Source organism: Dipodomys spectabilis, unplaced genomic scaffold, assembly GCF_019054845.1.
Source record: "Dipodomys spectabilis isolate Male_0828 unplaced genomic scaffold, ASM1905484v1 ptg000096l, whole genome shotgun sequence".
Classification (NCBI taxonomy): domain Eukaryota; kingdom Metazoa; phylum Chordata; class Mammalia; order Rodentia; family Heteromyidae; genus Dipodomys; species Dipodomys spectabilis.
This window is the reverse complement of record NW_024870773.1, coordinates 7,724,905-7,857,500: the sequence shown is the minus strand read 5'-3', so window position 1 is coordinate 7,857,500 and position 132,596 is coordinate 7,724,905. Positions and strand designations below refer to the sequence as shown.

At 41.2% G+C, this 132,596-nt stretch overlaps 2 protein-coding genes across 2 annotated transcripts in view; both read left to right on the top strand.

Moving 5' to 3' along the window:
• The window catches only part of Myo3a (myosin IIIA), a 118,425-nt gene extending 117,323 nt beyond the window's left edge, over positions 1-1,102 (top strand). Inside the window, exons 28-29 of the mRNA XM_042686201.1 lie at positions 332-615; positions 813-1,102. Coding sequence (XP_042542135.1) covers positions 332-615; positions 813-1,102 — 574 coding nt within the window. The remainder of the gene's footprint in view (positions 1-331; positions 616-812) is intronic.
• A 34,894-nt stretch (positions 1,103-35,996) lies between these two features.
• On the top strand, positions 35,997-103,981 carry Gad2 (glutamate decarboxylase 2). Its single transcript, XM_042686155.1, has 16 exons — positions 35,997-36,142; positions 36,781-36,840; positions 37,001-37,150; positions 38,158-38,391; positions 42,949-43,039; positions 43,557-43,669; positions 48,449-48,564; positions 60,007-60,086; positions 77,862-77,916; positions 79,491-79,607; positions 81,228-81,292; positions 86,944-87,022; positions 91,937-92,086; positions 95,651-95,758; positions 96,067-96,156; positions 103,664-103,981. Exons 1-16 carry the CDS (start codon positions 36,067-36,069, stop codon positions 103,835-103,837), a joined length of 1,758 nt encoding a protein of 585 aa, XP_042542089.1. The 5' UTR covers positions 35,997-36,066; the 3' UTR covers positions 103,838-103,981.
• The last annotated feature ends 28,615 nt before the right edge of the window (positions 103,982-132,596 follow it).

Below are 132,596 nucleotides of genomic sequence, written 5' to 3'. Positions count from 1 at the left end.
TTTTCAGATACTTTCAGAGTATCTTGAAATTCTGAAGGCACCAAAAGGTGCCTTCTTACCTGGAATATGGTTGTTCACATGTTAGCCAGTTTCTCACCTCTTAAGTTGGAACTGGAAATCTCATGAGATGATTAGCCACCCCAAGTTGTAGGAGACAGAACATGTTGGCAAGCACTTGCTGAACACAACTTGATACGTTTTTCCTTAGAGCATTCTTTGTTCCCCTTTTGCTTTGCTCCCAACATTAAGTAGCATAAAGCTCTTGCCAAGAGACATAATCTGCTCTAGTCTAGTTGTTGCCCTATATTCAGATACAATATGTTTTGCACAGGACATCTTTTATGAGAAACAAACAGAAACTGCAGTGTCAAGTAAAGAACTCGTCATTCCAGCTGCAAATAATAAAGGGAATCTATCTGGAGCGGAAGACTTCTGCCTCCAAGACCAAAAGGGCAGCCATCCATACTGTGAAGAGCAATGAGAAAGGATATCAAAGTCAGAAGAAAATCAATAATTCGTATGGAGAAGAAGCTACTCAAGAGCTGTATCTCATGAGGGATGTTTGGGCAGAAGTCAGCCCCAAAGAGAAGTATGTCAAAGACCTGGAAGAGAACAGTAAGATAAAGAAAGGACAGAAGGAGGACATGAGGATCCCAGAGCTGCTATCAGAGGTACACAGAAGAAAGGAATTGTAAGGAATCAAAAACATTATATCCAGAAAGGAAAGGCGTGTCCAAAAGGCCAAGCTATCCACGGTTTTGTTTCACTGAGAGAGAGACTTCTTTGAGAAAAGCTGTGGAACCTGCTCTTAGCCAAAGTCCAGTTTATCACCAGTACAGATAGCCAGGGAAAAGAGAAGACATCTGTGGTTACCCAGAATGCACTGCTGTGCAGCCAGGCCAGAGATCAGCAGCAGCACAGGATGCTGGAGGAAAGGCATGTTGAATCCGGAATGCAGGCCCAAGAAGAAGAAGAAGATAAAGCTGAGGTGTATATACAGAACCAATACCGGGGTTCCAAGCTAAGGCAGCAACTGAGAGGTGACAGGATGTTGCCTACCTCTCAAAGTGAAAAGATTCTTGCAACACACCAGCAGAAGTAACAAAAAACATCACAAAAACATGCATTCCTGTCTCACAATACATGAAGAAACCCAAAATATCAAGGTGAAGAAGGATGGAGATTCAAAAACAACTTCAGAGAAAGAAGTGCATGAATTGGCAACGTTTTCCAAACAGGTATGTAAATAAGCAAAATCTCTCGACTAGCACAAATCTTTGGAAACTACCCAATAGCTTAACAGATGGCTAATGAATAACTGATGTGCTGTTTCATCTGTGTTTACCAGACATATGTCTGAAGGAATGTGCTATTCAAACAGCCATGAACTTTCATGCCAATTTACTATGAGAAATATAGAATAAAATATGATCTAAATCTCATATAGTAAGGATATTAAAAATTAGTTATATGCCTTACTAAATGTTGGTGTTGGATGGTGCCAAAGTTTCTGATATCTCTGAAATCTTTTGTTACTGCTTTTTGAAAAATTAGGTTTTCTAATTACCCTAAAGCCTACACTTTCTCTCTGCCCTCCAACTTTAGTTGAAAAATGTACAATAAAATATGAAAAGTAGGTATGTAGCTATAGGGAGAGGCATATTCGATGAAAACAAAAGTCTCAAGATGATAGATAATCATGAACAATGAATATCATAAAGGACAAACGTGGAAATAGTGAGTTTTGCATACTGTCAATTCTTCTTTTCCTCAGTGGCTAAAGTTGCTCACTCCAAAAAAAAAGTAGAAAAGAAAATCAGGGATTAGAACACACAGCCTGTTCTAAATCCCTCTATGCAACTGAGACACTGAGGAGAACTAGCAAAACCAAGCTATGCTCAGAGAGCTGGCAGGAAAGACTGTGGGTGTGGAGACACACTCCTTGTAGCAAAAGAGCCAGATCAGGGCTGCAATGCAGGCCAGACAGAAGTGGAGAGGGCATTCAGGAGAAGACTCAGCACAGTAGCACTGAAGTCAGGCTAAGAAGACTTTGAAAGAACAGAGGAAGACTTATCATAGTCAAAGGCAGCAGAAGAGCTCCTGAAGGTAGCTACAGTAGAATGTAAGTACAGGAGCCACAGGAATGGAGTGCTGTATGGAGCAGGATGGGTTTGGTAGTTTTTAATGACAAAGAGAAAGGTTATGTCAAATGATGGTTTTTATCAGACCTGGGGGAAAAGAATCATGATGAGTTCTGAACAAAACATGAGAGTCCTAAAGAGTTTTGTTAAAGAATAGATCAAACCCTTGGGTTACACTTAGAGCCTTGGGACTTCTTTTTCCTGCTTTAATCTGACACATGACCTTCTTTTTAGATATCAAAGTTATCTGAAGAGTATTTCATTCTGCAGAAAAATTTGAATGAAATGATTTTATCGCAGCAACTGAAGCCACTTTATCTGGGTGTCTATCACCAAAAACCAATTAATAGACTGGTCTCTTCTCCACAAGACCTCTCAGGTAAAAGTCAGTAGATCCAGAAGCTTCTCAATAGGAAGAAAATACCCAATATTTGTTCCCCACCTGTATTCTGTGACAGATTTGAGATGAGTGTGTTCTATCTTGGGATGGGGAGGGGGGATATCTTTGTTCTATTTCTTATAAGCAGAAGCACAGTTTTCCAGAATGTTCAACCTACTTCCTATCTTCTCTGACACTATTCGCCTGGTTTTTCCTCTTCCCCTCACCTCTCCCACTTTTGCACATTTTAACTAGAACTTCAGAAGAGAATAAGAAAAGGTAGGTTAGAGACGATGCTGAGGTTTAACAAAAGAAAGAAAATGTGAAATATTTCTATTTCTTGGTCAACATTTGTAATCTTGAATATAGAGTATGCAAAGTATAGAGCTCAGATTTACAAGCCCCGGGTACACATGAAATAACCTGATTAAATTGTCTTATCAGCCTCAGTTACAATCTATCCCATTGAAACTGGTGGGAATCAGTCTTAGTAAGTTCCCAAGTCTCCAGGGCTATGCAAAGACCCCTGAGGTCATAAATTCCACTGAAGGATCAGATAGAACTGTAGGCCGGAGTCATTTACCCTACAATATTACTACTGAACACTCATCATCCCCACAACTTCCTTCACCACCTTCACCTTGGGAGAGTCTGCTGCTTCTATACCTTGAGACAGCCCAGAGGTCTCACCTTGTCCCCACATGCTCCAGGTAGCCTCCTCTCTACAAGCCTTATCACCTCCCACAGGCTGCTATGGAGAGTGCTGGCACACGAGGCCCAGCTCACCTCTGTGTGACTCTCCTGGGAGAATCAGGTTTTCTTTTCCCCATTTCTTGGAGGCCCTCTGCTCTCATTCTGGGATAACTGCAGCCATTTCTGTTATGTGTGGCTTATAGCAAGAATAGGAAGCGTGGCTGACCTCCTGCAGCTTCTGATTTCTTCTTGCTCAAATGTCTTGAGGCAAGAAAATCCTAAAATGAGCTTGGTGGTTGGACTAATTGACTTGAGAAAGCAGGAAAATACCTTCGTGTGTGCATGTGTGTGTGTGTGTGTGTGTGTGTGTGTGTGTGTGTGTGTGTGTGTGTGTGTGTTATCGGTTATCCTACTAAATTATTCAAAAACTGAGGTGCAGTGTGTGTGTGTGTGTGTGTGTTTGTTGTGTGTGTGTGTGTGTGAATAAGAAAGGTAGTTGGGGGGGAGGAGGGAGAGGGAAGGGACAGTAGGAGAAAAAGAAGAAGGAGGTAACAATGCTCAACAAAAAATCTACTCATTACCTTACTCATGTAACTGCAATCCCTCTGTATGGCATCTTTATAATAAACTAATTTTAAAAAAAGAAGAAGGAGTAGATTAAAGAGGGAACTGTTGGGTAGTCCAGAAGTCCCTGGCTACTCTCCTTTTCTCTGGTTCTAGTCAAGTCTACCAAGTCAGAGCCCAAAGTCCTATTAGGTTGGCAGCTCCCAACACCTATCTTAGCCCTGAAGGCAGGGCTAAGGCAGTTGGGAGACAGGGGCCGCAGAGCTCATGGCTGGTGATGTGGCTGCTCAGGTGAGTGTGGGTAGGGGGTTGCCTGTGGGAGGGGATACAGGACACCTCTGCCAGCTGATTGTCCTAATCCTCACAGGAGAAAGCAAGGTGGAAGTTGGAGGCAATGTCCTAGGAAGGAAGTGGAGGAGGTGGAAGTGTGCTAACCTGACTACCATTTTTACGTTCTCTGGATACAACTGAAAAGCAGCAGAATTATACTAGAAGATCAAATTATTTATGCTCCAATTTGTATTTTTTTTGTATGAAAGAGCAGAAATCACTGGGTGTCAGTCACTCACACCTGCAATCCTAACTACTCAGAGGCTGAGATCCGAGGACTGCAGTTCCAAGCCCAGCCCAGGCAAGGAAGTCCATGAGACTCTTATCTCCAATTAACAAAAAAAAACAGGGCTGGGAAGGTGGCTCAGTGGTAGAGTGCTTGCCTTGCATGCATGAGGCCCTGGGTTCGATTCCTCAGTACCACATAAGCAGAAAAAGTTGGAAGGGATACTGTGGCTCAAGTAGTAGAGTGCTAGCCTTGAGCTGAAGAGCTGAAGGACAATGGCCAGGCCCAGAGTTCAGGCCCCACAACCAACAGAAAAAAAAAAAAAAAAAACCATAAGGGGAGATTTGGCTCAGGTGAGGGACTGCCAGCCTTGAGAAAAAAAACTAAAGGCAGTGCCCAAGCTCTGAGTTCAAACTCCCAATACTGGCACACACAAAAATAAAGAAAAGGAAAGGTCTTGGGACATTTCTTTTATATGTATACGCTAGAAATCAATTCTTACCTGACATGAAGTTTGGAATCCAAACATTTCCTTAACCCTTCAGGTTTAGAGGTTTAAAGGTTTGGAGGGAGGACTTTTTTTCCTTGCACATATGCAGAGATTTATTTCTACCATGCTTGTACAAGGCTAACCTGGAAAATAGATCCTGCATGCCCAAGAAAGTACCCAAGAAAGAGCCTGAAGCAGCCAGGAGACAAAAAGAATCTAGGTGGCCCTGACAGCCCAGACTCAGACATAAGGGAGGAGGTTGGCAAACACCACCAATGCCAGCTAGCAGAGACTGCACAGAACAAGCCAGTCTGTAAATGTTAGAGAATAGCTACAGAGTAGATGTCCTCTCTCCATTAATGTCAAGAAACTACTAGAGTCCCTGTCCCACCAACTTAGATGTGGCCTCAGGAAAAGAAAGGGGAAGGTCAGAAAAACCTAAAATGACTAAATTTCTTCAGATACTAAGACAGGGGAGGGAACCTTTTTTCTACCAAGGAATTTCTGGATATTTATAACATCATTCTCAGGTTATACAAAATGATCGATATAGGCAGCCATCAAGACGCATGTACGTACATATGTCCCATCATGTAGCAAATGATTTCAAGTGTTTCCCATTCTTGTAACTGAATTGAAGCTAGTGTTTGTTTAAAACAATAGTAGACAGTAGAAATGAGCATTCAGTAGAGATTAAGTCTAACTTTACTAAAATAAAGTTACGTTTCTGTGTATCTGAACTACGATGGTGAAAATGTAACTGTTATACATAGACAACCGCATTTGATAAGCTCATGTGGATTACATTGAGGGACTGGAATTTGATGGCCCTCAGGACAACATTACAGACCACTAAGAGAGATTGTGGGTTCACATGAGGTGGTGGCCAAGGCAGTAATTTTGAGTGTTAATCAATAGATTACAAGGGATTTGGTGAAGAAAAGAGCAAGTTAGGGGAGAAAAGAGCAAGTCAAGATTTCTAACATGATCCGCCGATCATCTCAGCCATGCCTGAGAGGGAAAGAGTCCATGGAGAGCTATGCAGGTAGAGTTTATGGCATGTTAACTAGGAGAAGAGCCATGATAGGTTGATGAGCACAGACAACCTCTCCAGTGAGCAGGTGGACACTGACATGATACCCAAAGCCATGGAGTACAAAAAAAATGGTTAGGAGGTCATACAGAACAAAAGAGGAGAATTCAAGAGCTCAGACATGAGGTCTGGCAGAAAGGATCCAATAAAGAGGTGCAATCTGGAGGAGGAAGGGGAGGACCAGGAAGCTGAGAGCCTCAGAAGCCAAGGGAAGAGGCTTTAGAGGATATTGTGCAGATGGTGCTGAGGGCGAAGTGAGAAAAGTACTATAAAATATCCATCGAAGTTCTGATGAACAGTGCTTACTGAAGTTCCCAGGTGTTAAGAAACAGAACAGGCATGGGTAGAAAAGGATGTGCCTGATAATCAGTGGGCTGTTGTTAGAGAGATTTCTCCCCAGTAGGAATGTGACATTCATATATTTTAATGATCTCTGTTTCAAAAAGATTGTGTGTGTGTGTGTGTGTGTGTGTGTGTGTGCATGTGTGCACGCACGCGCGCCTGTGCATGCCAGCATTAAGGCTTAAACCCAGGGCCTTAGCTTTTTTTACTCAAGGCTAGCAATCTGCCACGTGAGCCTCAGCTCTACTTCTGGCTTTTTGCTGGTTAATTGGAGAAAAGAGTCCTACAGGATTTCCTCTGACTTTCAACTAAGATCCTCAGCTCTCCATTTCCTGAGGAGCTAGGGTTACAGGAATAAGCCACTGACACTCAGCTTCATAAACATTTCTTGAATTATTCCTCATAAAAATATAGCTCAAAGAATTTAAACCAAGATCACAATTAGGTCAGATATTGACTAATATGTAATTCTTTGTGTGTGTGGGGGGGGGGGGGGGGGCAGGGAGGTGAGGTGTGCTGGCTCTGGAGCTTGAATTCAAAGCCGAGGCACTGTACTGTCCCTGGGCTTTTATGCTCAGGGCTAGTGCTCTACTTCTTGAGCCACTTCTGGCTGTTTGGTTGGTTAATTGAAGAAAAGAGTCTCATAGACTTTCCTTCTTGAGCTGGCTTTGAACCATAATCTTTAGATCTCAGCCTCCTGATTAGCTAGGACTATAGTCCTAGCTATCACGCCTATAGGCATGAGCCACTGGAAGCCAAATCAATTTGTAATTCTTGCAATGGATCCAAAACCATTCCTGTGCCTTTTCTTTAAGATGAGCAAACCCTATCATAAGGTTTTGATTCTAATTTTGTTTAAGAAATAGCCTTTGTTTGTCAATCTCTTGTCTACGTTTAAACCAAGAATTCCCACTACTCATCTCTGGCCCTCTAGTTCTAGTGATTTTTCCCACTGTTTTCTTTCCACACTTGCAGACATCACAGGCTTTACAAAGGTATCCAAGTGTAGTGTTGTTCAAAGGGACAGAGTACCAGAACCTCAGCCTCCATTTACTAATCTTCAAAAACATTTCATTCACAATTAACTTATAACACTGAAACAGTTCCACTAACTAAGCTGCAAGATTAAAATAAAGAGGATAGAAGCAAGATTTCTATATTATTAGGAAATTTCTATCTCATAAAAGAAAAAGGCAAAGAGGAGTTTCTGAGAAACATAGTTATTCAAAAATAAAAAATAGGATTGTGAAAATAGGAGACAATGTAAATTTTGCTTTAAAATGAAAAGCATATGCCAAAAATAATAATGGCTTTATGTAGTAATGGAATTCAGTTAATATATATAGATAGTCTTTTCTATAAAATTTTATAGTGATAAAAGACCTCATTGGGAATAACAAGAAAATTATCTTGAAATAAAGCAAGCCAGACAACCACAAGGAGTCAAGAAAGTATAAGTGATAGAATGATACATTATGTGTCTGGATGGGAAGATAATGTATTATCAGCGTGGCTGTTCCAAAATTAATTTTTTAATTGCATTAGAAAAATCTGTATGAAATTTTCTTTGGAACTCAAAAAAAAATCTCCTTAAAGATTATTTGTAGCCAGGTGTGAGTAGCTCATACCTGTAATCCTAGCTTCTCAGGAGGCTGAGATCTGAAGATCTCAGTTCAAAGTCAGCCTGGGCAGGAAAGTCCTTGAGACTCTAATCTCCAATTAAACACCAGAAAACTGGAAGTGGTGCTGTGGTTCAAAGTGCTAGATCACTGGCTTTGAGTGAAAAGCTCAGGGACAGAGCCTAGGTTCCTGAGTTCAACCCCTACAACTGACAAAAAAAATAAAGATTATATATTAATTTCATAGAAGAGAAAAATAAAACTCTGAAAGAGGATTTTTCTTATTTGAATTATAACTGATTCTACAATAACTTACACTTTGCCACTTTTTTAAATCACATATTCAAAGAACAGAGTAACCTTAAAATTAACCTGAATATTTATAAAATACAAAAAGATACATCACAGAGTTAAGAAGATAGTAATATAGATTCTTGGGCTAAATACCTAAATACTTGCCAGATACTTTAATTACTTAAAGATTAAAAACAAAAAACAATAGGAACCAGATACTACGAACTGAATATCTCACAATTTCTGCTTAGTAAAAAAAAAAAAGAAAGAAAGAAAAGAAAAAAACAAAGTGTAAGAAGTAATAAAAGTAACTATAAGAAAAAAATTGTAAGATTTAGATACCACAAAAGCATCATTAGCTGGGCACTGGTTGGTTCACACCTATAATCCTAGCTGCTCAGGAGACTAAGATCTGAGGATCATAATTCCAGCCAGACAAGGAGAAAATTCCATGAGACTCTTATGTGCAATTAACCACCAAAAAGCACTATTATATTTAAAAGTTATCATTCAAAAGTTGAAGATAATTTGGTTAGAATATTTAGAAAAATGTACAAAAGATTATCTTGAATAAAAATATTCAGAGAAAAAATAATGCTCCCACTGGAACAATAGGCATAAGACATTAATTTGGTCACAGAGGAAGAAATACAGATGAAAAATAAGCATATACTTTAAAAAAACGAAATGAAAAAAAACTAAAACTAAATATAAAAATACTAAAACAAGTCGCTATTTTTTAGTTATCCAAGTAGTAATTTAGAAAAAAAAATAATAAACCATAAATAATCAATATTTTGAGAAGTGATGCAGCAACATTTCCTTTAAAAAGTCACTGAAGCCAAGCACTGGTGGCTCAGGCCTGTAATCCTAGCTACTCAGGAGGCTGAGATCTGAGGATTATGGTTCAAAGCCAGCTGAGCAGGAAAGTCCCTGAGACTCTTATCTCCAATAAACCACCGGAAGTGGTGCTATGGCTCAAGTGATAGAGCATTCACCTTGAGCTGAAGAGCACAGGGACAGCACCCAAGCCCAGAGTTCAAGACCCATGACTGAAAAAACAAAAAAACAACTCACTGAAAAAGTTGATATCATTCACCCACTTATGAAAATATAGCCTAAAGAAGCAATCAGAGCTGCAGAAGAAAAATGTATATTCTTGTTAAGAAACAAAATTGCAAGCTGATTGATGAATAAGTAATGATGTTTTCAAAGATGAAATATTAACAGCCCGTACAATTCATTTTTTTCAGAGAATAACCTTGCCAAACTGCTAGCTAATCTAACTACAGGATAAAAAGATGGCCAAAGAGTAGGAATCAGAAACTGGTAAATAAATTTCCAGGTACCAGGGGCTCACACCTGTAATCCTAGCTACTCAGGAGATCTAGCTGCTTGAGATCTGAGGATTGAAGTTTGAAGCCAGCCAGGCAAAAATTCCACACAACTCTTATCTCCAAATAACCACCCAAAAGCCAAAAGTGGGCCTGTAGCTCAAGTGGTAGACTAACAGCTTTGAGAAAAAGGGAAAAAAAAAAAAGGTGGGGGAAGGAGAGGGGAGGGGAGGGGAGGGGAGGGGAGGGGAGGGGAGGGGAGGGGAGGGGAGGGAAGGTAGAACAAGCTATAAATAAGTCAGCTAAGCCTTCCCACAGAAATGGCTCAGGACAATAACTGAAGGAAAGCTGAGTACAAAGCACTCACTCCACACACCAGATGACTTCACTTTCATGTGAAATTAAGTTTCTGCATGATATTATTGCAACTCAGCACAGAGCTTCCACAATCCCTTGTGACAAAATGAGTATCCTTTCCAGATATGTCACCTTTGCTGCCAGGCTATCTCAAGCCACCAAAAGCTAGTTTGAGCTAATGAGGAATAATGACTTTTCACTTCACCTTGAGCGGAATTGCATCTTGAGAGGAAGCAAAAACTCATCTTTGCAGGGGCAAAGGGAAAACAAAAAAACACACACCTAAATGGTGCATGTTTAGAATTGGAGAAAGTTCTGTGTTTTTAAAAGGCCACTATAAGACAATGACTATGAACAGAAAATAAGTCATTTTACAGGACCAGTCATGGTGGTACACATCTGTAATCACAGCATGTGGCAGGCAGAGACAGGACGATTGCAAGTGGATAGGCCAGTTGTATTGAAAGTTATTAAGACCTTATCTCAGAAATGAGTCAGAGCCAAGTACCAGGGCTCATGCCCCTAATCCCAACTACTCAAGAGAAGAGATCAGAAAAAAACACATTCTAAGGCCAGCCTGGGCAAAATTAGCACTTAATAAATTAATTAAACCAAGAAGACTGTGGATGTGGCTCGAGTGTAGAACATCTGCCTAACAAATGCATAGCCCTGAGTTCAATTCCCAGTACTGAATATATAAAATATACAATATATTTATTTATATTATACACCATATGATATATTATATATATCATATTATAAATTACATCATTTATTATATATAATATTATATATTGTATCATTTATTTATATAACATATTACCTATAATATATATATTTCAAATCATTTTTAACATTCATGTCTTCAGAAAAAATTATCTAAGCTTACCACAGGTTATTCTTCCAAATTTTTTTCAGATAAATTAAGATCAATAGTAGTTTGAAAACTAGCCAAGATGTGAGTAGGGAACTTGAATGCCACTACTGAGATCCCCTTGTTTTCCGTGCTACACCTGCAGTGATGTGATGTCACATACAGATGTGGTATGTGTTCAGCATGGCAGCCTCACTTCCTCCAGCAAAGATGTCCATTCACACACTGTGCACACATTGTATGCACTCCTTCGGGAATCTGTTATGATGCCTTCTTTTGATGATTGTGCATATATAGGAAAGAAGGATAAAGGTACAGGTGTGATCGTACCCCCTGGAAAGACCTTTGACCTGCCTTTGAGAACTGTAGTGAATGACCTCAGCCCAACAAAAATGACAGAATTAGATGGCAAATAATAGCAGTCCTGTCTAAAGAGTCCAGTGATTGTCTGCAAGGTATGTCTGTTGGTCTTTCTGTACAAACAGGACTGCTCTATTTTCTTTTTCTTGTGCTGTTACTAAAAGAGACCTAAGAGGCATGTTACTTCAACCTAAAAGTATAATTAAAAATCTAAAGGCTCTGTTTGTAAGGCTTTGGTGCTAACTGCAAAATATCTAAGTTAGAGAGAGGCAAAAACCACAAGTCCAGATCTGAGCACAGGTGTAAACCAGCTCTGGGGGCTTGGGATTTTGAAGAATCAAAATGATGCATTATGCAGTTCAGAGAAGGGCCAAGGCTGTAGCTGCCTACTGAGGTCAGAGAAGACTGAATCAGATATGCTAAGCTGTAGAGCATCACCCACGTGCTAAAAGACACTCAGAACAAGACAAGCACCTATACCCTTCAACAGAAGAGTAAACTCAGGCCCTAACACAGATACCATGAAGGAAAAACAAGAGATCAAATCCATACCCACCATGAGAATGGTAGTAACCTCTAGGCGGAGGAAGGGCACTTTAGAACTTGTCTTCCACAAGCTCTGACCCTATGTACAAGTGTCTTTAGATTTCCTAACCTGGCTGAAGGGCAGATGACATGAATGGGAGAACTGCAGGTTGCAACCATGAAAGGGTGAGTTTGCCTTTAAGATGCATAATGAAATTCTTTCCCTTCTAAGATTCCTGTAGGTCATTTTAAAGCTTGAAAGTCACAAACTGTGGGGAGAAAATGGAAATTTACAAAGACTAAAAAATTGATTTCTTCAAGAAAGAAGTTCTGGCATCATAAACTTACTTCTGTTAACATCTAATTTAGCCATATGACACTTATGCAAAACACACTCAGCATGTATACTTAAGTAAAACAGTATAATTATCATTAAAAGGAGAATAATCTGGAAATTTAATTCTCTAAAGCAAATACTGAAAAGGGATTTTAAATCATTTTTTCTGAATGCAAAATGATGAGATGGTTGTCAACTTATTATCATGAAAAATATATTTCTGATAAAACACTTAAGGAAATTATTATCAGAACTACAATATAAGTAAACGTCTTGCCTTCTGGCTATAACCTTTGAAAGCTAATATTTATCATGCATATCACACAGAATCGCCACAAACCTAATTTTGCTAGTGCCAACATTGATATGCTGCTGATAATTTGTGATTATAAATGTTTATGTCACTTTCTTAATTAAGGGGTTAGGATGATTAGTAGACAGGGTTTGTACTCTCCCCAAAGGCAGAAAAATTTAGAGCCATTACAGCACTCTCTGAATATTTGGATGCTGATAAACTCAGGGGCAATTTGCTCTGAAAAAAATCATAAACCAAAATAGTCCAAGATAATTTTAGTAGAGCAATCAGATACTAGTGAAGGCATTTATCAATAATGTTTTTTTACTGGTTGTTCATCTTGTATAACAATATCTTCTGTGAGTATCCTCTGTTTTAGATTATTCTGGTGAAGAGCAAAGTCAATAAATTAACACTAATAGAAATTCTTACAGACATAGAAATTAACTAGCATTATGATTTTTTCAGCCCTATAATTCACACATACCCACATGTACATTTATAAAGATTTTACTTTCTTTCCATAATTTTAATGTATTTTTTTTCCTTTTCCCCCAGTCCCCTACTTCCTTCCATCTGTTGCTCTTTGCATCCTAATTGTTCTTAACCTCCATGGAACTTTTATATTTATATATATATATATATATATATATGTATATATATATATATATATATATATATATATTCACAAGGAAGGGAGGGGAGAATGCAAAGATTTTTTATATTTTTATTTTTATTTTTTTGTCAGTCATGGGGCTTGAACTCTGGACCTGGGCACTGTCCCTCAGCTCTTCAGCTCAAGGCTAGTGCTCTACCACTTGAGCCTCAGCACCACTTCCGGTATTCTGGTGGTTTATTGGAGATAAGAGTCTCACGGATTTTGCTGCCCAAGCTGGCTTTGAACTGCGATCCTCAGATCTCAGACTCCTGAGTAGCTAAGACTATAAGCGTAGGCCACCAGCACCCAGCTAAAGATAATTTTTTAAGGCAAATGTTTATACAGAAAAGAAAAGAAAACCAAAACCGAGGCATTCACTCCTAATTTTTTTAACTTGTGTGTGTGTGTGTGTGTGTGTGTGTGTGTGTGTGTGTGTGTCTGTCTGTCTGTCTGTCTGTCTGTCTGTATACTCATCTTGGGGCTTGAACTCAAGGCCTGTGTGCTGTCTCTGAGCTTTTTTACTCAAGGCTGGTTAATTGGAGATAAGAATCTCAGACTTTCCTGCTTAGGCTGGCTTCAAATCCTGACCCTCAGATCTCAGCCTCCTGACTATCTAGGATTATACATGTAAGCCACCAGTGCCCGGTAATTTTTACAAGTGTGTATATGTGCACTTACATACGTAAAATGTATAGAGATTTATCATTATCTTAAGCCCTACTTAAGATAATTATTACCCCACTTGTAATAAGGGAAACTTAAGCAACACTCTTTTAACTTAAGCAACTCTTTTCTCAATACTTTGGCAAAAATCTCTGTACATCAACTAATATAGTTACAATTCATTGTTCTTCTATTTATTATTATCATTACCTTTGAGTAGTTGTACAAAGATGTCATTCAACAAAGCAATTTATGAAGACAATGCATCTTAGTCAACATCACCTCTATCAACAATCTCACTCGCTCCTCCTAGTTTGCCATTTCCTCCTTTTTCTTAATTTTGTAGGATATACATTCCATTCACTATTCTTAAGGGCTAAATAATATTTCATTTGGGGATCACAGTAATTACGTAACCTTTTCTCTATTTTCTCTATTTGTCTTAGTTTTGGCACTATGAAAAATATTGCAGGGGCTGGGAAGGTGGCTCAGTGGTAGAGCGCTTGCCTTGCATGCCTGAGGCCCTGGATTTGATTCCTCAACACCACATAAGCAAAAAGAAAAAAGCCGGAAGTGGCACTGTGGCTCAAATGGTAGAGCACTAGCCTTGAGCTGAAGAGCTGAGAGACAGTGCCCAGGGCCAGAGTTCAGGCCCCACGACTGGACCCCCAAAAAAAGAAAAAAAATATTGCAGTAAACAGTTTGAAAATATTCTCCTATTCTGGGATTTTGATATTATGGAGTAAATATTCATGTAGTGGTAGGGTTATTGAATGGAAAGGTATTTTTTATTTTGATAACTTGCTGTCCTAAAATTCTCCATTTCCTTCAGCAATTTGTGATAACAAACTTGTTCTGACACCCTCTCCAAAAGTGCTATCCTTCTCTTTAATATTTACTAATGTGTCTGGAGAAAAATGATAACTTATGCTTGGTGCCAGTCAGTTGTCCACACCTGTAATGCTAGCTACTCAGAAGGATGAAGTTGCAGTTTGAAGCCATCCCAGGTAGGAAAAGCCTGTGAGACTCTTGCTTCCAAACAACTAGCAAAAAGCCAGAAGTGGAGCCATTGCTCAAGAGGTAGAGTGCCAACCTTGAGCAAAAACCTAACTAATAGTGCCTAGACTCAGAGCTCAAACTCCAGTACTGGGACACATACACACATAGAAACAAAAAGAAAAGGAAAAATAGGAAAAATTTAAAAGATAACTTATTGTTTTTTGTTTATATTTCTTTGTCTAATTATTAGCTCAGGTGCCTTTCCATACATAGGTGCCTTCCTATACTGCTATGCTGACTTGCTTTTTTCATTTGTTCATGATGAATTTCCTATTTATACCTTTTTCCCCAAGTTTATCAGATATCTTGATTTCACTGTCATTAAAAACATTATTAATTAGTAAATAAAAGGTTTCATCCCAATAACATAGGATATGTGGCTTGAACCCAAGACTTCAATAGCAAGTGATCTGTCACTGAGTCCCTAATCTCCCCTCCCCCCCCACGCTGTCCCCCCCCCACCATCATAGTGCTTCAACTCAGGGCCTGGGCACTATCCCTGAACTCTTTTGCTGAAGGTTTGTACTCTACCACTTTGAGTCACAGTGCCACTTCTGGTTTTCTGGTGGTTAATTGGAGATAAGTCTCCCAGACTTTCCTGTCCAGCCTGGCTTTGAAGCATGATCCTCAGATCTCAGCCTCCTAAGTAGTTAGGATTACAGGTGTGAACCAGTTCTCTCATCTATTTTTCAATATTCATATATTATATATATGTAGTGTGATTCCTGAATTTTGATTACAATATCTATACCCTAAGTATTTCTGAATTTCCCTAGATTTTTTTAAAGTCTTATCAGTTCCTTTATTTACATTTATCTTTAAAAGAATTGGGAATTTGTGTGTGTGTGTGTGTGTGTGTGTGTGTGTTCCTGGGGCTCTAACTCAAGTCCTGGGCACTGTCCCTGAGCTTTTCTGCTTGAGGCTGGTGTTCTACAACTTGAAGCATAGCTCCACTTCCAGCTTTTCTGATAGTTAAGTAGGAATAACAATCTCATGGACTTTCCTGCCTGTTCTGGCTTTGAGCCATCATCCATAGATCTCAGTCTCCTGAATAGCTAGGATTCCAGGCATGAGCTACCAGCACCTGGTTCAGGGAATTTAGTTTTACATGTGATGACATTAGTGACCCAGTGAATAAAACTATATCGTGTATCTGGTATTCACTTAGTACCATGACTTTGTGTTAAAATGAAACAACCTCCTTAACATTTCCAAATGCCACATGCTGACCACAAGAGGAAGGTCAGGAGAATAACACCTAAGTCATGATCCTTACCCTCCAGAAACTTACGTTCCCACTATTTAAAAAAGAAAGGAAGGGATGGAGGAAGGAAGGGAGGAAGAGAGGAAGGAAGGAACGAAGAAAGGAAGGAAGGAAGGAAGGAAGGAAGGAAGGAAGGAAGGAAGAAAGGAAGGAAGGAAGGAAGGAAGAGAGGAAGGAAGGAACGAAGAAAGGAAAAAGAAAAAAAGAAAAGAAAAAAGCAAGCAAGCCAGGTGCTAGTGATTCACACCTATAATCCTAAACTATTCAGGAAGCTGAAATCTAAGGATCACATTTCAAATCCAGCCCAGCAGAAAAGTCCATGAAACTCTTATTTCTAATTAACCACCAAAAAGCCAGAAATGGAGATGTGCTCAAGTGGTAGAGAGCCAAATTTAAATGAAAAGCCAGGCAAGAGTGCAAGGCCTCAAGTTCTAGCTGTAGCACCAACACACACACACACACACACACACACACACACACACACACACACACACACACAGAGTAAGAACCAATTAATAAAAATCATATCATAAATTTCTTAAATGGAATTTCATAATGGAAGTGGTATTTAAGGAAGAAAATGAAATCTGGTTACATTTGTGAAGTAAGTCATAGAGACCAGATAAGACTCAAGTATGAAATTACTGGTTTGGCCAAGAGTAGTGACAATAGTAACTGAAAAGAAATGGTGGATGAATAGTAAACATACCCAAGATTGTATTAAACATATTGTATTAGACATATCCTTGATTGTATGAAATAAGAAAATTAAAGCAAAAGGGACACCAATATTTTGTTCCTAGAAAATAAGTCTTCTGTGGAAAACAGTACCACTGAGATTTTTAGATTCCTTAGACAGAGGAGAAAAGTGATGACTGGCTTGTTTGAGTCTGAGACTGAAGAGAGAAATACTCAAAAAGGAAAAAGAGATGTGCTGTAGGAAATTCATCAGACTGAGTAACCCAAGGAAACCATGGATGGTTCAATCCTAGAAGCAAAGAGAACATCACTTCTTTAGTCATCAAACTTTTATTCTCATTATGGTAGATTAAAAATATCTTGAAAAATACTAGGAAAACAGAACTTTCATCCTCAACCAGAAGGCAGAAGATGATCAATAATTGTCAATGATGCAAAGGCCAGAGATAATAAGGACAGAGAAAGAGCCCTTGGATTTATTAATGAAGTACATTCTTCTAAAAGGCATTTTCAATAGATTCTTCATAAGAGGAATCAATAAGGACTATTTGATGAGGCAATGGAAACAAGACAGAATTTCTTTATTCTCCAAATCTTTTTTTTTTCCTTTTCATGGTGGTATTTTTTTTCAGATTGTTTGCCATCTTCAATTTTGATGGCAATAGCCCCTGCTTTCACTGTATTTGATGTTGGTATAATTTGTGGAGGGGAAGGGCAAAAACAAATTGTTTAACTAGGGATACAGGTGGACCCATTGCAACGATGAGATATACAAGTCGTTATGTTGAAAAACGAACTTTACAACTTTGGTGGGGGTGGGAGAGGATCAGGTTGGGGGAGGAGGGGGGAGTATGGGAAGGGACAGGAAGGGGAAACAAAGAGGAGGCAACAATGCTTGATAAGAAACATACTCGTTATCTTGCCCATGTAATTGTAACTCCTCTGTACAGTATTCTCACAATAAAAAAAGAAGAAAATAATAATGATAATGTTCTGTTATTTTAATTTAGACTTTAATACTAAAAGTCAAGTTAAATTTAGTCATAGGCTGCTTCAAATGTATCTAAAAATCTTGAGTATATAATAACTTGATACTATCATTTTTGTGTTTGCGGCCATTCAGGTACAAATGAGATAAATGAATATGATCAGTATACTTTAAAATGATAAAAAGCTAGCAAGAGCACTGGTGGCTCACATGTATAATCTTAGTTAATCTGAAAGCTAAGAGCAGAGGATTGCAGTTTGAAACCAGCATGGGCAGAAAAATTCATGAAACTCTTATCTCCAATTAACCAGCAAAAAGCAAAAGTGGCATTGAAGCTCAAATGGTAGAAAGGCAGCCCTAACTGAATAAGCCAAGTGAGTGTAAGACCCTGAGTTCTAGATACAGTACAAGCACACATATGCACACACGTGTACACACACACACACACACACACACACACTACAAAAGTTAGCAAGGGCCAGTTAGTAATCGGCATTAGGAGAGACAATAAGTGAGAAGAAGGGAAAAATACATGGTGGTGGAAAAAATTAATATGATGGTGACAAGAATTCAGTCTTTACCATCATGTGCCTCTGACTGCCTAAGACAGGATCCAGAAGTTGTCAGATGTTTGGACTCCCTTTACCCTTTTTGTCTATTCCTATAAAGGGAGAGAGAAAATGGGAGAAGAATCTCCAAAGGGTAGAAAAAAGTGTTTTCACTCCTGTCTATCACTATTAACATAGTGTCATTAACAAATGCCTCACTTTCTTTTACTCATGAAAAAGACAGTAATGTGTGATTGTTGTGACTTTCTCTGATTTGCATTGCTTCATGCATTGGATTTCTAGCTAGTTCTTCAAACTAGCTAGTCTTCTTTCTCATCCAGAAATTTCCCACAAAAATGAAATGAATAGGCTAGATAATATTAGAATATGAATACTGTTATGATATATTCTCCTAGTAGGCTAGGCCTGAGAATAGAAAGTCATAAAATTATGTGTCTTCCATCCTAATTGAAGCTGACTTACACAGCCATCCATAGTCCATTACACATAGTAAGTATTAAATACTCAACTTGAGTAGACTTAATTTGATTAGTATGTTTGGAGACATTTCAGTTTTTCTCAGTATTTCTGCACCTGAGGTATCATTACTACCCCTTTATTCTGTGTACTGACGTTCTGTTACTGCCCTTAAAGTTCTGCTCAGTAATATATACTCACCTATCCATTGCATGTAGTCTTTTTTTTTTTTAGTCGGTCATGGGGCTTGAACTCTGGGCCTGGGCGCTGACCATGAGCTCTTCAGCTCAAAGCTAGTACTCTATCACCTGAGCCACAGTGCCACTTCCGGTTTTCTGGTGGATTATTGGAGATGAGTCTCAGGGGTTTTCCTGTCTGGGCTGGCTTTGAACCGCTGATCCTCAGATCTCAGCCTTCTAAGTAGCTAGGATTACAGGTAGGAGCCACCAGTGCCCAGCTTTGAATGTAATCTTTGTCCCATAGAAGCCACTCCCAAAAGTCACCCTGATGCTAATGCATCTGCCTACAAGCCATTCCTACACAGTCAGCAGAAACCATGAAAAAATCAAGCAGAAAAGGTCAGATAAGTTGATGTTAGGGAAATGAACCCTAAGATATGTATTCAAATGTTTTTTTCTTTCAGGTGATTGTTTCTAACACATTTATAAGATTATTTCTTTGTTGCTTTGTATGTCCCTCCCCCATGGTATAACCCCTGCTTTCACTGTATCTGAGGTTGGTATAATTTGTGGAGGGGAAGGGAAAAAGCAAATTGTTTAAATAGGGAAACAGGTGGACCCATTGCAACAATGAGATGTACAAGTCGTTATGTGGAAAAACAAACTTTACAACTTTGGTGGGGCGGGGGAGGATTGGGTGGGGGACGGGAGGAGGATGGGAAGGGGAAACAAAGGAGGCTACAATGCTTGATAAGAAATGTACTCATTATCTTGCCCATGTAATTGTAACCCCTCTGTACAGTATTTTCACAATAAAAAATTTTAAAAAGAAACCATGAAAAAATAGAAATACTTAAGAAGAGGCCTATTAACTCTGCAAACAGAAATATATCTGTAATCTACACCAAAAAAATAAGCAGGCAGATCTTCAGAAGTTTAGACAGAGCTGGGAAGGTGGCTCAGTGGTAGAGCGCTTGCCTTGCAATGCATGAGGCCCTGGGTTCGATTCCCCAGCACCACATAAGCGAAAAGAAAAAAGCCGGAAGTGGCTTGTGGCTCAAGTAAGCTGAGGGACAGCGCCCAGGCCCAGAGTTCAAGCCCCACAACTGGACCCAAAAAAAAAGAAGTTTAGACAATGCTGTTCCAGCTTTGGGGACTGGGTGATACTGACAGAAAGAGCAGGAAAAAATAACAAAATGTACTCTTCTTTGATCATTTTTTTTGCCAGTCCTGGGGCTTGAACTCAGGGCCTGGGCCCTATCCCTGAGCCTCTTTGTGCTCTAGTACTCTACCACTGCGCTACAGTACCACTTCCATCTTTTTTGAGTAGTTTATTGGAGATAAGATTCTCACAAGACTTTTCTGCCCAGGCTTGCTTCGACCCAGGATCCTCACATCTCAGCCTCCTAAGTAGCTAGGATTATAGGCATGATCCACTGGTGCCTGCCAAAATCTTCAAGTTCTAACAATTTGAGTTGAAGATCTAAATCTAAATAGGCATCTAAAATGACTTACAGTCATTTGATCCATAGCATGTGAGATGGTACTTCAAAGTGAAGATGGCCTGGCCAGCAGATTGTGTGATTTAAGGTTTTTCTTTTAGTTTTAACTCCTCTCCTCTTGCATCCTCTGAACCACTGTACCCAGTTTTCTATCACCAGACTGTACAGCTATTCTTTTTCCTCTTCTCTTCTCTCTCTTAATTCTCAAAGTCCCAGACCCACACACAAGAGGAGGAAAACCTGTAGTGAGGACTCTGATCAAGGTTGCTTGGTGATCAAATAGAGTTTGTCTTTGTCCCAGCTTCAGCTTTGTTTGTATGCATAAAATTTCTTATGTATCCTAGAAAGAAAACATTGCATGGTAGAAGTGTTTGGAATCAAATACTTGTGTGTGATCACCTTCCTTATAGATATCTCTAAAGGAGAAGAACCAAAAATATCGAGACCTCCAAGACGACCCCGGAAACCCAAAACATTGAATAACCCTGAAGACTCCTCATACTATTACCTATTGCACGTAAGTGACTTGTTCAGGATCAGCTGAGAGTCATGGTGTCCTCTGAAGGCCAATGGAAACCATGGCTATATTATGTCGCCACAGAGGAAGGTCGGGACAAACAGAAACGCCTCTTAGTTTCTTCTTTGGTGACTCTTCCCCAAATGAATATCTGGAGTCTTTGCTGTCTTCCAGTCCTCTTCCTTGTGATGCAGGCCTGTCTTGTAGCCATGTACCAGACACATCCTCCCAGCAGCTTTCTCTGAGCTTATATGCAAATATCAACCCAGAAAGGGAAGTCCATCATGGAAGAACTTTACAGAAAGGGACATTTACATGAAGGGATGCATTATGGTGAAACTAGAGGAAAGGGGAGGAAAGGAGAAGTAGACCCTTACTGAACCTCTACTGAATTTCAGGCCTAGAATGAGGCCTGGTTACATTCATTGTGTGTCTAATCCTACAACAGTCTTTAATGTTGTCTCCACATTGCATCTCTTAAGATCTTGTGATACAGGGTAGGATGTACCAACCCATGGAAGGCTTGTTCATTTTATTGAGGTCTGTGGCCCCACTCACAGTATGTGGCAGGAGAACTCACAGGCATCACTATTGCTAGGCTGCTCTTCCTCTCCTGTCTTCTGACTGTTTTCTAACCTCCATGGATGTTTCTGTCATCCACTAGGTTTCCTGAACCAAGAGCATGGAAGTCTTCCTGGGTCTCATGCCTGATACCTACATTGGTTTCTCTACATTATGGCTTCTGCCTGCAACAGCTCCCCCCACGTCCTCTTCCTTCTCTCACCCTCGTAGGAGGGTTGAGAGACCACCATTTCTCATCTGCACTATTTCAGACCCCTTCTCACTGCCTCGAATCACATCCGTCTCAGCCTATCCCAGAAAATGTCACTAAATCATAAACTTAATAGCTCAGCAATTCCATCAGCATGAAGTTAAGATGCCTTCCAAGACCTCTGTTGGAACTGGGACTATTTATCAGGTCACTGCTTGAAACTGCCAGTGAGCGTCTATCTTTCTCTTGGGCTCTCGGGGCCTTTGTAACCCTGGTACCTCCATTAACAATGCTTTAGCACATCTGCTGAGAATGTATTAGAATCCAGACAACTAGAGAACCAGAGAATGTAGTAGAACCCCAACACCTTGTTAGCAGAAAATATGAAGCTTGCACTTAACTACCCAGTTAGGCAAGCTTATGTGGTTCTTTTCCTTCTCTCTTGAGTTTTCCCAGGAAGTTCCTCTCCCTCTTGGTTTTACCACAGTTCCATCTTAGTCTCTGTCATTTCCTTTAGATAATTTCATCAGCTATCAGGACCTCAGCTACTACTGGTCTCTAAGTCTTTGTGTCTAGTATAAACTTTAATCTCCAAACTCAAATATCAAGCTGCCTGAAATTTTTACATAGTCTTCATGAGCAGGCATACTGAGATATCACCAGGTGAGTACATGCATTCACATAGCTTTGTTAGGCTATAAATCACATATCACCCAAGTTATGTAGTTAAAATAAACAACTAAAAGTGTTTGTGACTTTATCTAAATCTAACTATGCTACAGTATTGTGAAATTTATATAGTCATGTAATCTCAATAAAGAAATATTTGGAAATATATATGTATATATACAATCAAATGGCTTTTGTAACAACTATCAACAGACAATTTTGCAACATTTTCATTACCTCAAAAAGAAGCACTACCATTGGGTGGGGGGGGAGGGGGGAGGGTGGGAAGGGAGGTGAAGGGTAAACAAAGGAGGAGGCTGCAATGCTTGGTAAGAAATGTATGCATTTTCCTGCCCATGTAATTGTAACCCCTCTGTACAGTATGTTTTCAAATAAAATTAAAAAAAAAAAAAAAAAAAAGAAGCACTACCCATTAGGGGTCATTCTCTACCTTCCATACATTTCCTCAAGACCTAGGCAGTTACTGATCTCCTTCACATCTTAACTTTGTGGCTTCTGGCCTGGACATTCGATATAGAATTCTGTGCTATATAGTCCTTTGTGAATTGCCAACTAATTTTACAAACTAGTAACTTATTGTTCTGACTCTTCCCTCTTTCTCATCTGCCATTAAGATCATAATGTTATAGATTATTATACTGTGATTTTACTTTATTGCTACTTATTTTTGATTCTTCTACTCTCTTTAGAAGTCAATCCAAGAGGAAAAACGAAAACCAAGGAAAAACAGGTAACTATTATGTCTAGATTTCCAAAAAGTCATCTAATCAGAACAAAATTATGAATCCCTAAATTCAAATTAGGACTAAAAAGTCATATTCGGAAACTAAAGGGATCTTAACATATTTATGTAGTAAATGTGTGGCTTTGTCTATGTAACTTAGAAAAGCTTACCTTTTGGAAATATATTGAGCCAAAGCTGTATGAGACATTCACTAAGAACTCTTATATATTTAGAATGAGTTATATATCTCTAATAGACTTTGATTAAAACCATTGGGTGGTTTTAATTGGGTAATTTGAAGTTGGCCCTATCTATGTACTTACTTGCTTTTTGTCTTTCAATGCATGGCTTTAATTCTGATGCCTTATGATTTTTTGGGCGGGGGGGGGGGGTCCAGTCGTGGAGCCTCAACTCTGGGCCTGGGCACTGTCTCTCAGCTCTTCAGCTCAAGGCTAGTGCTCTACCACTTGAGCCATAGCGCCACTTCTGGCTTTTTTCTTTTTGTTTATGTGGTGCTGAAGAATCGAACCCAGGGCCTCATGCATGCAAGGCAAGCACTCTACCACTGAGCCACGTTCCCAGCCCCTGCCTTATGATTTTTATAGAGTCATAACAGCAAGATTTGTGTTTCCTACCATTTTTCTCATGTAGCTTCTTTCCATATAAGATTTCAGTCTATTAATGCTTTACTATTTTAATATCATGCCACTGTTATAACTAAAAGTCACATCAGTTAATTTCCAGACACTACTCAGAACAAAAAGATGGTTCTTCCATTAAGAATACAGAGGTTCCTTTGTTTTTGTTTTTTCTTGGAGTTTGGGGGGGATTGTTGTTATTGTTACTGCTGTTGTTCTTGTTGTTGTTCCAGTATTGGGGTTTAAATTCAGGACCTGATCTCCCTTAGCTTTTAAGGTCAAGGCTAAGATTCTACCACTTGAACTACAACACCACTTCTGGCTCCTTGGTAGTTCATTGGAGATAAGAGTCTCACAGACTTTCCTACCCAGGCTGGCATTGAACTGTGATTCTCAGATCTTGGCTTCTGGAGTAGCTAGGATTACAGGCACGAACTAGCATCTAGCTTAAGAACACAAAAATTCTTAATAGAAAAATGCACAAACACAGAGTGTCCTGTTTATGAATCAATCATGTCCTGGACATCTATATATAAATTATCCAAGTCCATGTATAAATTATCTAAGTCCATATATAAATCTACCACTTGAAACACATTTCCCTATAAGCAGTGGATTTTGAAAGATACTTGTTTATCTCCAATCATGGGGCTACAGATCCTGGGCACCACAGAACCAGCCTTGGCCCAAGTGGATCCAAGGACACACTTTTTTTAAAAATATATTATTTTATTGCAAAGATACTGTACAGAGGGGTTACAGTTACATAAGCAAGGTAATGAGTCCATTTCCTATGGAGCATTGTTACATCCTCCTTTATATTTCCCCTACCATCCCTTTCCTCCCCACCTTCCCAACTCCCAACCCATCCCCTCCACAAAGTTGTAAGGTTCGTTTTCAACATACTGTCTTGAACATCTCATTGTTACAATGGGCAAGGACACACTTTTGTGTGCATTGTCCTGTGTGAATATTAAAATCTAAAACAGAAACCAACCTGCTGAAGGCCAAAGGATAGGAGGAAGCCCAATGACTGTGTGTGAAGGAGATAACTTAAGATCAAGAAGCCAGATATTTATCAGGGTGCCAATGGCTGGTGACGTTTGGGTATGCTTTGTGCTCATACATAAAGGCCAGCTTTTCTGGCAGTGGTTCAAGAGGCAGTTGTGGGCCCTGTTAGAGGCAGACCATATCCGAATACTGCCTGTAGTTCTAAAAACTACCAGTGCCATGCCAACTTAGCACTGACAGAAGCAAGAAAAGCTGCTCCATCCACTAATGTTCTATTCAAGGTAAGAGATGGGAGGGTTTGTTTTTTAATTTACTTTAATTTACTACTTTTGCACATCTCAAGACTTCTTCCATTGGCAGGTATGTGTTAGTTAGAGTACTTTAAAAAGAAGAAAACATGTCTATAAACTGAGTAGAAATTTAGACTAATACTATGATATGTTTATGTGTTCATTTACAGTCAGGGAAAATTATTAGATTTGGAAGATTTCTATTATAGGGAATTTTTGTCCAACCATTCTGGACCAAAGGATTATTGCCCTACTTCAAGAGCACAAAATCCAGATGAAGAACTCCAGAATCAGTGCTTCAAGGCTAATGAAAGGTAAGAATAATACACTTGAAAGTACAGTCTGTTCAACTTTATTCCCAAATTTTTTATTTTTAAGCAATTTCATTTCATGTGCAGACTAATGGCATAGTATTCTTACTAATTGCATCTTATTTTTCAAAATCATTTAACTTTCCAAAGTAAAATCACTTCAGTTTCTTCAGTAAAATCCAGTTTCTGTCTACCTTCTTAGTATAAATATTAGTAGCAAATATTTTGGTTTAGATGATAAGCTAATTATCCTAGGAATATATCACATGTATAGCCTATGTTAAGTTCTAACCAATGTAATTTTAATCTCTTTTTGGATTTTTAATTAATTGCTTATAATATTCAGAATCAGAGATATGAGATGATAAATAATTTAGGGAAAGTTTCATAGAAAAACATGTTCTTTAAAAAATATATATGTTCTTGGATTTTTCACCTTGCTACCACCTTTATGACATTATTTTCTTTTGCAGTTTATTTACTGCTTTCGGGAAATTTTTTCTTTCCCCCCAAAAAATCTTTATGAAGTTTGAGCTTGAATGTGCATAATTATAAAAATAGATATATGGCTTTTGTATGTTCTTCTTCCTATGATATATCCCTCTTGTCACTGTATTTGATTTTGGTACCCTGCATCTTGTCTATACATTTATCTAATTTGGGGAAGGAAAGGGGAATAACAAAATGCTGAAACAAGGTCACAAGATGACCCATTGCAACAATGATAGTCACAATACACTATGTTGGAAATGAGCCTTACAACTTTGGGGCGGGGGAGGGGGGGATCAGGGAGTGGGGGAGGTAGGGAAGGAAAGGGATAATGGAAGAAAAACAAAGGAGGAAGTAACAATGCCCAACAAAAAATACACTCATTACCTTACTGATGTAACTGTAACCTCTCTGTACAGCATCTTTAAAATAAAATAAATAGGTATATGGGCAATGGGAGTAATGACAGGAAATTGAGAATTCTTCATGCAAAATCACCAACTAACATCCTATCATACTCAGACTCCTCTTCATCATCCTAAAGTAACCTCCTCACCCATCTCTTCTACACTGTCATGTGATTGGTTGAGAGTAGAGGTTTTCATTCCAGAGTCTTAGATTTGAATGGGTTACTTTATGCTTGGGTGACCAACCTGATAGTCTCTAACATCTTTAAGCTCCAAATTCAGCATCTGCAACAAGATTTGCTGATAGCTGCCTCCTTATATTATTGTAAATATTTAATGAAATGATAAAAGAGAGACATCTGTCAATAGTAGTGGTTACTGTCATCTTTATTTGCTTTTCTTTTTTTTTTTTACTGGTCTAATGTTTTTATTTTTTTTATTTTTTTAAATTTAATTTAATTTTATTTGTGAACATACTGTACAGAGGAGTTACAGTTACATGGGCAGGATAATGCGTACATTTCTTACCAAGCATTGCAGCCTCCTCCTTTGTTTACCCTTCACATCCCTTCCCAGCCTCCCTCCTCCCCCCCCAATCCCAATCCTTCTCCTTCCCCCCCTTCCCCCCTTCCCCCCCCCTTTATTTGCTTTTCTAGAATCTACTTGAGCTATGACTTCTACCCCTTGTCTCCAAAAAGAAGATGTATTCTTCCATCTTCGAATCAAAAACTGTAACATGTTGGAGCCTAAATGGAGCCCTGGTCTCACCACATGGCTCCATATAAGAGAGCACAAGTACCCAGAAGGCGAAATGACTTGTCCCAACTCTCCTCTTGAGATAGGAACCTAAAATCAATTGTTTTTCATTGATAATCTGCTTCCCATTTTAGGCAACCACTCTGCCTCATACACAATACACTCATCCTCTCCCTGCCAAGCTATATACACAACTGCTCTAAAAGGATAACACCCTGAAATACTGCCTAATGTCCATGAATGTCTGTGTGTGTGTTTGCGAGCACATGCGTGCATGCGTGTGCACACATCAGTAGAATCAGAGTGCCAGCAGCTAGTACTGAGTACTGGCCTGGTCTAGGCATACAGTTGCTATCTCATTTAATCCTCATGGCAACATTTTGAGACAGCGTGTAAAGTTTAATGGCTAAATCTGCAAAGTTTAATGACTGCAAAGAGTCACCTAAACAATAAGCAATGAAGCCAGGAAACTTCAACATGAAACTTTATGAGTTTAGAGCCAATGACTTTAACCTTGATTCAGTATTACTAATTTATTTGTCTGTTAGCTTATTGTGCCTGTACTAGGGTTTGAACTCTGGGACTAGGTACTGTCCCTTAGGATTTTTGCTCAAGGGTAGTACTCTACCACTTGAGCCACAGCTCCACTTCAGGCTTCTTTTGCTGATTAACTGGAGATAAGAGTCTCATAGACCTTCCTGCCCAGGCTGGGTTTGAACCAGGATCCTTAGCTCCTCAGCCTCGTGGGTAAGGATTACAGGCATGAGCCATGGTGCCGGCTTAATATTGCCATTTTATGCAAAGCCTTGGGATAGGATTTAAGGAATGGGTGAATACAAGAAGATATAAAATATGGTCCTCACATCCAAGGGGATTGATGCTAGAAGGAAAATATACTGATGTAACAGAAATTAACAAGGTAACTCTAGGAAGGGATTTTTCCCTAAACTAAGGAAGACTGTGAAGACAAATTAGCCAAAGGCCATGCTTTAAACTTGATAAGATCCAAGATTAAAAAATAGGAAACAAAAACAAAAGAGAAGAAACATTTTTGGAGAATTCAGAGACATTTAAGACTAGATAATGCCATTGTAGAAAGAATATTTGTGTGTGTGTGTGTGTGTGTGTGTGTGTGTGTGAATATACACACACAGCTAGACTCACAATTATACCAACTACTGATATCACTCAGCAAGGTATGAATAGGTCTCAAAGTAAGGGGCATTAGCAATGATAAATCTAATGCATTGTGGATTTTTTAATTGCCAAACAAAAATCACTATACTATGGTGTAGAACATGGTGTTTTGAACTACACGTAGGCTAAACTGAACTAATTAACATATCATAAGCCTCATATGCTTACTATATTTGTTTTGAAAATACTTAAAATCTGCTTTTAAGGCAATTCTCAGTACTCACGCAATCATCATGAACTCTAGTTATGTTGTAAAGCTCTATTATGTTGTAAAATAGATTTCTTAAACTTATTTCTCCCTATAAATCAGTATCCTTTAAGCAACAATAACCATCATTCTATTGCTTGTTTCTATGAGACATTTTTAGATTTCACACACAAATAGGATACAAGTCTTTCTGTACCTGACTTATTTCATTTAGCATAGTGTCTTCCAGACTCATTTATATTGTCCAGAATAACAAGATTTCCCTAATTTTAAAAAACCAGGGCTGGGAAGGTGGCTCAGTGGTAGAGCGCTTGCCTTGCATGCATGAGGCCCTGGGTTCGATTCCTCAGCACCACATAAGCAAAAAGAAAAAAGCCAGAAGTGGCGCTGTGGCTCAAGTGGTAGAGAGCTAGCATTGAGCTGAAGAGCTGAGGGACAGCGCCCAGGCCCAGAGTTCAGATCCCACAACTGAACCCACCCCCAAAAAAACAAAAAAACAAAAAACATTAGCATTGTGCATAGAAGCCATGTTTTTTTCTTAATCTGCTTATCCATTGATAAACACATTGGTTTATTCCATGTCTTTCATGTGAATTTTTTTTTTTTTTTTTTTTTTTTTTTGTCGGTCGTGGGGCTTGAACTCTGGGCCTGGGTGCTGTCCCTCAGCTCTTCAGCTCAAGGCGAGCACTCTACCACTTGAGCTACAGCGCCACTTCCGGTTTTCTGGAGATATGAGTCTCACGGTCTCTGCTGCCCGGGCTGGCTTTGAACCGCGATCCTCAGATCTCAGCCTCCTGAGTAGCTAGGATTACAGGCGTGAGCCACCAGCGCCCGGCCTCATGTGAATTTTTATTGTAAAGATGATGTACAGTTTATTGTAAAGATGATGCAACAGTTACATAAATTAGGTAATGACTAAATTTCTCTTTGAGCAGGGTCACCTCTTCCTTCATTTTCTCCCAGTTTTTTTCTCTCCCAATCCACCTCCCCCCCCAAGTTGTACAGTTCATTTTCAACGTAGTGTCTAGTGTATTCCGCATCTTAGGTGAGGCTTCCATACACATGGGTATCTCTTTGAAATATTGTTTTCAAATCACACCAAGTAAGGAGAATGTTTGATTGTACAGAAGTTCTATTTTCAATTTTTTGAAGAACTTACATATTGTTTTCATAATGGCTCCACTCATTTACATTCCCACCAACTGTGAGTGAGGGTTCCCTTCTTTCCATATCCTCATCAACACTTGTCTTCTTTTTCTCAACAGTCACCATAACCCGTGTAAGCTCATAGCTCATTGTGGTTTTAATTTGCATTTCTCTGATGATTAATAATAACTTTCTTTCACGTTCCTGTTGGCCATTTGTATGTCTTCATTTTAGAAGCATCTGTTGGAGTCCTTCCCCCATGTTTTTAAAAAACCAAGCTATTGTCTTAGTTGATATTGAATTGTTGGGATTTCTTGCACATGTTGGATATTAACCCCTTATCAACTATATCACTTGCAAGTATTTCTTACCATTTCTGGTTTATCCATTCACTGTTTAGTTGCTTTCAAGTTTGATGTAATCTCATCTGCCCATTTTTGCCCCTGTTGTCTGTACTTTGGGGGTCATGTACAAAAATTCATTGGCTAGACCAATGTTGTGGATCTCGTTTCCAGGTATGGTCAAAACCTAGACAGTCCTCACCTTTTCCTCCTCAAGTCTAGTCCCTACCACTACCAGTCTTGCTAGAACTGTGGCAGTATCTTTTAATAGGCCTCCCTCCTACCAGGTGGACAGCCAAATCCTTTTGTGAGTCTTTTCTCCTCTCATAGCCCTTCTGTTTTTCTCAGTTCAAATTAATGTCAAATCCTTGTCATGGCCTCAAAATTATCTGCAGCATTTTACCCTCAACCAATCCCCTGCTCTCATCCCTTATTTTCCCACGCCTTGCTTATTCTATACAAGCTACAACGGCATCTTTGCTGGTCTTTGAACATCATCCATACCCTGTAGCCTTAGTACTTTTCCCTTAGTTGATCTATTGTCCTGAAGTGACTGTTCTTTCCCCCAAGAGATCTATCTGCATGCTTCACTCTCTTTTGTCAGGCCTCATTTCAAATGTCACCTTATAAAGTCATTTCCTGACCATCATCATCTACAAAACAGCTTGTCCCCCACCATCCCTCTGCCCCAGTACCTACCTGCTTTGCTTTTCTCTATAGCACTCACCATGTGATGCTTTAAAATTATGTGCGGTCCTCCCCCACACTAGACTTCAAACTCCATGGGGGAAAAAAAAATCTTTTTTACCCCAAATCTATACATTTAGTTAGGCACTCAATGAATGAGTGAATGAAGGAATGAAGGGATCTATTTAACTACACTGTAGGGAGAGACTCACTTCCCCAGGCAAATGGAGGAATCTGAAAGTAAACATAGATGGGCTTGCCAGCAGTGAGTCCAGGAAAGCTGGCTAGGCATCCTCATTGAAAACATAGAAACATCTGAAAGTAAAGCCATCATTGTCACTGTGGGAACGGTTGATTTGATTTAGGGTAGTGTCTCTAAAGAAAACATCTGAGCAGTTGGGGAGGGAAGGGAAATATGAGTACCTGTTTAGGCATCTTGAAGTGTTGTGGTTTTTTTCCTGTTTGAGGAAAGTATACTAAAATTAAGGTAACAAAATCAATATTTGTTTTATTGATTGTGATTATTTCTATCCAAAGGAAGCTTGTCTTCCTGCTCTCCACCTTCTGATGTTTTTCTTAGCTCTCATCCAAAGACAAAGTCGCCCCGTTCTCATTTTGAAAACTTGCTGAGAATCATGTAAGGCCATTGGCCTTACATTTTGATTGTACCTTTCTGAAATGCCTGTGGTTGAGGATCCGCCCTTCTCGGAGATGTGAGTAACACCGGGCTCTGGCTCTCCCTTGCAGCTGCGGGGCGGCTGAGGAGACCGGTGAGGAGGAGGAGGAGCACGAGGAGGAAGAAAAGGAGGAGGAGGAGGAAAAGGAGGAGGAGCACAGCGGGCCAGCAGACAACCCTTATGACTACCGGAGGCTCCTGCGCAGAACCTCCCAGCGCCAGCGACTCGTGCAAAAGTTGTAGCCCAGCCACTAAGTGGCCTCCCCAAGGCAAAAAAGAAAAAAAAAAAGCCCTTGACTGAGACTGCCTTTGTTACTTAAATGCTAGATTCACCCTTGGGTGTTTTGAAAGACTGCCTCTCCCCCCCCCACACACACACACACATCCATATGTCCTTTTACTGACTGGCCATCAGGGTCCCTGGTTCACTGGTGTATAGCTCTCTGGTCACCTGTTGGCAGCTGCTTCTGTGGACTCAACTGTGCCTGAGCTGTTGTCTCTCTTTCTCTCCTCTTTCACATTGGGTAGTATTGAATATTTTTTTCTCTCTTGCAAACAGCTTGCCCAGATCCACTGTCTACTCCAGGGAGGGTGGAATCTTCCAGAACAAAGCAGGGTGGGGAAGAACTTCTAAGATCAACTCCATCCCTACCTTAAACCTGCCTTTCCCTTGGTTATTAAGATTGCTAAATAAAGGAAGCACCCTGTAAAGTCTGTGGTTTGCAATGCTGGTCTGCTGTGTTCCCTTTGGGTGAGCTGAGGCTCCCCTGAGTCTCCTGCAAACCCTCACCCCTAGCCACCTCAAATAAACCTACAGTCACCTAAGTTAAAATACCCAAGCTTGCCTCCCAATGAAATCTCCAAACCTCCAATGCACCATCTGCCCAGTGCCCTCCAACAAACAAACCTCTCTTTGGTCCCCACTTAGAAAAACTCCAGCCCTGACTGTGAACAGAAATGTCAGATTTTATATTCTTCTCTGCAGATGTAGAGCAGCTGCTCTGAATTTGAGTGCATTTGGATGAGGAGGGAAGGTACTGGACAGAGGGGAGAGGTTTTTTTGCCTGGGACAGCAGACTGCAACATTTGCGAACATGGCTAAGCCCTTCTAGGGAACAACCGTGGTTTGTACGGAGGACATTCTCCAAGTCTTCTCAGCCTGGAGAGGGCATGAAAGAGTGAAGAAGTGATTCCACCTACAACTGAATCCACAGAAAGACCTGGCCAGGACAGAGCTTGTCCTTACAGAGGGCACCTTCTGCCTTATACCCAAAGGTCCTGAGCCAGAAGATGCTGGGAGAGATCAACTAGGAGTATAAGAGGTTGATAACCTTTGTTGAGTCTCTGGTGGTAACATTTTCTCAAGAGAGGGACTTTTGCAATCTCTTCATTTTACAACTTGATAGCTAGTTCAGGGGAAAGGTTCAGCTGGGGCAGACTTAAGCCCCAAGTCATCAATTAAGATGCACTTTCTGGGAATTAATGCCTCCCCTCTACTAGGATTTGGAACCAAAAGGATGAGTCAGCCCTGGTGTGTGGCCCCAAGGAGCGGCTAGACTGGCCCTGATACCAGCCAAACCAGCTCTGTGAAGCACATAGATGGGTGTAGGTAGGGACAGGAGAATCTCTTCTCTGAGGTGGCTAACCTCCTGCACTCCAACCTATAGATCCACCAGGAAGCCCTCAGAAGCAGGTGCAGTGCAGAGGAGCTCTGCTTCCCATCCAGACCCACCCTTCAATCCTGGCTTCCCATTTGGCCCCTGCATACCCAAAAGCCCCGGCAACCTGGCTCTTCCCACACTGGACAGAGAAGCAAGCAACCCTCTCCCCTAAACTCCCGACTCCCCAACACTCATTGTTTCAGTGAAACTGGAATATGGACTATGGTTAAACAATGTAATATTTTTGTTTTCTCTTCTTTTTCTTTCTCCCTTTGTATCCCTGCTTTCTTTCTCTGACCCTCCACATTTAAGCCCTGAAAGGACACTGGGGAAAACACTTGAACCAGATTTTTTTTTTCAGCAACACGATCTCTAAACTAGAAATAGGTCATCCAAGGAAAGTGGGGGGGGGGGTCTGCCTTTCTGCCCAGAAAGCTCCCCCTCCCCCCAGTCCCTAGCTGCCTCCTTTGTGAACTAATGACGGTAATTATTACCTCCAGCACTCTTTTGTTAGAATCAACTAAGAGAGGGGCGGGGAGGATGAGGAATGGGGCTCTTTTACTAAATGAAAGACTTAAAAAAAAAAAAGGCAAATTGCTGTCTAGGGACAGAGGTTTAAGGAATGACAAAGAGACCTTAGTCCTTAGTCCACGGCTGGAGTGAAGTGCGTCTACATTGTTTTCGAATAAATCCTACCACCTGATTTAAAGGACTCTGGCGCCATGCAATTTAAAAGTCGCACACAAATCAGTTAAATTTAGGTGTTTGGGATGAGGAGTTTCTATGTCCCTCTTATTTTGATCTATTGGGGGGGGGGGTATGTTTGTGTGTGTGTGTGTGTGTGTTTGAAGGTTTGTTTTTAAGCATCTTTATACTTCAAATACCATCCAGAGTAGAGAGGTCGTGCAATTCCAGCACGGAGATAAATAGCTGCAAGCTTCGGCGTGGATTTTGACAAAGAACCAGGAGCCCTCTATCTGTAAGACCGGCGAGGCTGCTGCGCTGCCCACTCCCGGCCGGCTCAGGAGCCACTGCAACCCGCTAGTTGTTATCTTGATCAGCTAGGGTCAGATCCCTGAGAGCTGTCAATAGTGTCTACCCCTGCGATCTGATCCTTAGATCCCGTAACTGTAGTGGAGAACTCTTCGGACACGTCGGAAGAGGACCACGCTTTGTGGGGAGAATTGATTGGGGAATGACACATCCTGGTTACAAAGCTCGGGCCCGTGCGTCTCCTACCTCCTTCACCTTGGGGACTCCATGGCCCTTTCGCAACGAGCATCACGGAATAGCCACGACTGAGGATCCCGGGGTTTGATTTGCAGCAGATTTAGAGAATGGTTGGGAAGGTCAGAGAAAGAAAGGCTTGTGTACAATGGAAATGACAAGCGCTCACACGAGGCGAGGCGCAGATGCCGCAGGCAGCTGAAGGCAGCTTTCCGGCCTGGGTCGTTCTCTCCCTTCCTCTTCCAACCTGAGCTGTGAGGTGTAGGTGAAACTAACCTCATGGCCGCCAAGAGAAGGCCACGCGAATTCATGGGGCCCCCAAGCCCTCCGAGACTTCTCTGTGTTTAATAGGTTTTAGAGAAAGGAAACCATCAGACAGAAACGATTCTGGCGCTCTCACCTTTTCGATATTCGGAGAAGAGAAAAAGGAAGGAAGGAAGGAAGGAAGGAAGGAAGGAAGGAAGGAAGGAAGGAAGGAAGGAAGGAAGGAAGGAAGGAAGGAAAAGAAAGAAAGAAAGAAAGAAAGAAAGAAAGAAAGAAAGAAAGAAAGAAAGAAAGAAAGAAAGAAAGAAAGAAAGAAAGAAAGAGTTCTCCTTCTTTAAAAAGCCTCAAAAATGACCCATCCTGCGTTCCTGGTATATCTCTGTACAGTACAGATTTCCCTTTGGGCAAGGGAAAGCCACTGGTTTGAGGGCCTTTAAAAGGAGAGGTACCTTCTTTCCGATTGGAAAGCCCAGACTGCTTAGTTGGAAACCCCATCGGCGCCTTCCACGCACATTTGAATTCGAATCACACGTGAACAGCTGGCCCTTCCACCCCTCGGTGGTTCAAGGTCACCAAATGGCCGGGTCCCATCCCCCCCCCCCCCCCCCATCAGCCGTCAATCCTAGAGGCTCTGGCTGCGCCCCTCTGCTCCCTTCCAAGAAGTTTCGTTCGTTCTATTATTTCTTTCCTCCAGCCTGAGGTCCCCGGCGATAGACTCCTGCATGGATTTTAATTGCCTCAATCAGCAGTCTCTCTCTCCAGCCGTCAGTCACACACTGGGCATTGGGTCCCCGAGACCCAGCTCTTGGCTGCACGAGAATGTTGCGCCCCAGGGCTGGCACGGCTCGGTGGGCCGGCGTAAGGCTCCATTTAGGAGCTGAAGGAAGCCCACCCTCACACAGGCGACTTTCCTCCATCGCTTCCCTTCACCTCCCCCCACCTTCCCCCCAAATTCGAGAACCGAGCTCCTTTCTCTTCTAATCGCGCTACCAGGGCTGTTGAGGTCGCCGCGACCTCTTCCCAAGCTCTGGAAGGAAGGCGGCCCAGGAACTATTCATCCAGCCCTTAAACAATACCCCAATCCATGATCCCCAGTAAAACTGATCGGAGCCACACGGCCCACCTCTCCTTTGGTTCCCCAACCTGCCCCCGGGCTGAGGTCACCGCCTCGGCCGCGGCAGCACCTTGGACAGCGCGCCGGGGCAGGAGGGAGGCACGAACACCTGGAGCCTCCCGCGTGCGTCTGGGGCGCGCGGGGACGCCTCCCACCCCCTCACTCTGACTCCCCTTGGGGCGCTGAGTCTGCCTAGCGCACTCACGACTCAACTCCCTCCCTCTCCCTGCTTCCCCCCCCCCACTCCGCCGCCCCCTCATCCATCATCCCCACAACCACCACCACCACCACTTCCAGCCTCGCTCAAAATCCCTGCTCTCCCGGCTGTCCGATCTCCCTTCCTACCGACCCCTTCCCTGATTCACCTCCGCGCCTTCCAGGGTTGCCACATCCCCAAAGCCCTCACACAGCCCGGGCGCAATTGCACACGCACACACGCACATATTCTGTCCCCGTGTGACACCCACTCTCCTCGGGTGGCCGCGCCAGTCCCCGCGCTGTGCCCTCCTCCCTCCACACACACACACACACTTACACACACACACTCACTCACACACACACACGCAGGCGCGCGCGCGCAGCGCCTGAGCCCCAGGCAGCTCGCCCGCAGCTGGCAGTCCGACGCGACCTGCTCCCGTCTCCCCGCGCCCATGGCCTCTCCCGGCTCCGGTTTTTGGTCCTTCGGGTCTGAGGATGGCTCCGGGGATCCTGAAAACCCTGGCACAGGTAGGAAACTCGGAAATAAAGCTTTGGAAGGGCGGCCTGGGGTTTACAGGGCTGCGGGAAAGACGAGGGAGGCTTTGCCACCTGCAACAGGAAACTTCAGGTACTTCGCCCTGCTCTGGAGCTAAGTCCTTGATCGCCTGAGACCCACACAGCCCTTTGCCCTAGGGAAGGAACCCCCAAGATCTTGAGCCCCTTCCCCCTGAAAAGCTAGGAGAGGGTGGCTCCTAAAAGATGCGGCGCCTCTAGAACATCGAATGCCGCGGACCCGGGGTATCTGTCCCTTGATGTCTAGACCCCGGGGTAGGGGCGATGAAGAAAGCAAAGGGGAACAGAGAATTCTCGATCTGGAAGGAGAGTGCAGGAAATCGACGGGCTTGGTGTCTAGCAAAATTCGCTCTGGGGACGCGGGAAGGGAGTTTGTGGTCATGAGCGGCTCCTGGAAGGCCAAAGTGTCAGGGCTTCAGCTTCTCCTCGGTTGCCCAATGCCCCGGGGGCTGCCCAGGGTGATCTGAGTCCCTCCCGAGGTAGGCACCCCCTTTCCAGAATCGGGGTTTCCTGACGCTGTCCACCCACAACGAACTTGCACACGCCCGTCTGTTGTGTTTCTGCTTCACTGCCTGCCCTGCTTGCCTTGGCAGCCCGAGCCTGGTGCCAGGTAGCCCAGAAGTTCACCGGTGGCATCGGAAACAAGCTGTGCGGTGAGTGCCGGTGCCCTGGCAAGGAGGGCGGGCGAGATCGGGGGGGTTCGCCGTGGCACCCGCACCCGAGTGGCAGGGCTGGGAAGGGGTCGAAAGGAGGGAGAGGGGGTCCGGGTTGGTGGACGGTTGAACGACGCCCGCAATGCGTGTCCTTGTCCAGCCTTGCTGTATGGAGACGCGGAGAAGCCAGCGGAGAGCGGCGGGAGCGTACCCCCGAAGGCTGCCCCCCGGAAAGTCGCCTGCACCTGCGACCAGAAGCCATGCAGCTGCCCCAAAGCGGACATCAACTACGCGTTTCTCCACGCAACAGGTAAGGGCGCCTCCCAGAGCCCCGGGCCACCCCGGTGCCTGGCTCCGCCCCGTCCACCTCGGGCCCCGGGCGACGCCCAGGGCTGGGAGCCAGACCAAAGGCGCCCTGGAGGCCGGCACTAGTGGGCCCTAGAAGAATCTTCAGCCAGGAACTCTGGGCCTGCAGAATCAGCCCTGCTCAGGGCCTTGGTGCTGTGAGCCGACTCTAGGCCCACCGACCCTTTTCCCAGCTTGGCCATCCAAGCTGCTGATGGCGATGGCGAGGCGGGTGCACGCTCCTGGCGCCTTGTAGTCAGATCCTGGGGGTCACTGGGGTTTCTATTACAATCGTTCGGAATTGCTGAGATGGTTTACGTCTTTAGATTCGATCACCAGTCGTTTGGTAGCTGCGACTTCACAGAGGAATTTCATTCCAGGGAATGCTGTGCGCTCCTGTGTGCTTACACACCCAGTCTTCAATGCTCATGCTATACACTAACACACACGCGCGTGCGCGCCAACACACACACACACACACACACACACACACACACACACACACAAACGCTTTGGAAACAGCTGGCCTTCAACAAGCCAAATTCTAACTTTGCATGTTCTAATTTCCCTAGTTTACAAGAAGGCATTTCTCAAAGATTTCGGATGTGGTGGATTTCCACAAACATTTACCATGCTTTTTTAAATCCAAGAAAGAACATTTAGGGCGAACCCCTACAGAATAGATAAATGTAGTCACACTCTTTGGGAGCAAAAAAGGAGAAGAAAGCAAGCTAGCAAAACAATGGATCAATGTAAATAAAATAATTTCCGGAGGACACATTAAAATTTCTCGTTTGTTCCCACTATCTTTGAAAAATGCCTCCCCTTATTCCTTGCTCCCCCAAATGCTCTGCCTTTCCAAAAAGCTTTGTTTTAAATTTTTCTCATTTGAAAGAAAAATGTCCCAACCGGGATCTGCGTGAATATTTTCCTGGTGAAATTCAATTGTGTCGTTTTAATGCCATTCTTTAGATCTGCTACCCGCATGTGATGGAGAAAGGCCCACTTTGGCGTTTCTGCAGAATGTAATCGACATTTTGCTTCAGTATGTGGTGAAAAGCTTTGATAGATCAACCAAAGTGATTGATTTCCATTATCCCAATGAGCTGCTTCAAGAGTATAATTGGGAATTGGCGGACCAACCACAAAATTTGGAGGAAATTTTGATGCATTGCCAAACAACTCTAAAATATGCAATTAAAACAGGTATTGTCCTATCAGAAATAATAAAGTTTTTTCTTTTTATTCCTTTAATTTTTTTTCTATAAAAACCTTTCCTGTGTTATGGAGTTGCAATTATTTTTGCAATATGAAGTTATTGTCATCATTTGCAAAGATTCAAATCAAAAGCACTCTGCTATTATTAATGCATATGAATTTGCTAATATAAGAAACATTAGCAGTGTAAATCATAAGACTTTATATAGCATGTATTTGGCCATGGAGATTAACAGTGGTGTAGAAGCAACCATTTGTCAGCAGGGGCCAGTAAAAATTGACCCAAAATGGAGAAAGAAGGGAAATATGGAAATGTTTAAAGGTATAATCCAACAAAAGCCTGGATTCCAGTGTAGTGCTGGTAATTTCTTTGGCATAGACCCAGACAAAAACTGGACTAACCATATTTGAACTAAACCAGCTATGTAGGCATTGAGCTAGTGACCAGTTGCCAAGACTTCAGATTTGAATTCCAGTTTTTCTCCTATTTTTAAAGAGGTATTAAGACATACCAAGCAAAGTACACTGTAGATTAATTTAGCAATATAGCTGTATTGTGTGAGGATGTGTGTCTTTCACAGCCTTTGAATAAGGAGGGAGGAGGATATATTTCTAATATAGCTGTGATCTGTCCTTTGTTTTGTCCACAGGCTCCTTCATATTTTATGCATATTATAGCTGCAGGTGTAATATTTATTTGAATGCATTCCAGACTTTAAAAAATATCTCCACAAAATGAGATCTTTATTACCCTGGTCGTGAATATTTTGGTTTTGTCTACATTGTCTACCATCCTGATACATAAGCAACAGTGGCATTTATCATTAAGAAATCTATATGAATGCATTCCTGGTAGAAAAAGAAAGCCATGTATGTCTAAACTGATTTGTAGCCTTTAAAAGATTTGCTAACATAAAAAATTACAATATTACATAAGCACTAATTATCATAAAGGTCATATTTTTATGTTGCAATTTTTGCTTGGTGGATTATCAATATTATTTTTGTTGATGAGTTGTTGGGATTGTTTATTCTAACTAACAAGTAACATGATAGAATGTTTGCTCTGAGATTTTTATCATGGGGGAGGAAGCAGGCATTCTTTATATCAACAGAAAGGAGTTTTTTTACATACAGAAAGTCTTGAAGTTTGATTTATTGTATTTATTATTATCCACTTTTGTCAGACTATAGACTTAGAACTACGGAGAGGAATTAACTTGTTGATTTATGGAGTCTGATTTGATTTTTTTGAAGATTTATTAGCTATCATTTTCAATGAATATTCCTAGATAATCTCGGGTTTGGATATAGTAAACAATAAAAGATGTTCCTTCATTACCAACACATACACACACACACACACACACACACACACACACACACACACACACACACACACACACAGAGCATTTCCTGCATCTTTATTTGACTGATTTCCCCTTACCTAATAATTAACTACGGTAATGGTAAATTGGTACTTATTATTTATATTGTTACCAAACCAAAATGGAATCTGTAAAAATGTTTTATATCTTCTTAAAGGCTGGTGGTGTTTGAAATGCAACTTACACAAGTAAGATAATGGGAATTGCAAGTCAATGCAAAGAATGGTTCTGTCTATCAGGGAATCATTTAGCCTCAGGAACAGATAGGACAATTCAACACATAGACTTTGCCATAATGTTTTTGGAACTGCTAGTCAAGTGTTACTCTGATGCGTTTTAGTCAAAGCTCAGATTTTTTTAAATCCCAAGATTCACTTGGATTTATAAGCAAAGTATAGCAATACTGATGGACTATCTGGACTTTATTCACAGCATGTTTAGTCTTCTGACCTTCTCTCCCCCATTAACATTCCAAAAAACATTAAAGATGGCCACATTGTCTCTTCAACTAGCAAGTTTATAAATTTTGTGCTCTATTTCATTTGTCACCTAGCATCATTCAGAGCCTTCCAGAACAGTTGTCATTCCTGTTATCATGCAGTATTTTCATCATCCTTGGAAGATGATTTTTAGGAGTGCATGCTATTATCTGGTTTCTATGAAAAGACCTTAGCCCGACTTCCACTTGAGCTCCAGAAAAAATGAAAGGCAGTGGAAGGGGGACTATTCTGAAAGGAAGTATTCACAATGTATTTGTTTAAATTCCTCTGCAAAAGAAATGTTGGAACAGAGAACTTCAGGTTATGGGAGGGTTCTGGAATTGTTGGTCATGTGTGCAGGCATTATTAGATTTGGTATTGGTCATGACTGAGGAAAATGGGGTTAATGTAGTCTTCAATCTTTAATCTAGTCTCAAGACAAATGGCATGGAATGGTTAATAGATAAGGCTGACCCTGTGCAGGTTGCCAGTATATAAACAACAGTCTGGATGACTTTGGGCCCCTCCTCAACTGATTGTGAGCACAAGCTGGGATTTTCCCTAGGCTGTGCATTTTGCCCAGCTCACACACTATAGAAGGACACTCTAGGGACTGACATAGGCCCTAATTTCATATCTCAAGCGTACTGTCTCCCTAGCTGCCCACATTATACATAGCCAGGAGAGTCTCCCATTTGTGTACCCTTCACCCCGCCTCACAGGTCCCAGCAGCTGTGGGGTGCCCAGGACTGCTGGGACAAAATGGCAAGCTCAGGTCATGATCTCACACTTTCAGTCTTGATTGGATTCACTGAGCAGCCCTTAAGGGCAGTCTGTAGAGGCCACAGAAGAACAAATATAACTAAGGAGGTATTTCTGCTAGAAATCAAAAGAGCATGTTATTCTAACCTGTCAAACTACCTCCCTCCATATTTTTACAGTACCCATGAATGAAAATTGTGATGTAGGAGAAAATAGGAGACCAAGGTCAAAAATTATGTAGTGGGAGGGAAACCCAACAATTGAAGCAGCAACCTTGTATTCACAGCTCACACCTTAGAATCCCTCCCAGTGTTACACAAAGGCTTTAATGCCACCGTTACATAGAGTTAAATCCCGTGTGACAAGAGAGAGTAAATTTATCCAGGAAATGCATATGAGTGGAAAGAGTAGATGGAGCTAATCCTTATTCATTTCTCCACTTGGAAAAATATAGCTTAGGGATAGAGAAATGGAGGGGCATCTGGGTGGGAGAGGCTGGCTGTGATGTCAGCTGTGAACTGTAATGAAATGGGGAGTCAATGAGGCAGAGAGGAGTGGGGCTTTGTTTCACACATCAGCAGCAGCAGCAGCAGCAGCACCAGTATTCTTAACTGAATGGGTAAACTTGATGGGGTCAGCATCAAAGGGCATAGAAAAGAGCAAACCAGAAAAGACACCATGCCAGGCCATAGGGAGATGAAACAGTGCTGGGGAATTACCAAGACATACACGAGCTCCAGGCCCTCTCATATGTGCTCCTGTCTTTTCCCAGTCTAATTCTCTGGCCACATGTCTGAGGCTGATAAGAGAGCAAGCCAGTTGGGGAGATAAGCTATGTGTTGACTTTTGTTCCTGCTCCCCCCCTCCCCTTGCCATCCTTTATCTTGTTTTCCCTGAGCTGGTGGTGAGAGCCTATCACATCCCCAGACAGCAGACAGGTGTCCAGCAAGTGACAGATTCCTTTTTTATCAGATGTTTATTTCCATAATTGTTTGTCATCCAAACTTTCTGTGGCTAAGCCAGTGGCCTGGTTTATTGATAGACTTTCATGGAACAAGAAGAAGAGGTATTTATAATCACATTTTAAAAAATAATAGCCTCTAGAGTATGTGGGCATCAACCCTTTAAGAGAATTGCAGAGAAAGCTAGATGTTAATTAGATAAGCCCCACTAATGGGCCAATCAGGCCTCTGGATATATCTTCATGTATCTTGTTGAAAAGACAGTGATGTTGACTGAACTGGACTTTAAATCTCAACTATGTAGGCACTCTGGTGTTTACAACTAAATATTCAGGCAGAGAAGAATTGATAAGAGTGAGTTTTGACCCTGCCATCTTTAGACACTCTTCACCTTTTGAATCCAGGGCAGATCACTCAAGAGTGTCCTATTTTCTCATTTTTGCCTTGTCTTTTGTGATTATCAGCCATTTGTCACTGATACTGTTACAAATGTTGGCACGTCTGGCAGATGTTGTGGTGTAAATGATTCTCAGAACCTTTCAGCGAAAAGGACTTCCAACAGCCTAAATACAAACAAGAACTCATCTATCTTTGAACTGCTTTAGGTTTCAGTGCATTCTAGTATGAAAATATATTGAATATATAGATGATGTCCAGTGTCCAGACTGCAAGACAAATGTTGATCTCTGTTTTTTGTAGAGCATTTTAAAAAGAAGATCTTTTAAGAGATACTAGCACACTCAGTAGTCTCTGTGGCTGTAGGCAAGGTTATATGTATGTGTATGCTTATTTATTCTTGTACTTACATGTGTGTGCATACTGGATTTCTGAATGTCTATTTCCTATTACTAAAAGATCTTTCAAAGACCTTTAGCTGGGAAAAAAATATGTGGTTTTAATGGCATTTATCTTCACTGGATGCAATCCTGATTCTAGTATTTCTTTTTTATTCAGGGCACCCCAGATATTTCAATCAACTTTCCACTGGATTGGATATGGTTGGATTAGCAGCAGACTGGCTAACATCAACAGCAAACACTAACATGTAAGTAGTTGAACAGGCTTTTGTGTAATCTAGGGTAATTATCAGAGAGATCCCATAGTCTACCTCTTAAATCGCTAGGGATACTAACTCCAGAATTATGTAAGAGCTCACTCTTACTTAATAGGAAATAGCCATGATATATCTTTGATGCAAAGAATAAAAATTCAAAACTATAAAGAAAGATTCTCTGGCATTTTTTATTTGTAATTATGTATAATGTGAAAGAGAAATGGGACCTAATATAGTCTTTTACATAGCATAACTCTACAATGTTCTTTACTCACTATTATAAATCTCCCTTTTATCTCATGCTAATAACTGAACCACAACTCTAGAGCTACAGAATAAAATGAGAAAACCTTTTAGAAAAACCTTTATCAACAATTTCTCTCTTCTTAATGTTATTATCAAAATGTCTGCAAATGTAGATTTGAAAGAGAAAAACAATCTGTAGGTAGTCTAATGTGTAAATTATTTCTTTGTTCCATACATCTATGTGGTCATTTTCATCTTTCAGGTTCACCTATGAGATTGCTCCAGTATTTGTGCTTTTGGAATATGTCACACTAAAGAAAATGAGAGAAATTGTTGGCTGGCCTGGAGGCTCTGGTGATGGGATATTTTCTCCTGGTACACAATTTCAACTTTTCTTTGCATTGTTGTGGTGGTTTTTCCCTGATATGACTTGTTTTGTACAAACTTAAGAAAAGTATACAGTCTCTATTTCTGATTAGGTTGTATAGGCTGTCTGTTGATAAAAGATATGTGTGTGGTGAAGTGCATATGCCCATTAAAAACATCTGCAACCTTGGTCTGGGAAGGTGGCTCAGTGGTAGAGCACTTGCCTCGCATGCATGAGGCCCTGGGTTCGATTTCTCAGTACCACATAAGCAGAAAAAGCCAGAAGTGGCACTGTGGCTCAAGTGGTAGAGGGCTAGCCTTGAGCTGAAGAGCTGAGGGAAAGTACCCAGGCCCAGAGTTCAAGCCCCAGGACTGGCAAAAAAAAAAAAAATCTCCAACCTAACTATCCCATACTCAAACTGCAATTATTTGTATTTAAAAGAGCATAAACAGAGATGCTATTCACCCATAATTGCTACTGTGGCCCTACATACAGGATTGTGGAATAAAGATTTCTAGTAATAGGATCCACTAGTTTGCTTCCTAGAATTAGTAAAGAGAAAAAGGTAGCTTAATTTAATAAAACATTCACTGTTTCAAGGTGTATATAAAGGCAGATCTACTCAGTTGCGCATATGTGCCCCATCTAGTCTTTGAAACAGCAGGAAGGCTGATTTTACACTAATTTTAGAAAGGGCACATAATTTCTAAGAAGATAATTCCTTAGAGCTAAAAATGGGGGAAGGGGTTAATCGTTCAGAGATTTCTCATTCCTCCTCTTCTTTATCATGCCATCCAATCTTTTCCATGTATCGCCATTATAAAAGCCATTATTTATACCTCTCTCACTCCAGAGAATGAACCTGAAACAAAAGCTATGCCCTTGATTCATGGATGTGATCTTGCTTTGATGCAGAAGAAAAATAGAAGTTAGGAAGGCAATGGGAAATGAGAGCCACTGACCCAAGCAAAAGAAGATCATTACCTAATCAGTGTCAGGAGGGAGGTGTCGTCAGTTACACTAAGACCACACCACTAGACAGCCATACCTGCCATTGTGTCAAGCAGAGCAAAGCCCACAGTCCTAATCTCTCTTCTGCAAATCTACACAGACAAGTAGAAAAGACAGAGGAGAATTTATTTACAAAGAAAAAATAAATGATGAACAAGAAATAGTGTCTTCAAAACTAACACTTAAGTGTGTTTGTTTACCAGCTCAGATCTTCTATTTATTTTATTTTATTTTTCTTTATTTCATTTTCTCTTGAGAGCACATTTATCAGGTGCTCAAGGGGAAAAAAAAGTTGGTTTTCCTTTTTTTTGGGGGGGGGGGAGGGTCCGGTCCTGGGGCCTGAACTCTGGGCCTGGGCCCTGTCCCTCAGCTCTTCAGCTCAAGGCTAGTGCTCTACCACTTGAGCCACAGCACCACTTCCGGCTTTTTTCTTTTTGCTTATGTGGTGCTGAGGAATCGAACCCAGGACCTCAGGCATGCAAGGCAAGCGCTCTACCACTAAGCCACCTTCCCAGCCCCTGGTTTTCTTTTTGAGTCTTTTTTTTTTTTTTAAATTAACAACAACAAATTACTGAATACCAGCTGAGGTCGATCTTAAGTTATCTTTATGTTTAGTACCCATTCTGGGGCTTGAACTCAGAACCTGATGCTGTCCTTGAGCTTTTGAGCTCAAATCTGAGCTCCACTACTTGAATCACAGCCCCACTTCTTGTTTGTTCATTTGTTTATTTTGATGGTTAATTAGAGATAAAGAATCTCATGGACTTTCCTCCCTAGGCTAGTTTGACCCAGCATCCTCAGATCTCAGTCTCCTCAGTCTCCTGAGTAGCTAGCATTGCAGATAGAGCCACTGGAGCCTCTCTCTCTCTCTTTCTCTCTCTCTCTCTCTCTCTCTCACACACACACACACACACACACACACACACACACACACACGGAATTCAGTACTCAGTATTTCTGTTTGTTGTGTTGGTGCTGGGTTTAGCTGTGTTCTTGTTGCCAGAAATTGATGATTTGGAGGTATTTTTCACAAGGGATCATCATCATTTCTACCTCATTTACATGGGTGTAGTGCTGAGCTCTCCCAAAGGTATGCCAATAGCATCAAGGTCTCTAGTTTAATAGTTCAAAGATGTAGGAAGAGAACAGCTGTACCTGTTGCATCTAGAAACCTGACTAGAAGTCAGGCCTAATTAATCTGGTCAGTTCTGGGATCTTCGTTACCCCAGAAAACATACATCCAGAGAAAGAATTGTCATAGTCAGTTCTTTTGGGCTAGGTATGGACTTGTCATCTATTCCTCCATCCTACGGATGATGGACAAGTAGATATAGGTGATACAGTAGATTTAGGCTTGACCATAGCTTCTTCCTTGGAGCATGTAGGTCCACATGCTATCGTGCCAACATGGAAGTTGCAAATGTCATGGTACAGTGTATTATAGATAATCTGCTGTAGAGTTGGCAGCAGAGAAGACTTGCAACATGTTTCTATTTGACTTCCTGTGAGGCATCACAGAAGGCAGATGGCTCACACAGAGCATCCTTATTTGCTAATGGATGGTTTATCAAGTACTGTCTAGATGGGATAAAAGGTCTTAAGACTGGAAAGGAGTGGGGAGAGGGGAAAATCATACATGTGATCTAAAGGTCCCATGTACAAAATTAGGACTGAACTTGAATACAGAGCTCAACTTTGTGGGCTTTCTACCCCATCTGTAACACTCAGAGGTTGTGTGTTTTGTGAAAAGCCCACTATGACTTCTAGAAGGAATCCTCTTATCTAAGTGATGTCACCTGTACCTGAGAACCAGAGAGAACTGGATCAGTCCTCACTGCTTTGCCCATCAGAGGATAAGCAAAAAGGAAAGCTTCCCCTAGTCACAAATCCTTTCATACCATAGGAATAAGATTATGTAGCATATGCAGAGAATAAGGAAGTTAGGAGGGCAGGAATGATTGGGTTTCACAAGATAATCTATTCTATCTGAAAGCCCATGGGCTCCTTCACTCAAAACCTTCACCTTGGAGGGTGACTGAGCAACAAAATGAGATGTGAGAAAGAAAATAAAATAAAAGCCATCTTGGATAGTTGTTCTGTAAAGAACAGCTCCTTTGTGCATTTCCCCTTTCTCTTCTGCCCTCTTTACTCTTTGAACCTGCAACTATCACATAGGGGATATTCTGTCTCTGCCTCTGCCAAGAAATGCTGGACAATGTCTATAGAACCATTTTATTCTTTTTATTTTATTAACATTTATTATTATTTATCATATTTAATAACTGGAGGAGGGGTATGCTGAAGTCAATTAATGGATAGATGACATAGAACAACCCTCACCATAGAGAATGGTGAAGCCCCAAATGCCCATGTGTCAGCACTGAGAAATCATGAGCTAGAGTGAAAAAATTTCTTTCAAAAGCTGATTCGTTATCTAGCATCCTATCTCAGCCTGCTAACAATTTATCTCTTCAGAGCAGACTTGACCTGGATTCTCCTCATACTATATCTCTCTGGGGTCCAGAAAGGTAGAAAGTGCCCTCATTCTGAATGGTGAGAATGCCAAGATCTGGGCAATGACTGCTCTGTGCCAGGTGGCCTGCCTGGGTCAGAGCCCGGGACTTGTGAAGCAAAGGTCATAGCCCTGCATAGGCCATTCAACTTGGCCCAGAGTCTTTCTGCCCCTCAGACACCAGGAGAAAAGGCAAGTCAAAGCATTCACATCATAGGTCAAGCCAATGAGGTAGTACCTGTGCCTTCCATGCCAGTGAATTCATTTGCATTGTAGCAGTCTACCTTTCCCTAGCTGGCAAAAAAAAAAAATCAAAACGCTAAACAAACAACAACAATGAAAAAAAAACCTAAGCTGCTACTCAAAAACTTCAGGGAAAGCTCCCTTTCCTTTGCTTATCAAATTGAGACCCTAGTTATGAGATAAAAACCTTATAGCATGTGCACTTTGTCTTAGAAAAATGAAGAGGAATGAGACCTAAGGATAAATTATCAACCAAAAGGTACATTATTTACTTAACAATTCAACTAAAGTGTTCCTCCTTGTCTTAAAGGAATTATAAAATTTTACATCTGGGAAAGTCTCAAGACATTCAAAAAAAACCCTTATAATACAAAATCCCCCCAAAGTGTTCAGAATTATTCTCTTTTATTATACTTATGAAATAAGGTGTTCATCTAAATTCTATTTTAAGAATATCTTTAAGCAAAAAGAACTGTTTTTGAATGATAAAGAGATGAATATGATGAACTGGGTTGATGTTTATCTTACATTCTGTAAGAATTATTAACAGCCCACATTAATAGAAGCTTTTTTTTGTCTGTCCAAGCACAAGGTATTTAGAGGAAATGAAAATATATAACCACTCACCAGCAAAAGATAGCTAGGATTTTATAGCCCTACTATACAATAACCACGTTCACAAATTAAGACGTGAGACACTTCTCTTCTTAAAAAGTGTATTCCTGCAATACCAGAGTTCAGAGATCATTTAATCCTGACCCTTAGTGACCAAAGTAGAGTGTCACAGATAGTTTCCATCTTACAGCTGGGCCCAAGGAACCTTCTCAGAACTCTCTTCCTTCCTGTCTTTGAGTCTGAGAATTCAGTTCAAGGGACAGCCAATGTGGTTTTCAACATCTCCCCGGAGGCGTCTCCTCCTGTGTCCCAGGACAGTGGAAATAGGGACGAAGGCCCCGCTGGCAGGTGGACTGACTGATGAGGATCATGACAAGGAACAGTAACGGTGTGCTGTGCCCTGCAGGTGGTGCCATCTCCAACATGTACGCCATGCTGATAGCCCGCTACAAGATGTTTCCGGAAGTCAAAGAGAAAGGAATGGCTGCGGTTCCCAGGCTCATCGCCTTCACGTCCGAGCACGTACGTGTGTGTTTCTGTTCTTGCCGAGTATAAGGTCCACACTAGTTCATAACATATCCCAGCCAAAGGGAAAGCGGTGAAGAATGCTGGATCCCCAGAGATGATTCTTGGGTCACAATGAGAAAGCAATGGGTCCAATGAGCATCCTTGTCTCCAACATTCAGGAGGCAGAAAGTTCGTTGTTGTTGTTGTTGTTGTTTACTCTCTAGTCGCCACTCTTGAGTTCTCTGTGATGCCACACGGCGGGGGGGAGAGAAGAGGAAAGAAGGCAATGTAATTAAGTGCTCTTTTGGAATGTCATCTAGCTCTATGTAATCAGAACTGCACATTGCCCTACTCATACAATAATACAGGCACTGAAGAGAGTGGCCCAACTTTTCACATAAACAGCTTTTGCTACCAGACAACCAGTTGTTTCTCACATCCCAGTGTATAGCAACAAGGAAGTTACACTACAGTTGTAGCTTGGCTCCAACCAAGAGCTGTGTTTTTGACAAGAATCAGCAAGACATTAGATGCTATATGAACTCAAAAGACATGATCTTCCCTTCATGATCTTTGGCTTGTAGTTCTTTGCCTTGGGTGCTGGAAAACAGTTGGCTGGAAGGCCAGAGGGGGCCTGTGAAGGCCAGGGGAACAGGAGACAGGGTTTGTCCACAGACTAAGGACAGAGATATGGGGGGCGGAAGAAGTAGGGAGCCATAGTCAGTCTCAGATCTACTAAAGACTTTCCTTTTCCTGTCTTGTGTAGAATGTGTCTCTGAGTTTTCCTAACAAGGAAACATAAAACAAGTACAGGCTAGTGGATAAAACTCACTGCTATCCTAGTAGTTGAGGAAGTCAAGGAAACTAATGATGGTTCGTTAGCAAACTTTCTTGAGGATCTATGTCTCAGTCTTGAGTTAGGCTTAAGAGATCCTTCATGCTGTAGATAGCAGACTATGGAGTTCAATTCATCATTTAGCCTGGGCACTTCTGCCTTTTGGCCAAGAGTGCCTATTCCCTTGGTCTTCTCAGATTTTACAAACTAATGTGTAGAATTATTTTGTCTCTACATGTTCCACAGATAGCTCTCCACAGGCTAAATAAAAATTGCATAAACCTTTCTCAAGTGCCTTATGTCCAGGCTAAACAATGCCAGTCCTTTCCATCAGGGAGAAAGCAGGATAGAGAAGCTGCCATGATGATCCACCAAGGAGAGGGGCAGCCAATAGCAGAGACAGGGCTATTGCCACTTTCTTCCTATTCTTCAAGAAATTGCCAAGACCTTTAGAGAACCAACTGAGAGCCTTAGAAGATGTTCAGCTCATACTTGGAACATAGCAGATGCTACATAAATGTTAAGTATCTTTGAAAAACAACCACTTGTTTTATAGATGAAGTAAACCAAACCCCAGAAATGAAGAATCTTTTTTTTCCCCAAGCTTTGGAGCCAGCCAATGGCAGAGCCAAACCCAGAGCCTCAGTTTCCCAACTGTCCAACATTGCTCTTTCAATTACTGGGTTGAATGACTGAATGTTCACACTGCTACTTGATGCTCTAAGTTCACCTGTAGCATCTTGTTGCATTTTCCTCTGATGGTAGTTTTAGTGCCAGTAGCAACCCCTTCTCTATTAAACCAGGTCAACTTACTCTTCTTTTCTTGTGTTCTGAACATTGAGTTTATCATTTGGTAGGTCTTGAGCCAGAGTTGGCAATTATGTTAGACTTTCTGTGGTTTATTGTATCACATGTGGGAACAGAAGAGTCATCGTTTGTTTTCTCATGACCCTGTTGTCTCTTTCTTACAAGCCCACCCCAGGACCACCCAACATATTTCTGGTCACCAAAACAGACTAGAATTTCACCTAATTCACATAAAGGAAATTCTGTTCGTTCAAATCAGCCCTTTTCTTACAAAATTTGAATGGTACAGACTTAAGCAAATAGCAGTGTTGTAAACAGCATTAGACAAAGGAAATAAATCACTGAGCTATAAAAAGAGACTATAGTTAAACCACAAGGCCAGAGGTCAAGGTCTACTTTCCTGCAAAACATAATGTCACATCTCAGAATCAGAAGGTATCATAAAGACCATTTGGTTCTGCCTTCATCCTTTGCTGGAACCATCACTGTCCTCAAACCTTCTAGAAAAGAAAGGCTTAGCAAAAATTAATTGAATGACTTCAAGGTCCTTTCTTAAAAAGCCAGTTTAGAGATAAGCTAAAATTCCAGCTCAGTAATTCACATCTGTAGCTCTGAGTCCTTTGAAAGCTTGAATCATAGCTTAATTTCATATTCCCTTTAGTTCCTCATGTGACAGGAGCTCTTCCAGAAATAGCTTCTATGAAACAGCATATCATCTAGGAAAGATTTCTTCACAATCACAACAGACAACAGAATCTTTTAGGCAAATTGCCATAACTAACTCATTCTGCTTTTCACACAGCAAGTCCAGCTCATGTCCACATCTCCAGGAGCCTGTCAGCAGTGGTCTTCCCTGGCCCCTCATCACCTCTACCCACCTCTGTGGGGAAGTAATTAAATAACTACTTTAGAACGTTGATCTTCACATATTCAGAAGGTTTTCTATTTCAAAAGTAACTCTTCTAAGAAACAACAATGGTAAATAAATAAATGGAAAGGAAAAAAGGGAGGAAGGAGGGAAGGAGGGAAGGAGAGAGGGAAAGAGGGAAGAAAATAAGAGAGGAAAGAAGGAAGGAAGGAAGGAAGGAAGGAAGGAAGGAAGGAAGGAAGGAAGGAAGGAAGGAAGGAAGGAAGGAAGGAAGGAAGGGAAGGGAAGGAGAAAAGGAAGGAGGGCGGAACAAGGCAGCCTGGAAAAAAAGACAACAGCCATAAAACAGTGTTTCCTATTAGGAAGAAACTTAGCCCGAGAGAATAGACAATAAGTGAAAACATAAAGTGAATTCAGTGTGCCTTCAGCAATCCTGCTCTGCTCCTACATTTGTGCCTGCTTTTTCATTTCAGGGCCCTCATCACTCTCGTGATGTATTTTCTTCCACTCTGTCTCACCAAAAGTTACTCTCAGAAAAACCCTGAAATCCATGTTGAGATATGAGTGGTGAAGACCTAAATATCCTTCTTTCCTGAGGGTAGCTTCATTGCAATGGCAAAGGGCTGAGGTAGTGAGAACCACTTCCCTCCTTCCTCCAGTCTGCTCCAAGCCAGACACTGGAAAGACAACAAGCTCAGCACAGTACAGAACTACAGACTCAGAGCCTACCCTCAGGGAACACATGTTGTCCTGGAGGAGAAAGAAAGGAGATGGGCGTGTGGTGGGAACAATCACGCTTCTCAGAGGTCCTGAGATCCCATTTCCCTTCCAGTGACTGACTCTCCCTTACTCCAAAGGCCAGGTCAGAAATAACTGGTAGACCTACTTTTCTTCAGATTTAGTGTACAAAGCCCACAGGCTTTGGAAGGAATTAGAAATGATGATGCTTAGTCCTGCTCTGTCACCTTCTTGGCATGACCCCAGGTCATTTACTTCCCTTTTTCCGGCTCTGTGATGGGAATATGATGATATATAGCTACATAGCTATTGGGAAGAAGAATGGAGCTCATGTGTACAAGAGTGTACAGCTGGGCTTGAGTGAGTATCCACAGATGGATCTTCACTGCTGCTATAACCAGCCACCCACTAGGGTCCCACAGGGAGAAATTGCTGAGTCCATCCAGGAGGCAGATCTAGGCAGTGAGTTAGAGACATGGCTGGGAATAAACAGCTTCCTTAAGCTGGATATATCCTGCCTCTTGAAATACCAGAGCCATGCTCAAGGATTCACAGCTTTGAGAGTTTAGATTCTCAGTAGCTACTTACATAATTTGAGATTCCCTTACCAACGCCATATGGCGAATGCTTCTGAAATTAAGCCAATTGACATTAATTTTGTTTAAAGCTTTCAAATTTTCATTTGGGCTAACTAGGAAGACCTAAAGATATTACTACGTTAAGTAGAAGGATGAGGAATAAGAAGGATTACACTTTTGTGAGCACCTACCACATGCTGGATGATCTTGCTAGCTACATTTCTCATAGTTGTGCCTGGAGAAAAATTCCTACGGGGGTTCAGCAAGCAATAGCTCAGAATGAGAAAATAATTTGCCCAAACAGAACCAGAATCCAAATCTGGGTTGATTTGTCTTATTTTAGCTTTATTCCATTCTACATTTTCATTGACTCGTCTCAGAATTCCCCAGACCATGAAAGTAAATTACTGTTGACTGATTGTCCAAAGTGGATGAATGTATGCTTATTATTGATGTTAAGTATTTGCCACCAAATAGCCAGTATGAATGGCACATACCATGCCTTACTTGGAACATACATGTAGGGTACAAACTCAAAATGTGGTTACTTTAAACTACTAGTTAGAACTGAGCATGAATAATAAGGGAGTCTTAGAAATGCCATATGACCTCTGAATCTCATGGAATCTCCAAACACACATCTAGGCGATTCTTTTCCTTCCAAGTCATAATAATTAGAAGGCAAGAAGATGGTTACAGAGTACCAGCTTCAGATGTCTTAGAAAGCAGAAGGCTCTTATAGGCCAATTAATGACCAGAAGCAAGAACAGAGCCTACCAGTCTTCCTAAGGTATTTGAAGCTATCATTTCTCTCAGATCTTAGCATGAACACGATATAAGTCAGAGGTGTATTCTTTCCAATGTGAAGGAAGAGGACAAAGGGAAAGGGTAATACAAGCAGCTTCTAGTTTCATTTATAGACTGGGCTTCAAGATCTACTAGTTGGGGATCTCTGATATGTAACAATCGCCAGTCATCTCTGTTCACTGTTCCTCCACACACATCCATCCACTCCACCAACACAGAAGAAGATGACTGGTACAAATGGATCAAATCTAAGGGCAACTGACAGAGCTAGCAGGCAGACCATTGACGGAATGCAAGATGAGTTAAAAGCTGAGATTTCCAAACCAATTTAATCCTTTCTCTTTGTTCAAGCTTGCTTCTTTCTCCCAAGTAGCTAGTGTGGATCAAGGGCCTGTAGCTGCCTTCTGTTTGGAGAAGACCCTTATGGTTTCAGGGTTGGGCTTGCTTTTCCAATGGGTCTTCGGCTAGAGATATTAGGGATCCACTCAGCCCACCATCATTTGGCTCTAGCCACCAAAGCTACCTTCAGCATTAATATTTTGACTAGAGATTTATAGTAATTAATAGTATAGTGGTTCCTATATTTGTTCTCTGAACATAAGCTCAACAAGTCCACCAAATACTTATCAATTGTAACCTGTAACCAAGTCCTCTAAGAAACATTTATTGTATTGTACCAGACCCGGTAGGAATGGGTTATTTTACAGGTGGTCACAAAGGGTCTCTCTGTAAATCTGAAATGCCAGCTATGATTTCCACTGAGTGAAAAGTAGAGCTATATAATTATCTGAAGGAAGGGTTATCCAGGAAAACAACAGGACAAAGAAAAGAACAAATTTAGCAAGCTCACTGATGACCAGGATGGACTGAATCAGGACAGCCTGAGGGGTGGGCAGGAAGATGAGATAGGTATGTTCTGAGGACTTGTCTTGAATCATCTTTATGCACTAGCAGAAGCTGATCTTGTGATTCTGTAGGAAATTAAATCATTTGTATGTGACTAACAACAATGGTTTGAAAGAATTCATATGGCTTTTCAGACTCTTCTTTTTCAGTGGTATTGGGGTTTGAACTCAAGGCCTTGTGCTTGATAGGCAGGTGCTCTACCACTAAGCCATACCTCCAGCCCTTTTTTCCACACTGGTTATTTTTGAGATAGGGTCTCACTTCCTACCTGAGCACATGATTGGACCACAATCTTCCTATTTTCTACTTCCTGTCATAGCTGGGATGACAGCCATATGCCACCATACTCAATTTGTTTTCTGAGATGGAGTCTTACAGAGTTTTCTACCCAGGGTGGCCAAAACTGAATTATTCTTAGTCTGATCCTCTACTATAGTTAGGATGGAGATAGGTAAGTGCCACTATACCTGGCTATTGGTTCAGAATGGGTCTTGTAAACTTTTTTGCCCAGACCAACTTTGAACCATGATCCTTCTGATCTAAGCCTGCCAAGGATTACAGGCATAATGAGCCTTTGGTCCCAGCTCAGATCAATTGTCTAACTTATAATAGAAAAAGAAAACTTGGTATGCTGAGACTCTCCGAATTGGTTTGTCTCAGAGCATTGTTGTTGTTGTTGTTGTTTTTAATCATTCAGCTTGCTCTCTCTACCATCCCCAAAGTAAGGCAAGATATACTGTCCACAATAAGAGTAAAGGCGTTTGTGCTGCACCCTCTGGTCATAGGCTGAATGGAAAGGCCAGTCCAGGCCTCCTCTGCCTAATACTCCTATTCTCACTCCACCTTCCACTGCAGAAACTCATACCACTCAAGACAGCCTTCTTATTTCCCAACGCAACTGTACAAACCCATTTTCACCACATGTCTTTTATGAATATAAGCTGAATCATCTAACCTGTGTCTAGATTATCTATAGCTAAAAAACTAGAAGAGGAAAAAATTCCAGACATGGGCAGCTTGTGCTTATAATGCTAGTTGAAACCAGGCTAGGCACACACAAAAAAAAAGTCTTCAAGATTCCATCTCTGATTAACCAGAAAAATGCTGAGCTGGAAGCATGGCTCCAATAGTAGAGCACCAGCTGCCAGCAAGAAAGCAGAGAGTTGGGGCTGGGAAGGTGGCTCAGTGATAGAGCGCTTGCCTTCCAGGCCTGAGGCCCTGGGTTCGATTCCTCAGCACCACATAAGCAAAAAGAAAAAAGCCGGAAGTGGTGCTGTGGCTCAAGTGGTAGAGCGCTAGCCTTGAGCTGAAGAGCTGAGGGACAGCGCCCAGGCCCAGAGTTCAGTCCCCATGACCAGACCCCCCCCCAAAAAAAAGCAGAGTGCAAGACCCAAGACAGACAGAGACAGAAGAAGGGCAGACAGACAGACAGACATGATTTTTTAACATCCATTACACCTTTAAATGGAAATAAGCCTTAGTCTTAAATAAGCAAGGGATTATATTAAGGGCCTATTATTATGTTTCCCAAATGGAAGGAAGGAAGGAAGAAGGAAGGAAGGACAGGAAGGAAGAAGGAAGGAAGGAAAGGAAGGAAGGAAGGGAGGGAGGGAAGGAGGGAGGGAGGGAGGGAGGAAGGAAGCTAATCTATTGACAGAGTATCATAAGATTATTATTGAGGAACAAACTTGAACCCTTGAAGCTTCTAATCTTTGTTTATAAGCTTGCCTTCTGAAGCCATCCACAGCAGCTTACCCCCACAGCCCACACTGGCACAACCACTTAGATCCAAAATCTACAGTGTCACCCATGCCCAATGCCCTCTGTTTTTGCTCTCTCTGGACACCTGTTTTCCAGCCTCCTCAGCATCCAGGAGTGGTGGGGTGAGGTGGATGCTGCTCCCTCTGGTTCATCTACAAGTGGTTCCATTATACATGGTGCCAAGGATTTTAAATGACTCCCCGTGTGTTGTCTCATCGGCACAGAGAGACGTGTCGTTTAGGCTGTCTCCACTCTTTCCTCCTCATTAGGTAGTGCCTCTCTTCCTCTCTCTCCAGTCCCCCTTCTCCCCACCCCTGGCAGATTCTTCTTCCCTTGTGTCCCTTGCTATTTGTGGATGACATCTAGCGATTTCTCTGCTCCCTTTCCTGAAAATATAAACAGGCTCAGTGTCAGGTACCTAATTTTCTTTTTCATGCCTCATATCACCTGCATTCCCTATCTTTAAGCTTTCTATTTAGGCATGTGTTTTCCTTTAAATCTGCGGTATTTGGTACAGTGATCAATTATCCTGGGTAATTGCTCCTCATTTAAGGATCTCTATTCTTCCTCATTAAGGACCAGACAAGAAGGCGTCTGCTCACTGACCAGGTGCCCTGGATCTCTTCCTTAGTCCCAATTTGCCATTTTGCACTTGAATGCTCGAGAGCTTATTCACTGAGGGGCGTGGTTTGAGGAGCTTGTGTTTTTTCAGTGTGGGCAGCTGGCCCCTCGAGGCAGGGCCCTGCCAGCAATGAGAGGTGATTTCCTCAGAACCTCTGTTGGGGATCACGCCAGCCTCTGCTAAATTCGAAAGACAGAACACTGGTTTAGGGGGATAATGCTGGAGGGGTGATGTTGAGAGGGAATGCGGGGTACGGGGAGCATCATGCATCTGTCCAGAGCCTGGCCCAATTAAGCTTTCTCTCCCAGTTCCCAGGTCTCTTAGTAACAACCATCCATTTTGTTGTTCTGAGGTTGTAAAATGAGGCTAATGACCCTTTTACAGTACTTCCAGCTACACTGAGCTTTTCAAAGCCCTCCCTTCCATGTGTCCTTTTTTTTTTTTTTAAATCGGTGATTCCTGATGTTAAAAATGTGATTTCTTCTTGCTTATTCAACATACGTCCTAAAATCTGTGCGAAGAGTTCATGTGTTATATGTCTAAGAATTCAGAGATGTGGAAAGTGGGCATATGAAGAGAATTGACGATGGAAGCATGACTTAAAATTCCAGTCAGCAGCCCTTTAGAGATGTAAATTGAGGAAGCAGCTCTCCTTTTGGACAGCTTAATGATCTGTAGTTAATAGTGGGAGGCTGATGGGCAGATGCAGTACAGCTGGCCTTAGGTTAGCCTTTTTCAGCTTTCTAAACAACTGTGATTACGGCCATTGGAAGACAGAATCCTACAGGGAATCAGGAACCAAAAGCATAGAGATTGGGTAGTGGGTTGCCCATATGGATGTAGGGCCAACTTCTCTCACCTGAATGCACACTATTGTACTACACTTAAAAGAAACTAAATGGAATCTCTTAGTAGGAAGATGAAAGCCTAAGAAGCCAAGTGTTAGTGGCTTACACCTGAATTCTAGCTACTCAGGAGGCTGAGATTTGAGGATCAAGGTTCAAAGTCAGCCCCGGCAGAGAAGTCCATGGGACTCTTAACCACCAAAAGGCTGGAAGTAGATCTGTGGCTCAAATGGTAGAGCCTTTGAGTGAAAAAGCTAAGGGATAGCACCTAGTCCCTGAGTTCAAGCGCCAGAACACACACACATGTTCACATGCACACACACAAAGTAAGTCTGAGAGCCATATAACACATGGCTGTGTGGGGCAGTTGGTATGGCTTTTATAAATCTTTTACATAAAATTGACTTGGAGTTTCTCTCTGCTGGGTTATCAGATCCAGGTCCAGTTTCCAACATGTTTTTGCCTATGCTCAAAAAGTTTGAGTGAATTGTTCATCTTTAACAATAACAACAATCCTCTTCAAAAAGTGAGCAAAGGACTTGAATAAGCATTTCTCCAAAGATGCGCAAATGGCCAATAAGCCACATGAAACTGATGTTCAATAGCACTAATTACTAGGGGAATGCAACTAAAAACATAATGAGTTACTATCTCATATTCATTAAGATGACTAGGATAAAAAAAAAAAAAAAACCAGACATTCATAAGCCAAGTACATACCTGGTACATACTATAGTTCCAGCTACTTGAGGAGGCTGAGGCAGGAAAATACTGTAAGCCCAGAAATTTAACTATGAGTTAGGCCTTTAAAAGGAACAACAAATTGTATATGTCATTGATGATGTGGAGAAAATAGACTATTGGTGCAGATGTGAAAAGATAGAGCAGTTTAGTAAGTAGTATGGTGATTATTCAAATATTAAAAAGAGCAGGGTCTGGAATTGCTTGCCAGATTCTAAAGTGATGAAGAAAAAATGGTTTCAACTTTGAATTACAAAACCCCATTTACGGGCTGGGAAGGTGGCTCAGTGGTAGAGTGCTTGCCTTGCATGCATGAGGCCCTGGGTTCGATTCCTCAGCACCACATAAACAGAAAAAGCCAGAAATGGCGCTTTGGCTCAAGCGGTAGAGCGCTAACCTTGAGCTGAAGAGCTGAGGGTCAGCGCCCAGGCCCAGAGTTCAGGCCTCATGACCGGACCCCCCCAAAAAAATTAAATCAAAACCCCATTTATGATTTTTTAAATATACTTGAAATAAAAATGATTAAAATAAAAAATAAAAATAAAAATAGCTAGGCTCCAGTGGCTCATGCCCGTAATCCTAGCTACTCAGGAAGCTGAGATCTTATACTTAAAGTTTGAAGCCAGCCCAGGAAGGAAAACTTCAAGACACACTTACCTCTAAATAACCACAAAAGGCCAGAAGTGGAGCTATGGCTCAAGTGGTACAGCACTAGCCTTGAACAAAAGAGCTCAGGGACAGCATCCAGGCCGCGAGTTCAAGCCTCAGTACCAGCAAACACACACACTCATGCACACACACACACACACACACACACACACACACACACACACACACACACACAAATACTATTACCACAAGGTCCATCAGTTCTTCCAACTGTCTCCCCTAACCAATGGAAAGTAGAGTCTTAAAGAGATGTGTATATCCATGTTTCCAGCAGCATTATTCACAATAGCCAAAAGGGAGAAGCAACCTAGGTTGGTATCTATGGATGAATGAATATGAAAGAAAATACAATGCATGAAATATTGCTGTCTCAAAAAGGAGGGAAATTCTGACCTATGGTACTATTTGGGTGAACTCTGACAACATTGTGCTCACTGAAATAAACCAGTCACAATGCAATTCATTATAGGAAGCACCTATGACAGCTACATTGACAGAGACAGGGACTAGAATGGAGGTTTCCAGGCACTAGGGAAGACAATGGGAAATGGATGTTTAATGAGTACAGTTTTAGTTTTCCAGGATAAAAAGTATTCTGTGGATGAATGGTTGTAGTGGCTTCAAAACAATGTTCAAATACTTAAGGCCACTGAAATGGTATGGCTGTATTGAAAAATGGTTACCATGGTGGCTAATCTATGTGTATCTTTTTAATATAATAAAGTTGTTATCTTTTCTGAGAAGTTCAGGATTTAAAAGTATAAGCTAGATATTAAAGGTGAGAAACAAAATCAGCAGAGTAAAATCTTGTCTTTATGTGTTTATGTTCATTTATTTATTATTATTTTGCTAGTACTACCGTTTGAATGCAGAGTCTCACACTTGCTACCACTTTGGGGTGTTTTTTGTTTTTGTTTTGCTTGGGCCAGCCTAAACTGCAGAACTCCTATTTATGCTTTCCTATTTCACTGGGATAAAAGTGTCCAGCACTGTAACAAACCATAAGTGAAATGGAAGTCATATATATAATATATGTTATATAGTATTATATCATATTATAGTATTATATAATGTTCTATATAATACATATAAAATAATTATACACATGGTGGGGGGTGATTAGGCTGACCTCAAATCGTAATCCCTTGATTTCTGCCTCCCAGGTGGCTAGGATTACAGGCTTGAACTACTAGGCCTGGCTTGAATCTTATCTTTGAAGAACATGAATGATAAATATGTTTTTTGTAAATATGTGTTTTTCTTTGTTTTTTTTTTAACAGAGTCATTTTTCTCTCAAGAAGGGAGCTGCAGCCTTAGGAATTGGAACAGACAGCGTGATTCTGATTAAATGTGATGAGAGGTGAGCACGAGCCTGCAGCCACGGTTGGTTAGCAATTTGCAAATTTCCTGCAAATACCTTTTTGGTCTGTACACAGGGGCTGCCTGTCAGGCACAGACCTGCCCAGCCCAGATGGTGCCGTTCACCACGGGCCTTTGCTTAGAGTCTATGGGTGTTGTTTCTCCATGCTGGAGGACTTTCACAGCTCTTGATCAAATCAGAGCCTGGGTAAAAATCAAAGTATTCTTCACCAAGGATGTGCAGAGGGACATTGATCACCCAGGCACTTTAGCAGCAACCAGCAACAGGAAATGGGAGCACTGATTTATAAGGTAAAATTGCGTAGGGCAGAATGGACTGTGTAAATTTGCAAGTGTGATGACAGAATGGGGGACACTTTGATGCTCAGGAAGTAAATAATGCCCCAGCAGCACAAGAACTTTGTGTGGTACCCCTTCCTCCCATCCTCCCAGCTCAAGTCATACCTACTACTACATGGCATTTCTCATGCCTTACCCATGTCTAGACTGCACTCTGCACCACAGAATTCAACCATATAACTAGCTCCTTCTTCCAATGTATGCACCTCTTCCCATCTAGATCACTTGCTGTTAGGGAACTGACAGGACAATGCCCTGTGCTTTTCTAGAACTTAGGGATGTGGTGGGCATTGGGTACATAGGTGATTGATAAACACACATGAATAATAAGTGTTTAATTGCGTGACTTCCCTTTAGATGAATGAAACTTTCTCATTCAATCCTTTAAAAAATGAAATTAATCTTTTAAAAGGAAATTGACTTTTGGTAGCTTCCAGTGATACATTACATGGAGATGCTGAAGATGCTTTTAAATCTCCTCCACAAAGTACTACCCCCAATGCCAATGTACCTATGAAGTTCAGGTGCCAATAAAGACAGGGATGTTCTTCAAGAAAGTATAGTCTGTGTGTAAATCATGGAAAATGTTATGCTGTGGGTGTGACTTAGGCTGGATTTTCAAATTGGGGATGAGGTGGATGGGAGGGAGGGAATCCCCAGACAGTGAAAGAAGTTTCGATACCACAAGCAAAGCCACAGAAGAAAATAGCAATCCCTGCCTAGAAGTAGAAGGGCACAGTCATGGAGAATTCAGTAGGCCCTGTGGGACTCTGAAAACTCTAAAACTCAATGGGTCCACAGCCAGCAGCTTTACCTCTGGAACGTGATGTTAACAAGGACTGCCACTTTCTGGGTATTTCTTCACATAGTGCCTGATTTTCCTTTTTGATTACTTGCAATGAACACACATTTTTTGGCAGGGGGGCACGTGGGGTGGTAATGGGGGGTGGGGAAACACATGTCATTTTTCCTTTGGAAATGAGGGAGCTAAATTTAGCATTTGACCTTGATAGATCTGGAAATAAGAGCACTTGAAAGTATTTTTAACCCAAATGTGAATGAAGCCACCCTTCAGGAAGCAAGGAAAGGAAAGGGCCTCTGGTCATTAGAGCAGGAAAGACACTCAAACAAAACAATAGGCACCCAGTGATAAAAGGTTGATGTAAAGGAAACCCATCTTTAAAAAAGAACTGTGTGTGTGGCAAAAACAACTGGTATTTCTCACTACAGGCCATAAAGAACCGGATTTGAGGATAATCTGGACCAAATGAATGCTCGTCATATATATATATATATATAATCTTTATTCAAATGCTACAACAAATTATTAGAGAGAAATGTGTTCCCAGAGAGAAAGCAATAAGCCAGATGTGGTAGATCATACCAATAATCTCAGCAGTGCCAGAAGGAGAAATAGTAGCATCAAGGTCTGAGGAAAGCCTGGACTAAAATGGGAACATTTCTCTGAAAATCAAACTGAAGGACCAAGGCCTGGTCAAGGGTTAGAGTATGTTCTAGGCCTGAGCACATTCGCTTCCATTTCAGCCAAATTGATAAAATGAATTGAAAAAAAGGAAAGAGAAAATACCACCTACATAGGCCTTGGCTTTCTGACCTGGTCAGTCTTCCTTATTAGCCTAATGAGCAGGTGTTCTGGATGTGAGTTCTATGGGGTGATAGGGGGCCTGGAAGGGCGGAAGAGGCTCTTCATTCTTTAAAACATTAGTATTGCTGGGTCTACTCTGTGGAAATCAAGGGGAGATTGGAAAGGGCCTTGGATGAACCCCAAAGTCAGGTTCTCCTGGGAACATGGAAGGCCTCTTACCAGCTGGCTATCTGAAGACAGCCTAGTGCTCAGAAGAGAAGCCCAGGCTGGAAGAAGGAAGAGCACGAAGGGAGAGCTGAGCAGCCACAGGGAAGCAAATGACAGACAAGTCTGCCACACCCAAGAACAAAGGTGCCATTGGCCAGCAGGAGGCAGAGGTAGGCAGGAAGCAGGGAATGCTGGGATAGGGTCTAGAATTGATTCCAGCAATTTTAGAAGCCATTAGAAAGACTAACTGTGGGGGTGAGGGGGACTTCCAGAAAATGGCATACTACTGAATGCTCCCCACTCCCCTAGTTACACTCCCCAGAAGGGTGCATAGAGAAAAGGAAGAGAGAAAATCCGGGGCTTTTTCTTTTCGTATTCATGAACTTTGTGGGAAGGGTAGAAGGAGGGGATAACATAGGGGGAGGAAGAAGAATAGATATAAGAAATGGGAAAAGGATGTGAAATAAAAGATAGGAAGCCAGGTGTAGTAGTTCAAAACTGTAATACTAGCTACTTAGGAAGCAGATATCAGGAAACTGCTGCTTGAGATGAGACCAGAGGTGGAAAAAAGTTCACAAGACCCCATCTCAAGCGATGACTAGAAGAAGTAGCACATGTCTCTCATCTCTAGCTATAAAGGGGAAGGTTAAGGCTGGGCATGGTGGCATGTACCTGCCGTCCTGTGACATAGGGAAGAATAAATAGTAAGATCACAGTCTGGGCTTCCTTGAGCATAAAATTAGATCTTATTTGAACAAAAAAAGTGATGACAGAATAGATCCAAGTAGTAGAATGCCTGCCTAGCAAGTGTGAGGTTCTGAGTTCAAATCCTAATAGCACCTCCTTAAAGAAAAAGAAATAAGGGGGCTGGGAAGTTAGCTCAGTGGTAGAGCACTTGCCTTGCATGCATGAGGCCCTGGGTTCGATTCCTCAGCACCACATAAGCAAAAAGAAAAAAGCTGGAAGTGGCACTGTGGCTCAAGTGGTAGAGCACTAGCCTTGAGCTGAAGAGCTGAGGGACAGCGCCCAGGCCCAGAGTTCAGGCCTCACAACCGGACCCCAAAAAAAAAGAAAAGAAAAAGAAATAAAAGATGGAAAAATAAGGCCTAAGGAGGAAATTGGGAAATGGAGCACAGAGAGAAATGTGGAGGAAATGTGGGTGGGAGCTTTAAAAAGAATAATTACAATTTTACCATCCAAAAATACGGTACCTGCTAATTTTTTTAATTGAAAGTAATAGGGGAAAACAGAGTTCACTACCCAAAGATCAGAATTAATGCCATACTATTGTCTAATCCTTGAGGGCTCTTTTTTTTCTAATTGATCAGTTTGTTTTTTCTCTTTTCTCTTATCATTTTCTCTTTTCTTGTTTTTAATTATTTTCTTTCCAAACTAGACATGATAATATATATTTTTCTCACATTATTACAAACACAAACACACTTAACTATATAACTTAGAAAGTATTCTATCACTTTATAGAGCTAGCTCTAGAGTTGGGCTGTTTGATTTCATAGCCCATCTCCAGTCCTAGCTTGGGCAAAGGACTCCATTTCTTTGTCTAAAATAAGTAAAATTGCTGGGAAGGTGGTTCAGTGGTAGAGCGCTTGCCTTGCATGCCTGAGGCCCTGGGTTCAATTCCTCAGCACCACATAAGCAAAAAGAAAAAAGCTGGAAGTGGCGCTGTGGCTCAAGTGGTAGAGTGCTAGCCTTGAGCTGAAGAGCTGAGGGACAGCGCCCAGGCCCAGAGTTCAGGCCCCACAACCAGAACCCCCCCCCCCCAAAAAAAAGTAAAATTATAATGGCTCCTGGTTTATAAGATCATTATTATGGCAGATATAAAGTGCTGAGAATGATACCTCAAATAAGGTAAGTACAAAATAATACTCTGCTTCTCTACATCTCTCTATTTCTGGTGTTACAAAATACTTTTCCATCTTTCAGAGAACTTCATCATATACCCACAACTTCTCCACATAAATACTAACTTAAATTACATGGACATTTTTAAAGAAAGAAATACATCAGGCCAAATTGCCATTTGAAAGATTCCACCCATTTATTCTAGCAGTTTCATCCCAGACTGTGTTGAGAAAAACTTACATTTGTGTTAGTACCTATACTTAGTCTTTAATTCTGCATTTACACGAGTCAGGTAATGAGTACATTGCCTTTCATACAGTGTCTTCTGTTCCCTCATCCTCTCCCAGTCCCTCCCTCCAATCTCCATCATGAGATGTATAGTTCACTTTTGTTTATTCTCCCACTACAATTCTTTTTTTTAAATTTATATTTATTTTTTATTGTGAAAATACTGTACAGAGGGGTTACAATTGCATGGGCAAGATAATGAGTACATTTCTTATCAAGCATTGCTGCCTCCTCCTTTGTTTCCCCTTCCCATCCTCCTCCCCCGCCCCCCCCCACCCAATCCTTTCCGCCACCCCCCCACCAAAGTTGTAAAGTTCATTTTCGACATAACAACTTGTATTTCTCATTGTTGTAATAGGTCCACCTGAATCCTTATTTAAACGACTTGTTTTTCCCCTTCCCCTCCACAAATTATACCGGCATCAAATACAGTGAAAGCAGGGGTTATACTGTGGGGGAGGGAGATACAAAGCAACAAAGAAATAATCTTATAAATGTGTTAGAAACAATCGCATGAAAGAAAAAAAAAACGTTTGAATACATATCTTAGGGTTCATTTCCCTAACATCACCTTATCTGACCTTTTCTGCTTGACTCAGACATATACTAGATATTGCAAATAAGGGAAACCATGGGACCTATGTTTCTTTGGGCCTGGCTTACTTCACTTCATATATATAATGTCCAGTGAGTGCCACTGCTCCACTTTTTCACCCTTTATATTCCCCTCAAGTTCTATGCCCTTCCAATTCTGCATTTTTATTTCATATCATCTGGATAATGTGAGCTTAAGACAGAGATCCCGACCTCAATGGTCTAAGTTCAAATATTTGGGGAGCCCTATTTGTTTCTCCTGCTGTGTTTTATAAAGGTCACCCAGTCTCCCTCAAGCTCTAACCCACACCTGTTCTCAGAGGCTTTCATTTCCAAATGCACTCATCCCATTGGTCTAACCGTGCTGGGGGGGGGGGGGGGGGGGGAGGGTTGGGTTTTATCCTGCCCTCCAATCCAGGGCTTATAGTGGAAGGGAGCTGTGGCTGTGAACGGGAGCAGTCTATGCTTTCTAGAACACCACCCAAAGCCACGGATGGAGGAAGCCCCGAGAGGCACCCTCCCTCAGCGGGCACTCCAGGGGCTTACCACAGGGACCCGGTCAAAACGAAACACACTTCTCAGTTAAAAAGAAAAAGGAAATGTGTAGTAAATCTTCATTTGCTTGGACTAGGTTCTCTCAGAGCTGAAAATCAGGAAGCGTTTTAATTTAATTACACATACTCTAGTTAAGAATAAATCAATGCCCAAAAAAAATCTCACTTCACCCTGATTACAGTTTAATGGAGATTATTATGGTCAAAAGAGTACTTTATTTTATATTGTAAAAATTACATATCTATTCAAAAGAGTAATATGTAAAATGAATCTTTGATTTCACAAATCCCAGTTTAAGGTTCTTCTTCCTTTGTTAGAAAAACCTTGAATATTCACAATGATGGAGAGAAATGACTTTTTACCCAAACATCATTGGACCTAATATTTGCAAATATTGAATTAGCAGAATCCAAATGAAAGGTGTGTTGACATGTCTAGGGCAGAAAAGTAATTTCTATTTAGAGGGAAAATAAACATGTATTAAAGAGACCTGAGTGATATTTCAAAATTGGATTAAGCCACTGAGCTAGAAGAGGTTGCTGAGATTAAATTAGAGGAAAGAACATGTCTAGTATATGGATGATCATTTGGAAGGATTTAAAGCTCTTGTATGATGGAAATGGCCCCTCTGCATGACTTCTTTTGGCTGTGGAGATGGCTTTGATTGGAAGTCTGGGAACAGAACATGTAGACAGAGACTGGTCACTTCAAAACTTAGAGAAAAACCACCATAACCATTGAGGAAAAGATTAAGCATGGATTGCTGTTGATATTCATGTAATTCTATGTCTAGAGAAAGGAAGCTGGTAATTAGCTAGATAAGGAGGAAAACAAAGAATGTTCCAGGCAGAGGCCATAGCACACTCTAAACCATGAGTGTAAGGGAGAGAGCCTTGGCTGTGTCACAGAACAGGAAGTTCTGGGAGGGAATAGTCACAATGTCCTTGTCATCAGGCTTCTGAGCCTGCTCACCTTTCAGTTGAAGACATGAAACATCTCAGAAGAGATTCTTGTTTGTTTGTTTTAGTTTGTCATGGGGGCTTGAACTCAGGGCCTGGGGACTGTCCCTGGGCTCTTTTTTTTACTCAAGGCTAGTGCTCTACCTCTTTGAGCCACGATGACACTGTCGGTTTTCTGGTTGTTAAACAGACTCTCCTGCCTGGGCTGGCTTTGAACCTCAATCCTCAGATCTCAGCCTCCTGAGTAGTTAGGATTATAGGCATGAGCCCACCAGCACCTAGTACAGAAGGGTTTTGAACAAGCAAACAACATCCCAGCATGGTATAGAATGATCGCTTTAAATGTAGCAGGACATATGGGTGAGAGGCTGGAGGCTGGTGGCCACTGTGGAAACATGAGATGATGAATGATGAACTGATAGAATGTGGAGCAATGGAGATGGGGTGCTGAAAGAGCAGGCTAGAGAGTAGTCAGGGATGAATGCCAGGCCTCTGCTTTCTCCCGTTATGTACTTGGAGTGCTAGTCTTTGCCTCTGGCCAAGGTGCTGAATTGGAACATGGAGGTGGTGAACTTGAAACACTTATGAGACAGTCATGTGAAGGTAGCAAGCAGGAAGCTGGAAAGATGATCCTGGAGTTCAGGAGATGAATGAAGTCATACAGAATCAGACTCGGGAAAGAACTCAGAAGCAGCCACATCCAGGCTCAGCAAAGTAAAAAAGATGTGCCAGCTGGGTGCCATTGGCTCATGCCTGTAAGCCTAACTACTCAGGAGGCTGAGATCTGAGGATCATGGTTCGAAGCCAGCCCAGGCAGAAAAGTCCCTGTGAGACTTATCTCCAATTAACCATTCAAAAACTGGAAGTAGTGCTGCGATTCAAATGGTACAGTGCTAGCCTTGAGCACAAAGAGGCGCAGGGACAGCACCCAGGCCCTGAGTTTGAGCCCCTCAGCTGATCAAAAAGAAAGAAAGAAAAGAGAGAGAGAGAGAGAGAGAGAGAGAGAGAGAGAGAGAGAGAAAGAAAGAAAAGAAAGGGGCCTGGGAAGAATGACCAGAGTTGTAAGAAAAAATCAGGAAGGTGGGAGAGAGGATCATGAGGTCATTTCTTTTGTTGGTGGTGGTGGTCATGGGCCTTGAACTCTGAGTCTGGTCACTGTCCCTGAGCTCTTCAGCTCAAGGAAAGTGTTCTACCACTTGAGCCAGAGTGCCACTTCCAGTTTTCTGGTAGTTAATTAGAGATAAGGGTCTCACGGTCTTTCCAGTTCAGGCTGGCTTCAAACTGCTATCCTCAGATCTCAGCCTCCTGAGTAGCTAGGATTACAGGCGTGAGCCGCTGGTGCCCAACTCAAGAGGGCATTTCTATTGGGAGGAGACTGGGTAACAGAGGTAGATCAACTGACAGCCACCAATTGCCCATTGGTTTTATGTATAGAGGGAGCCTGGGAGGTTGGCAAGAGCAGATTCAATGGAGGGCTGAGGTTCCAAGGCAGTAAGCAGGGGGGTGAGGAGGGATGGTGGTCTTCCTCCAGTAAATGGCATCAGCAGGTTGTTCCCTTAGCAGTAATGGTAACTTGGACCATTTTATACCAGTTCTGCCTACCAGGTTCTCAGCTATAGAATGACTACTTTCTCCTTAGCTGTTCATACATACATGGGAGAGGTCACTTTGAGGTGACAGAAATGTTCTGTTTCTCCTGGAATATACATCCACTCATTTAGCTTCCATTTCTGGTTCTTACCTGACTTACTGTATAATGTTTGCAAGGTGGTGACTTTCTCAGTGCATCTTTCCTTCTAAAATTATTTGTTCCTCCATTCTGCTGAGCTGGAAAGCCCTTTGGAGTTTTGTGCTCTCCTCTTCTTCCCCTCCTCCTCCCTCTCTTCCTCCTTTTCTTTTCCTTATCCTCCTCTTTTTTTCTCCTCCTCCTTTTCTCTCCTCTTCCTCTTCCTTCTCCTCTTCTCTTTTTCCCTCTCTTCCTCTCTTCTCCTTTCTCATCTCTACCCTCTCCTCCTCTCCGCTGCTCCTTTCTCCCCTTCCCCTTCCTCTTCCTTCTTCTTTCCTCCTCTTTCCTCCCACCCCTCCCTCTCCTCTTCTGCCCTTCTCTCCTCCTCTTCTTCTGTCCTCGTCCATCCCTTCCTCCTTCTCTCTCTCTTCCCTTTCTCTCTTTACCTCCTGTCTCCCCTATCCTCTCTTCACTCTTTCCCTTCTCTTCCCTCCCCTCCCTCTCCTTTTCTCTCCTCTTCTCCCCTTCTCCCCTCCCCTTCTCTTCTCTCCTCTCCCTCTCCCCTCCTCTTCTTTTTTTATGGCTACTACTAGAACTTAGTTCTCTCTAGTACTCCTTCTGCTCATCCCCTTCCCCCTCTCTCCCATTTCTCCATCCTTCTTCTCTTTCAGAGCTCATTTTATATTATCTAAGTTGCTTATAATTTGCTGCAGCTTCGTAGAAAATAAATCTGACTAAGATGCATGGGAACCTGACTGACACAAGACTGGAGGAGTTGTTGGCTGTCCCAGCTCCCAGGAATAATAAGAATGCTGTTAGCTACTTTGATTACTGTGTTTGCATCACAAATGAACTGCTTGTGCCTTGGTATACATTTTAGCCTTTAAAAAAAAAAAAAAAGCATTCTGTCACTTTATAGAGTTAGCTTACATTTCCCTGTGGTTGTTAAGTACCACGCTTTTTCACACAATCAACTTCCACAACTGAAATGCTAAATAATCTGGGGTCATTAGACTCTTTTATTAAATTAGCTGACTTGTGGCTGGTACTCAGAGGACACTAGGATCGTAATGAACTCTTTCAGGTCCCAGGGGAGCTGTTGAATACACTGCTACAGGATAGATGTTGCAGATACAAGAATCAATTATTATCATGGAGCCGGGCAGGGAAGCTTTTGAGCATCAGATTTCCAGAGTCCAGATGCTAAGAGCTCAGGGGTGCTAATGGAGTCTTTTACTTTGTGCTAGATGGTACAAGGCTATACGAATTTTTAAAAAAGAAAACAGCCAATGCTTACTGAGTGCTTACTACTTAGTAACTGTGTAAGGTGACTTGGAGTGCTTACTACCTACTTAGTACATAGTACTTACTACCTACACAGTTGATTGAATTCATCATTTCATTTAAAGACACAAAAGAATATAATTCCTTACCTTCTCCTAATGCTAATGTAGCTCAGAAATGTTTACTCTCTCTCTTTTTCTCTCTCTCTGTGTCTGCCTGACTCTCTCTCTCCCTCGCTGTCTCTCCCTCCCTCTCTAACTCTCTCCCTCCCTCCCTCTCTCTTTCTCTCTCTCTCTCTCTCTCTCTCTCTCTCACACACACACACACACACACACACACACACACACACACACACACACACACACTGAAAATAGGTAAAACTGTAAGAGATTTTTGCCACCCTTTTTGACAGTTCTGGAATGTGAACCTGCACCCTCCCTACTTGTTACTTGAGGGCTGTACCACTCAACCACATCCTTGGCCTTTTAGCTGTAGATATTGTTTGGAGTCTCATGCTTTTGCCTGAACTGGCCTGGGACCATAGTCTCTTCCTCTGCCTCTTTTTTTTTTTTTTTTTTGTCAGTCATAAGGGCCTGAACTCTGGGCCTGGGCGCTATCCCTCAGCTCTTCAGCTCAAGGCTAGCGCTCTACCACTTGAGCCACAGCACCACTTCCAGGTTTTTCTGCTTATGTGGTGCTGAGGAATCGAACCCAGGGCCTCATGCATGCAAGGCAAGCACTTTACCACTGAGCCACCTTCCCAGCCCTTCCTCTGCCTCTTTAATGCTAGGACTACAGTCATGCACATAAGGCATAAAGTATCACTAACTTTGTGCCTAGGCTGGCCTGAAAGTTTTGTCTTTACCTCTCAAGTAGCTCAAATTACACAAGTAACCATGCTCATACCAAGAGATGGCCTTTATTTTTTAATGTACCAGTTCTGGGGCTTGAACTCAGGGACCAAGCCCTGTCCCTGAGCTTTTGTGCTCAAGGCTGGTTCTATAACATTTGATCCACATCTTCATTTTCAGCTGTTTTGGTGCCTAGTTGGAGAAAAGAGTCTCACAAACTTTGCCAGGGCTGGCTTTGAACTGCAAGCCTCAGATCTCAGCCTCCTGAGCAGCTAAGGTTAAACGTATGAGCCACTGGCACCCAGCAGATGGCCCTTTTTAAAGTAAGTAATAAATAAGGTGGCTCTGTAGTGCAATGGTGTTCTAAAATAAATAAATAAAACACCTAACTTTCTTATTGCAGAAGCAGCACATATCATTGTAGAAAATAAGAAAACCAGAAAGAGCTAGATATCTTTCATGATATTTTGATGCATATGGCTCCAAGGATATTTTCATACATTTTATCATAATAGAAAATATACATGCTTACTGGCAAGAAATTTGTTCTTTAACATAAACATTATTGTGGGTGATTTTTGTGTCATTAGGAATTCTGTAATTACTACTTTAGAATCTGTTGTTTAGAATTTAAGCTACGTAGTAAATTTGTCATTAAACATTTAAGTCGGTTTAAATTTTGACTTTTTAAGAATTGCTAGTATAAACTTCATTGTGATTAAATGCTTGCATATATTCTAAGATTATTTTCTTCAAATCAATTACTGTACTTCGGACTAAGAGTAGTGGTGCATGCCTGTAATCCCAGATATGTGGAAAGTAGAAGTAAGAGGATTGAAGTCTGAGGCTACCTCTAGCCAAAAGCATGAGTCTCTAGCTAAAAAGATACAAATAAAAGAGAAAGGGCTGGAGGTGTGGCTCAGTGGGTAGAATGCCTACCCACCATGCACAAGACCATGAGTTCAAACCCTAATGCTGCATAAATAAGTGAATACACAAATTCTTAATGGCCAAATTTCTGAGCTTGGGACTTCCCGTGCTGTCTTGATGCTCTTCAGAAAAGACCTGGCTGATTTGCACTCTGCCAGCAGTTTGATGGAGGACCTCTTTGCCAACTCATCCCTAACCATAGGAATTCAAGCCTCAGGTGACTTATGTCATTTTCATGGGTGAATCTATTTTTTTAACTGTTCTTGTTTTCATTTCTATTTTGGTAATTAGCAAAAGTGAGTGTTTGATGCTTATCAGTTATTTATAGTTCAAAAAGAAAAGGGAAAAATAAGTATTGGATGTTGCAGATGTTGGGTGCTTTTTTTTTTCTTCAAAATGTCTCATTTGCTTTTTTCATTTTTGGTATTTATAACAATGTCTCCCTTTTCTATAATCAGAGTGGCATTTATCTACTCTTCACCTTTTGTATCCATTTTAGAAATGTTTTCCTGTGCTAGATCACATAGTCTTATGCACCATTGTCACAGCTAGTTGACCACATTTGCATAGATGGATTTCTGGGCTTTCTTTTTAAAAAAATAAGTTTTTTATTGTGAAAATACTGTACAGAGGGGTTACAATCACATGAGCAAGATAATGAGTACATTTCTTATCAAGCATGGTTGCCTCCTCCTTTGTTTTCCCCCTACCATCCCCTCCCTCCCATCTCCACAACTATTTCCCCACCCCAGCCCCCCACCAAAGTTGTAAAGTTCATTTTTCGATATAGCATCTTGTACATCTCATTGTTACAATGGATCCACCTGTATCCCTACTTAAACAATTTGTTTTTTCCCTTCTGCAATTATATCAACATCAAATACAGTGAAAACAGAGGTTATACCATGGGGGAGGGACATACAAAACAACAAAAAATCACATGGTACCTTATAAATATGTTAGAAACAATGACTTCTTGGCTTTTTAGTCTGTTCCATGGGTTTGTGTCTGTTTTCATGCTAGCATCAGACTTTTCTGATTACCACACTTTTTGGTTACCACTACCAATTACTTTGTAATTTAATTATAAATCTGGAAGTGTGATAGCTCTAGCTTTGCTCAAGATTATTATAACGTGTGTGTGTGTGTGTGTGTGTGTGTGTGTGTGTGTACAGTATGCCATTTCTGGAGATTGAACTCAGGGCCTAGGTTCTGTCTCTTAGCTTTTCCACTGAAGGCTAGCACTCTACCACTTGAGCCATAGCTCTACTTCTGGAATTTTGCTGGTTAATTGGAGGTAAGAATCTCACAGACTTTCCTGCCAGGGCTGGCTTTGAGCTATGATTCTCAGATCTGAACCTCATAGTAGCTAGGATTATAGCTTCTTTGTGTTTCCATATGAATTTCCTAATTTTTTCTCTGTTTCTGTGAAAACATCATTGGGATTTTGACAATATTGATTTTTCCAAATCCATGAACACAGGGGGCTATATTTCTATTTTCTGTATTTTCTTCTATTTATTTTATTAATGTTTCACAGTTTTCAATACAGAAATCTGTATTGAAAATTTATTCCTAAGTATTGTATTCATTTAGATATGATTGTAAATGGAATTGTTGTGTTAATTTCATTTCTTTCTTTTTTGCTTAATCATTACTATAGTAATGCAACTGGTTTTTCTGTATTTATTGTTTTCATTCTACAACTTTATTGAATTTGTTTATGAGTCCTGAATGGTTTGTTGGTGGAGTCATTAGATTTTTCTGTATGTAATAGAATGGTCATCTGAAAACAGAAACAATTTCATTTCTTCCTGTGCAACTGGATACCTTCAATTTTTGTCTATTTCTTCTTTCTTTCTTTCCTTCCTTCCTTCTTCCCCTTATTCATAGGCCACTATTGAGACTTAAACTGGACATTGAAGTCTAACTTGCCTTTGTCGTTGTTGCTGTTGCAGGTGTGAGCTTGAAACTCAGGGCCTAGGCACAGTACTGGAGCTTCTTTTGCTCAAGGCTAGTGCTCTACCACTTGAGCCACAGTGCCACTTCCAGTTTTTTCTCAGTAATTTATTTGGATATAAGAGTCTTGTGGACTTTTCGGCCTGGCTGGCTTTGAACAGCGATCCTCAGATCTCAGCCTCCTCAGCAGCTAGGATTATAGGTGTGAGCCACTAGTGTCTAGCTTTTGCCTTTTGATTCAAGGCTGGTACTCTATTACTTGAACCACATCTGGCTTTTTGCTAGTTAATTGGAGATAAGAGTCTCTAAGGCTTTTCTGCCCAGACTTATTTCAAGTCATGATCCTCAGAGCTCAGTGTTCTGAGTAGTTAGGAAACAGGTGTGAGCCACCAGCACCTGGCTTTTTTTTTTCTCCTAATTTCTCTGGCTAGGATGTCCATTAATATATTGAATGGAAATGGCAAGACTGAGCATGCTTATCTTGTTCCTGAGCTTAAAAGAAAAGCTCACTAGGTACTGGTGGCTCACACCTATAATCTTAGTTACTCAGGAGTCTGAGGTCTGAAACCAGTCCAAAGCCATCCTGGGCAGAAAGTCCATGAGACTGTTATCTGCAATTAACCACCAGAAAACCGGAAGTGGAACTGTGGTTCAAAATGGTAGAGCAGGGGGCTGGGAAAGTGGCTCAGTGGGTAGAGTGCTTGCCTTGCATGCATGAGGCCCTGAGTTCGAATCCTCAGCACCACATAAGCAAAAAGAAAAAAGCCGGAAGTGGCGCTGTGGCTCAAGTGGTAGAGTGCTAGCCTTGAGCTGAAGAGCTGAGGGACAGCGCTCAGGCCCAGAGTTCAGGCCCCACGACCGGACCCAAAAAAAAAAAACAACAACAACAAAATGGTAGAGCACTAGTCTTGAGCACAAAAGCTCAAAGACCAGTGCCCAGGCCCTGAGTTCAAGTCCCACAACCTATAAAAGAAAGAAAGAGAGAAAGAAAGAGAGAGAGAAAGAGAGAGAGAAAGAGAGAGAGAAAGAGAGAGAGAAAGAGAGAGAAAGAGAGAGAGAGAGAAAGAGAGAGAGAAAGAGAGAGAGAAAAAGAGAGAAAGAGAGAAAGAAAGAAAGAAAGAAAGAAAGAAAGAAAGAAAGAAAGAAAGAAAGAAAGAAAGAAAGAAAGAAAGAAAGAAAGAAAGAAAGAAAGAAAGAAAGAAAAAGAAGGAAGGAAGGAAGGAAGGAAGGAAGGAAAGAAAGAAAAGGAAGAACAAAACTCTCCATTGCTCACCATTGAGTACATGCATTGGCCATGGGCTCATGATATATGACCTTTATTATGTGAAGGTATATTTCTTCTATATCTAATTTGTTGAGACTTTTTTAAATTATGAAGAGCTATTGGATCTTGTCGGATCCTTACCCCACAGATGTTTAGATTTTCTATTTCTTTCAGAAGAATGTTTTGTTTCTAAATGTAATAGAAATGGATCTAGGATTTCACATTTAGATATGATGTTGACTCTTCTTTTATAAGTCTTTTTTATTAATTCTACAATATTAATTCTACAGAGTCAGCCAGCATCCATACTAGTCGAAATGAAGATGAGTAAGGAGAGTGAGGAGAAAAGAATAAGAAGTTTCTGGTAAATTCAAGTAGGAAGACACAGAAAAATAGAAACATTTTCTGTTCCCTATACAAGTAATAAGAGTTAAAAATTCCACACAGCTTTATTTTTTGCATTATTAAGGTATCGTTCTACCTGCCTTTCTTCATCGCAAAAATTGCATTTTCTCTCTCTTCTTTTGTTAGTCAGGTATTTATGCAGCCATTGGTGTTTTCAGTGTCCCAGCTTTTGACTTTATGAGTCAAGTCTATTTTACCAAGTTTTCTAATTTAATGAAAAGTTTATTTTAATTTTCTAGTTTCAGAAAACCTTTAGAGCGGTACATTTTCCTCTGAGAGTAACTTAGGGTGTTCCTCATTTTTATATGTACTTTTCTCATGTCATTAATTTTTCATGCTGTGTAATTACCATTTTTATTTTTGCTGCTCTCAAAAGTTATTTAGGACAGCCAACCATGGTTTATTACATGGTAAATTGAGGGGTTTTGTGTGTGTGTGTGTGTGTGTGTGTGTGTGTGTGTGTGTGTGTGTGTGTGTGTGTGTGATTATTTCTGCCTGGGTGTTGTTAAGCTATTCTGCTCAAAGCTAACACTCTATCATTTGATCGTTTGATCATACATCCTCTTCTCTCTACAGATACATGCAAGGGAGAGGGCTTAGGAAACAGAGGGCATGAGGCCACATGGTCATCCTTTGTGCTTAATAACATACACACACTCAGTATACTGTAACACAGTACGCTATATCTCAGATCTAAGTAAGGTGTATTAAGAAGCTGTCTTCTTTTTTTAAACTGCCTTCTTGCTACCAGTGAGGGTTGGCATTAGAGAAAACAAGGAAGTATGTGTGGGGGGAGAAACATTCGTGTAAAGAGCTTGTGTTGGTCCTCTTACCTCAGGCCCTCTGAGGCTGCCTTATCTTTAGCAAACTGTCCCAATGGGATGAACAAGTACAGGATGACTGTCAAGTTAATCTCCCTCAAAAATGTCCAAGCTAGGGGCTGGGAAGGTGGCTCAGTGGTAGAGTGCTTGCCTTGCATGCCTGAGGCTCTGGGTTCAATTCCTCAGCACCATATAAGCAAAAAGAAAAAAGCCAGAAGTGTCGCTGTGGCTCAAGTGGTAGAGCACTAACCTTGAGAGCTGAAGAGCTGAGGGACAGTGCCCAGGCCCAGAGTTCAGGCCCCACGACCGGACCCAAAAAAATGTCCAAGCTAGTGATCCACTGGATAAAAGCCAAAAATCGGCTAACTCCTTTCTAAGAATTCTCTCCAGTTTCATATAGTTAACTACAAAAGTACTGTGGCATTTATCATGCGCTTCAATTGTTCTGCAAAAGGTAAATACCCTACCTAGATTTTCTCTGAAATGTGAACATTTCCATAATAGCAGGTCTGGCGTAGCACCTCACATGAGAGAAACTGAGTCTCGCTGGTTGAAGCGGTCTCCATACCCCCCCACCCCCCCCACCCCTCCCACCCCCCCACCCCCCCCACCCCCGTCAACAAAGGGGATGAAAGATACAGGAAAAGTAGGGAGTAAGATGCGCTAGGGTTCCGCCCTCAGCCCTGCCGCCCCCACTTCCTCCGCTCAGTCTCACAGGGGTCACCCCAAAGGAAGCAGCTGTGAATCCGAGTCCAGATCTTTCACCCTCATAGGTACCTGTCATGTCCTTCCTTAGTTCCTGCTTGACAAAACTAGTCACTAGTTGACTTGTATTTTACTGTCACCCGAGTAATGGCAGGGGAATTGTTTTGCATTGGAGAATAGCTTCACCTAAATCAGTAGCTCTCCATGCTTCGTTTCAATGCTATTTTATGTTCCAATGATTATGTCTCGCCTCCTTTTATTAGCCCCAACCAAAAATGATAGAAACAACTTGCCTCTTCTCTCTATAAAGCCCAAATTAGCTTAAAGAAGGAGGAAACATTAGAGCTGCATTATCTCAATAGGTGAAAGTTTAGGCAAGTTAACTCCAAAAGATGTGATAAAGTGGTGCTCCCTGTATCTGAAGCCAGGAGACTCAAATGTACCCTTGAGCTAGTGTCAAGCACAAAATCCTACCAAATGCCAGTAGCATTCCTAATAATGATGATGATATGTTTGTTAACCACCCCTCCTTTGCTTTTCCCAATTGCGTAAAACCTAGCTTTACAATCCCAATGGGAAAACATGACCTTGGAGTATTTTTCTTCCTCCAGGACCTATTCTCTGCCCTTTGCTTTTCCCTCTAGGTCTGAACTGGAATGTCACACTGCATAAAAACAACCTCCACAGGCAGGTGCTGGTGGCTCATGCCTGTAATCCTAGCTACTCAGGAGGCTGAGACCTGAGGATTGCCCTTCAAAGCAGCCCAGGCAGTGAAGTCCATGAGACTCTTAGCTCCAATAAACTACTCAGAAAACAAAACAAGAAGTGGTGCTGTGGCTCAAGTGCTAGAGCAATAGCTCAGGGACAGCGCCCAGGCCCTGAGTTTAATCCCTAGGACCAACACACACACACACACACACACACACACACACACACACACACACACACACCCCTCAACAATTAAAATTGAATGTTTTTCATGTGCTAAATGGATTCTTTCTCCTTTTTTTTTTTTGGTTTGGTGGTCATGAGGTTGGAACTATGGGCCTTGCTAGGCAGATACTCTGCCACTTGAGCCATGCCCTCAGCCCTTTTTGCTTTAGTTATATTTTGGGCCCCACCTTTCTGCTTAGATCTGGCCTTGAACAGCAATTTTCCTATCTATGCCTTCTACATACCTAGGATTACAGATGTGAAACACCTCACTGGGCATATTTATTAAGATGGGTCTTCTTACCTTTGTTGCCGGAGTTAGGCGAAGTTGCTAAGAAGTTGTTTTAACTGAGCATTATCAATGGTACAGGGTTAGATTTTTACCTTCCAGTGGCCTCTTATGCTGAAAAGACAACCAACTAAACTATTCCAAGCAAATCTGTAACACATTTCTTTTTCCTTTCAGAGGGAAAATGATCCCATCTGATCTGGAAAGAAGAATCCTTGAGGCCAAACAGAAAGTAAGTTTTCCTGAGTAGATAAGATTACATACATTGGCCACCAGCACCCAGCTTGCATTTTACTTTATTTTTTGAGGTTTTAATTTATTTATTATTATTTTTAAAAATTTTATTGTAAAGGTGATATACAGAGGAGTTACAGTTAAATAATTCAGGTAATGACTACATTTCCTTTTGACCACAGTTACTCTCGCCTTCATTTTCTCCCAGTTTTTCCTCTCTCCCTCCCTAACCCCTAAGTTGTAAAGAGTTCATTTCCAACATAGTGTCTGGTGAGTATCACTGCTGAATAAGTTTTATTTTTAGAAACAGATCTCAACTTCACCCTCCTAGCTTTAACGTCAAAACAGAATTTTGTATCCAATACAAATTTATTTCTCTGAGTTGTATGTGGGTTCTGCTTTAGAAAAGGTTACATTTATGAGGACATAATTTATACAGAGAGGGTGTAACAGTTCTTCCCAAAGCATTTTCTTCCTGTGTCTGACAGTTGGAATTAAGCAGACACACTTTGGAAAACTCACTTTCACAAATAGAAGGTATACAGCATGGAAGAACTGTCACCTGGTTCTTTAAAAGGTGTTGTTTTCTCCCGCCTGGACCCAGGCTGATAAGGTTGGCTCACTACACATCTTATTTTGCAGGCAGCAATAGAGAATTGTTTGTGAGTAATAAATTCTACAGACCTGCAGAAGATCCTCACAAATTATTAGACAGCCATTTGCACCCCCATACAGTTGTCAAATGAGTTTGTTTCCACTGTTTAGCTTTTACTTCTTATGCTCACTCTACAGTTCCTGACTTCACAAGGCGTTTTCTTGTCATTATTTCCTTTCATATATATGCCTTTCTCCCTACAATCTGTCTTCACCAAATCACTTGGAGGGACATGACCCACAAGCTTAAACCTTTGCTGCCACCTAGGGGCGGATGATGTAACAGCAGGCTCCTAAAGCAACAGGACCTTCGTTACGGAATGGGGAAACAAGGAAGGTCGCGTTTGCGATATTCTTTTGCTTTCTTGTAGCCACAGCTTGCGATCTCAATTTCCACTTGCCTACAGTCAGACAGACTGAGGACCACTCAGCAGGATAAAAGCCCTGGCTTATTGTTTAGTCTTGTGCAAACCTGTGCCTCTTAGACTGTAAATAAATGAATAGACGTGATGAGCTGGCCTTCTGCTTGCTCACACAAGGGCCTTCCATGAAAAGAATAATTAGAAAATGAGCAAAAGCAGTTAAAAAGTGGGGGAGGGGTTGGAAAAATTCTAGAATAGATAAAAGGTTCATGGAGATCACTGAAAACCTCTGGAACATACAACCTTTCAGAGAACAGAATGGGCTGTTAAATGGGAGTGGTAATTAATGACTGCTATATGGTTGCTAAACCAATGGAGAACCCACGTTCCACAGAGTGACTGGCCAGGCTCACGCGTGGGTAACGCTTCTAAGAATTTCAGAAATTCAGGTGTGCATGTGGTAAGAAGAAAATTTCAATGGTTTTTCAGTAGCTTTAAAAAGTGGGGAAAGGTTGGCCTCCTATTTACACTATTTGGGGACTTTTCATTTCTGTAGGGATTTGTTCCTTTCCTGGTGAGCGCCACGGCTGGGACCACGGTGTACGGGGCATTTGATCCCCTCTTAGCTGTGGCCGACCTTTGCAAAAAGTACAAGATCTGGATGCACGTGGATGTAAGTATCCCTCAGGACTGGCCATTAAAGTGACTTTGTTCAATTTTCTTCCGGGATTCATAGAAGACAATTTACTTTTATTTTCAAAATGGTGGCATCAGAGCCTTAAAACGTTTCAGAGACAAATGAACACTCAATTGCATGGCATACAATGTCTTGATCATGCCTGAAGTTACCTGCATGAAAATATTCTCAGTTCTATGAACTGAGCACACTGTTCAGATCTTCCTTCCTGATGATAATCAAAGGATAAAAAACACTTGCATGTAGAGCGGAAATTCAGAAGTTAAAATCTCAAGTTGAGGTTCTGGTGTCTCATACCTGTAATCCTAGTTATTTAGGAGGCTGAGAACTAAAGATCTCAGTTTGAAGCCAGACAGGACAGACAAATCTGTAAGATCCTTGTCTTCAATTAACCAGCAAAAGTCAGAAGTGGAGCTGTGGCTCAAGGGGTAGAGCAAAAGCCTTAAGCAAAACATCTAAGGGACAGCACCCTGGCTCTGAGTTCAAGTCCTAGTACCAATACACACAGAGAGAGGGAGCAGGGAGAGAAAGAGAGATGAGAGAGAGACAGAAAGAGAGACACCCTCAAGTTCATGTTAAGTATTCCTATATTTGCCGGGGAAATGCAGACTTCACTTACCAGGAAAAATGGATTACCAAATCACCAAAGTTTTAGCTTGCTCAACTCAGAAGCTAAATTATATTTGACATGTTTTGACTTTAAGCTTAGTTACACTGCAAAACAATACAGGTGTATTATTATTTTCAAATTAAAAAATGCCATTTTTAAAAGATGAAGAGATTTAAGCTCAATAGATCATTCAAAGAATTGTTTAAAAATCAGCTGCCAGTCGTTTAAGGATTCAGGTGGACCTGTTGCAACAATGAGAAGTACAAAATGTCATGTCAAAACCAGCTTTACAATGTCGGTGTGGGGGGGGGGAGGGGGGTATGATTGGGTGGGGGGGAGGGGGAAGGCTGGGAAGGGAGGTGAAGGGTAAACAAAGGAGGAGGCTGCAATGCTTGGTAAGAAATGTATGCATTATCCTGCCCATGTAATTGTAACCCCTCTGTACAGTATGTTCTCAAATAAAATAAAATAAAATTTAAAAAAAATCAGCTGCCATCTGTAAATTATGTGCCAATGAGCTGTGTTGAGGTAAAAAGTTTGTATCAAATTATCACTGATTACAAAACAACATCACCCGATGGGTCACTTGATTTTTTTTCCTCCCGTTGGAAGACTTTTTTAAGGAAAGAAGGCATAAGTTGACATACATCGTGGTGCAAGATTTCTGTACTGTTAGAGGCCCACACTTTTGAGTAGCTCTGGTTTGAAGCATTTGGGCTTTGCAATTTGCAGCTGAGGAATTCCACCTGCATGAGATGGAGAAAGATTCTTCTCACTTTGACTCTTTATACGCATATAAATGTGGGAGAGTCTGACACCTTAGTATGGTTCTCCACCCTACACTTTGAGGTCTAGCATCAGAAGGGCCAATTCCTCTATGTTGCTTGGAACCAAGCAGAGCACTTTCACATTATGATTCTCCAAAAATGTGAAATTTTGAGTCATGAGAAACAGCTACCTTATGCTTATATGATTTCCTTTCTCAGGCAGCTTGGGGTGGAGGATTACTGATGTCCCGGAAACACAAGTGGAAGCTGAGTGGTGTGGAAAGGTATGTGTATTTTCCTTTTTCCTTTTATCATTTTTTTGGTTTGATTGATTGATTGATTGGTTGATTGATTGATTTTTGTCAGTCTTGGGGCTTGAACTCAGGCCTTAGGTGTTGTCCCTGAGCTTTTTCACTCAAGGCAAGTGCCCTACCACTTTGAGTCATAGTGCCACTTCTGGTTTTCTGATATTTAATTGGAGCTAAGAGTCTGATGGACTTGTCTGCCCCATCTGGCTTTAAACCATGATCCTCAGATCTCAACCTCCTGAGTATCTAAGATTATAGGACTGAGCCATCAGCATTCTGCTGCATGTTTCTTCTTATGAAATGTTGAGGGTTAAATGTGATAAGCAAATGGTGTTCCATTTCCAGGAACCCTTCAGCCCCATGCTGGTGCGATAGTTCCCTCAGAAATCTTATGTGCAAAGTACAGGAAAGCAAGACTTTCATCAAGTGATCCAGGTAGAATGTGTCTCAGAGGTCAATTGCTCTCTGGAATCCGTTTCTGGGATCTCTGAAGCCTGCAAGCAGCCTACATTTTTCTAGAGAGATCTATAGCTTCCATCCTTCTGAAAAGAGTAATATCTGTGACTCTGAAGAAACTAGTGAATAATTTTTCCACACAAATGCCTTGTAAGTTATCAGTGTTGAAAGGCTTGGGTTTGGTGTTTAATACAGTCGGTTAACTTAAAGCAAGACATACTCCGGATTTCAGTTTCATGCCTTTTCCTGACATAGCTCTGATTGGTGCTAGGAAGTAGCTTTTAGTTCGAGCCTAAGCTGTAGACCATTGAGAAAAGCTCAACACAAAGGAAGGAATATTTGATTTGCATAAGACATCTTCAGGACTAAGAGACGGAATAGAGAATGCACAATACCCTTGGGATCTGGTTCCAAGCCACGTGCAGAGGGAGGCTGGTTTTCCCATTACCCCATGGCAAGTCAGCCGGGCAACCATTAGTGTGAATGCTGACACTCCAGGCCACTGGAGAAACTCCGAATCCATCCGCGGCTGCCAAATGCCCGCATGCTGTGCCAAGTAGCCAGATGTCACCCAGGGAGAGATTCACACTAGCTCTGCCCCTAGACATCTTGGCACAAATTCTGTTGCAGGAAAGAGGGAAAGAGGCTAATGGAGCTCAGAAACATCTGTCAGCACTGCTCATGCAGGGCGCCCATGCCAAGCGTATATGTAAGGTATGCTGTGTGACACCCAGAGATGCTCACAAACAGGACTCACAAGACCAGGATGGGCTACTGGGAGAGAGTTAAGAAGAGTGGCTCAATTAGTGGGAACAGGGCGGCAGCAGAGATCATCTAAGTCCTATACATGGAGTCTCTTGTTGGTAGGGGCTCTGGTCTGGGCACAGCTGGATTGCAGCATTAGAGATGTGTGTGCTCTTTCTGCAGGATGCTCATAGGTAAGAGGGCAGAGGGCAGGTGTGTCACCCTCCCAGAGCCAGCCTTTTAGGCTTCTCTGAGATCTAATCCTGATCCATCTTAAAGATCGAAATAAAACCAGAAGTCTAGGAAGTGACAAGGAATTAAAGAGAGAGAGATAATACAACATGAGAAGAGAAGATGGAGAATGAAAGAGAAATAGGGGAAGGAGAGGGAAAGAGGAAGAGAGAGAGAGAGGATGGGAGAGGGAGAAGGAGAAGCAAAGGGAGAGTGAAAGAGGCAGAGGGGAGAGAGAAAGGAGAGGGAGAAGGAGCAAAAAGGAGAGGGAGAAGGAGAAAGAAGAAAGGGAGGAGGGGAGGGGAGGAGAGGGGAAAAAAGGGAAGGAAGGGAAGAAGAAGAAAGGGAAGAGGAGAGGAGAGGAAAGCAAAAGAGAGCAGATGAGAGGAGAGGAGAGGAGAGGAGAGGAGTTATAGATGCGGTACCTGCTCAGATGATCAGAACAAGAATGGAATTTAATTTATGGGCTGGTAGAGCACTTACCTGGCACACTGTGGCTGTGGTTTCCATCCCTAGCACCACATGCATGTGTGTATGTGTGTGCACCCACCCACACACACACACACACACACACACACACACACACACACACACTCATGAGCTTTCAGGAGAGCTGATCTATATACTACACTTTCTCTTCTGTGAATTTCTTTCTTAGGGACACAAAGCCTAAGCATTTGCTAGTCTACCTTTCGTGACATCTGTGACTGTGAGTGCTAGGAACCATGGAGCATTGTCTATTTGCAGGCTCACTAAATTACCTACCCTGAGCCTCAGAAAAATAAACACCCACATACTTTTGTACTAATGACTATTATTTGAGAGCAGAGCTCAGAGCATTCATCCTGGAACACCTAGTCCTCTACATTCCTATTGCTGTGATTTTTGAAACTTTGTTATAACTAAATCTACCAAGTGCAATAGCCAAATGTGAGGTCTTAGAAATGAGGGGAGTTCAGTGCTCTGCTCTGGGCAAGGCTCCCTTAGTCCCCCACTTTCTGAGCATCCCCATCCTGTTGATTTCTTAGTAGAAGGCATGCCTTCTTGGGCGAAAAGGGTCATAAAGACCAGTGGAAACTTGTGGTCATAATGTCCATGAGCCTATGTTTAGGAACCAAATGAGTCTCACTTGGGGGAAAATTACTTTTTTTTTCTCCAAGTGCCACAAGCACCAAGATTAAGAATTAGTCTAAAAGTGGAGGAAAGTTCTTGTCCTGAAATCAATGGTCTTGGAAGGTCTCTGCATGTCAACCTCACTGCAAAAGAGCAACAAACTGGATCCCTGCTCTACACCTCTGATTTTGAGGGTTCTCAGAAGACAGCGCACTTCCTGGCTAGCACTGTGGAAGTTTCCAGAACTGGGGAAGCTGACAGGGTGCAGGAAGTACCCAGATAGCCCCACATCTGCCCCCTCCCTGCGCACCATCTCTTCCTGAGCCCACTTCTCCAGTGGGGTGCTTACCTGTCATCATCCACTGAGCATTCTGTCTTCAAAACTTGAAAGACGTGTGGAATGTTCCAGTGCAGCAGAAGTTGCATCACCCTCAGGAGAGCCAGGGCACATGAGCTGAGTGGAGAGCCTGGAGGCAGCCTTGCTACACCAGCCTCAGAGTTTGAAATCACCAGGTAGATGAGGGCCAGACAGGCAAGGGGGGGGGAGGCATTGTAGGTGCAGAGCAGAGACACCCCTGGTGGGGCCGCAAGAGGTCCTTGGAGAAAGTGGCGATGAGTGTGGCTGAAGGATAAGTAGACCAAGGAGATAAGGAGATCCGTGGTGCAGCGGGTTGCCGCAAGGACTTGACACAGAGACACACTAGCATTACCAGGGGTCTCTGTACTGCGGACTCCTGAGCTTGGAATTAAGACTGTGTGAACCAAGATTGCAAGTAGACGTTGTAGTCCTCGTGTGGGGACCAAAATGGTGGCAGACCACAGTCACAGGAGCCTCAGAGGGGATTCTGGCAGGGATTCTGAGCAGAGGAGGGATGTGGTTAGAAAGCTGGCGGTGAATGAGAGAGATGGAGGCTGAGCAGTTACACCTGAGTAGAAACTAGGTATATTACACCTGCCCATCCACCCTGTGGGAGGTAAAAGCTATGAAGTTCTCACCAGAGTCTGAAGATCAGAGACAAATGAGTGGATGTCTCCCAGGGGTAGGGATAATGGAGCTGCAAAGAAGACATCAGGGGCAAAGCAGAGAGTGAAATAAACACAACTCGCTGGGCTCTGGTGGCTCACACCTGTAATCCTAGCTACTGGGGAGGCTGAGATCTGAAGATGGTAGTTCAAAGCCAGACGGAACAGGAAAGTCTGTGAGACTCTTACCCCCATTTACCCACTAAAAATAAATAAATAAAAATAAAAGCCAGAAGTGGAATTGTGGCTCAAGTGGTAGAGCACAGCACCCAGGCCCTAGTTCAAGACTCAGGACTGGCACAAAAAATAATAAAATAAAATAAATAAAAATGAAAACAAGCATAACCCCAAGGTTTGACAACTGGATGTCTTGGAAGAAAGTTGTACCAAGAACACAGACACTAGAGAAGAAGGATTGGAAAAGATAAATAGTGGAAAAGAGTTCACTTGCTGGGTGCCAGTGGCTGACACTGCTCATCTTAGCTACTCAGGAGGCTGAGATCTGAGGATCAAAGTTTGAAGCCAGCCTGGGCAGGAAAGTCTGTGAAACTATTTATCTCTAATTAACCAACCAGAAAACCAGAAGTGGTGCTGTGGCTCAAAGTGGCAGAATGCTAGCCTTGAGCCAAAATAGCCCAGGCCCTGAGTTCAAGCCCCACAACTGATAAAAATAAAAATAAAAGAGTTCACTTGGGGCTGCTGGTTTGAGGTGCAAATCAAGGCACAAGGATGTATCTGAAAGCAGTCTTAGAGATGAGGTTCAGTTGTGTCTAACTTACAGAAGCCACTTGACTAAATCATTCAGCCAAACACTAGAAAATGGCCAGGGTCACACTGTGACTCTGATCCTCAAAGATGCCCAGTCTGCTGGCTGACTTAGTACAGAGACAACCTTGCTGAGTCACGTGAGCTCAGGGTGGAAGCAGCGTCTTCCCCTGGGCATCCAAAGAGGGGGAAGATGAGGCAGCAGTGGGAAAGGGGAGAGAAGTCAACGGAAGGTGAATGAGGCTGCCAGGTCTGGAAGGGTAAAGAGTAAGGAAGACTTCACCAAGCGAAGCCTAGGAAGATGACATTCCAGTAAGAGAATATAACATCACAGGCCTGAGAAACCCCAGCAGAGAACATTCTGAGCATGTGTGCATGTGCATGTGCACACACATACACACACACACACACACACACACACAGCCTGATATGATAAAAATAGCTAAAGGAAAATGAAGGGACATGGCTGAATGCACAGTGGATCTTACCCTGGGGACACCTGCCCATAAACAGGGCATGGAGATCATTCTGGTGCCAAGAGGAGGAAAGACTTAAGACACACTTGCTGGACCCAAATCCAATGGATAGTACCAATTGCTTTTTATTGAAAAAATCGACATCAGGGCTCTGTTTCCTACTTTCCCAGGTAGCATCAATGGCTGAGCTGTGCCTCATTGTGGGTGAGCCACAGTCATTGGTAAAAAACAGCATTGCATTTTTGTGGTGTGTGAGAGCAAAACTAATGGGGGGAAACCCCAAAACCCTCTGCTCTGGAGGCCAGCACACAGCTCACCCTGCTCTGAATTAGAGAGGAGATGGGACATAGGCCTAACCACTCCTGTAAAAAGACACATTTGGGAAATCTGGTCTGCTATTGACTAGGAGGTTGAAGTAAGAGGAAAACTCTAGCAGTGAAGTCGTATTCCCTCTCAGCTCCAGGCCACAGCAGGAACAGTGGGGTCCAGGGGGGTGCTGCCTGGTTCTCTGATCACTGTGACCAAAGGCCAGGTTCTGATCCCGATGCTCCTGCTCACTCAAAGAGGGAATCCCAGAGTACTGTGGGGGTCCAGAGCCTTCACTGGAACCAGAAGAAGAACCAGCCAAGGCCATGCACGGCCTTCCTAACCATCTCTGTGGACAAAGACAAGTTGTAGGCGTGAGAATCGGATTTTGTGGTGTCCTGCAGGGTCCTCCTGGCATCTAAGCAAGAGTGTTACCCAAATGAGGCCCTGCTGGACACTAATCTTCTAACCAGATGCACGGTGTCTCCTTCTCACGTGATGTGTTTGTTTTAGGGCCAACTCTGTGACGTGGAACCCACACAAGATGATGGGAGTCCCTTTGCAGTGCTCAGCCCTCCTAGTTAGAGAAGAGGTACGTCTCTCCTGACTCTGTCCCCATCTGCAGATGGGCTTCCCTGTCTTACGCTGCTGACCCTCTTCCCAAGATGCTCACATTCCCCAGAGCATGTGCCTCTTCTAAAGGCCTATTGGTGCTGGAGGACAAAGTGGCCCAGGATCTCCATGTTCAGGACAGAAACTTTGGCCTCATCTGTAAGATGCTTTGTCCTCAACTTTCCTTGGTGTCCTCAAATCTGGACACCAGCTCAAAATATAAAATTTCTACTTTACTCCTGGAATAGGAGATGGATTCATTGTTACCATAAGAGAGAAAAACAGATAGTTTTACCATAAGAAAAAATATACATGACAGAGAAGGTAAGTGTTAAGATTCAGATACATAGAAATAGAAAATGTGATTATATATATTGCAGTTCCGTGCTGCTCTTTTTATTAGTTAATGTCATGTTCAGAAGATAAGTCATCTGCTATACGAAAAGAATAACCCAGGACCACTGCCATTCTACACACTTCTGCCAAAAAGGCCTTGAGGTCATTTACTCTAGATACTCACTGTTGGTCAGTGCCTCTAAATTTCTCCTCCCTGATGCCAAGGTGAAGTTAGATCTCCTCACTCTACATAAATTTTATTGATAAGCTTTAAGTAAATAACCTTAGTTTATTCTTATTATACTTTATTTTGTTAGAATTCATAATCCAGCTGAGAGCCAGTGGCTCACACCTATAATCCTAGCTACTCGGAAGGCTGAGATCTGAAAGATCAAGATTCTAAGCCAATCCAGGCAGAAAAGTGCAAAGACTCCAACTTCAATTAGCCTGCAAAAACCCAGGCCGGAGGTGCAACTCAAATGGTAGGGTACCAGCCCAGCAAGCAAGCAGAGTAAGAAGAAAGCCTCCAGTTCAAAAAGACTGGCCAAAAAGAAAAAGGAAAAGAAAAGAACTAATAAAGAATCCCCAGATTGGAAATGGCGCTGTAGCTCAAGTGGTAGAGCACGCTAGCCTTGAGCTGAAGAGGTGAGGGACAGTGCTCAGGCCCAGAGTTCAAGCCCTATGACTGACAAAAAAAAAAAAAAAAGAATCCCCAGATTGAAAAAGGATCTTAAAATACTTATCTTTGCTTGCTTTAAAAATATAAAATTAGGGCTGGGAAGTTGGCTCAGTGGTAGAGCGCTTGCCTTGCATGCATGGGTTTGATTCCTCAGCACCATATAAGCAAAAAGAAAAAAGCCAGACAGCACCCAGGCCCAGAGTTCAGGCTCCACAACCGGACCCCTCCAAAAAAATATATATATAAAATTAAGGTCAAAGTCTTAGTTCAGAGGTAGAGTACAGGTCAGGCAAGCATGAGGCCCTGAGCTCAAATCTCAGTACCTCCAAAATCAAGCAATCAATCAATATTTTGATAGAAAAATGAAAACTCAAATAAAATTAACACATAACTACATTAGATCATTTGGGCCAGATAGAAAATATGGATAATTTTAGAGCTGCCTAAAATTCTGCCATTTGGAGATAATCATTATTACAGTTCCAAAATATTTTCACACACAAATTTTCTAGAAAAATATATAGGGTATAAATAAATACAATTAAAACAACTATCATCCTATGTAATATAAACATGCTTATTCTTTTTATATTTAACACTATATCATGTGAATAATATTCCAAACACTGCATTCTGTTTTCTCAATACTGGCAACAGAACCTCGGGCCTCCCTCACATAGGATAAATAAGTGTTCTACTACTGACTACCTTTTGAGCTCATGTGTGGTTAAAAAAGAAAACTGATTTTAATGGTCCTACAATATTTTCTTACATAATACATGGTAGCTTGATAAAAATCCTCAAACATGTATCTTTGATCATATTTCTTAAAGTAGAGTGATTCTTGATGAAAGAATATTATTATTCCTCATGCTCTTATAATGCTTTCTCTTGACAACTATATATTGAAGTTACACAAAAATAAGCAGATAAAAATTCAAATATAAACTTTCCTCTAAAATGAGATGAACACATTGACAAATATCATTTCAGGCTGACTTTCTATCAAACAAACTTCCAGTATGATACATCTTCTCCTATTATAGATCATGCAAACCTCAGCTGTATTGCTTGAAAAGAAAAAAATAAATCTTTATTATCTACATTTTAGCCAGATGTTTGATAGTGACTCTCATCATCTCACTGGCACACCAAAAGAAATGCAAGCCAGATAAAAATAGGTGGATTTGGATCTGATTGGATGAAGGCATTGGAAGGATCTGCTGACTAGAAGTGGGTGTTACCCAGGCTAGAGGCTCTGGTTACCTAACCCAGCTCCATTCAAAATATCCCTCAATAGGTTGAGTAAAACACAGAAGCTTTAAACAGTTCAGATGGGAAGAAGCTGGAAGGCAGCCCGAATCTGTGCAATGACGACTAAGAATATCAGTCTGGATATTTACAGTCTGGACCATCAAGCCACATCCACAGCAGGGACATTGTTCAAAGGCATCCAAGCAAGGCTCCATTCTTAGGTACAAGCATAGGGCATTTAGACTGGCCACAGAAAGCTTGTTTCAAAATGGCTAAATTGTTGGACTTGTTAAAGAGAAAAAAAGACCCAGGGCTTTAAGTTGCATTCTACTGGGTGAACAAGAAGTCAAAGAAAATGTCATTCAAAAACAAGATTCAACTGCGTGCTGGTGAGTGGTTCACACCTGTAACCCTCGGTAGTCAGGAGGCTGAGATCTAAGGATTGTGGTTCAAAGCCAGCCCAGGCAGGAGAGTTCATGAGACTCTTATCTCCAATTAACCAGCAAAAAAGATAGAGTGGAGCCATGGCTCAAGTGGTAGAGCACTAGCCTTGATCAACAAAGTTCAGGGACAATGACCAGGCCCTGGGTTCAAGCCCTAGGACAGGCACAAAAAAGAAAGAGGAAAAAAAAAAAACCTGAGTGATGTGGACATATCCTAATGAAACCCCTTACAATGGACAATATCATACATGCCAACAGTCAATGATTACTGGAATGGGATAAAAGATGTGGACCACCTCTCACTCACATCTGGTTAAAGAACAGGGCAGTGTTGTGCTTAGCTCCACAGCAAATCATATGTGAGCCTGCACCAAGCGGAGAGAAAAGCAAATAGAGAGCAATTGGTAAACCTGTAAGAGGAATGATTAGACAAACTATGGAAAGAAAAGAGAATGGAAAGATTTGAGAAGAGAGCAGTGTTTACCACTTTGACTTTCAAACAAGAGATTTGTTTGTTTTTTCCCCCCTGAGGATTTGAGGCAAAAGAATGACTTAGTACAGATACGAAGGCAAAATCAGAACACAAAGTGGGTTATATATCTAAATAGGGAGGGGGTCTATTGTGTGTGTGTGTGTGTGTGTGTGTGTGTGTGTGTGTGTGTGTGCACGCACACATGTGTGTGTTCTGGGTAATGGGGCTGAGATTTAGGGCTCTTAACTTTTCACTCACAGGGCTTGTGCTCTAACACTTGAGCCACATCTCCAGTTTTAGTCTTTTGATGATTAACTGGAGATAAGAAGACTGTGGATTGCTTTGCCTAAGCTGGCTCTAAACCTTGATTCTTGGATCTCAGCCTCTTGAGTTTTTTAGAGGTCTTTTGTTTGGAGCTGGTCTGATCTGCCCACCGTTCCGTATTCTCTTAAGGTGGTCTCTTTTGCTATTGGAAACATCTATTTGTCAGTTTTCTTGGCCAGGAGAAGAATGGTGACCAACTTATGTCCATAAAACAAAATAGAAGTACTTGTTGTAATTTTCACATCTTATTGAATATTAAGTGAATTTTCTTTTTTTCCAAATTCATCATTTTTCTACACACAAACACATTATATTCTTCCTTAGTCTCAAAACCTACTATCTGGATTATAGATAGAAATATAAAGGTTGAACTACAAGACTGGAAGACTCCAGTCTGTGGTGAAACCCTGTTAAAGTTTAACTTTCTTTGTGTTGTGCTTTAGTTCAGATAATTTTTTAAAGGGTTCTTCTCATTTCTGACTTCCACTCAGCAACCACATTTTAGTCTTTTGTTCTCTTGTCATGAGTCACACAAGAAACAAAAACCAAATGCCAAAGCTTTTATAAAATCAGCATACAGTGAGTAACAAGAGAGTCAAAGGCTTCCAGTGGCTCGTGACAAGCTGAAACATGAGGTTTCCAGGGAGGAGACTGACAGTGCTATTTTAGTCACAAGCATGATTCATTTTGTTCTTTGGAGCCGTTCCATCACTAGGCCACCCATTTCCATAGCTGGGTGATGGTACCCGGGCAAATCAATAGTTATTGACCATGAAAGTTGCCTTTGCAACTTTTGTGAGCAACTGAGTGAAAATGTAGGAAGAAAACTATGACCCAGGAAAGATGGTTTGTCATCTCAGAATTGTAATGTCATTTTTTTCTGCCCATAAAAATGGTAGCAGTGAATGGAAAAGCTGTGTTTTTCAACAGCAGCTCAAACACCAACAGTTATATGATAAAGTCCTTGAACTAGAAATGGGTACAAAACACAGGAAGAATCACACTAATAGTACTTAACAAAATCAGAAAATTTCTGAGATACTTTAGCGATAACAAAACCAGGACAAGAGGATGTTCTAGCAAATGAATATCATGCTCTGATTGTGATCTTTCTTTTGTCTTCTTCTTGCTTTCTCTCCAAAGGAAGAGAAAAAGTATAAATAAATATGTTCTTGTTCATTTTTGGTGACACATGACCATAGCCATTTATACTACAAAGTTACCTGTGATACTATCCTGCCAGGAGTTGATACCATCTTTTTAAAAAATTCCTGTCTTCTTTTTTCAAGATATACAATGTCTATTTGTTTGATTTTTCTTAATAATTTTCACCACAGTGTAAAGCTAATGGATAATCAGGAGAGTTTCCTGACTTTTCTCTTTCAGGGATTGATGCAGAGCTGCAACCAGATGCATGCCTCCTATCTCTTTCAGCAAGACAAACATTATGACCTGTCCTATGATACTGGAGACAAGGCCTTACAATGTGGACGCCATGTCGATGTTTTTAAATTATGGCTAATGTGGAGGGCAAAGGTGAGCATGCTTTGGTCAGTTGAATGTCAACAAAGAAAAAGGAAGAGAGATTTATCTGCTGGACATGATACTTCCTTTTGAAGACAAACAAATCAAGTATACAAATGGTTGCTGTATTATTGGCTTTAAAATGAGCAGGTTTTATTTCATTGATTGGGAGAACAATTTCAAGATGATAAATTAGACATCAGTAGCAGGTTGGGGAAAGCTAGATCTGTAAGTAGTACTCCAAATCCCTCTCACTTCAAGTAGCTTTCTGTATCTTGTTCCTGTGGTGTTTTTATTAAGATGATGATCATTAACTATATTTATACAAAAATGTTTCTCTCACGGTCCATCAGTTCCTGCTGTTTCTTTTTCGTGTGAGGCCTTATCTTCAGCATGGGGCAGACTTTGGTTGTTAGAGAAATAACTTGGAGAGCACCCGGGGTGAACCAAACAGCAGGAACCCACACTAAAAGCAAAGGAGGATGTTGTTAAAGCGATAAAATAAAAGACACTCGGAGAAATAAAATAAAATAAAATAAAAAAAATAAAATAAAAAAAAAAAGACACTCGGAGAGGAGTAGAAAAACAATAGGAAAAAAATCACCAGTTTTGTTACTTGGCTATATCTTTTCTTTTTATTCCATCCACAGAACTTCAACAATCTAAACATGTAAGTGGTGAAACTTTTCATTTAGTGTTCAACATAGAGCTGCAATATTTTGCAGAAGTGATCATGATGAGAGTAATAAGCCCCAGTCTAACTTAAACCAGAGATAAGGATAAATAGGTCAATGAAAATTCTCTTGTGAGTCTAGCCATTGAAGGAATTGTCCTCTCCCTTCAAGAAGAACCACGAGTAAGTAGGGTAATAATAGCTCATGCCTGTACTCTCAGGAAGGCTAAGGAGATTCACAAATTCAAGGCCAGCCTGGACTACATAGGGAGACAAGCAAAACAAGGACTAAGGATATAATCATAGAGCATTTAACTAGTAGGATCAAATCCCTAAATTCAGTCTCCAGCATTTAAACACACACACACACACACCAGTCCTGGAATATGAACTCAGGGCTGCTGGAGTGGGGCATGTTAGGACTGAGGCATGGACAGACCCACCTATAGCAAACCTCTGTATCTGTATGTCAGTGTACAGATTGGCAGGTTTCCTGATACCCTACCTAGCCCCTGGAGTTGAAGATGTGGATAACAAAGAAAGTGGCAAATACTACAAACAGGAAAAATTATGAAAGGGAAATGAACGTTTAGCATATTTTACCAACTGACAGAGTGTTCACTTTCTCTCTGAGATATTAATTAACTTTAATAAGTAACTATTGAGTATCTGTTATCCTGCACGGTGCTAAATGGAATGGGATAAGAAGGCTACCATTTCCCAGACAGGATAAAATAAGCCAAAAAATATCTGTCATATAAAACAGAACATAAGCCAAATGCCAGTGGCTCATACCTGAAATCCTAGCTACTCCAGAAGCTGAGATCTGAGGAGTACAGTTTGCAGCCAATCAGGGCAGAACAATCTGTGAGACTCTTATCTCCAATTAACTTCTAAAAAGCCAAAAGTGAAGCTGTGGCTCAAGCAAGAGAGTACCAGCCTTGCATGGGAAAAAAAAAAAAAGCTCAGGGACAGCTCCCAGGTCCTGAGATTAAGCTCCAGGACCGGCACCGAGAGAGAGAGAGAGAGAGAGAGAGAGAGACAGAGACAGAGACAGAGACAGAGACAGAGACAGAGACAGAGACAGAGACAGAGACAGAGAGGAGAGAAAGCTTGCTGGTGAGAGAAAGCTTGCTGGTGCCAGTAGCTCATACCTGTAATCCTAGCTACTCTAGAGGTCAAGATCTGAGGGTCATGGTTAAAGCCAGCCCAGGCAGGAAAGGCCTTGAGACTTTCATCTCCAATAAACCACCAGAAAACCGGAAGTGGCATTGTGGCTCAAGTGGTAGAATGCTCACCTTGCGCTGAAGAGTGCCCAGGCCCAGAGTTCAAACCCCACGATGGACCAAAAAAAGAAAAAAATGAAAGCTTTAACAAGAGATGATTTGGGAGCTAGGGCTTGGACAGGATGGATAGAATAAACAGGATTTCAAACAGCAAAGCTGAGGAAAGACATTCCAGGAAGAAAAGCAAGCAGAATCTCACATGCATAGCCTGACACTATTGGAGTCTAAAGTGTCTAAAAGATGCAAAGTAAGTGGATCAGAACTAGGGTGATGGCAGTGAAATATCACAGGTGTTCTGTAGTTCGAGCAGAAGCAGCATCTTTCGACCTATGCCTATGTCTTAGAGAAAATAGGACTTTGGTACATAAGTCCTAGTTCTCTTCTGCTAGCTCTGCAGAGTCAAGCCCATTTTAAAAGGAACCAAATTTCCTGAACATAATACTTGGGGTGCAGATGCTGGCTATTAGTCCAAGCACTTCCAATTGGTCTCCTTGGACCAATTGACTGGGGTAGCAATCTCCAAAGAGATGGATTTCTAAAACCATTGGATTTCTCCAGTGAAGCTCTTTCTTCAGTGTACTTTGGATGTTGCCATATTTAATGGGATGTTGAGGCCCTTTGTATACAGAAAAGGGACCATCTCATCTCCATCCTCTAGTTCTGGGTTGAATTAGTTACTGGTAGACTAGTTCTGAGTGTCCCTTGGATGAGCATTAGTTGTTTTGCTTTTGTTTTGAGACAAGGTCATGCAATGTAACCCAGACTGGACTCAAACTCATAGTCTTCCTGTCTCTACTTTCCATGTGCTGGGACTACAAGTACACACCAACTTACTAGCTATTTCTTTTAAGCTTTCCATGAGTACCAGGTAAATGCTGAAGCCACTTTGAAAAGCAATTCCCTAATTTTTCTTGATACCAGCAAAGCATTTCCAGTCCAATGCTGTTGTTTTCCCAAAGCTAGCCTCACAGCATCCATAGCTGAAAACTAAAAGACCTCTGTGACAATATTCACCCATCATAGACAATCATCCATCACCAAAGAACAACTCCAAAGATGTGGGCAGAATGATGGGCTAAAAAAGCACCTGTGTAAGCACCTCCCTAAAATTCATTCATTTAGTAGTTGAACTTCGTTTCAGTAAGGCCATACCCTATCTGTGGATGAGGAGGCATACTGCTTAACAAAGATGGGGATCCAGAAATGGGGAATTGATACAATGGGCCTGGGACCAAGCAGGCATCCTGGTTGGTCACTGATAGTGTATCTTGTCTGCACAAAGAGATGGTTCTGTTATTAATTGTGTCCACAATTACTGGTATGAACTATAGGGACAGAGTCTCTCCTTGGGTGGTTAAAATAATTGTCTGGGGAATGGAGGCTCAGGAAGGAAGTAGCAGACTGTAGAGAACTGTCATGAATGGGAACAAAAGCACCTGAGAAGGAAAAGATTAAAAGGAGAAACAATGGCCAGAAAAGCCTCTGGAAGCAGTTCACAGTAAGAAAGCTACCAGGGCAGCATGGAATCGGAAGTGGCAGAATAACCACCAGTCTCTTGAGAGCTTGCTTGTTCCCCCCATCCTCAGCCTGCCTAAGGAGCTCTATTCTTTTCCTTAGGGAACTGCTGGATTCGAAGCACATATTGACAAGTGTTTGGAACTGGCAGAGTATTTATACAATATCATAAAGAACCGAGAAGGATATGAAATGGTGTTTGATGGGAAGGTAGGTGCTCAGATTTCCACAATCCCTCAAAGCTGAGTCAACTCTAATCTTTATCATTAAGGCTCTGATGTCAAGAACGTGATGTCAGCTAAATAGCAGCGATGGACGATGGGGTCGCTGCTCTGGAGTCAAAAGCAGACTCACAAATAACTCTCTATACCGTGCAAGTGGAGACCCGCCAAGGAACTCACTGAGTTAAAAGGAAGAGTTGTATTCTGAATATGAAGAAAGAATAGATTTCAAATGTCCTTGAAATGTTCAAATATTCCAATTTGGCCCAAGTGCAAATCTTACTTTTCTCTTTGTAGCCTCAGCACACAAATGTCTGCTTCTGGTATGTTCCTCCCAGTCTGCGCACCCTGGAAGACAATGAAGAGAGAATGAGTCGCCTCTCAAAGGTGAGTGCTGAGAACTCCCTTGATACTTGTATCGATTGGGCCTCTGATGTGTACATCATATTTATGACCAATGAATGCCCTTGGGTGCATGAGTACACTCCCTCCTGTGGGCTCCAACACCCAGGATGTAGAGTCATGACTTTCCACAACTTCCTTGCATTAGGAGAGTTTCTCATGGCTTAATGTAAGTATTTAAGTGCTAAGCTTTTCTGCATTGAGAAAGCAGCAGGAACCTTTGTTGAGAGTGATTGCTTTTTCCTAGCAAAACCAGTAACGAGTTGTAATCATAGAAGAGACTTGAGGTCCCAGAAATGATCAGAAAGCCACTGATGACTCTCTTTGTATGTCACACTCAAGGTTACTCTCAGAGATCTTTAGAGTTGTAAGGCCTTCAGAAAATAACAGAGCAAGAAGCAATAATAATTACTATCATTAATACTAACAGCCACCATTTAGAGTGGGTATTGTTTGATGTCTAAGCTTTTCTGAAGTGTTAGATCACTCAAGTCTCTAGCAACCTGAGGGTGGTGTATGGAAATTCTGTTGTCTTCAGGTGTTGCTGATAGGAAAACTGAAGAGTAAGGAGAAAAGTAACTTCCCCTGTGTCATGCATTCTGACTCCATAGTATGAGAACTTGAGCTTTAAATTCTCCTATGGTCAGTAAAAATACCTGTGTCTTTAATCCTTGCCTGCTCCCAACTTTCACCATGAGTGAAATAAGGTTCACAATGCACACCAAAGGGAGAAAATATGTAAGATCCATCTCCCAGTGTGTGTTAGAATAAGATACTAGGAATTATGACAAAGATTTGAATCTCAAAGAGTTGATTGGTTGGTTGGTTTACAGGTTTTTTTGTTTTGTTTTTTTCATTTATCATAAAGGGAGGATCCTTCTCCAGGACTTGTGCTACTTCATTGGCCTTCGAGTAGTAGGGAAAATAGTATCCCATGTAGATTAAAAACCCTAGGAAAAGTTTATACATGTTAATAACAACCCAGGATGAGATTCCTCAACAGGAAGAAATTACACAAAGTGGAGGTCTTCAAACCATGCCTCTTGGACCCCTGATTATATATTAAAATCATCCAGAAACTTGATAAAGGCAGGATGATCAGGTCTTACCCTGATAATGTAAGCTAATGGCTCTTGGATGGACCTGGGAATATTTCTAAAAGTTCTGCAGATGATTCCACTGTGCAGCCAAGGCTGAGAAACACTGTTCTGATCTGATCTAAGAATCAAATCAAGGAAAGTTTCTAAATCCTAGATCTGTGGTGCACATGTCTAGGATAGGAGGAGTTGTGGCTGGTTGTGAAGCTTCAGGAAGTTTAAGTTGGTTCATTTCAGAAAATGAAGCCCAGGAGTTAAGAAGGAGGAAAGGAAGCCACATAGTTACAAGACCATAGCTGCAGGCTTGAAAAAAAAGTGTGTGTGTGGGGGGGGGGGGGGGGGTCTGGGCAAAAGTGAGAATCATCAAAAGTAACCAAAGCTCAAAAGAATAAAAGCTAGAGAGTGCCTCAAATAACAGAGTACCTACCCAACAAGCACAAAGCCCTGAATTCATACCACAATACAAAAAAGTATCATTTGTTGAACAAATGTCCTCAGTCTTTTCAGGATGCACTAGACAAACTACTACAGTCTGGGTGGCTTATAAACAACAGGCATTTCTCACATTTCCAGAGGCAGGAAACCCTATGTCAAGGTGCTGGTAGGTTCCATGTCTGCTGAGGGCCCACTTCCTAATTGTTTTCACAGTTTGACCTTTCTGGGATCTCATTTGCAGGGCACTGGTTCCATTTGTTGAGGGAGAGCCTTCCAACCTTATTCTTCAGCCTGGCACTGATGACTCATGCCTATCCTTGCTATTCAGAAGGCTGAGATCTGGAGATCACCATTTAAAAAGCCCAGACTGGAAAGTCCCTAAGACTCTTATGTCCAAATTAGCTATAAAAAACTGGAAGTGGAGCTATGACTCAAGTGATAAAAGCACATTATTGTGCAAAAGAGCTAAGGGATACCATCCAGACCCTGAGTTCAAACCCCAGTACCCCCCCCCACACACAAGACCTCTCACTCTTGATACTGTCATATTTGGGGTTAAGATTTCCACAGGCAAACTTGAGGGACACAAACATTCAGTGTATAGCAAGTATCTTTTGCATGTTCCATAATAAGGACAATAATAAAAACAGCTAGCCCCAGTGGCTCACGCCTGTAAAACGAGATTCCCAGGAGGTTAAACTGTCAGGATTGCAGTTCAAAGCCAGCCAGGGCAAGAAAGTTCATGAGACTCATCTCCAATTAACCACCAAAAAGCTGGAAATGGAACTGTGGCTCAAAAGGAAAAGCACTAGTCTCGAGCAAAAATGCTGAGGAACAGCCTAGGCCCTGAGTTCAAGCCCCAGGACTGTCACAAAAGGAAGGAAGGAAGGAAGGAAGGAAGGAAGGAAGGAAGGAAGGAAGGAAGGAAGGAAGGAAGGAAGGAAGGAAGGAAGACAGGAAGGCAGGAAGGAAGGAAGACAGGAAGGCAGGAAGGAAGGAAGAATGAAGACAGCCCAGGTCTTTTCCCAGAGTGCACTGGTTTGGAGAAAGATTTCTAGATAATGAAAATAGATTTTAGTAAAGTAAGCAGTCACATCTTCCTGAGAAGATAAAGATGAGAATCTATTTCATGTGCTTCCTGCTACCCAAGAAGGCTTATCTTTTGAGCCTCTCTTCTGCTTCTGCTTCTTTTCTTCACTGTCATCTTTTCTGGAGAGAAGGCAGTGCTAGGAATAAACCTGGGGCTTCATGAAGGTTAGGCAAGTGTTTTACCGCGAAGCCATACTCCCAGTCCTTCCTGTAATTATCTGCATCTTTTCTTTCTTAAAAAAATATGTTTATTGTCATTAAGTAGTTATACGAAGAAGCTTCCACTCAACAAAGCAGTTTGTGAATATAGTGCCTCTTGACCAATGTCACCCCTTTCAACATTCTCACCCAACCCTCCAAACCTTCCTCTTCCCTCACTTTTCTTAATTTTGTAAAATATTTATTGATTTTTGTGCCATTTCACAAATCTGTTTATGTATACAATAAATTAATAAATCTTGATCTGTGCCACCCCTTCAACCTCTTCACCCCCCCCCTTCAACTCACCCCTTCCCTTACTTTTCTTAATTTTGTGGTATGTACAATAAATTCTTGATTCCATTCATCTACCCTTCTCCTCTTCTCCCCACTTCTTTCCTGCAAATATCCATTTCCCGGTACTTATTTCTACTCCTGGGCATTAATCCGATAGAGCACAAACAAGGCTGTCTTAAAGTCATCAGCACAACCGTCTTCATTGCAGCACTCTGAATTCAGCATAGCCAAGATGTGGACTCAGCTAAAATACCACTGAGTGGATGAATGGATCTAGAAAATGTGGTATATTTACAAATAGAATTTTATGCATTCATTAGAAAGAATGATTATTGTACCATTCGTAAGGAAATGGAAAGACCTGAAAAAATTATATACCCAGAGAAACAAAAGTTTCATTGTTTCCCTCATTTGTGGTAGCTAGAATGTTCTTATAAATATGTAAATAAACACACTGGGTAGTATGCAAGCAGTTACAAATGAGTTAACTGAAGTCTAATAGACTCTATGGAAAGTTCAAATAGTATAATTCTTTAGAAAAACTATACCTGCATCTTTTCTATAGGCTTTTATACTGCTATACTAATTAATGACTTTCAACAATGACAGTAAATTGTTCAGTAACTAAATTGGTCTCCTATTTAAGGTGACTTTTTAAAAAACTGCTCTTGGATATAATGGGAAAATTAGCAGTGGTGAGATTTTAACATCTCAGAATGTCTTACTGATGGCTCAGGTTTCTAAGATGTAAAAACCAAAAAGGTTTTCTAACAGAGTGCAAAGCACATTTCTATGGTAGCTTCTCAAGGTTATTTCATGATGAATATGAGACATCTATTTTATCAGGGGACAAATTTGGATTTGAGTTATGGAGAAATCCTCTGGCTATTGTTTTCTATAGGACTGGAAAATGTAATGACCCAATGGAGAAAACAGTATACTAAAACTCTTAGGGCATCTGCAAACAGTTCTTATTGATTAGATGTTTAGTGAATTCTTCCACATGCAGTCCTTTCTTTCCCACCTGTTCTTTTTAGTCAAAAAACCAAGAACCTGGCCAAAATAAAAATCTAGAAAAAAAGAAAACGTTCCATATATCTATCAGAACAGTCCAAATCTTATTTCCCTTTTTAACTTGCAATTAGTGAATCTAAAATGAAATAGATGTTCCAGCTACTTTTAGTTTATCAGCATTTTCTGGATGAGCCAAAATTCATATGTATTTGGACAGCTGTGATTCTGAAAGCTCAGCTTGCTTCAAGAGCTAGAAGGATTCAATCTCATACTATACCAAAAATATGCTTGAGATATGGCTGGTAACATCACTCTTTTGATCAGTGATTTGAACTTATTGGAAAAGTTAGAGATAATTTACCCTTAATAACTACTGTTGTGCTTATGTTTTTGCTTTGGTTGCCCATAGAAATGAAATCAAAGTTCAAGTCACTTAACTAAAGGATTCTCCTTATTTTCACAAAACGTTATCCAAATAAAAAGAAGGAATAGTCGTCTGATTTTTTCATAAATTTCCACAGCCAGGTGAATTTGGAATTTCTTTGCTCGGGGCACAAAATGATAGATTTCATGTCCTAGGGATATAATATTTTAGCAGATCTGTTTTTCAGAACTTTATCCCAGAGACAAGATACCTAAACTCATTTTTGTCAGCATTTATTTCCAGTGTTCTTCATATACACTTTATTCTTTAGGTGGAAGAATAATGAATGGTAGGGATATAAAACCTCACTCATCTAGAATTGGAAATTCTCAGCACTGGAATTATTGTCCACATTTATTTTGGATGATGAGACTATTTACAAAATGTGAAGTAAAAGATGAAGTCTGACTTGTTGGCCTTGTCTTTAGTAACATACAAATGGATAGACAGACCTCATGAGAACCCAGAAAACTCTGCATATTGGATGCTTTGAAGATGCAACTTCATTGTAAAGCAATAATTACTTAAGAACTGACATTCCAAAGTCATACGTTCATAACATCATGAATCCAAGTTAGGTACTCATTTGCAACTCAGTCTCTGACCATGTACATCTCAAATAAGCCTAAAGCTTTTCTGATTTCTGCCATTTCTACTCATACATTTATAGAAATAAACTTCAAAGATGGTGTGTTTTATTTACAAATTCCAGAGGTAAATGTATACATTGATAGACTATATGTTTAGTTAGATGCAACTTAAACATTTGCCACTTTCTAAATACCTATAGCAATAACTGCATCATAATTAGATAGTCGATTTGAACTCAGAAAGCCAACACCATATACTCAACTAAATAAGTCAAGGATGCTGTGCCTGCCCTCTGGGAGCTTACATTTGAAGAAGAGAAAGAGCATGTACTTACTCATCAATAAGAGGCCAATAGGAAATTAGCGTGTTTCAGAATCTGTAGGTAAGAATCATGTAGTCACAGTTTTAAAGAAGAAAGCTACTAATAGACTGCAGAGGACAGAAAAGATTATACAGCCATTGTAGACTGTAGTGGAGTCCTATGATGCATGGGGGATGGGAACTAGACTTGAGAGAGATTCTTAGTAAGGAGGACACACGTGAAATGGAAAAGCCCAATGAGAAGTGTGAGGGGAGGAGATACAGAGGGGACAGTGAGGACATGTTCATAAACTAGCCTTGTCAGAGTGGATGGCTCGTTTTGGCTGGCAGTGGAAGATGTGTCCTCAAATCTGGATGACAGAAAGTCCTCACGCTTAACCCAAGAACTTGGACTTAAATTCATACACCATAGGCATCTCCTGAAGCTGTAATGGCCCAGTGTTGCCTAAATACTTTAAAATCTTGTCTGTACCTGAGATCCTTGTGGGTTTGGCTTTGTACCCTAACTGATGGTCAGACTATTAAGGAATACCTTTCAAAATATAAAGAGAGGGAGAGAGAGAAAGAGAGAGAGAGAGAGAGAAATTAAAAGAAATTAGAGCAGTTTAGGATCTCCAGAAAGTTGCCAAAAGGCGATTATTTGAATATATCACTTGATATTGACATTCACCTTTTGGTAACAATTCTCGGAACAGTGTTCTATATCTGATAATTTTACATTTTATTGGGGGAGAGATTCCCACCTCTCAGTTTTCCCAACTGTTGTATTGCTAAGCCATTTAGCCCTGAGATTAATATCAGATATTCCTTGTACTCCAGAAAAACACTTACCTAGAAAGTCCAGGCTAAGGTAGTTTACTATCTATACTAAGATATCTTACTATTATTATTTGTGTTACTTCAGAACCTTAAATATATTGAGCAGTTCTAATCCTATGAAAACTTGGAGGCAATTCCTTCAAGAGAAAAAAAAATAATATGGGCTGGGAAGGTGGCTCAGTGGTAGAATGCTTGCCTTGCATGCATGAGGCCCTGGGTTCGATTCCTCAACACCACACAAGCAGAAAAAAAAAGCCAGAAGTGGTGCTGTGGCTCAAGTGGTAGAGTGCTAGCCTTGAGCTGAAGAACTGAGGGACAGAGACCAGACCCCCCCTAAAAAAAAGAAAAAAGAAAAAAAGTGTGGTTCTATTTTTTTTTATTGTGAAAATACTGTACAGAGGGGTTACAATTACATGGGCAAGATAATGAGTACATTTCTTATCAAGCATTGTTGCCTCCTCCTTTGTTTCCCCTTCCCATCCCTTCCTATCCTCCCCTCATCCCCTTCTTCCTCCCCCCCCCCACCCCCTACCACCCCTGCCCTCGGCCAAAGTTGTAAAGTTTGATTTTCGACATAACAACTTGTACATCTCATTGTTGCAATGGGTCCACCTGTATCCCTATTTAAACATTTGTTTTTTTTCCTTTCCCCTCCACAAATTATACCAACATCAAATACAGTGGAAACAGGGGTTATACTGTGGGGGAGGGACATACAAAGCAACAAAGAAATCATCTTATAAATATGTTAGAAACAATAGCAAGAAAGAAAAAATATTTGAATCCTTATCTTGGGGTTCATTTCACCTAACATCAACTTATCTGACCTTTTCTGCTTGTCTTAGATATATACTAGTTATTGCAAATAAGGGAAACCATGGGACCTATGTTTCTTTGGGCCTGGCTTACTTCACTTAATAGAATTTTTTCCAAGTCTTTCCATTTCCTAACAAATGGGGCAATGTCATTCTCTGATGAAGGAATAGAATTCCATTGTGTGTGTGTGTGTGTGTGTGTGTGTGTGTGTGTATACCACATTTTCTTGATCCATTCATCTACTGAGGGGCATCTGGTTGGTTCCATATCTTAGCTATGGTTCTATGTAATTTAAAAAAAAAAAAAAAAAAGACTAAAATACTGCTTGTTTTACATTCCTTGACCAAGGGAGAGGACATGGAAAAATAGTCATTGCACGTCTCTCCCACAGGTGGCGCCAGTGATTAAAGCCAGAATGATGGAGTATGGGACCACCATGGTCAGCTACCAACCCCTGGGAGACAAGGTCAATTTCTTCCGCATGGTCATCTCAAACCCTGCAGCAACTCATCAAGACATTGACTTCCTGATTGAAGAAATAGAACGCCTTGGACAAGATTTATAATAATCTAGCTTACCAAGCTCTTTCAATTCTCTTAGTAGACAATTAAGTTGTCACAAATGGTATAAATGTATTTGTAGTTTGTCCCAAAGTAAATCTATTTATATATTGTGGTGTCAAAGTAGAGCATAGTTTAAAAAAATCAAAGGAACATTACTTCTTTTAAAAAAAAACCTTTAAGTTTAGAATACCTCCTAATAATTAGTGACAAAAGGCTGTGTTCTACTCAGTAAGGAAAAGCTAAAAATTATTATAAATATTGCCCTCACTTTTAATATAGTGTGCAAATCAGACTTTATTTTCACTTCAGAGTAGTAAGACTGAATAATGCCAAATTGCCCTCTGAATCATAAGAGGTTCTTTGGGGCACTGTGAAAATGGGTAAAGTAAATATAAAATTGCCTTTTACATAGTATTAGAAAAAAAAGTTTCTAATTTACCTATAGTAACATTTCAAATGTATTTAAATACATATAATTTTACAAAAGGAAAAATATATATATTAAAAAGAAATCCTATTTTGTAACATATAGATTTTTATTTTATATGGGTTATACAAACTGCAGGGGCAGATTAAAAATCTAAGTCAGATTATTTTTCTCTTTGTTTTAATAGAGGCATGATAAATAAAAACTCTTGGCAAGGTTAATTTGACACATGGGCCCGCAGAATTATTAAAAGGTATGATTCCTACTTTTAGTACATAGTACGGTTTCTCACATCTCTGAAGTTAATATTTCCAAACAAGCCCAAAAGAACACTGCAAACTTGAAAAATGATTGATCAACAAGTCCTGTCCTCACCCCCACGACGGTTTTCTGTCCACTCTGCCCTTCGCCCACCTTCTCTATACTAACCTTTCTCCTAGAATAAATGATCGTAATCATCTCTAGTCTTTCTAATTGGACCTGTTTTGAACAGAAGGTAGATACTGATAAGTTGAGGTATCCTTCCAAACAATATTCTTTTATTAGGTCATTTGGATTCATTAGAGGAAATAAAAATAAAAGCTGATCAGCTTGAGCAAAGAGGAATGAAGCACATTCTCAGAATGTGGTAAAACTCAGCATATTAAGCTCAGCCAGGGGAGATGAGATCTCTTTATGACAATAATGGCTTCATCCTGCATGCCATATTGCTACTCTCCAGGAAGAAATCATTTACCTCCTGGATAAATGCTTATTCCTGTCCCCTTCCCCCATTCCTCCACACAAAAATCTCTCCTGTTTTAATTTGCCATGTGGTTATTTTCCTTTATGAAGTGACTTCCTTGCCCTAGTTTTTTGAGATAGCCTAAGACTTACTTTGTCTGTCTCCAAATCAAGATCCAAAGCAACCAGAATATGCAGAGATCATTCAAATTCAAAATAATATTCTTAAAAAAATCCTCTCTCTTCCCCTGTGTGCCTGATGGAGATTCATAAGAGAAAGCAAAAGCTCTGGTAGATATTTATAGGTCCAGAGATTGTGAGATGCCAAGAGCTGGTAGAGCTACATCTTTGTATATCCAACTGCGCATGTAAATTTGGAAATATATTCCTGTCAGTGTAGGACAGTTCAATAGTCAGAAAGACCACAGGTGAAGAAATCGTTATGAGTTTCTCTCAGGGTATATAAAAATACACCTATCCTTGATATGAACATGGCTTTGGTTCCTTGCTGTCTAGAGGACAAATAGATTCCCAATGGCAAAGAAAAGGAAACTCATCTACACTGCAGAGTTTCAGAAATGGCCTCCTACATTAGGATTTTTTTCTAATGGGCAAGCATCGCCTCCATCCGTCTTAAGCCTTGGGGCCTCAAAGGTTCCATTTCAGTGGCAGAGTCAGAAATGTATCAAACCCACTATCCTACGTAGAGAATACAGTGGGGCTGAGTGCCCTGATGGATAGATCCTTCCCTGCTCCTGCACATGCAGCCCTTGGAGAACAGATCCTTTAGCAGAAGCTGGCTTTTAGCTTGATGCAATGACAGAAATTAAAAGGAGAATTTGTATCTGAGTGTAAAATTCCAACCAAATAATCTGTACCAATAGCTTTTTCCTTCCTACCCCCTGCCTCCTCTAAATTCTTCCTCAAATTTGCTGAAAATCTGGCTCACACCTGTGCAGGGAAGCATTCCAACCAATCATAACCCAGGAAGGAGGCAGATACGGACCTACTATGTTCTGGTATTTAAATACCACTCTCCAACATTGATCCATAATCCATTTGAGAGAAAGGAAAAGAGGAAGGGAGAATGACAGGAACCAAGGATGAAATGAATTAAGGAAAGAAAAGGAAAAGGAAGGGAGGGAGGAAGGGAGAGAGAGAGAGAGAGATTGTTTTGAACATTAGCCCAAATTCCCAGTGCCAAAGTGTGAAAGCGTTCTTTAGAGATTTTAGAAATGTTTGGTTTTAGCTTTAATCAAAACTGACATGGCCATTTTCATTTATACAGCAATATTGTGTTTATTATTTCAAATACTTGAAAAGAAGTGTGGTATTGTCTTACTCTGAGACCTCTAAATGGTATGAACTCATGTGCTAATCCCAGAATGTGAGGGAAGCAAAGGAAATCAATCGTGTGTACATGTGACTGTATTGCCTTTCTTCTATTGATTGTACTGTCTTGTCATCTCAGATTGGGGTTGTACACTTTTTCCTCTGAACTGTACAGTGTTGTGAATCAACATGTGTCGCTGTAAAAGCTTGTATGCTATATTATTGGTATGTCTTTTTGTTTTCCTGTGTGGTAGCTGTATCAAACTTTGATATTATGAGAACTACATTTGCATCTGTTCTTCTCTCTTCCTTCTTTTTGAGATATCTGCCCTCCACATCAGCTCTAATAGAGAACTTACCCTCAACTAAGCTCCTTCTTGAGACATCTCTTTTGAGAATTGTGTGACTCCATAAACAGCAAGGTGACACTGCGTGGTCTCTGAGACCAGGGAGAACCAAAGATGGAGTGTTACAAACTCCTGACATTGCTGATCTTGGTTTCTTGGCCTAGGAGCAGATGCTACTCCTGAGCATATGGACTAAGGAAGTACAGGTGTAAATATGATAGTGAGACGAGAAATCAGAGGACCTCACACTGGGTATCATCTTGCACGTGCTTTTCTGTTTCCAAGTGCTAAATGCAAACACTGTGTATTTAGTAGTTCCATGTGCCAAAAAAAAAAAAAAAAAAAAAAAAGAAACCCTGCTCCTAATTGGTGTTTCTGAATGACATTAATATTTCCCAGGCATCACTCCATTACTAAAGACAGAAAAAAAAAACAAAGAATTAAAAAAATAAAATACACAAACATGTGGCAACCTGTTCCTTGTCCCAAATATAAACTTGTGTATGATCGAAGTATTTTACCTGTGTTGTCTCTCTAAATCCAAATAAATGTGTAACTGTGGACATATCTCAGGCTGTGGATGCTTATTTCTGATTGTCACCTGGTGAAGTTCAATAAATTGTCCAAGTAAAGGCAACTGTCACACAGTTCACCATCTTTAAGGTGTCACTTCTGCTATTGCATCTGGCAAGAATCATTCACCATTGATCCATTCTTCTGTCTGTCTGTCTGTCTGTCTGTCTGTCTGTCTGTCTGTCTGTCTGTGTATGTGCGCACACGCCAGTCCTGAGGCTTGAACTCAGGGCCTGGGTGCTGTCCCTAAGCTTTTGTGCTCAAGGCTAGTGCTCTACCACTTGAGCCACAGCACTACTTCTATTTTTGTGGTAGTTAATTGGAGATAAGTGTCTCATGGAGTTTTCCTGCCTCGGCTGGTTTTAACCCATAATCCTCAGATCTTAGCCTCCTGAGTAGCTAGGATTACAGGCCTGAGCCACACTTTCATTTTATAGATAGAAAAATTGATGCTCTGAGACATTTCTTTTCCAAATGTGAGCAGGGAATTCATAGTAGGAACATAGTCTTGGGTGAGTTGCTACTCACAGGGGATCATCACTCGGTCTAAGCCTTTGGATTGCTTGGGAGACCCTCCCAGAACACTCAATGTGAAGTTCTTCATTAGCTACCATGCCATGCACTTCTTTTTCCCATAATAACTTTTGAGGATTTATTTTTCACCAATTTCCATGATGTTATCATTATTTGGAAAGGATTTATTGGGATGATTTTCCAAGCAGTTGCCCACCCATAGAAATTTGGGATTCAGATCAGTAAATTTCTTCAGATTCAATAATTATCAAAGTAAGAATGTCCATGCATGTTTATGAAACACAATCTCAAAATACAGTATCTTATCATTTGAGGAACCCACAGCAGCAGCAAGTTCTTGCTGACTTTCTCCCTATATTTTCTCTTGAAAAAAAAAAAAAAACAATAGAAATTTGAAAGATTCCTCTTTATTTCTTCTTCCCTGAAGCAGGCCCTAGAATTTTATGTGATCTTTCCCTGATGTAGGTTAGAAGGCTCTCCTTCCAAACTGGTCCTTATCTCCTAAGACACGTGGACATACAGAAAAATCTGAATGAACAGGTTTGCTAACTTTCCTCAGTGCAATTCCATTAGATGATATCCATCTGTCCTTCAAAAATATTGCTGCAAGAATCTTCACCAAAATGCAGTTTATCTGTTTTGGGAGGGAGCTTTTATTTCTAAACACTTGCATGTGACATGAAATTCTCATTAAATTAGTTTGTAGGCCATGTGTTGTAACTCATACCTATAATCCCAACTATTCATGAGGCACAGATTGGGAGGATCAAGGTTTGAGGAAATTCTAGGCAAAAGTTTGCCTCAACCAATCAAAGCTGGGCATGGTAGTGCATACCTGTCATCCCACCTATTTGGAAAGTATAAATAAGAGAGTCACTGTAGAGGCGAGCCCAGGAAAACAACAAAACAGTATCTAAAAAACAACTAAAGCAAAATGGGCTAAGTGTGGCTCAAGTACCTCCATTGTAGGTACAAGACTCAGAGATCAATTCCAATATAAGCTGGCTCATATCTGTAATCCTAGCTACTCAGGAGGTTAGGCTATGAGCCTTGTGATTCCAAGCTAGCCAGGGCAGGACTCTTATCTCCAACAAACTACTCAGAGAAAGTCAGATGTGACACTGTGATCCAAGTGGTACAGCACTAGCATTGAGCACAAAGAGGCTTAGGTGGCAGTACCTAGGCCTTGAGTTCAAGCCCCAGGGCTGGCAAAAAACAACAACAACAACAACAGTGCCCCCACAAAGAAATTAGCTTTCTCTTGTTAATCTGGCATTTGTTATTATAGAAGGCTCAGCTGTAAGTCTTACAATGGATAGGAAGTTGTTTCTGCCCCATAGAGGCACAATAGAGCCAAGAGGCCATTCTGCACTAAACTTACATAAGTGCTGAAGTTCTGCCATCACCCTACTCCAATCAGAGCTTTAGTTTTGCTGTCCCATGATTCTTCACACTTAACTGGAGCTTCCTCCACTCTCCTATAAATGACTTTTTTTTTTTTATTTTACCCTTCCAGTTGGGTGAAAGAACAGCTGCTTACTCCATTTAGGTGAATAAATCTTAACTCTAAACCTAAACCAAGGTGATCTTTGGCTGAACTCAATTTTCATCACCTCACACAACCCTGTCTAGGATTCCATGTGTTTTCTATTAACAGCTGGAGCAGTCTTACGTTTGTAATTTATCTGCCTCTTAAAACAGACATACAGGCTGTGTGCTCACACCTGTAATCCTAATTGCTCAGGAAACTGAGATGTAAGGACTGAAATTCAAAGCTAGCCTAAACAGGAAAATCCAGGAGACTCTTAGCTCCAATTAACTACCAAAAAGCCAGGCGTGGATCTGTGGCTCACGTAGTAGAGTGCTAGCCTTGAGCAAAAAAAAGCTCAGGGATAGTACTCAGGCCCTGAGTTCAAACCCCAGGACTATAACCAAAACAGAACAAAAAACAGACAAACAAAAAAAAAGTCCAGACATACAAAGCTGGAAAAGGTGATACATACCTGCACTTCCAGCACTTGGGAGGTTGAGACAGGAAGATTTCCAGTTCAAGATCAGCCTAGGCTATAGAGGGATCTCAAGACTTGTCCTCGCTCAAAATTTTTTGAAAAAAACTACACAGTGTTTAGGGGTATGCACTTATATATAGCTACTACATAGAAGTGTGAGCACACACGTGTGGACAAATACACACACACAGTTTACTTCAGATGAGAGTCAATTAATTATAGGGCTATTTCCTTTCCCAGGATTCCCTGAGTAGAGCACTAATTTTCTTCCTGCTTCTAATTCCAAAATGTCTTTGTGATTCCAGCAAATCCGCACATATGACAACACTGGCTGATGTGTAGAAACAGATATTTGTCTGCAGCATATTTCCTAAATTTCCATTTAGGAAAAGCACCTAGATGAACATCTGTGTGATGATTTGAAATGACTTCAGAAATTCATGTTCTTTGATCTCTGGGCTATGGATCAGTTCCTAGTAGAAGCTGAAGTAGTGAGCAGGAAGGGGAAAATGGGAAGCAGAGAGAACAAAGCCCAAAACTGCTGCTATTACTCTAACCTCTTTATGGAAGAACATGAGTTGCTTTTCTTGTGGCCTTGGATAAGAGGCAATTCACAAGCATTTACACATACATGTCATGTGTCTGTGATACTCAAAGGCTAAATGGTCCCAGAAATTGTTTTCATAGTAAAAGTATTATCTCAATGTAAATAAGATTTTTAAAGATGCATGATAGGTCTTTCATGGATAACAGTAAAGAGATTCTTTTCTTACTTCTTATTTATTTATTGGCAGTGCTGGGAGATTGAACTCAGCACCTCACAACAGCTACACTGATGCTATACCACTTGAACCACACCTCCAGTCTTTCATTTTGCTGATTATTATGGACATAGAGTCTCAAGAATTTTTCTGCCCTGGTTAGCCTTGAGCCTCAATCCTCCAGATCTTATCACTCTGAGTAGCTAGGATTTCAGGCAAGAAATCACCAACACCCTGTTTATTTGAATTTCTTTGTGGCAAGGTTTCACTATGTAGTCCAGGCTGGCCTTGCACTCACAATCCTGTTGCTGCATCCTAAATACAGGCATAGGACTACCACAGCTGACAGTAAAAGAATTCTCATTACTGTGTTAAGCAAACCAGCATTTGAATTTCCTGTTTAGCATTGGTGATAAAACAGATTGCCAGTGCAGACTCTGGAAGCTGAGTATCTACTGTTATCTCCTGTGATGCTCATGGAGGCACCGAGTCCTGTTAGTTCGTTTCCCAGAAATAGCCAAGTATGCACATGTATGATATGATTTGACATGATATGATACAATGATATGACCAATGTTAAGATTTCATGGAAGGCCACATCCAAAGGGTGTGAATTTGTGACTGTTGGAAACCCAGGCTCCTCCCAGGAGAGGTCAGATCTGTACACTCACATTTTTATTCCTGTCATGAGCCAGCTGCCAGAACAGCAGCTGGAATCAGACGGTCTGGCCTCAGATGCTGCCTCCTCCATTTATTAGCTTTGTGGCCCTGAGCAAATCACTTAACCTGCCCAAACCTCTGTTCTCTCATCTACAAAATGAGGATAAAAATAGCTCTTGCTTCACAGGGTGACAGAAAGGCTTCAGGTGAGGGGGGAATAAAAGCCCACTACCAGAAACCCAGTGCATGTGGAGTACTGCTATGTATTAGACTCAGGTGTAAGCCCCCGGGGAAGACTGCGCTCTAGCACACATGATCCTGAGCAGCAGCATCACCCTGTAGGATGCCATGTTGAGTCATCCCTGAAGTCAGTCAGCAGGCTGGTGACAGGCAGATTGCTCTCATTTGGCTTTCGTGGTGATGGGGAAGAGACACAGGAGCCTGTCCCAGATAACTGCAGGTAAAAGATAAAGCACAAGAACATCGATTACTTCAGTGGTGTTTGTTTAGAATCCCTTCACCCAAGTGTGTCCTTGTCCCAGACAGACAGACATGTCTCAGAATATGGGAGTGTACATTTGTTCAGCCATTTTGGAAAGTAGAATGGAAGTTCCTCAAATGATTCCACAATAGAGCTCCCCTATGACCCAGCAATCCCACTTTTGGGCATTTACCCAAATGATCACAAACAAGACCACACTAAAGCTACCAGCACAACTATGTTTATTGCAGCATTATTTACCATAGCTAAAATACGGAACCAACCCAGATGCCCCTCAGTAGATGAATGGATCAAGAAAATGTGGTATATGTACACAGTGGAATTCTATGCCTCCATCAGAAAGAATGGCATTGCCCCATTTGTTAGGAAATGGAAAGACGTGGAAAATATTATATTAAGTGAAGTGAGCCAGGCCTAAAGACACTTAGGTCCCATGGTTTCCCTTATTTGCAATAACTAGTATATGTCTGAGTCAAGCAGAAAAGGTCAGATAAGTTGATGTTAGGTGAAATGAACCCCAAGATAAGGACTCAAATATTTTTTCTTTCTTGCTATTGTTTCTAACATATTTATAAGATGATTTCTTTGTTGCTTTGTATGTCCCTCCCCCATGGTATAACCCCTGTTTTCACTGTATTTGATGTTGTTATAATTTGTGGAGAGGAAGGGAAAAAACAAATTATTTAAATAGGGATACAGGTGGACCCATTGCAACAATGACATGTACAAGTTGTTATGTCGAAAATCGAACTTTACAACTTTGATGGTGGGGGGGGGGCGATGGGAAGGGATGGGAAGGGGAAACAAAGGAGGAGGCAACAATGTTTGATAAGAAATGTACTCATTACCTTGCCCATGTAATTGTAATCCCTCTGTTCGGTATTTTCACAATTGAAAAAACTGACATGAAAGATAGGCTTTGGCTTTCTTGGATTGCTTCATATGATCACTGGCTTCTATGTATACAATGAGAATTAATCATCCGTGCAAGCTACTCACAGTTTAACACCCCCCCATGCAAATCTCATAAGCTGAAACCAATCACTACTCAAAGTATTTGGAGGTGGGGCCTTTGGACCCCCACCCAAAGGTCATGAAATGCGAAGACTTCTTATAGATTAAGGTCCTCATAAGAGAAGTTCCCTCATGCCTTTGGTCAAAGGCAGATGCAATTAAAGCTGAAAGTATGCGAATCAGAAGTGGGCCCTTACCAGAACCCAATCATACTGGCTCTCTGTCTTCAATCTCCAGCCTCTAGAATAGCAAGAAAGAACTGTCTATTATTCATAAGCCACCCAAGTCTGGTGTATTTTTTACAGCTGAGCTGAGTAAGATATTTGGGGACACACCAGAAAAGAAGAATGATTTATTCTCCCCAAAGCTATTAAAGAATTTCATTTAATTCTGTACCTTTTTTAAAAAATGTACCAAAGAAGTGTAAAAAGCTCTAAATGGAAGATCAGCCCTGTCCCTCGTTGCTTTTGACCTTCTAACTTGTGCACAAATAGAACAGACTATAGATTTGCATGGGCTGAGCATCTGCCCTCTTCTTAGATTCCCATGTATGCTTTTAAAGAAAATGCTTGTGATATGGGGTTAAAGTATCAGAACTGAAGCTTCTGGCCATGGAAAGTAATCAAAAGGTTATTATGGTTGACAAGAAAGTAAATTTCAAGAGACATTTCAATTTACTCAAACACAGTAACTCGGAAAAATTGCCCAAACCCTCAATTCTACTGCTGTAGTTTGGATCTTAAATGTTCCCCGAAAGGCCCATGTGTTAAAAGTTCAGTGTTATTGGGAAGAGGTGGGACCTTTAAGACTGGAGCCTAGTAGAAAGAAGTTAGGACATTGTGGGGACGGATGTTGAGGCCCCAGCCTCTTCCTCCCTCTCTCCAGCAGCCATGAGGTAAGCAAGCTGCTACCAGCAGCTATCACCATGATGAACTGCTACACCACAAAGCAACAGGGCCCAGTGACCACGCGCTGAAACCATCAGCCCAAATAAACCTCTTCTCCTGAAACAACATAAGTTTGGAGAGACTCGAAGACTTTCTTTCCATTCAGATTTTAGTTAGCCAAAAGGAAACTTGTCACTAACTCTTCTGTCTTCTCCTTATTTCCTTCCATGTCTGTTTTAGGATTGTGAATACTGTGATAGTAAAGAAGGCTTTTATTCATTTTAATGGTCATATAAGGCTTATACTCTCTATACCATAGATATATTCTATGGGAAAAACCATTCATCATTGCATTTCCACAGCCGACTGAGCTGGGCTGGTTTATGGTCATGGAAGAGCAGATGGATCCAATTATTACTGAGCAGCCCAGATGTAAGGAAAGATTTTCTTTTGCATATATGTGCTTGGTAAAGTTGCAATAACAAAGCAACCTCTCGCTTCACTTTCTTTTCAATGAGTGGATGAAATTTCAGATAAAATGTGTATGGAAATTCTGACATTGACTATTCTTGCTTCTGTCATAATGACCTACAGCAATTTATGATGAGGTGATTTAGTCTACAGGTAACTTTAATGAACAAAGGACCTTTACCCACTAACACAATCTAGTAATTATAACAATATTCAATGAATACGCTGGGGAATTCCTAATGTATATATTATTTGCCTTATCTTTAGCCTGAATCTAAAGCAGCGACTCCAAAAATTCTGGTCTCTTCAGTACTTCCTAGACTAATGACAAAATTCTCTACTCCTCAATAATATATTGTCCTTTAAATATATATATATATATAGAGAGAGAGAGAGAGAGAGATTGCTTTTCTCACCTGTAAAATTGTTAGTGACATAGAAGAAGATTGGAAAGATCTCTTGAGCAAAGGTTTGAGCAAGAGCAAGCAGCCAATGACAGTCCCCAGACTTTCCCCTGCTCTGATCTGGGGTCACTCTTCCTTCCTATAGTGTTATAATTTCTTTTATTTTTCTCTTTCTTTCTTTCTTTCTTTCTTTCTTTCTTTCTTTCTTTCTTTCTTTCTTTCTTTCTTTTTTGGTCAGTTGTGGGGCTTGAACTCTGGGCCTGGGCACTATCCCTTAGCTCTTCAGCTCAAGATAAGAGCTCTACCACTTGAGCCACAGCACCACTTCTGGTTTTCTGGTGGTTTATTAGACATAAGAGTCTCACAGACTTTCCTGCTCGGGCTGGCTTTGAACCATGATCCTCAGATCTCAGCTTCCTGAGTGGCTAGGATTACAGGTGTGAGCCACCAGCTCCAGGCTGTTTCATTTTTTTTATTGAAAAGGCTATGAAGCCGGGCGTTGGTGGCTCACGCCTGTAATCCTAGCTACTCAGGAGGCTGAGATCTGAGGATCGCGGTTCAAAGCCAGCCCGGGCAGGAGAGACCGTGAGACTCCTATCTCCAATAAACCACCAGAAAACCGGAAGTGGCGCTGTAGCTCAAGTGGTAGAGCGCTCGCCTTGAGCTGAAGAGCTGAGGGACAGCGCCCAGGCCCAGAGTTCAAGCCCCACGACCGACAAAAAAAAAAAAGGCTATGAGCTGGGGGGGGGGGGGGGTGTTACAGTTACATAGATAAGGCAATAAGTACATTTGTTTTTAATCATTCTTACCCCATCCCTCTTTATCTCCCACTTACCCCTCCCTCTCCCCACCCCCCTAGTTGTAATGTTCATATCCAACATAGTGTCAATGAGTATCAGTGTTGCTGTGGTTTGGCTGTCTCTGTGATTCCCTTTCCCCTTCACATATTGCATTGTCTATTATGCGAAACATTATTACAAAAACTAAGAGAATGAAGAAAGAAAACAACAATAGAGAGAGAAGAACGGACTCTATACAGGATCTAATAAGAACCTCTAGTTTCCATAAAGTTGTGTTCATGATAATATGCTTGATTATATATAGTCCTTTGCACTAAGCACTTGGGTTGTTGAAATCCCTGTTAAGAATATCATATTCTTAAGAATATCATATCGGGCACTGGTGGCTCATACCTGTGATCCTAGCTACTCAAGAGGCTGAGATCTGAGGATCGTAGGTTCAAAGCCAGCCTGGATAGGAGAGTCCGTGAGACTTTTATCTCCAATTAACCACCAGAAAACCAGAAGTGGCATTGTGGCTCAAGTAGAAAAGTGCTAGCCTTGAGCTGAAGAGCTGAGGAACAGAGACCAGGCCCAGAGTTCAAGCCCATGACCGACCAAAAAAATATCATATTTCTATTCTAGTTTTTACAAATGAGGGAAATCATACAACCTGCTTTTCTTTGGGTCTGGTTTATTTCACTTAATATAATTTTTTTCTAAGTCTTTCCATTTCTTTATGAATGGAACAATGTCATTCTTTCTGACGGAAGCATAGAATTCCATCGTGTATATGGACCACATTTTCTTGCTCCATTCATCTACTGAGGGGCATTTGGGTTGGTTCCATTATAAACCAACTACAGCTGGTGACTCAACAAGATTTGTAATTCACTATGAATGTGATTATTTGCTGCCCTGAGTGGCTCTTCATAGAAGCTAAGGGTTTTGTTTTCCTTTGCTTAAATAAAACATCAACTGGGACCATAGTCTTCTGAAAGAAAAAAAAAAGAGCTATGGGTTTGAGCTCATGGGGAGGGGGAGATTTTATTTGGGTAAACTCATTGATAAAGATTTATTACATTCTATTTAGACAGTCACCACAAAGGGAAGACCAGATAATCACCTATTAGCTGGTGAACAGCAGCCACCTGAGACAGGGGACCCCAGATTGACAGAGACCACTACAGCTGCCTTTGTTGTAGACAGGGGCCCCAGAAGGTCTGGGTGCACAGGGGATCTCCATCTGCATACTCCACACCAGGAGGCTGAGCATGGTTAAGGACAAGAAGAGGTTCTTGCATCTGCGCATGTGCACTAGATGGGCACTCCAGTAGGATAAACTCCCTTGTAATCTGGACGTGGCAGCATCTCAGCAAGCTCCAGGAATCTTATCCACATCTTCATTCACCCGCTGTTGTTGAGACTTACTGGAAAGGACATTTGGTAAGCCATTTGCTAACCTCAGACTTTTCTTAGAAGGTCAGGAAAGGCAGATCTTGTGGGCAGATCTTGTCTTATTGGGGACCTGGTAACATCCATTGCTCTGACAACCAAGGACTTCATACTTGCTGCCCACCTCACAACCACATGAAGGCCTGCCCAAGTTGTCATCAGTATCTATCAATACCAGTTCTGGTCCTTCAAACCCATCACTTCCTCTCTACCACTACACATCTTTCCCATGGCCAGCATTTCTGATTTTAGAATGTTACACGAGCAATAGCATGATAAAATACTTTGGCTGCAAACAATAAATTCAACTTGACTAGCTTGGCGAGGGGGGCCTGAGGAACGAGACAGGATGGGACGGTAAAGATTGGAAAAGTTCATAGAATCCAAGGAGCCCCAGGAACGCAGGACTTAGAAAAGGCAATGCACAAGTGTTCCAGTGACTTTAGCTACAAGAATTTCTATTTGTTCTATCTGGATCCTTGCCATCCATGGCCTGACTCAGTTTCCTGTTCCTAGTCTCTGTCTCTTCTTCTTCTCAGGAAGAGTCTGACTGAGGCTGACCACTTTGGTCAAGGTAGAAGTTCAAGATAATGGAATTGCTCCCAAAAACTGCAGCACCTAAATCAGGTTCTTTGCATGGTCTCAAAGAATGAGTCTATGGATACAGAGAGAGGAGACTTAAAGAAAGAAGAACAAATTGACAAAGATTTATTTAAGAAAAAGATAAGGAGTGCTTCTGCTAGATGTGAGGAATCTCAAAGAAGGGCACTGACTAGGTTGGATTGTTTGGGGATTAGTACAATGTCTCTGGGAGAAAGCTAATGACGCTCAAGATCATTGGACAGCCTGCTTGCCATATCAGTCCCCAGACCCAATCAGAGGCTCCATACAACCTGTGTGAGCTCTTTATTCCCTATGATTAGTTGCATACTAAGTAACCAATGGTAACTAAAGGGATGCTTGCCACATCTGTGAAGTCTATGGGTCATCGTTTTTCTCCATTTTCCTTTTATTCCTGATATATAAAGGCGGGTTATATGAACCAAGAGCAGAAAAGGAGCGAGGCTAGGCAATCAGGGTAAAAGCTCCTTTCTATAGAGGCTCTGCTTCCTTCACCCAGGCCTTGAGCAGTCCTGAATGCAGGTCCCTAGACATCACATCATCATGGCCTTGAGCAGCTAGGATTATAGGTATGAGCTACCAGCACTCTGCTTCTCTTTCTTTTCTTTTCTTTTTTTCTTTTTGGTCGGTCATGGGGCTTGAACTCTGGGTTTGGGCGCTGTCCCTCAGCTCTTTAGCTCAAAGTAAGTGCTCTACCATTTGAGCCACAGGGCCACTTCCAGTTTTCTAGTGGTTTATTGGAGAGAAGAGTCTCACAGACTTTCCTTGCCCGGTCTGGCCTTGAACCATATCCTCAGATCTCAGCCTCCTCAGTAGCTAGGATTACAGGCGTGAGCCACCAGCGCCCGGCTCTTTATTTTCTTATAAAGCTCAATGTCATCTAGAGACTCACAGTTTCTTGAGAAATGAACTGATAAGCCTGGCTATGAGTGATGAGAAAGAGTAGCCTGCATATAAGGGGCAGGGCTGATGACCCAGGAAGAGGAAACAGAAAGTGTAAATAAATGCTTCCAGGGGCATTGATGGTACAGTATACTTAGGGCTTTCCAGGCACTGAGTTCAAATGTTTTGTACAATTCCAGGGAGCACCAGCCACACTCCAGTCTGCATGAATGTCAGCCTGGATGTAACACTGTACACCTCCACGTAGCTAGTTGCTAAGGCCTATCTATGTCATGTAGAAGTCATATGTCAAAGACTTAATCCCCTAAGTCATAAGTTAATTAGGAGATTTGGTCTTGGAGTTAGTTTTAGATGTGGTCATAAGGGTGAGTCTCTAGATGACATTATGAGCTATATAAGAAAATAAAGAGAAGCTGGGTGCTGACTCACGCCTGTAATCCTAGCTACCCAGGAGGCTGAGATCTCAGGATCACAGTTCAAAGCCAGACCAGGCAGAAAGTCCACGAGACTCTTATTTCCAATTAACCACCAGAAAACCGGGCAGTGGCTCAAAGTGGTAGAGCACTAGCCTTGAGCAAAAATGAGCCCAGGGACAGCACCCAGGCCCTGAGTTCAAGCCCCATGACCAAAAAAAAAAAAAGGAAGAGAGACATCTCCATGCCCTCCGCCATATTGCAATGTAGCACAGACTTCCAGCCTCCAGAACTGTAAGCCAAATAAACTTCTGTCCTTTATAAGTTACCAGGTGGCTGGTGTTTTGTTATAGCAGCAGAAAACAGACTAAGGCAGGCTTTGATTATGTGTCTTCATGTTACTTGAAAGATACATCAGGGGCTCAGAGATTTATCCTTTGGAGTCCAGTAATTACACATATAACTATATTCAAAGCATGGAGTCCCTTTTTTTGCTTTATCACAATCTTTTTTTTTTTTTTTGGGTCCGGTTGTGGGGCCTGAACTCTGGGCCTGGGCGCTGTCCCTCAGCTCTTCAGCTCAAGGCTAGCGCTCTACCACTTGAGCCACAGCATCACTTCCAGCTTTTTTCTTTTTGCTTATGTGGTGCTGAGGAATCGAACCCAGGGCCTCAGGCATGCAAGGCAAGCGCTCTACCACTGAGCCATCTTCCCAGACGGCTTTATCACAATCTTGACACCCCAGCATACCACACACACATACACACACTCACTCACACACACACACACACACACACACACACACACACACACACGTTACAATGGAAAACATTTATAAATCTAATTTATGTTCACCTGCCATAAATCTAAAAAGAGTTCAATCCTTTCATATGTTCCTGGTCAATGATAGCCAAACTTTTATAGCTCTGGGTAAAACAGACCTCAGGAGAGCCTCCAATCTATAATTCTAAAAGCGACCTCAACCATTGCTCCCTCACCCTGCTCAAAAAAAAAATTGTTGCCAAGAAAAAAGGGGAAAAATATCAAAGCATTTCTCTATGGAAATTTTCAAAGCAAAGAAATTCTTAGAAATTGCAAAATGAACCATGACTCACTTGGCAAATAGTAGAATGAACTGTGACATCCCTGAGTTATGTTGTAAAGTTCTAGAATATAGAAAAGAAACCATATCACTAAAGGACTAAAATAGAGAAAAGTACAAAAACAAACAAAACTCCTACTTGCCAGGCATTGGTGGCTCACACCTGTAATCCAAGCAACTTAGGAGGCTCAAAGCTAGGCTGGGCAGGAAATTCTCTGAGACTCATCTCCAATTAAACAACAAAAAGGTTAAAAAAAAAAAAAAAGCTGGAAGTGGCTCAAGTGATAGAACACTAGCCCTGAGCAAAAAAACTCAAGGACCACACCCAGGCCTTGAGTTCAAGCCCCAGAACCAGCACACAAAAAAGAAACAAACAAACAAAGAAACTCTACAAATACAACAACTAGTAATAGTAGGGATTTTTTTCCAAATTTTTCATTATGCATAATTTTCAACTATGATGATGTCCATATCCTAGGACCACACATCCCAGGTTCTAATCCTAGTTCTTCTACTTATTAACTGATGATTTGGGAAGGAGACAGTCTGTGACCTCAGTTTCCTCATGATAGTATCTACTTCAGAGAATTTATTAAGGCCTTCTATTTTATTTTAAGACTTTCTATTTAAACTAGTGCTTTCAGACTACATACTACTAACTCTACAAGCCACTCACAGAACAATGAATAGCAGTAGCTTTTATAATGCAAAAGAGTACAACAAATGCTCTTACCACTTGTCTTTCTGTAATTACTTTTCTCTGAATTCTGCATCTACTGAGAAAACTACACACATAAGTGTACAAAATGATTCTGTTTAATTAAAGGAGCCAATGGAAAACGAAAGAGATTTTCTAAGTCCATGAAATCACTTTCCTCTGGTAGCTTGGCCCTTCCAAGTCTTCTTTCTCAAGCCAGACTCAGAAATTCTAAGGAATTAGTATTTTTTTTCTTTCTTGCTTTCCAAATCAGAACACAGCTTTTAACTGATTCAAGGAGGGAATGCCTGTCTTGAGTAAACAGAAATTTGAGCTCACAAACTATTGTTGCTGGTGGCTCACACCTGTACTCCTAGCTACTCAGGAGGCTGAGAGCTGAGCATCAAGATTCAAAACCAACTTGGGCAGAAAAGCCTCTGAGACTCTTAACTCCAGTGAACTACCAACAAGCCAGAAGTGGCACTGTGGCTCAAGTGGTAGAGCACTAGCCTTGAGTACAAAGAGGCTCAGGACGAGCCCCCAGGCTCTGACAAAAAAAAAAAAAAATTATACTATTTGAGTTCTCCATAGAGTCTATAATATTTCAGTTAATTCATTTGTAACCACTTGCACACCATCCAGTGTGTTTGCTTATAGGTTTACAGCTTCATTTTAGCTACCACTGACAAGGGAACCTGTGTTCCTCTAGATCCTAATTACTTCACTTAAAATCTTTCTTTTTTTCAAGTTAAAACTGTTTAAATTTCATTGTCAACTTTTACTTAAGTTTTTTGCATTGATCTTCAGTTTTAGTAGCATAATTTTATTACTCTTAGATGGTTATATAAAGGGTTTACAATTTATCATGTGAATTTGAATGCCATCATTTTGATCAGTTTCAACCCTTTCATCCCCCATCTCTCAACTTATTTATTTATGGTTGGTTTGTTTATTTGTGGTACTGAGGTTTGATCTCAAGTCCTCATATTCACTAAGCAGGTGCTCCTTTTTTGCTTGTAGGTTATTTTTCACATAAGGGTTCTCTGTGTGTGTGTGTGTGTGTGTGTGTGTGTGTGTGTGTGTGTGTGTGTGTGTGTGTGTGTTCCCCAGAGCTAGCCTGGATTGTGATCCTATTACCTCTGCCTCTCTCTCAGCTATAATAATAGGCATTAGTCACCACACCCAGCCCCTGTGTGAAAAATCAAAATTCTCCCATTGTAATCCTGGGGGTTGTTTGTTTTTTTACTTTGTGTTTTCTGTTTTGTTTGCTGTATTTGTTGTGTGCTGCTCCTGGGGCTTGAACTCAGGGACTGGGTGTTATTCCTGAGCTTTTTTGCTCAAGCTAGCACTCTACCACTTGAGCCACAGTTCTACTTCCAGCTCTTTGGTACTTAACTGAAGATAAGGGTCTAACAAACTTTCCTGCCCAGGCTAGCTTCAAACCTTCATCCTCAAATCCCAGCCTCTTGAGTATCTAGGGTTACAGGCATGAGCCACCAATACCCAGCAATATTTTTTTTCTTTTCTTTTATTGTGAAAATGCCATACAGAGAGGTTACAATTCATGGGCAAGATAATGAGTACATTTCTTTTTTTTTTTTTTTTTTTGGTCCAGTCGTGGGGCCTGAACTCTGGGCCTGGGCACTGTCCCTCAGCATTTTAGCTCAAGGCTAGTGCTCTACCACTTGAGCCACAGCGCCACTTCCGGCTTTTTTCTTTTTGCTTATGTGGTGCTGAGGAATCGAACCCAGGACCTTATGCATGCAAGGCAAGCGCTCTACCACTGAGCCACCTTCCCAGCCCCTATAAGTACATTTCTTATCCAGCATTGTTGCCTCCTCCTTTCTTTCCCCTTCCCATCCCTTTCCATCTCCACACCTCCCCCGCCCCCCTCTAACCCCCCACCCCCCGCCAAAGTTGTAAAGTTGATTTTTCAACATAACAACTTGTACATCATATTGTTGCAATGGGTCCACCTGTATCCCTATTTAAACACTTTGCTTTTTCCCTTCCCCTCCACAAATTATACCAACATCAAATACAGTGAAAGCAGGGGTTATACCATGGGGAAGCAACATACAAAGCAACAACCCAGCAATATTTTAAGAATATACTTTTATTGTGTCCTCTCCCCCAAAGAAAACTATAAAATAGCATCTTTAAAAAATTACATTGACAGTAACAATGAAATAAAAATAATATTAAGGGCTGGGAAGTTGGCTCAGTGGTAGAGTGCTTGCCTTGCATGCATGAGGCCCTGGGTTCGATTCCTCAGCACCACATAAGCAGAAAAAAGCCAGAAGTGGCGCTGTAGCTTAAGTGGTATGGCACTAGCCTTGAGCTGAAGAGCTAAGGGACAGTGCCCAGGCCCAGAGTTCAGCCCATGACTGACAATATGTATGTATGTATGTATGTATGTATGTATGTATGTATATGTATATATATATATTTCCCAGTCTTTTATTTTTAAGTCTGTAAGCATGTGAGTTTTTAAACATGATTGTATATGATAATAGTTGTTTTGAATGTCTGGCTTTGTCCTTAGTCATTTGAACCCTGCTTTAGGAAAATAACCTAATATCCTTTGATATCTTTTGATATTGTGAAAAATTTTTTAAATTACAAGCTGCGCACCTGAGATCTGGAGGATCTAGATTTGAAGTCAGCTTTAGCAGAAAAGTCCTTGAGACCTCAAAATGAGTCCCTGAATTTAAGCTCCAATATGGCAGAGAAAGAGAGAGAGAGAGTGAAGAAAGAAAGAAAGATAGAAAGAAAGAAAGAAAGAAAGAAAGAAAGAAAGAAAGAGAGAGAGAGAGAGAGAAAGAGAGAGAAGGAGGGAGGGAGGGAGGGAGGAAAAGAAAGAGAGGAAGGAAGGAAGGAAAGAAAATAAAGAGGGGGAGGGAAAGAGGTAGGAAGGGAGCTATTCTTAATAAACAGCCTTCAGTTGTTCTCTTTGCACTTTTTCACATCTCTGAGTGTTAAATTGAAGTCCCTGAGCATGGCTCTTTCTTATTTCTTCAGCCTAAGATTGCATAGGTTGCCCCTAAAGCACCCACCGCATCCCCCTCCAGACAACTCAACAGAAAGCAGCCTGTTCCTTCTCTGGCACTGATGGCTGCTGTCACCTAAGCACAAAAGCAATTTCCTTATTTGCTTGGTGGTTTGTATCTGCCAGGTGTGAGCTTCGTGAGGACAATGGTTATGTTCCATTTGCATTTATGTACCTACAAAAGAAATAAGAATAGCCAACAGTGTCAAAGAAGCACTTTTTATATACAGCAGCAACTAACAAGGGACAGAAATTAATGCTCAGCTGGGTACTGAAACCTCACATCTGTAATCCTAGCTACTCAGGAGGCTAAGATCTGAGGATCATAGGCTACCAAGGCAGGAAAATCTGTAAGACTCTCATTTCTTATTAACCATCAAAAAGCCAGAAGTGGAGCTGTGGCTCAAATAGTAGAGCCCAGACCTGAGGGAAATAGCCAAGCAAGAGTTTGAGGCATTGAGTTCAAACCCCAGTACAGGCACAGGAGGGAGAGGGAGAAGGAGAGGGAGACAAGAGAAAGGAAGGAAGGAAGGAAGGAAGGAAGGAAGGAAGGAAGGAAGGAAGGAAGGAAGGAAGGAAGGAAGGAAGGAAGGAAGGAAGGAAGGAAGGAAGGAAGGGATAGAAAGAAAGAAGGAGAAAGAAAAAGATGGAAAGAGAAAGAAAGGGAAAGAGGAAAAGAGAAAGAAAAAGAGGGAAAGAGAAAGAAGGAAAGAGAATGAAAGAGAGAAAGGGAAAGAGGAAGGAAGGAAGGAAGGAAGAGAGGGAGGGAGGGAGGGAGAGGAAGGGAGGGAGGGAGAGGAAGGGAGGGAGGAGGAAAAGAGGGAGGGAGGGAGTGAATGAGTGGAGGGAGGGGGAAAAGAAAAAGAAGTTAAAGAGAAATCATGCTTATATAAAGTTAGACTTTACTTATCCCATCGTAGGAGCTTCCTTTCACATGATATATAGTGTAATAAGGGGAAAAATTTATGAAGGACTTGCATTATAAATACTGACAGAAATTTAGGGAGTAAGGTGAGCACAACTTTGAACTGGATTCCTAAATATCTGAGCTTCCTTCTCCATCTTTTTACCCTGTAATCCATCTATAAAAATTTCATATCCCCAGGCTGGGAAGGTGGTAGAGAGCTTGCCTTGCATGCATGCATGAGGCCCTGGGTTCAATTCCTCAGCACCACATAAGCAGAAAAAGCCAGAAGTGACGCTGTGGCTCAAGTGGTAGAGTGCTAGCCTTGAGCTGAAGAGCTGAGGGACAGCACCCAGGCCGAGTTGAGGCCCCATGACCGACAGAAAAAAATTCATATCCCCATCCAGTATTCCTAGTCACTGCCCACCTCCTGCCCCTCTTAATATTGTCTTTCTCAGCACCACCTGGGTGAGCCGTGGGTACCACACACTGGATACTTAGAAACTCAGGGAATCGGTTCTGGTTTGGAGTAGTCACTCGCTCCTCCTGAGTTTCCATCTGTCACACTGGTAATGGCAGACAATACCAATCTCTTCCTCAAGCAGTTCTTAGTTTTTCACCTACATGCACATATGACTTTTAATTCAGACAGCCTTTACATTTGCATTTTCTCCCCCACAATGTGCCAGTGGCTCACCTCTGAATCCTAGCTACTCAGGAAGTGGAGATCTAAGGACCACAGTTTAAAGCCAGTCTGGACAGGAAAGTATGTGAGACCCTTACCTCCATGAACCAGCAGAAAAGCAAAAAGTGGAGCTGTGTCTCAAGTGGAAGAGAACCAACCTTGAGTGAAAAAAATCTAAGAAACAGCACCCAGGCCCTGAATTTCAGCTCCAGTACTGTCTCACACGCACACATGCACACACTCACACATGCACACACTCACACACTAGGGCTCTCCTCTTTAGCAACTCCAGGAATCATCACATCTAAGGAAAATTATTTTCTTGAATCCTTATTTTTCTTCTTCTGCTCCTCCTACTCTGCAAGAAATATGGATTGCAGTGACATTTGTGTTAAAGCTGAGGATCTAACTGGGTGCTTCTGTGTGCTACTCTGAGCATCCATAAGTTCTGCCTTATGCACAATTCTCAGTTTCTAAGGACATACAGAACATGATTTGCAATCTTGCCATTTTCTCCATTTGTCTGGAAATTCTTGCCATCTTCCTTCCATTTCTAATTTCCTGCCATGTTTCTGAGGAGGGTAAACATATGTGTGTGTATATAAATATATATATATATATATGTTGACAATTGAACATTAGGTTTTTTACATATATATATATATATATATATTTCTTTTTATCCTCTTTTTCCCCAGAAAGGATAATAAGAAATAATAGAATTGTCAACATATATCTATAAATATATATAAATAAATTATATATATATATATTGCTACTCATCTATTCTCTGTGTATCATTAGATCCTTCAGATTCCTTTCACAAGCAAAGCTTGGCACGGAATGCATTCAGATCAAGAGGAAATGGATCCTGAGGCACATTGATGAATGCTAAAAAAAATCGTCATATTACTTCCAAACAATAAAATGGCCTCAGAATTTTATGTTGTTCCTCAGTATTTAAGACTACAATAAAAACCTATTGCTTCTGGAAATTTCTACTACAAAACACCTAACAATATAAATTACACAGAGAAAGAGGGAGGGAAGGAACATGCTAGAACAATAGGCTTTTTTGTTTTGTTTTTTTTTTTTTATTTTGCTGCGCTTGAACTCAGGTCTGGGCACTGTCCCTGGTCTTGCTTTATTATTAATTTATTTTATTTTATTGTTATTATAAAGATGATGTACAGCATTACTGTTTCATAAAGCAGGTAATGACTACATATTTTTTTGGATAATGTCACCCTTCAGTTGCTCTCTGCCAGTTTTTCCCTGCAATCCCCACCCACAAGTTGTATAGTTCATTTTCAACATAGTGTCTAATGATTGCCATTGTGCATTCATTTATCCTTTGTCCCTCCATTTCTGTGCACTTATGAACATTAGGTTATATATATATATATATATATATATATATATATTATATTTTCTTTTTATCCTCTTTTTCCGCAGAAAGGATAATAAGAAATAATAAAATTGTCAACAGCAACAAAGAGAGAAAAGTCAGGCTGGATATATTTTGCAGAACTGAGAAGACTCACCCAACCCTTGTTTGTGCTGTTGAATTAAATGTTATACAATGCCTTGGTGTTAGTAAAATTTTTTATAATTTTATTTAATTTTGGGAGGTACTAGGATTTGACTCAGAACATTGCACTTGCTAGGCAGATGCTCTATCACTTGAACCACTAACATTTTTTGTTTTGTTTCACTTTGTTTGGGGGTAGCTTTATTTTTGTCTAGGCTGGTCTCAGGCCTCAATCCTCCTATTTATGGCCTACTATAGCTAAGACTACAAGCATAGTCCATCACACCCATCTTATTAAGATGGGGTCTCACTAACCTTTTGCCCAAGGTTGGTCTCAAACCTTGATCATCTGAGTCTCTGCCTCCCAAGTAGCTGTGATTAGAAGCATGAGTTGTTACACCTGATTCTTCTACCACTTTCATCATTAACCCTCTGCCTCATCTCTTGTAACCCTGCCTGTCACAGCTGTCACTGAGCGATGGATGTTTGAAGGAAGAGTGAAGGACTGAAGTGTATGATCTCTCATCTTTATGTTCCCATGCATCAGACATTCCCCCAATCCATTTCCCCAAAGAGTCTCTGAATCCCTGCTCCTCTGTCTTCCCTACATGGCTTTGCAATCATGAAACTTCTTCTTCTTTTTAAATCTGGGTTTGTGTGTTTGTGTGTGCCTGTCCTGGGGCTTGAACTCAGGGCCTGAGCACTGTCCTTTACCTTTTTTGCTCAAGGCTAGAACTCTACCACTTGAGTTACAGCTCTACTTCTGGCTTTCTTGGTGGTTAATTGGAGCTAAGAGTTTCACAGACTATCCTGCCTGGGCTGGTTTGAATTGTCATCCTCAGAACTCAGCCTCCTGAGCAGCTAGAATTACAGGCAGGAAACACCAGCACTTGGCCTGAGACGGGCATGAACCTTACTTTTCATGCTAACATCATGTCTTAGAAATATTCTTTAACAGTGTGATGCAAAATTCCCCTGATCTTTGTATTGCATCCCATATTCCCCTGAGAAGAATCTGGGGTGGGGGGGGAGTGAAAGTATATTTCAAATTTCTCAACTCCTATTTGAATTTTATCCTAATAGCACAAAATATCAGCACAGTTAATTTATGTAGCTTTTTCACTTCCAACAATTTGTTATCACATGTAAATCTGAGAAGCATGTTCTTTGCCTTTTATCAAACCACTTATTGGAACATTTTAAATAGAAATTAGGTTTCAGGGCCGTTTAACAAGAGATGTGAGTTTAGAAGAAAAACATTCTTTAAAAATCAAAACTCCAAAAGCACAAGGTTTCGACTACATCTGTATATAGTAACAGATGGTCGTACTAATTGTTGTTCAGGAATTACAGATTGCTTTAAGCTTCTCAAGGGTAAAACATGAAGGCAGACGTGCCCGGATTTTTCATATGGCATTTCTATATGCGTCAGAAGAGCTTCCCAAATTCTGTAGCTCCCTTTAAACAACTTTAAAGTCAGAAATAAAATATATCTTCTAGAAAGGATGCAACCCTCTAAAGAGAGAGAGAGAAAAACTTGTTTAGAAGATATCAAAACACACCACCACTTAGGGAAAATACCTCACTTGAAAGTACATTATTTACATTAGAATGAGATGCTATTTCTGTTCATCTGGGTAAAGTCAGCATTCTGCTTCCAGTACTATTCAGAGACTTGACTATCAAACTTTGATTACAAGGCATTCGATGAAGACGTTTTGCATTTTTTCACCATTGAAGAACTCCTCCAGCTCACAATTGCTCATGGGCTCCTCTATTGGATACGTGGGATTTTAGGAATAGTTGGAAGGTAAAAGCATACCCTTCTACCCATGCCAGTTTGGTCATTCCCAAACTACATAGCTGAAAATTAAAAATCAAATGGTGCATTTTCACTTCCCACATTAAACATACAGCAGATTCAAAAATGTTTAGTTCAGAGGTGGAGAGGGAAGGATGGTGGGGGAAAAAAAAACAAAAGAGGAGGTAACAATGCTCAATAAGAAATGTACTCATTACCTTACTCATGTAACTGTAACCCCTCTGTACAGTATCTTTATAATAAAAATATATACTAAATATATATATATATATATATACTAAAAAATGTTTAGCTCTGTACCTGGCTGTGCTATAGGAACTATAACTGGATGTAATGCAAGACCCATCTAACTCTTTCTCCCAAGAACCAGTCACTCACGCTTGTAATCCTAGCTACTCAGGAAGCTGAGATCTGAGGATCAAGGTTGGAAGCCAGCCTGGGCATCCTACTATGTCCTCTTAGGATTGTATAGACGAAGGTACTTAAAAGGAGCGGCACCATCTCTAAATATCCTGAAGTATATACCACCCCTGAACAACACAGTGCTATACAATATAGTTTGTATTTGAGACAGGGACTTGACATATACTCTAGGCTGGCCTGGAACTTGCTAGAAGTCCCAGACCAGTCTCAAACTTGATCTTCCTGCCTCTTTTTCTCAAATGCTGGGATTTATAGGTGTGTGTATATCACACTGTGTTGAGCTGGCACAATTATTAATTATTCATCTGAACATGTAGGACTACACATGTGATACATTGATCTGAAATGAAAGCTTAGCTCAACTATACATAGAGAAATAAGCAATTCAGAAGTATAGTTTTAATAGACACTGAATTTTCCAGAAATACCGTTTTGGGTAAATTGTGTTCTTTTATTTGAAAGTTTACTGCTAAATACTTTTTTTTTTTGCCAGTCCTGGGGCTTGAACTCAAGGCATGGGCACTGTCTCTGAGCTTCATGCATGCTAGGCAAGCACTCTACCACTAAGCCACATTTCCAGCCCAATATTTAATATCGTTAAAAAAATCTTATTATCATTGATACAATTCATCTACCTTAGTTTGGAATTGCCATTGCTGTAGTGATTCTGTTTACAAACACAAACATCTGACTATTCTATTATGGCTTCTGCTAGAGTAAGTCTGCCTATTCCTGAGTTAGTACACAAGGTTCTGACCAAGTAGATAGATAGATAGATAGATAGATAGATAGATAGATAGATAGATGATAGGTAGGTAGGTAGGTAGGTAGGTAGGTAGATAGATAGGTAGGTAGGTAGGTAGGTAGATAGATAGATAGATAGATAGATAGATAGATAGATAGATAGATAGATAGATAGATAGGTAGGTAGGTAGGTAGGTAGGTAGGTAGGTAGGTAGGTAGGTAGGTAGATAGATAGATAGATAGATAGATAGATAGATAGATAGATAGATAGATAGATAGATAGATAGATAGGTAGGTAGGTAGGTAGGTAGGTAGGTAGATAGATAGATAGATAGATAGATAGATAGATAGATAGATAGATAGATAGATAGATAGATAGATAGATAGATACAAAAAATTAATTCCCATGAACTATTACATCGTTCAGTGGATGCAGTGGAGCTCTCCATATTATCATTGGCTGTGTTTCCATAGTTGTGAGATCTGCTCCCAATCCCTTAATTTTGTGAAAATATACTTCCGAAAAGCAGATCATGCCTCAGAAGCAACGTAAAAGTCATGGTTATCTTCCCAAGCAAATTAGGTGACAAAAAAGATGACATTGGTATTCCATCATCCCCAGAGACATGAAGAGGCACAGGATGAGGATCAGAGCCCAGACCAACCTGGGGCATAGAAAGAGGCCCTACATCAAAAACAACCAACGCAAGCTGGGCGCCAGTGACTTGTGCCAGCTACTTAGGAGGCTGAGATCTGAGGATCACTGTTCAAAGCCAGCCCAAGCAGGAAAATCAAATGAGACTCTTATCTCCAATAAGCCACTCAGAAAAAGCTGGAAGTGGCACTGTGGTTCAAGTGGTTCAAGGCCCAGAGTTCAAGTCCCAGGAACAGCAAAAAAATAAAATAAAAATGCAGAAGATGAAACTTGCACAGTGAGTGCAAGGGGCTGACACACCTACACATACATGAGTGCACACACACCTACACACATGCACGCACGCACACACATGCACACATATACCCACGCACCCTGCACACACACCCTACACACATGCACACACATACACACACCCCTACACACGCACACACACCCCTACACATGCGCACACACACACCTACACACACACACACACACAAACTCTAAAAGATTTGTTAAGCTAAAAAGAAAAAGACACAGAAGTACAATTGCTAAGTGAAAGATGCAAATCTGAAAAAGCTGACACAGAAAACTATCAATAGAAAGAAAAGATTATTGGGATAAAGGGGAAAAACCATACATAATACAGAGATTTTAGCATAGCAAATGTATTCAGTAATGGTGCATGTAGTATAATGTGCATTTGTCAAAACCCATAGAAAAGCACTACACAAAGAGTATGGTTGCTAGTCCTGTTTGCCAACTTGACTAGACTAGGATGACCCCAATAGATTAGAAAAGCTCACCTCTGGAGTGCTTGTGAGGGCATTTCCAGAAGATTCAAGTAAAAGGGAAACTCACATCACTAATGTGAGCAGCCCCATCCCATAGGCTGAGGATCAAGGTGAAATAATTGTGGGAGGAAGAGGTACCCTCTCTCTCTGCTTCCTGCCCCACACAGGTGAGCTGCCCTGCTCCACCATGGCCTCCTCACTGTGATGGATTAAAACCTCCGAAACCAGGAGCCGAAATAAATCCCTTTTCACGTAAGCTGTTTTGCTCATGTATTTTGTCACAGCAACAAAAGTCTGACCAGCAGAAAGTGAACTCTAACAAGCACTGTGGACTTTACTAAGTAATAACATCTCAATATTGGTAACAATTATGCCACACCAATGCCAGATACTAACAACAGAAGAAACTGTAAAGAAAGAGTTTAAAAAAAACCCACACGGTACATATATAGGGTCCTCTGTACTTTACTTTACACTTGCTTTTTTTTTTCTGCAAACCTAAAACTGTCATATAACAATGGATATCATTATTTTTTGGATAATACACACAGAACTGATAAAACAGAAAAGAACTCCTACAATTTGACAACAACAAAAAAATAGACAGACATTTTCAGCCAATAATTCTCCAAAGTAGAAACTCAAGCAAGACACATGAAAGATAGCCAAATATACTAATAATCTGGGATATGCAAATTAGAAGCCAAGCATAATAAAATTTCATCACTATCAAACTGGCAAAATCTGAAAGTTCTGAAAATAGCAATGCTTGTTTACTGCTTTAGGAAGTATAAATCAATGGAACCATTTTGAAAAACAATTGGCAGTACTTACATATTAGTTTTCTACTGCTGAGTAGCAGTTTGCACAAACTTAGTGACTTAAACAAACTTCTATTTATTTTCTGTTTCCTTGGCTTTACTGGGTCTGAAAAGGCTTATATAACTCAATCAGTTCCATCTCAGTTTGCTGAAGTTGTTGACAGGATTCACCTTCCTTTTTTTTTCGGTTGATCATGGGGTTTGAATTCAGGGCATAGGCACTGTCCCTGAGTTCTTTTTGTTCAAAACTAGTGCTTTACCACTTTAAGCCAAAGCTCCACTTCCAGTTTTCTAGTAGTTAATTGGAGATAAGAGTCTCATGGACTTTCCTGCCCAGAATGGCTTTGGATCATGATCCTCAGATCTCAGCCTCTTGAGTAGCTAGGATTTACAGGCATGAGACATCAGCACCCAGCTGGATTCTCCTTTTTGTAGCTATGAGAAGCCAAACTCTTCAACTCCTTCAGCAACGGCTCTCCATAGCAGACACAACTTGAAGCCAGTAGAAGAGTAAGTAGAATAGTAAGTTTCACTCCAAGACTTTGTTAGAAGAGCTCACCTAAATAGGTTAGGCCCACCATAATAATCTGAAGATATAATTCAGCCCTTTGTTTGCATAGATAATGCATCCCAGATTTAGCCAACTGCAGATTAAAATACTCAGAAGAAATAATAATTCCTATAGGTTTGGGCACCAGTGGCTCACACCTATAATTCTAACTATTCAGGAGGCTGAGA

Bases quoted from the DNA above. Each gene is read 5' to 3' on its own strand.
- Gad2 (XM_042686155.1), top strand. From the start codon at position 36,067: ATGGCCTCTCCCGGCTCCGGTTTTTGGTCCTTCGGGTCTGAGGATGGC. The intron at 38,392-42,948 runs GTATTGTCCTAT...TTTTTTATTCAG, and splicing joins AAAATATGCAATTAAAACAG to GGCACCCCAGATATTTCAAT. The intron at 96,157-103,663 runs GTGAGTGCTGAG...TCTCTCCCACAG, and splicing joins GAATGAGTCGCCTCTCAAAG to GTGGCGCCAGTGATTAAAGC.